At 43.5% G+C, this 124,476-nt stretch overlaps 1 protein-coding gene and 1 pseudogene across 1 annotated transcript; one reads left to right on the top strand and one right to left on the bottom strand.

Annotated features, from left to right (window-relative positions):
* Positions 1-28,150: 28,150 nt before the first annotated feature.
* Positions 28,151-121,414, top strand: LOC148161700 (putative phospholipid-transporting ATPase IIB). Its single transcript, XM_088020627.1, has 8 exons — positions 28,151-28,398; positions 29,722-29,854; positions 31,504-31,584; positions 47,679-47,754; positions 53,719-53,795; positions 90,782-90,942; positions 113,400-113,549; positions 121,232-121,414. Exons 5-7 carry the CDS (start codon positions 53,769-53,771, stop codon positions 113,434-113,436), a joined length of 225 nt encoding a protein of 74 aa, XP_087876753.1. The 5' UTR covers positions 28,151-28,398; positions 29,722-29,854; positions 31,504-31,584; positions 47,679-47,754; positions 53,719-53,768; the 3' UTR covers positions 113,437-113,549; positions 121,232-121,414.
* Positions 42,282-42,907, bottom strand: LOC148161701 (ribonuclease H2 subunit C pseudogene; annotated as a pseudogene).
* Positions 121,415-124,476: the final 3,062 nt, after the last annotated feature.

Genomic DNA, 124,476 nt, shown 5'->3' on the forward strand with positions numbered 1-124,476 from the left:
GACTACAGACAGGAGGAAACATCTGAAAGTCACAAAACATGAAAAGGATTAATATCAGAGATCTAGAAGGAATAAGCCTACAATGAATAAAGGCTGTAAAAAGACAATTCAAAATGAGGAAACCAGAAAGGTTTTTATAAACCTGTGTGAACACTGATTTTTCTGTTAATCCATGATAAATGGATTAACACAATGAGGGATCTTTTCATATTCATCAAATTGGCGAGTCAGTTAATGCATATTGGTGAGGTGTGGGGGAAATGGGAACTCTTACACTTTGCTCTTGGAAGTACTGATTGGTATCACTGCTTTGGAGATGAATTTGGTTACATGACTAAGTGGAAAGTGTGCACATAATATGACCCACCAATGCCATTTTCAGGTATTTGCTCTAGAGAAGATGCTGGCAGGTACCAAGGATTTGGGCCTACTGTGTTTGTAATAGTAAAATGGTAGAAACTACCTTATTGGCCTCAGTAAGGAGATCCAGGCATCTGTTTTATTCATACAGTCAAAAATTATTCAGCATTAGAATGAATGAATTAGATTTACATGTATCGAGATGCATAAATCTCAGTAACAGGGTTGACTGTAAAAAGCCCAGTTACCAAGTAGGGGTACATTATGGTATCTTGTTTGGATATTTACATAACCAGTAAAGGTATAAACACCTGAATTAAGTAAAGATGGTTTAGATTTTGTCATTACCAATCTATAGGGAAGGAGAGGTTATCAGTTGGGTCTAGGGCTTTAGTGCTATCTGCGTGCATTTTTGACAGAGTTCTGAAGTAAATAAAGCAAAATGTTGACTACTCTTTATTCTTCATGGTAAGTACATAGATTCCTGTTATATATATTTTTTTGATGTGAGATATAATTAACACACCATTAAAGTGTATAATCAAATAGTTTGGTATATTTTTGGTATATTCACAGAGCTTTGCATCCATCACCACTATCTAATTTCAGAACATTTTCTTTTTTTTTAAGATTATTTATTTATTTATTTATTTATTTGACAGAGAGAGACACAGCGAGAGAGGGAACACAAGCAGGGGGAGTGGGAGAGGGAGAAGCAGGCTTCCCGCTGAGCAGGGAGCCCGACATGGGGCTCGATCCCAGGACCCTGGGATCATGACCTGAGTGGAAGGCAGATGCTTAATGACTGAGCCACCCAGGTGCCCCTTCAGAACATTTTCTACGACCTAAAAAGAACATTTTCTATGACCTAAAAAGAAACCCTGTACCATTTGCATTACCCCCTGTTCTCCCCTTCCCCCAGTCCCTGAATAACATTAATCTATCTTTTGTCTCTGCCGATTTACCCACTGCAGACATTTCAGATACATGGAATCATACAGTATGTGGCATTTTGTGTCTGGCTTCTTTCACTTTACATAATGTTTTCGAGTTTCATCTATGTTTTAGCATGTATTAGTACTTTATTCCTTTTTATGGCTGAATAATATTCCATTGTATGGATATACAACATATTGTTTATCCCTTTATACACTGATGAACATTTGGGTTGTTTCCACTTTTTAGCTATTATGAATAATGCTGTTATGAACATTCGTGTGCTAGTTTTTGTGTAGATGTACCTTTTCCAATCTCACGGTTATAGAGGAGTTGAATTGCCGGGTCACATGGCAATAACATGTTTCACTTTTTTAAGAAACCGCCAGTGTTTTCCAAAATGGCTGTACAATTTTATATTCCCACCAGCAGTATGTGAGGGTTCCAGTATTTGCACATCCTCACTAATACTTGTTGTTGTCGGTCTTTTTGATTATAGCCATTCTAGTGGGTGTGAAATGCTGTCTCATTGTGATTCTGATTTGCATTTCCCTGATGACTAATGATGTTTAGAATGTTTTCAATTGTTTATTGGCTGTTTATATACATTCCCCGGGGAAAGGAGTGTTCAAATCCTTTGCCCATTGCTTAATAGAATTATTTGTCTTTTTATTGTTGAGTTGTAAGGATTTTTCATATATTCTGGATACTGTTCCCTTACCAGATTTGCAGAAATTCTCTTCCATTCTGTGGGTTGTCTTTTTATTTTTTTGAAAGTGTCTGTTGAAGCAGAAAAATTTGTAAATTTGAGGAATTCCCATTTATTTATTTTTTTTTGTTTTGTCATTTGTATTTTTGATGTGACATGTGAGAAACTATTGCCTAACCAAGGGTCATGATTTCATCTTTATCCTAAGAGCTTTATAGTTTGAGCTCTTGCATGTAGGTCTTTGATCTACTTTGAATTAACTTTTGTGTATAGTGTGAAGCAGGGGTCCGAATTTGTGCTTTTGCCCGTGGATGTCCAGCCATCCCAGCAGCATTTCTTGAGACATACCGTCTTTCTCTGTTGATTGTCTTGACACTGTCAGTCAGAAACCATTGACTAAATGCAGGGGTTTATTTGTGGATTCTTAATTCTCTTCCATGGAAATATTTATAGCATCTATCCTGTATCATCTGTATCAGTATCTACACTTGGATTTTCTGTTTTTTCTTGAGTCGGTTTCAGTAGTTTGTATTTCTTTCCAGGAAATTGTTCAACACTTCATCTAGTTAATCTAATTTGTTGATATAAAATTTGTCTTAGGGTTTCCTTGTACTCCTTTTTATTTCATAAGTTGGGCAGTAACGTTTCTTTCATTCCTAATTGTAATTAAGTCTTCTGTGTTTCTGAGTCAGTCTAGATGAAGACATGTCAATTTTGTTGATCTTTTCAAAGAACCCACTTTTGGGGCACCCCGGGTGGCTCAGTCAGTTAAGCATCTGCGTTCGGCTCAGGTCATGATTTCAGGGTTCTGGGATTGAGCACTGCATGGGGCTCTCTGCTCAACAGGGAGTCTGCTTCTCCCTCTCCCTCTGCCCCTTCCCTCTCTAGCGCTCTCTCTCTCCCTCCCTCCCTCCCTCCCTCTCTCTCTCTCTCTCTCTCTCAAATAAATAAATAAATAAATAAATAATCTTTAAAACAACCACAAAAACAAAGAACCCATTTTTGGCTTGTTTTTCCATTCTTGATCTCACTCATTTTTGCTCTAGGGCTTGTTACTTCCTTCTGCTTACCTTTGGTTTAGTTTTCTTTTGTTTTTCTAGTTTCTTGGTGGAAGTTGAGGTTACTGAGTTGGGATCTTTCTTTCATTTTTGAATGTAAGTGTTGATGGCGCTCCTGCCCAGTCCTGCCCCTTGTGGGGCTGCGGCTGCTGGACTGGGCTTCAGGGAGGGGCAGGGAGGAGGCCTGGGCGAAGCACCACAAAGCTCCTGCTCTTACCTAAATCCAAATTTTCTTGCATAAATGAATAATCCTTGGATTGCTGCAGGCCTTTGCTTAATTCCCAGAGTCCTTAAACAGTTAATTATGAAAACGTGGTCATTGTCCTCATTATGTTTATGGAGCAGCCAGCCCTCCTTGCTCTGCAGCTCCCAGTCATGCCATCTACCTACTGTGTTTGATGATCAAAAAATGAATGTGATTGCAACAGGATATTTTATGGAAATTGGTTAACCACTTCTAAATGTCACAAGGAAAGAAAATGTATAAGACTAGCCAGCAAGTTTTGGAAAAGAAAACAGTGCTTGTCCTATTTGATATCAAAACTTTCTGTAAAGCTAAAGAAGTCGAAGCGGTTGGTATTACAGGTGAAAGAGACCAACAGCTCAGCAGAACAAAGTAGAAACTCCAGAGCCCCGCTCATGAAAAGGGGATTCATGTGGGAGCAAATTCCTGGCTGGTATTAAACCCTGCCTAATGAACTCATGGAACAAGTCCTTTTTGTGGGATTTGCTCAGTTGTTATCAAGCTAGCTTTTCATGATTTCTCACCCTGAGGTCGGGTTGACTTTGCCTCAGAATTAGGGACGTGTTGTCAGCCACGTGAGAGGAGGCTGTGGGAAACGGGGGTGCTTTGCAGCGGATGTGGGGTGAGTCACCGACAGCTGTTGGGTGGCTTAAGGGGTCATCACTGGGAAAGCCAAGGGAAACAGCCGAGGAACCCCCACAGAAAGTATGGGTATGACTTCTCCCAGCATAATACCAAACCTGGAAACTACAAGAATTCCAGATTTCAAAACTTCTATAGAACACCCAAAATCAGAGGCTGGTAAAAGGAGGTGGGGACATGTGGTAGCCAATGGTTAGTAGAGAGGGCCTCTAGATCCATAACTAAAATCCACATCTCTAGACCTCACCCAAGGGCCAGCCTTGCTTGTGAGCAGGCCTTTCTCAAGTCTGCGTTCCTTCTTCTGCACAGCCTACTGCCTCAGCCAACACAGATAGACAGCAGAAGGGAGCCCTGAAATATAAATATGAGAAAAGTACAAGGAAGGGGAGTCTCCATCTCTGCAGGTGTTCAAATATAAATTGAAATGTGGGTTTTTGTGGTGCAGTTCCAGTTATTTGCAGCATTTCTCTCTTTACTGCAGAGATCCCATGTTTGTACAGTTAACCCTTGAGCAACCCGGGGGTTAGGGCTGCTTACCCCCCCTACCCCGCCCATCCCCCACTCTCCACGCAGTTGGAAATCCACGTATAACTTTGGGCTCTCCCAGAACTTAACTACTAATAGCCTGCTGTTGGCTGGAGCCCTTACCAATAACATCAAGTCTGTTAACATATTTTATATGTTCTCTGTATTACCTGCTGTATTCTTATAACAAAGTAGGCTGGAGAAAAGAAAATGTTATTAAAATCATAAGGAAGAGAAAATACATTTATAGTGGGCCCATTAAAGGATCAACTTTATAATATTTTTGTTGATATATTTTTGTATTAATCTGAACGCATTTTTATTTTTTATTATTATTTATTTATTTATTTTTTAAAGATTTTATTTATTTAAGAGAGAGAGTGCACAGACGGAGAGGGAGAGGGAGAAACAGACTGCCCACTGAGCAGGGAGCCCGATGTAGGGCTCGATCCCAGGACCCTGGGATCGTGACCTGAGCTGAAGGCAGACGCTTAACCAACTGAGCCACCCAAGTGCCCCGAATGCATTTTTAAAATATATTTTCAGACATTAATTTTTTAGAGCAATCACAGGTTTTCAAAAAGAGAGGTACAGAGATTTTCCACGTACCCCTGTACTCACACACGTATCGCTTCTCCCGTCATCAGTAGGCCCCAGTGGAGTGTTGCATTTGTTACCAGTGATAGACCCAGACCGGCACATCGCTATCAGCCAGAGTCCACAGCTGACATGAGGCTTCGCTCTTGCCGGGATGCCCTCTGTGTGCTCGGACAAATGTAGACATGTATCTGCCATTATGGCATCATACGGAGTGTTTTCGTTCATGATACTATTTGTAAAACTTCTCTGTGCTCCATCTATTCATCCCTCAGCAAACACTGATCGTTTTATTTACTCCATAGTTTTGCCTTTTCCAGAATGCCGTATCACATTGTCTTCTTTCACTGAGTGGTGTGCATTATGAGCTTTCTTTCGTGGTCTGACAGCTCATTTCTTTTTAGCGCTGAATAATTCTTCATTGTCTGGATGCACCATAGTTGATTCATCTGCCTATTGAAGGACATCTTAGTTGCTTCCCGGTTTTGGCAGTTACGAGAAAAGCTGCTGTAAGATCCGTGTGCAGGTTTTTGTGTTGACTTAAGTTCGCATGTTCTTTGGGTAAGTGCCAAGCCGCACAGTCGCTGGTTTATACAGTACGGTTGTGTCTAGCTTAGTGAGACTTCTGCCCATCTTCCGCAGTGGCTGCGCCACGTTGCATCCCCACCAGCAGCAAGTGCGAGTTCCCACTGCTCTCCCATCCCCGTCAGCACTGGTCACCATTCTCATCCGTGTGCAGTGGTGTCTCCTTGTGGTTGAAACTTGTCTCCCCGATGACACAGGACGTTGTGGAGCCCCTTTTCATGTGCTTATTTGACATCCGTGTGTCTTCTTTGTTCAGGTCTGTGGTTTGTTTTTTAATCAGGTTATTTTCTTACTCTTGAGATGTAGGAGTTCTTTGTATATTTTGAATAACAGTCTTTTGTCAGGTGTGTGTTTTGCAGACATTCTCCCTCCCAGTCTGTGGCTTATCTTCTCGTTCTCTTGATACTGTCTTTTGCAGAACAGAAGTTTTGAGTTTTAATGAAGTCCAGCTCATCACATATTTCTCTCTTGGATTGCGCCTTCGGTGCCGTATCCAAAAAGTGGTCACCACACTACACTAGGCTCACCTAGGTTTTCCCCTGTTCTCATCTAGGACTTCTAGTTTTGCATTTTACATTCAGGTCTGTGGCCCATTTTGAGTTAAATTTTGAGAAGGATGTGAGGTCTGTGTCTGGATGCCATTGTTGTGGGGCGTTTTGTCGTCGCAGCACCCATTTCCTGAGGAGACAAGTTTTGCGCCTTTGTTGCAGCTGACCGTGCTCACGGGGGCTTATTTCTGGGCTCTGTTCTGCACCACTGACCTGAGTGTGCTCCTTCACCAGAACCACACCGCCATGATGACCGTAGCTTTGCCGTTAAGTCTTTTTTTTTTTTTTCCCAAGGCTGGCGAACAGTTTTAATTTTTAAATGTATCTTTTTTCTTACTTTGTTAAAATACACATAATATAAAACGTATTACCTCTTTTTGAGTTCCCAGAGCTAGTTCCATCGTGGAGTAGAGAGATTCCCACACATACAAACCTAAGCAATTCTTGGGATAGCAGCAAGGTGTCTGAGACTTCAACTCAATTCTGACACTGTCTGCCTTGGAAATGGCATCCGATCCCACAGGTTAAGGGCTCAGTCCTGTAAGACTGCCTCCTGCCACCGAACTCAGACACTAGTCGGAAGTCCCAGGCTGTGACTCGTGCTTCTGACCAACTGGCTGCAGATTGGAGGTTCCAGTGACCTCCTCCATAATTTGCAGCAGCGGCTCACAGAACTCAGGGAAACACGTTGACCTGTTTGTTAAAGGGTATGACAAAGGGTAGAATCAACAGCCAGATGAAGAGGTGCACAGGGAGCGGTCTGGGGAACGGGTGTGGAGCTTCCATGCCCTCTCCTGACAGCCACTCTTCCCAGTCTCCAGGAGTTCACCAATCCAGAAGCTTCCGAACCCAGCCCTTTTGGGTTTTTATGAAGGCTTCTTTGCATAGCCACAATTGATTGAATCATTGGCCGTTGGCTGACTGAACCTCCGGGCCCTTTCCCCTCCCCAGAAGTCAGGCGTGGGGCCGAAAGTTCCAGCCCTCTGATCCCATGGTTGGACCTCCTGGCAGCTTGAGTGCGTGGGTTCCAAAAGTCAGCTTCATTAATAAAAGACACCTTGATCACTCTCAACACTTGGGAAATGTTGAGGGTTTGGGGAGCAGAGAGCCAGGCGCTGTGGATGAAGACCACGTACTTATGAGAAATACATATTTGGTCATCTGAATCATCTGAATGACCAAATACATATTTCTCATAAGTCACAGTAGTGCACGATCTTAACCGTATTTTAAAAAGATTTTTATTAATGTGTGCGTGCATGAGAGAGAGCAGATGAGTGCAAGCACGAGCAGGGGGAGGGCAGAGGGAGAAGCAGAGTCCCCTCTGAGCAGGGAGCCTGACTTGAGGCTTGACTCCGGAACCCTGAGATCATGACCTGAGCTGAAGACAGATGCTTAACCAACTGAGCCACCCAGGTGCCCCATCTTAACCATTTTTAAATATGTAGTTTAGTAGTGTGTTATTAAATACATTCACATCGTTGTACAGCTGCCCCTCTAATCTATCCCTATAACTGTTTTCATCTTGTAGAGCAGAAACTCTATACCATTAAAAATATCTCCTCATTCTCCCCTCCTCTCCTCCAGTGGCACCCACCATCTACTTTCTGTCTTTATGACTGTGACTCCTCCAGGAACCTCACATAAGTGGAATCCTACAGTATTTGTCTTTTTGTGACTGGCTCCTTTCCCTTAGCATAATGTCCTCAAGGTTCATCCGTGCTGTGGTATATTGCACAGTTCCTTCCTTTTTAAGGCTCCATAATATCATGTTCTACATACAGACCACAGTTGGTTTTTTTTTTCTTTAATCCATTTATCCATCAATGGGCACTGGGTTTTTGTCATGTTTTGGCTCTTGTGAATAATGCTGCTGTGAACATATGAATACACATATCTTTTTGAGACCCTGCTTTCAGCTCTTAGCGGTTTATACCCAGAGGTGGAATGGCCTGCCTCATTTGGTAATTCTGTGTTCAATTTTTTGATGAATTTCCATACTGTTTCCCATGGAGTATCTCTTGCCATCATTCCACTTTCAACTTCTTTGTGTCTTTGGATGTCAAGTGAGTCTCTTCTGGACAGCATATATGGCTGGATTATGTGTTGTCACTTATTCTGGCAATCTCTGTTTCCGATTGGAGAGTTTAATGCATTTACAGGGTCAAGTAATGATAAGAAAAGACTTGTCTCGTTGTGCAGTTTGTTTTCCATGTGCCTCAGAGCTCTTTTTCATCCTCATTTTCTGCATTGTTTTCTGTTTCAGGTAATATTTTGTAGTGAAATGTTTAAATTCCTTTCTCATTTCCATGTGGTTACCGTGGCGTCTCCATGTAACAGCCTAAGTTGTAGCTCTCTCTCATTGGAATTGGTACCAGCTGAAGTTTAGTAACATACAAAACTCTGCTCCTTTACAGCTCCATCCCCACCCCTTTGCTTGTAGATGTCACAGAATTACACCTTTAGATGTTATCTGATCTGATATCCAAAAAAACATAAACTAATAATTATTTTAAGTGTATTAGCCTTTTAAATTACATAGAAAACAAGGTGTGGAGTTAAAAGCCAAAGTTACAGTAATTCCAACTTTTAGAGCAATGATTGCTTTTTTCTTTCAATTTCTTAGTCTCTTAAATCATGAGGGAAACAAAGTGCAGGGACAGACTGTTGCCGCAGTGGTGCTGGCTGGGGGGACTGGCCATGTGTAGGCCCTCCGTGAGAGCTTACTGCGTGCACGGCTTCCCGCTGCTGTCTCCGGTCCTTCCCTTGCGCCTGTCGGCCTCCTGGGAGCGGCTTTTGCAGGAAAGGTCCAGGTGGTCACCAACTGCCACAGCTTTTGTTTGTCTGGCAATGACTTGATTTCTCTCTCACTTTGCAGGACAGTTTTGCTGGATATAGGATTCTTGGGTTTTCCTCTTACAGCTCTGACCATATTGGTGCACTTTCTCTGAAATCCAAAGTTTCTGATGAAAAATCTGCAGATAATCTTACTGAGGATCCCTTGGATGTGATGAGTCTCTTCTCTCCTGCTGTTTTCAGGGTTCTTTGTCTTTTGAAAGTCTGATTATAATGTGTCTCCGAGTGGGTCTCTCTGACTTCCTCTGACTTGACCCTCTTTGGGCTTCTTCGATGCTAGGCTGCGTGTCTCTCATCACATCTGGGATGTTTTCAGTAATTATTTCCCCAGATATTCCCTTGCCCCCATACCCGCAGTCCTGCTGGGACTCCCACAGTACGTATGCTGATTCAGGGGCTGGAGCCCACGGACCCCTCTGTCTCTGCTCACGGTTTTTTAGTTCTTTTTCTCTCTGTCCCTCAGCCTGGACCATTTCTGTCCTGTTTTCAAGTTTGCCGATTCTTCCTTCTGCCTTCTGCTCCCTCCCGGGAAGTTTTCATTGCTATTACTGTACTTGTCAGTTCTTGAATTTCTTTTTCTTTTTATGTGTTCTTTCTCTTTATTGATTCCATTTTGTTCCTAATTTGTTTTCTTGACTTACATCTTTCTTCAGTTCTTTGAGCATCTTTTAGACTAGTCTTTGTCTATTGAATCTGACATCAGGTCTTCTTCAAGGACAGTATCTGTTTATCTTTTTTGTTCCTTTGTTTTATTATTTTTTTAAGATTTTATTTATTTGAGAGAGAGAAAGAGCTTGAGACAGATCATAACCAGGGGTGAGAGGTAGAGGGAGAAGCAGACTCCCCGCTGAGCAGGGAGCCCGATGTGGGACTTGATCTGAGGACCCTGGGATCATGACCTTAGTGAAAGCAGATGCTTAACCGACTGAACCACCCAGGCGCCCCTTTTTTTCCCCTTTAAATTGGCTATACTCTCCTGTTTCTTTGTGCGCCTGTTGATTTTTGTTGAACCCTGGACATTTTAACCTTTATAATGTGGTAACTCTGGAACTCAAATCCTCACCCCCCAACAGTAGGTCAACTTGAGACTCGGTAATAACAGTAATGGCATTGCCCTGAAACTTCTCAATTCCCGCAGCTCATGCAGCACACACACGTGTATGCACACGGGCATATACACGCCTGATTGGTCTTCTCTTGAGGACGGCAGGGGGCCAACTCATTGTCTTAAAATGTGGATAAATTGCAAGGAATCAGTGCTTTCTTACAGGAACTGTCTCACCAGGTGACCAGACTGAATCCAAAGAGCAGATGCCTCTCCTTTGACATTGTGTTCCAGCTAAATGGTGGAAAGGAAGGATACACTTCCTTCCACTTTCTTCAGCCGGTGCTGTGGTCGTGGATGTGGGCTCTGAGCACAAAGGGCTGTTGGTATCAAAGCAGAGCCTGGACGTGGTGCCTCTGGATGGCAGCTGGGCAGCATTGCTGAGGGTCCTTGGAGTGTGAGCTGGGCTCTGGGTGCAGGAACCAGGGTTACAGGACCCATGGGGGAAGGGGAGATGGTTGCCTGCATCCTATGTGTTCAGTCAGTGACATGCAAACCAGGGAGGGCAGGGAGGGCCTGTAGATAAAAAGGGACGTTGAAGACAGACCCAGAATGGACAAGGCTCAACTGTAGTGTCCTGAGGATGTACACTTGGGGGATAAACTCCAGATCAGAGCCAGGAAGTGCAAATGACAATAGTGTTAGGAGGAGGGGGGACAGGGCACACGCAGGGTCTTCTCAGGGTCTCGCGGTTGTTTACAAGTTACTTGTCCTAAGTCACTAGGATGTGCAGATGCTCTTGGACTTTTTGTACCTCGTTTATTGTATCAAGTCACTTGAATTCATTTGGTGATGAAAGTGATGTGATTTTGTTTCATATGCTTGTTTTTAGGGATTGCTTTTTAAAAGTTTGGTGTGATTTGCTTTTTTAGTTCTGTAAGACGTGTGATTGCCGAGGGCGCAGTATAAAACAGCCCCTTCCTGCCGTCCCCCCTCCGCAGAGGTCGTCCCCATGTCCATACCTGCACATCCCCTCCCTCTCCCGCCTGGCTCTTCCGTGGCAGGTACTAGTCCGTGAGCAGCATTTACACCCTGCTTTCCTCACGGAGGGATGGACACCCTGCAGATCGTGAACAGTAAACATTGAGGTCTTTCTCCCTCCCTTTCCCTTGTTCCCTCCCTCGCCCCCTCCCTCGCCCCCTCCCTCCCCTCCTGGCTTGCTCCCTGTCTCTGGTCTGAGCCCAGTCTTCGAGCCTATCTTTCTTATGTGGCTGCTTGTACTCCCTTTTATTCATTGATTTTCACATTACCTGTTGCCAGCCTTTTGTTACAATAAATAAATGTTACAGGATCATTTTGTATGTATGTCACTTTGTGTTTTCTTTTCTATGAAATGGTGTGATAGTATGGTCAGAGGGTGAATGGAGGTTTACTTTAATATTTTTTCATGTTTAAAATTTGATTGGGTTGTATGACAATAGATCTTACCTGGGTTTTGGCATTTTAGCTGTGCTTTTATTATTGAACGTATGTTTTATGGTGGTACGTCAGATAGTTTATTAGCGAACTTATGGCACACTCTTGGATATTTTTGTGTATTTACTTATTATTTTATTATTAAAACATGAATTAAAGGTAGAAATGATCCAAGCCATTTTTTTTAAATAAAGCCCTAATTAATAATAAGCCTCCATAGGCAAGGACACGACATAGCAGGTAAGTGATTAGTTAGTGACCTGTATCTTCTCAGCACACTTGTTTGTGAATCAAATGTATAAAGGCTTTTGAAGATTTTTGTGTCATTGCTGTGTCCCACTGTGCCGCACACTTGTGGTCTTCACGCACCTGTAACTCTGGGATCTTCTTGTCTCCTTCCAAGGTTCGTGTTTTATTCGAACTGACCGGCTTGATGGTGAAACTGACTGGAAGCTGAAGGTGGCGGTGAGCTGCACACAGAGGCTGCCAGCCCTGGGGGTGAGCGTTCTTGGAATTACAGCGCCATCTCACTTGGTGCTCGTTCCCAGGCAGCAAATCCACGTCTGCACCTACCAGCTGACTTCTTGAATGCACAGGTTCCTAGAAACGATCCTCTTATTACTAACAGAGGGCCCTTGAAAACTACGCCAGAATCATTTCTCTGGTGTCTGGGCACATGACCTGCTCTAGGTGTGGGTGTGTGGCGTTCTGTCGGCCTGACACTTTCGTCCTCTTTTGTTTTCTCTCGCTTTCCTTTCCCTTCTGGTTTTTGTTTTTAAACCTCGCAGTTGAGTAATCTTTAAGATTGAGAACTTTTGGCAGGGTTAAATGAGTCCATAATTGAGTCCCTTTTTGATGACTGACTTAACTCTGTGGTAGGCTGGTGTCCATTAGCTTTGGCAGACTGTGGGACTCAGACGAAGTTAAGCCTCCTTTTGGAGACAGGCATGTGCACTCTGCTTTAGTTGGGACAGTAGAGAACCCTCTTCTGTTAGGAGGAGGGGAATGTTACTGCGTCTTGTGACCGAGAGAGAAGGGAGAGGACACCGTCAGGCACCTTGCCTGGTCTTTGCCCAGTGCCCCTTTGTTCCTGGGCAATAGGCAAGAGATAGGATCAGAGAGAATAGTACTTATGGATTCCAGCATTTTCAACAGTCTCTCACAAATGCTGAGAATCTGCTGAGCTGGCACACATCTTTTTTTTTTAACAAAGCCACGGTTGAGGCCTTTTGGTGCTTGTGTTAGACGTTAGTATGTATTTGAATGAGAAGAGCTTCATTCTTCCTACATGATCTGCTGATATGCAGTGGAGAGTAAAGAAAACCTGAGATGGTCTACGAGTGACCTTTGCCTCGAGCACTTGTTGGTAAAGGCAAGGGAACTTGGGTAGTATTATAGACTTGGTCACTTTCCTTGGATTGGTTGGGTTTGGATAGGAGTAGCTACTTGCACTACATATGGTTGTACACTTAATTTACCATGAACAGCAGGGGCCTTCCTCATTCTTGTGCACACTGGACCTTTTGGAAATTATATACGTTTGACATGTATAAGACTGGGAAATATTTGATTCTTTAGGTGTTTTTGGTTGTCTGTGCTTTATGTGGTCGCTAGGTTGAAATTTATTCCTTTATATGTTTTGTGTATATCTTGAAAGATTTTCTGGTCACTAGTGAGCGGTGGCTGATTCTTTTGTCCATTTATTCATCGTCACATAACAATGTGGGTCATGTAATATGTCTGTCACAGCCTAACCTCCTGCCTTTCCTGCTCCCTTTTCCCCCCGACCCTTTAAAGATTAAAACAACAACAACAACAACAACAACCATTCTTACCCCAAGGGTGATGCAGAAGAGAGTGCAGGGTGTCAGATTTGAACCCCAGGTCTTGGTTTCCTAACCCCTGAGCTGGAGAATGACCCCTCTCGGCTCATCAGCTAACCTTGGACACCTCTGTCATGGGTGGGAGCAAGTAGGCAACTCCTAGTTTTTGGCTTTTTTAAATATATAAATATTAAGAGGAGGCATGTAAATAGCAAGTCTTCCTTTTTCATGTAAATTCTGAAAAGTAGAACAGGGGGTGTGTGAAGGAACACATGTGATTTCAGCTCATGGTAGGTCATCTCAGAAGAGTTGTGCCCAAACCCCTGTAACCAGCAGAATGTGATTATTGGTGAATGTGCTTCAAAACACTTAAAATCACTATTGAAGAAAAAAATCTCTGATAGAGAAAATTTAGACCATTCATTGTTTTCATTTGTACCTCTTTGTTCCAGGATGGTTGAAATTTTCCACCACATGTTCATTAGAAATGTGTATTTATTTGTTGGTTTACCCTTCTCTTTTGCCCACTTTTGTATTGGTGTTTGCCAATTAAAAAATTACATATATGCTCATGTGGTGTATCGTATTGAGTTGATAAAACCAGATATAGGCGGGCGCCTGGGTGGCTCAGATGGTTGGGCGTCTGCCTTCAGCTCAGGTCATGATCCCGGGGTCCTGGGATCGAGTCCCGCATCGGGCTCCCTGCTCCTTGGGAGCCTGCTTCTCCCTCTGCCTCTCTCTCTCTCTCTCTCTCTCTCTCTGTCTCTTATGAATAAATAAATAAAATCTTTAAAAAAAATACACCAGATATATGCAAAGTATGTCCTGTTTTTAATTGTTCCTTTCTTAGACACAGAAATAATTTTGTATCTCCTGTACATCTATGGTCTCCCATCATTCCTCAGATCAGAAGTTGGTTTTGAAAATTGTCCAAACTGCCGTTCTAGATCAATTTCTGAGTCAATGCAAGGTGGCCCACCACTCAGATGATTTGTTTTCAGTCTTACTTCTCAGTGTTCTGGGACGGTTTGTTTAAATTCTGTAGGATATTATGTATAATTTATATGATGTGGGTTAGTACAACTTATTGATTGATTGTGAATGAGGGAAAGCAGATTCTATTGGACCAGCTGATGAAGGTAATAGTTGAGGTTGACATTGACTCTTTCTCACTAAGCAGCTGACCTTTGTCCACTTCACAGTGGACAGGAACAAGTGGGAAGCTAGTAAGTCATTAAGTCACAAGTCAGGGATGTGTGGCAGAGTGTGCATGCAGAAGCAGAAACTGCCAAAGTGCTTTTCAGAGTCGCTATACCATGAAACACTCCCACCAACAATGCATGAGTGCCCGAGTTTCTCCACAGCCTTGCTAATATTTGGTGGTGTCATTTTTTAATTTTAGTTATCTCGGTAAGTGCATGGTGATACCTCATTTGAGTTTGTGTTTCTGTAATGGCTAGCAAGGCTGAACAGTTTTTTTGTTCTGTTTTGTTTTTTTTTAAGATTTTTATTTATTTGAGAGAGAGCAAGCAGGTGGGAGAGGGAGAGAGAATCCGAAGCAGACTACATGCTGAGTGCAGAGCCCGACACGGGGCTCAGTCCCACAACCCGAGATCATGACCTGAGCCGAAACCAAGAGTCGCATGCTTCACTGACTGAGCTGCCCAGGCATCCCCTGAACATTGTTTCTTGTGCTTGTTGACCATCTGTGTATCCTCCTTGGTGAAATGTCTATTCATGTCTTTTTAGTGGCTTTTGTGTAATTCCCTCGAATGCTCTCTCTACACGACTATATCATGTGCAAAGAAGACAGTATTGCTCTTTCATGCAAGTGTGCGTAGTAGACAGCCTTCTCTTTCTTCTGCTTGCAATATCACACCGGCTGTGATCTCTAATGCACTGGTGAACAGAAGGGGTGAAACCATTCATCCTGGTCTTCTTTCAATCTCGGGGAACACGTAACCTTTTAACATCATGTGTGATGGTAGCTGTAGGTTCTTTTTACATTACCCATATCAGATTGAGGAAATTCTTTCTATTCCTAGTTTGCTGAGAGGCTTTATCATAAATGGGGATTGGATTTTTCAGAAGTTTTTCTGTTTATTGACATGATTGTATGATTTTTCTTTGTCATCTGTTAATAGGATGATCTGTATGGAGTGACTGATTGTATCAACTTCATATTCCTGGGGTAAACCAAATCACATTTGTTCATGCAAAGTGTTCCCTTCATATATTACAGTATTTGATTTGCTAATATTTTGGGAAGGACTTTTATGCCTATTTTCACGAGGAATATTGATTTTCTTGCTTTTGTTTGTATTTGTCTGTTTTGTTTTCATTGTAATGCATTTGGTTTATTACCTAGGGGTGTGCTGGCCTCATAAAATGAGTTGGGAAGTCTTTTTGCCTCCTGTATTTGTTGAAGTAGTTGGTGTAAGATTGGTGTTATTTATTAATTTTTTTTTCTATTGAACTTACTCCCTTTGAAACTATCTGAGTTACAAGTTAACTTTGTGGGAAGGTGTTTAATTGAGAATTGAATTTCTGAAGTAGATAGTAGAGTTAATCGGATTTTTTGTTCATTGGAAATTTGTGTTTTTCAAAGAGTTTATTTCATGTAAGTTGCCAAATTTTATGGTATAAAATTTGTTATGTTCTTGTTTTTTAGTTTTTGTAGGATATCCTCTTGCGTCTTCAATAGTGGTAATTTATATCTCTCTCTTTTTTTTTTTCTTGGACAGTCTCACCATCGGTTAATTGACTTAGTCATTTCAAAGACCCTGTTTTTGGTGTCTTTGATAATCTTTATTGTTTGTTCATTTTCTGTCCTCTGACTTTTATTTCCTTTCCTTCATTCTAAGTTAGTTTGTGTTTTATTTTTCTTTTCTTTGTTAACTTCTTAAAGCAGAAGTGAGACTCTTGATTTTTTTACCTTGTTTTTTTCTGTTATAAGCCCTTAGAGCTGTAACTCTCCTGAGCATGACTTAACCTGTATCACATAAATTTTATACACTGTATTTTCATTATGTTTTTGTTAAATATTTTCTAATTCCTTTGTGATTTCTTCTCACCTTCCCTTTACTTGGAAACATTGCTTCCTTACCATGTGGCGGGGGATTTTCCTGATGCCCTCTGTAACTTCGCTGTTACTTAATTCTGTTCTGTTCGTGGACCACGTCATGTCTTATGTCACAGGTTGGGACTTGTGACTCGGCACATGCTTTCTGTGGGTCAGTGCTCAAGCCTGTTACAGGGTGTGTTCTGCTGTTCTGTGGGTAGCCTGTAGATGCTCATTAGGTCAAGTCGATGGCAACTGTTGTTTAAATGTGTATTTTTACTTGCTTTCTACCATTTATTCTCTTAATTAATGAAAGAAGACTTTTAAGATACGCTCTTTCTCCTTTGGGTTCTATCAGTTGTTGTCCTGTGTACCTCGTTAGGGTCCGTGCACATTCAGAATTCTCATAGCCTGTTGGTGAACTGAAGTCTGCTCAGTCCTTGTGGTGGCAGTCTTGATTGTAACATCTGCTTGGATGTTCATATAGTGACTCCAGCTTTCTTTTGATTGGTGTTTGCATCTTTTTCCGTGCTTCTATGTTTACTGTGTCTGTTTCTATATATGAAGTGGGTTTCTTGTTAGCGTAACAGAAGTAGATACCGCTTTCTTCCTTACTCTGACTCACTTACTCTGTTGCATTTTCATGAGTACATTTACCATAAGTATCAGTAACGGCTGAGTTAAAGGAGGTTACTTGCCATTTATTTTCTGCTTATCCTCATCTCTTCGTTCCTTTTTTCCATCTTTAGGTATTATTGTAGATTTCTGTTTAACTACTATTACTGGCTGTAACCATTAGTTGTGTTTTGCAGTTGTTGTTCTGTGGTTTCTAATATGTGTTCCTAACTCAGTATTCTCTTTCTCCAAAGGGTGTTACACCATTTTGTATATGATTTAAGAAACTCGCACAGCTAGACTTCCACATCCTTCTTCTCATCTTTGGTGTTATTTTGTCGTATGTTTTACTTCTACATGTTATAAGGCACACAATAGAATATATATCGTTTTTCTTTAAAGCAGTCAAACATGTGGAGCAGCTGGGTGGCTCAGTCAGTGAAACATCGGACTCTTGATTTCAGCTCAGGTCATGATCTCAGGGTCGTGAGATGGAGCCCCATGTCGGGCTCTGTGCTCATCGTGGAGTCTGCTTGAGATTCTCTCTTCCTCTCCCTCTGCCCCTCCCCCACGAAAAATAAATCAATAAATCTTAAAAAAAAGTTGTCGAGCATGTTAAGAAGGGAACAAAAAAAACCCCTCTTTTCCACTTTTCCTGTACATTTACACAGTTCCAGAGTGCTCTTTCCTGAATGTGGATCTAACTTTCAATGTAGTTTTCCTTCAAATCAAAGAACTTCTTTCAGTATGTCTTGTAGGAGAAGTCTGCTAGATTAACTGTGAAAGTTTTTGCTTGAAAAAGGTCTTTCTTTCACCTTCATTTTTGGAAGAGATTTTTCAAGTTTTTGTTTGACAGTTTCTCTTGTCTCTGCTTTGCCTTACAGCATATGCTGTCTCCTCTTTATTGTCTCTCTCTTTCTGTAGGCATTTTGAAGATTTTTTTTTGTGATGTCTTCTTTCAGGAATTGGTGTATGTGTCTTCATTTGTCTTGCTTAGGGTTTGTTGGGGTTCTCGGATCTGGAGATTCTTGGTTTTTTCCCCGCCCCATTTCAGAAACTTTTAGCCTTTATTTTTCATGCCTTTCTGCCCAACCCCCTCCATCTGAGACATCAACGACGTGTGTTAGACCACTCATTTCCACAGGTCATTGAGGTCCCTTGCTCTTTACTTTCTGTGACTCGATTTGGTAGTTTCTGTTGCTCTCTTTTTTAATTCATTGATTTTTATCTTCTGAAGTATCTAGTCTTCTATTAAGATCATCCAGCAAATTTTTTATTCCAAATATTGTATTTTTAATATCGGAAGTGCCATGTGGTTCTCTCATTTTCATTACTGTTTAGATACCTTTCTTTCCTTCTTGATGTGTTCATCGTTTCATTTAAATCTTTCAGCATGTTATAATACTTATTCTTCATCTGTTAATTCCATTGTCTCTGTTCTTTCTTGGTATGGTTCTAGTTTTGTTTTTTTTTAAGATTTATTTATTTGAGAGAGAGTGTGCATGCATGAGCAGGGGGAGGGGCAGAGGGAGAGGAAGAGAGAGAATCTCAAGCGGACTCCCTGCTGCGCGCACAGAGCCCAACATGCAACTCAATCTCAAGACCCTGAGATCACAACCTGAGCTGAAACCCAGAGTCAGATGCTTAACTGACGGCGCCCCCTAGGTTCCCAGTTTTTAAGTTTTTAGTTATTCTCCTGTTACAGGTCACAATTTCCTGCTTCTTTGCATGTCTGGTAATTATTTTATTGGATGCTGGATATTCTAAGTGTTCCATATTTTTTCTTTTTTCAAAACCATTGATTTTATTTTCTTAGTTTAGCAGCTTGTGAATAAACTTGATTTTTCAAGGCTTGTGCTTACACTTGATTGGGGTGGGCCTAGAGTCCCCTTTATTAGTGATGCTGGTCTAATCCTAGTACAAGGGCTTGATCTTTGTGGCACAGCCTTGGAAATTCTTGGTCGTTCAAAGGTGCCTGTAACTGGCCAGTCGGGCCTGACCTGTCCCCCATTCTGTGTCATCTCTGAGGTTGGTTCAGGGTAGGGCTCTCTGGTAGCACTCTTCCCGGCCAGACCTCATGTTTCCCACCCAGGTGTGTGGCGGCATCAGTAGACAGACTTGTGAGCGCGGTGCGGTAGCCTGCAGTCCCTTCCCCTTTGTTTCCCTTTCAGAGTCCTGCGCCCCAGAGCTCTGATCTCTGTCCCTAAATGTAGAAAGACTGCCATTTGGGGCTTGGCTTCCCCCTCATCCTGTGGTATGGGAAATCCACTTCTGCGAGAAGCTGGCTTCCCACAGGCTCCTATCTGTGTGGTCTTCTCCCAGGCGTCACGGGCCTGTGATGCTCTCAGAAGCACTGTGTCCATGTCTGAAAACAGCGGTTTCACATAGTGTGTCCATTTCCCCAGTGTTTTTGGTGGAAGGGCAAGTCTTATACCAGGTACAACAACATAGCTTATAGAAGCTTTTGATTAATGAGAAATACCAATGTCTGTGGACTAACCAATCTATGTGACATTTCAAATTATAATTAAAAGGTGGCTCATCGAGCATAATAATTTCAAACAGCAAATTACTGGGTCTTTGTTTCTTGTGGACTTGGTTGTTGTAGGGACATCCCTGCCAGGAGGATATGGGACCCGGAGCACACTTGTGTGCTGGCCATCCTCCTGCCTCACTTCTGCTGTGTTTCAAGCTAACCAGTCCTTTGTCTTTGGACTCATTCTTGCAAAAAAGAAATGGAGATTAATTTTTTCCTGCTTATAATAGTAATATCATTGAAAATAATCTATACATCATAAAAAAGATGGGAAACAGTCATAATTTTACTTGTTAGCGTTGGCTGCCATTCACATTTGGGTAACAATTATTCCTGGCGGTGCCCCTTCTCCACCCTTCCTTCCACCACGCACCTGCATGGCTGGATTGTACTGTACGTACTTTTTAACTGTTCAACAGTATGCTGCCTAGTCCTTGACAAACTATAACTTCAGTAACCAGCCTGGTATTTATTAGTGAATATGAACGTTAACAGTTTTGACGTTTTATAGATGGTGTTAGAAATCAGAAGATAGACATAGTTGAAAGATTTCGATTCTTTTGCCAAAACACCCCGCCCCAACACTGCAGCAGCATGCGCATCTCTTGGTGGCCTGCCCGTCTTTCCCATGCGATAACTATAACTTGTGTTTATATTGGCACTTAATTTTTTAGTGAGGTTGAAGATACCTCTTACCTAAGAAAATCTGTTTCTTGTATTTTAGTTTCATAAGTTTCTGTTTGTGGTGTCTGCCTGTTTTCCTGTTGTGTGTGTTCAGAGGTCTTTATGTGCACTTTGTTTATCATGGATCAGTCTGCCGTTTCTTTAAGTCTTGTCTGAGTGTTTTCGTTGATGGTTTCTTTTGTCCCCGTGGAAGTCTGCCTGCTGGTGGCTGTGCCCAGGCCCCTGGCTGCAGTGACGGCCATGCTTCGGCACAGCTGTGTCCTGGTGTGCACCGTGAACTTGCATGTGTTAGAGGTTAGATGTGTTTCAGTAAAAACAACTTGTAAAAATCAAGTGGTTACTGCCTTTGGTCTTATATTTAGAATGTTTCCACTCCATGATTATATTTTAAATGATTACTTTGAAAACAACCCCTGCTTTACAGTAAGATCTCCTATCAATGTAGCATTTATTTTGAGTCAAGCTGTGGGTGGGAAATCAAACTTAAGAAAACAACTTGTTAGCCAGTCGCAGTACCACGCACTGAATAGTTCACTATTTTAGCAAAAATTTAAAATTGCTCTCAATTGGTCTCACCGTTTTAAACCGTCAACATCACTGCATGAGTGTGCCTGTCTCTCCCTACCTTTGCCAAGTGTGTGTTGCTTCTGAACTTCTTGCCTTAGAATATCTTTTCCCATGTAAATATTTTAAATTTTATTTAGGTAATTATTTGTTTTCCTTTATGCTTATGGGTTTTTCGTTGTGATCAGAAGGCTGTTCTCCTCCCAATATTATAATTTTGACCACTTTAAGTGGTTTGTCAGTCGGAAATAAGAGACTGGTCATTAGTATTTCTGGTATTATACTTATTAAAGCGTCGCTTGCACATGGACTCCCAGAGAAGGAAGGTTCATGACGTCACCACATCTGTGTGGCTACAAGGCTGTCGTAAGAGTGAGTGTCAAGTGGCTTCTTTCGTATCACATCGTGTGACACAGGCCTAATGGTGCTGGAGCCCGCGAATCCGCCCTCTGGTCCCCCCCTTTCTCAGCTCTTCCCGAGACTCACTCAGACTGCCTGTGTTTGTTGTCTGCTTTTCTTCATGTGGCAAAATCAAGCTGTGCTGTCGTTGTATTACTTAGGACATCTAGCTTACAGTTCTCATACTATTTGTGAAAATGGATTTGTGTTTATCACGAGACGCTCTTGCAGCCTATTGGCTTCCTGATGTGATTTGAGCCGACTCAGGCGTTGGTGCTACTATTTCTCCGTTGTGTGTTTCTCCTTTGTGCCCTGTTTCTCTTTTTCTGGCGTCCATTCTCAGTAAACCCTCCAGGATTTAGACCGGTGGGGGAGATAAGGATGATTAATCATAACGGACTGGGAAAGATTTCTGTTTGCCGTATGCACAGATGGGGGCCCCACCCTGAGTCTCCTTTGCAGGAATTCCAGTCACTGGTGTGGACAGTTGGAAGTGAGTGCACTGGATAACCATTTGTAGTAGCTTTAGTTTGCTAGGAGTGGTAGAAAGGAAAGTGCAAAGTTAAAACACTGTATTGGAAAGAATGTGTCTGAAAGAAAATCCCGAGCTAACAAACCAGTAAGTGTACTTGAGGTGACGATGGTAACGCAGAACTCTGGGAGAGCGGGTGGCACATCCTGCAGAGGGGGGCGGCAGTGTCCCGCAGTTTGGTTGTGCGGACGTCATAGACAGGTGTGGGTGTGCGGGTGTACACAGTTGTACACTTTTACTGCATGTAAGTTATGTCTTAGAGGAGTCGTTAAAACCCCGCTCTGTTATCATCTGTACCTTTGAGCGTCCTATTGGCCATGATCCACAGGAAGTGACATTTTATTATGCTCAATATTATAAGGATCTTTTCTTCATTTTTATTAGTGACAGGTGTGTATAAATTTCAAAAACAGTTACAGAGTTATAGTATACAGTTCATATAATGCTAATTTTTAAAAAATTTTATGGTTGATGTACTTTGATAGAGAGTTTGAATAAGCATTTAGGTAAAGTAACTAGTAAATGAAAACATTTTAAGTTTTGATATGACCATAAAATCAAAAAGCAGTATATTCTAGAAAAAAGGAAGTTTAACTGAATTTCTGGTTCATTAATCAATTTTTTTGTAGCTTCATATAATTTGGCACATATGGCTAGATTTCATAGGGAAAAAAGCTCCAATTTCATTATGGATTCAGGCACGGCAATTTGGTTTTTCATTTAACAGCTTACTCTTCCCCTGTCAGTCACTTTGACTTCTCTGTCTCTGATGTAATGGATTTGGGGATATTTGGTGTCCTTCCCTGTTTGTCGCATCATCAGTTTAGCATTGTGACACCAAGCAGTAAACCTGCAAACCTCAGAGCTTTAAAGAACCGAGGATACCACCAAGAATACCCTCTCCGATTTTGTTGTATTCCCTGATCTCACGATGTGATCCGTTAAAATCGGAACAAGCCATTTGATAATAACTGTGCTGCAGACCCTGTGACGGCAGGCTCAGCTTCTCGTTGCCACACAGGCGGCTGGAAGGCATGCTTCTCCAGCACCCGTAGATATTTGGGAAACGTGTCTCTGGCTTTTGTGATCAGGCAAATTTATTAACAACAATGAGGTCACAATAAATCATGACTTGCTGATTTATTTCAAAAGATCCATATAGCAGTAAACAATACCATTTACATTTAATTAGTTTTATTGAACGAAATGCAATTTTATTTGTAATGAACCACATGTTATGATTAAGGATGTATTTTAATGACCTTTAAGTGATGCGAACAAATGTTGCCCTTGACCTAATAGCAGAGGCTTTCCTACGTTATTGAAAACTTCAGAATGATTTTTAAATTATCGTGAAAAGCCTCGAATGACATTCTCATTATTGTGCCATTATTCAGTCATTTGATGTCTAATATACTAAATGAAACGCATTCCTCTGAATGTTCATATGCATGTAGAAATGAGGATTGTTGCTAGAATTGTTCTTTATTTCCATGTATCAAAAGGTAGTCTGTTATGCGAGAGCTTCATTTTTTGAAAAATACTTCGACAGGGTAATACTTAAATGATGAAGGGTTCTTAGACCTGCCTTATCCCAGGAGTCGTTTGCCTGCTTATTAAACATTCTCATTCTATTTCCCTAAGTCCACAGTTATCACACGGTGTGGGTTTTTTCTTGTGTAAACCAGCTTGACTTAACTTGAAAGTAACTTTTAATTAGTTAATGTATACTCTGTAAACTGCAATAGCAGACCCGCTGTGGTGAGCTGCTCTCTCCATGCTTTATCCAGTGTAGCATCTGTGTTCTCTAGAAAATTGAAAATTCATCAGTGTGTGTTTTCCAGGCCCTGATGAAGGTGTGTGAATGAGCTTTCCCAAGTCAGATTCTCCAAGAATTTCTAGGGCAGGAATGGGGATGAGGTCTCCTTCTGCCCTGTTGGCGTTCTCTGCTGGCAGGGGCCACCCTCAGTGTCACGGGCAGAAGTGGCAGGTGCTGTGTGGTCAGTGGCCTCTGCGCCCTGGAGTCAGACTCAATGAGTGTGTCTTGAACTCAGTAGTTCAAGGGTATTTCCCATGGAGAGGGCCATTTTGGTCATATTCTGAGAGTAATTTTTGGAGGTTCAGTCATGAGTCTAATTCCTGCCTGTGATTTTGGAAGGACCTCACTCCACATACTAAATCCCTTTCTGCTTCTGAGATCGGGAGTGGTTTCTGTTTCCTGAACTGCTGCACCACAAATTAGGAGAGAAGTTTTTTCCCCTCACTTGACAGCCCAGAGGTGGGTGGTCCCAGGCTGAGAAGGCAGCTGTGTCATCATCGATAGGTGACGCTCCCCTGTGTCCCACCTGACTGCTGCCCTCCTGCCAGAGCACGTCTCGTCGTGTTCCGCCCCACGCAGCACGAGCTGGCTGGAGAGAATGCGGGGAGAGGGCTGCATTTTGCAGCGGGGGCCATATGCCCGTCGAAGGCCTGGGAGTCCTGTCTTTGAACGAGAGTTGGGGAGGACGGTGGGGTGTGCGATGTCTCTGCTGCACCATTTCTGCAGTTTGTTTTCTGGTGAGTTTCTTTGATTTCCTCTCGTACTTCCTCCTGGGTGGTGCACACTAAAACTTTTCAGTTAGTTCTCCTGGAGGATTTGGCTGCCCTCAGAGCAGAATGCTCCCTCTGGGGTTGTTATGGTTACCACTTTTACGAGAATCAGGTCTTTCACACTTGTTCTTCCAGTAAGTCTAAGCCGCTTGAAGATTTGTGTGCTCCCCACCCACCTAGATTAAAGTAGGAAATGAAACGTAAACCGCGAAATCCATGTTTTCTAGAAATGAAGGAAGCTCTATCATTTTTAGGCTGTTGCTTGTTTTCTGTGAAAGAACATTTTCTTTAAGCGATAGAGCCTGATGTACAGCCCACCATTCGAGGTTCCCACGAACAGAGGAGATCAGACAAGGCTAGATAAATTGGGGTTTCCAGGAATAGAAGACAATAAATACAAATCTCTAATACATTTTAAGAAATTGGAGAGGATATTACAGTCCAAACAGAAGCTATGAAAAAAAGATCACATGGAAAGTAGACCTCTTAGAAAGACATGATTGCTGAAATAAAAACGTAAATAGGCCTGGAAGATGGATTGTTCTGCATCTCTGAGAACGTAGGCCAGAGGTGGGAAGCATGCATGTGTGACTACCATTTCTAGCTCGGTCCTTAATACCGCCTGTAATCATTTTATGTGTGTGTTTTCACTTGCATTGAGGTAAGTTTTGGAGACAGTGAATTGCGCATCATTAAGCTGTACACTTCAGTATACCTCTGACACCATCACCACAGATAAGATAGTCCGTAGCCCTTGTTTTGTGTCTGTGACCACCTGTGGTCCTATCACCAGTGGCCAGTGTTTTCCGTCTTCTCAGCTCTCCCGCGGCTCCTCCTACACCTGCCCTTAATCACCCCTTCCCCCTGCAAGGTAAGGTCACGTGAGGAGAGAAGGGCAGGTGTGTGATCCTTCTCGCAGGAGCTTGTCTTACAGAGGAAAGGGATTATAGCGAGTGGAAATTCCTTCTATTTCCCGCCAGTACATGAACAGTACTATGCGTACTGGTATTTATTTTTTCTCCCTTTGACCTGTTGTGATGAAGAATGGCTCCTTCTCCTGTTGAAGGATAATTCTTCCACCGCTTTGGCCTAACACTGCTGTTTAGAGACCTTGGCAGCAAGACCACCCCCTGCCCTCTCTCTTCCTGACCCTCCCTCACAGGCTGTCTCCTCCACTGCTGCCCACAGCTCCAGTGTCTCAGACATTCCTTTCGCAGTTTTAGGTTAGTTGAATATATTTAGAATTCTGTTTTACTTAATCTGTTAGCTTTTTAGCTATACCTCTTCGCAGTTGCTAGAGATCATATTATGCATTTAACTAAAAGTGTGCTGTGGAAAGTTAAAATTGTGTCACTTGACATAAAATGTAAGAACCTTGGCATTGGATGGGTCCATTTCCCCTGCCTGTCCTTTATGCTGAAAGCATATTGTGCCCTTTCTGTACGCATGTACGTTTATATGCACTATGTCTGCATAGGAACTGTTCCGATGTTTTATCTGTATTTTAAGGAAACATTAAGTGGACAAACAGGATTTATTATTTTTGTTCCTCACCATTCCTTCCTAAAGACTGAATTTGTATTGGATACTATTTCCCTTCAGCCTAAAGAATTTCTGTTAACATTTCTTGTAGTGTATATCTGCTTATAGTGAATTCTCATTCTTATTTATCTGAAAATATCTTTATTTCACTTGTTTTTGTGAAGGATATTTTTGCTGAATATTGAATTCTTGGATGACAGATATTCCCCCCTCCCCCGTAGCACTCTGTTTTGTTCCACTGTCTCCTGTTTCCATTATTTCTAATGAGAAATCAGTATTATTTTGATAGTTGTTCCCTGTGTGTAATATGTCGTTTTCTGTGGGTATTTTTGAGATTGCTCTTTGGTTTTTTAGCAGTGTTACCTTGGGTTTTCTTTTCTTTCTTTCTTTTTTTTTAATTTTATTTATCTGCCTAGGGGTTTTCTAGGCTTCATACATCTGTCTGGGCTGTCAACATATTTTGCATATTTTTAGTCATTATTTCTTCAAATAGTTTTCCTTCCGCATTCTTTTTCCACTCCTTCCAGGAACCCAGTTGTAAGCATGTTAGATCTCCTGATACCCTGTCAGTGGTACTGCAACCATATCCTTTCCTAAATCTTTTTTCTTTGTGTCTTCAGATTCATTATCTCTTGATCTTTCTTCAAGTTCACTGACTCTGTTCTTTCATCTCCAATCTCCTGTTAAGTTCGTCTAATAAGTTTACTTCAGATATTGTATTTTTTTAACGCTAGAATTTCCATTTGGTTCTTTTTCCTTAAACATATATCTTTTTCTGTACTGTGGTTTCCCATTGCTTTAGGAGAAGATTTCCCTTTAATTCTTTGAGATGTTGACATTGCTTTGAAATTCTCATCTCTTAATTCTGATATCTGCTCATCGCAGAATTCGTCTTTATTGATTGAATTCTTTCCTGAATTTGGATCTTGTGTTCTTATGTCTTCATACGTCTAGAAGTTTGTTTGGATGGTGTCTTCAGCATTTCTAATGATACATTATAGACACTCTGGATTGCCTTATGGTCTTCTAAAGGGTACTGTGTTTTGAATTTGGTTTTGTTCTACTTGGTAGTTCACTGGGCTGAAGTCGAACTCTGAGCTCTAGCTTCCCTGCAATTGGGGGTCTTTGTTCACTTCTTTCAGCTGGACTGCTGGAAAGCCGCCCCGCATGTGGGTCATGTGGGGTCGGGGTGAGAGGATGCCGGAGTTAGGGCCCCTCCGAGGCACTCTCCCACCTCAGGTCTCCACGTCCCCCGTCGCTCCTCAGCCGCTGTGGTTACCCCCATCTTTGGCCTCTGAGTCTTCATGCCTTCGAGTCTGTGATTTTTCTAAGTGCGGAAGCCACGCTAAAACATTTATTCTGAGGCAAACCCAAAATATAACAAATAACAAAAAATGAAAATGAGAACTATAAAAATGGTAAACTCTCTGTTTTGGGGGACCTTCAAGACCACCCCCAGTTTTAATGATTACCTGGGAGAATCCCCCAGGACTCGGCACATAGTCCTCCTCATGACCATGATTGATTTTAGCAACTGGACACAGGGCACAGACAGCCGAGTGAAAGGCCCTGGGGTGAATCTGGAGGAAGCATGGCGCACGGTTCCGGAGCGCCTCCCAGCGGACCCTCACAGGACGTGCTGCACACCCCCAGCAGCACGTTACGAGAACACAAGTGAGATGGTGCCTACCAAGGAAACACAGGAGAGACTCATGGAGGCATTCCTCTGTCTGGCACATGTCAAGGTGCCAGACTCCCAGAAGGAAGCCTATGTTCGGTATAAACCACGCTGCTTGAATAAATCATTCAGGCACAGTGAGTCTTTCTTATCTGGGAATGGTGGGAATGCTCCTGAAATCCACATCTCTAGACCTCACCCAAGGGCCAGCCTTGCTTGTGAGCAGGCCTTTCTCAAGTCTGCGTTCCTTTTTCTGCACAGCCTACTGCCTCAGCCAAGGTGTCTTCACAGGAGAAGTGCTAGCAGTATTGTTCTGGGACCTCACGCAGCCGGGTGAGACCAGTCTGCATGCCTGCTGCCAGGTCTGCCTCGTATAGGCCCTGGCCAGAGCCCGTTAAAACAGTACCGTTCACCTTTTACCACCATGTCCAAGTGAGAAATCCCAGCTGCCAGACGTGCTGTAGGCCTGGCAGCCCCTTTGAATCTCAGATGCCAGTCACTGGCAGCAGGAGGGTTTCCTGCTGGACTGGAGAGCCTGCCGACAGTTGTGAGAAGCAAAAGTGCCCTCTTTCCTCTGCTCCTCCCCAGTGTTGTGCCACCCGGAGTCTTCATGTTGTCTTCCCAGACTTTCAGCTGAAAGGGTTTTATGCAAGAAGCACAAAACATTTGGGGAGCCTGGGTGGCTCATTTGGTTGAGTGTCTGACTCTTGGTTTTGGCTCAGGTCATGAGATTGAGGGATCGAGGGACCTCAGGGTCATGAGATTGAGCCCTACATCAGGCTCCGTGCTTGGCGGTGAGTCCACTTGAGATTCTTTCTCTGCCTCTCCCCCCACCCCCGCTCGCTCTTTCTCCTGCTCTCTCTCAAATAAATCTTAAAAAAAAAAAGAAGAAGAAGAAGAAGAAGCACAAAGCATTTTTTACATGAAATTATTTTTTTCTTTAGAGAAAGAGAGATAGTGTGGGGGGGGTGGAGGCAGAGGGGCAGAGGGAGAAGGAGAGAGAATCTTATGCAGGCTCATGACCCTGAGATCATGACCTGAGCCAAAATCAAGAGTCAGACTCAAGAGACTGAGCCACCCAGGTTCCCCATACCAGAAAATACTTTTATACAACTTAATCCTGAAGACACATCATGTTTAGGAATTGGTCAAGAGGAAATCTGAATCTTCAAACCATTTCAAAATGGCTTTATGTACCCCACCACCGCTTTTGTCCCCATTATTTATCTGGGGAATGGCCCACAGACATCATGTACTTTCTGGGGCAGCGGCACTGACTAATCAAACTACCTTACTCTCAGGTGCATACAGGGGGAGGTGAGGGAAGTGGGTTCAGGCTCGTGGTCCACTGTTGCAAACTGCAGCTGATCTGGAATGCCAACCACAAGTTAACAGCAGCCAGACACTCCCAAGACAGATGGGGCTGTGGAGGGTCACCAGCATGGGATGGACCTCCCTCTTGCAGCTTTGGGCAGGGGTCACAAGTTGGTGCCCCTAGCATCTTGATTTCATATGGCCCATCAGAGCATGGGCCCTTGATCGTGGGCAGCTCAGATAAACCAGATGGCCCAGCCAGCATCCGGCTTGTTTTAATGGCTAATTTCCCTCCAGGGGTTGTGAATTCTTGCACCTGTTGCAGGTCCCAGCTCTGATTGCGAGCCTGTTCCTCGATTCAGCTTGGCGCTGATCGTGCCATGCTTGAAACAGCCCTGGCAGACCACGTAGGGTCCAGCTTAGAGTCAAGTGCAGGCATTTGGGGTCTGTTGAGTCCAGGGGTCCAGATGATGGGACTTCCAGGCCATGCTGGGAGAGCTGTGCTAAGACGCAGCATCAGCCCTGCTCCAAGGAGGGCTTGAGGGGACGGTGGAGATGGGGGAGGGGGGTGCCTCGTTCTCAGGACACATTGGGAAGCCCACCCTGTTCAGACACCAGCTTGGCCCTCCATCCACAGCTTTTACCTTGCTGTGCAGTGAGCTTGAGTTTGACGAGTTCTTGTGTGAGTGGCTAGTTTTCTCTTTTTACATTCGTTTTTTCAATAGTCACTAGATTGTTGTATCAAACCTGCATTTGTATTACAGAATTTACCTTAAACTTAGAAGTCTCTTTTCACTTTCCAGTTGAGCACCTTCAGGTATCTTCAAGCCCTCCTTGGAGCAGGGCTGATGCTGCGTCTTAGCACAGCTCTCACAGCACGGCCTGGAAGTCCCATCATCTGGAACCCTGGACTCAACAGACCCCAAATGCCTTCAGGTATCCTCAGGTGTACGTGATGCCCGTTGTTAACGCGTAGATTATTAACGAAACGGAAAAGGAATCCTAGTCTTCCTTCAGAGGGCAGCAGGGAGACTGGAAATGCGGGCAGCGCATGGGCCAGGGCACTGTGGCTTCAGGGTCCTGAGGGCAGGCAGGCAGCAGCCCTGGCGAGGAGCATGGGGACACAGCGGGCTGGGGTTCTTTCCCTCCTAGCTGATGTGGGTCTTGTTTAAATTTCAGGCCTGTAATAAGGACAGATTTCTGAAACTTCCGTATAGCATTGTACTTGTCCAGCTTTCTGATAGCCAGTTAAGAATAGATATATATATTTTAAAACAACTGAAATACCAAGAACTAAAAGAGTTCTGATAGTTTACTGTGAAAGGCTCCAGTATCATCTCCATTTGTGGATGTAACTCACCCACTAAGAATATTACTTGTGTCCACATGAATCAGTTTGAAAAATACAGGAGCATGTTTAGATTATAACAAATTCAGTAGGTCACTCTACATCCACATGATCATTTGCATCCTCCCTGTGTGAACTCAGGGATGCTTCCTACCTGTGTGCTTTGGAGTTTTGTCTCCTAATGTCAGTTACACGCCGGTCACGTTAGGATGTGTGGGATCACCACACAGAAGAAATGGGAAGTCACTCGCCCTTGGGCTGTCTAGTAGGCAGTACAGTCAGAATCCTGTGTGGGTGTTGGTGGTTAAAGTCCATACAGGCAAGGAACTTTTTGGTACTATAAATTGTTTGTGATCTCCTGGTAAACATAATCATGCACCATTAAAAAAGTAAAATTTGTTATCAATACATTTTCACCTATTATAACATTATTTTAATAAAATTATATAGAGTTTTAAAAACTAAAATTTATAAATCAACAGATGTACTTTTATAAATTGCCTTAAAATAAGGTGCTTCAGTGTCATGTCCAGAGACTTACTGTTTAAGCATTTACCTGTTGCCTGTGAGTCGGGTAATCTAAACGACTTTTTTCTACTTCAGAGCTAGTTCTGGGAAAGTTGCTGTGATGTGTGAATAGTTAAAGCCTTCCCATACAATTTTATAAATATAGATCGTGGGGATGTGCTTCAGGCACATGGGAGAAATGCAGTATGTTCATAGCTTCAAGGAAGTCAGCTGTTTATGGCAAATGCAGTAGCTGTTAGAAGAAAAACATGCAAGTAAATTTAGGAATTCGCTAAATTGTTTTATAGATCTTATGCGGAATTGTGAGGATTATTTAAATCCCACTAAATTCTTGGGTACCCATGTAACTCCTGAGTACTCATACACAGTATGACAGAACTCCACGAAGTATATTTCCACCTTTAAACTTGGAATCTGGGACAGCCCCAGGCAACATGGAGCTTTTGAGCAACTCCCAAGTGCTCGACATACACCTATCATTAAGTAGTAGTCTTTTAGAACCAAGAGAAATTGCCACACCTCTGTTGAGCTTAAAAATTATTTCCCTTAGTTATCCTCCATCCTAACCTAGTGTTGGCACACAAAGTATAGGAAAACCAACCATCACTTTTGGTACATAACATATGAAAAATATTAGTCGGTGATTGAAAAATTTCCAAGTAATTTTGTCTAATTATAATGTAATGAATTCAGATATTCTGTATTCCAGGACCTTTTTTCAGTCAGTGCTTATGTGTATGCCCAGAAGCCACAACTGGATATTCATAGTTTTGAAGGCACATTTACCAGGGTAAGTTAAATCTTTTGTTAAATACAAATATATTCATTGTGTATATACATTAAAAACAGCAAACCTTAAATTTGAATAAATGAGAACAGAAGCTTTGAACTGAAAAGGGAAAGCCTAGAGAATGTTTCAAGTTCTTAAATTTTCCCACATCCAGTCTCTGTGGGATATACTCAGTCCAGTGTTTTTGTTTAGCATATTTACTCTGGAGAAAGTCCTTCTCCCTGAAAATATTACGAGCCAGTAAGATGAAGTACTTTCACTAGTTCAGTGTGAGTTTGGATAGGATTTAATAGACTGTGATACCCACATTGTTTCCTGGTTTGTATTGACTGGATGGCTGTGCATCTGCTCATGTACACGTGTGTGCTTCATTGGATTCTTTGCACGATCATGGTGTTTTGCTATAGCTTGAAGTCCCTTCTCCCCAGTGACTCCCCAATCAGATTTGGAGGACTCAGTAACTTTTGATTTTAACAGCTGATATTATAAATGCTTCATAATACTTAAGGGGTTTGTGGGGGCACCTGGATGGCTCAGTCGTTAAGCGTCTGCCTTCGGCTCAGGTCACGGTCCCAGGGTCCTGGGATCGAGCCCCACATCGGGCTCCCCGCTCAGCAGGAGGCCTGCTTCTCCCTCTCCCACTCCCCCTGCTTATGTTCCCTCTCTCGCTGTGTCTCTCTCTGTCAAATAAATAAATAAAATCTTTTAAAAATATATATATAATCCTTAAGGGGTTTTAGTATATGTCTATAGTTTACTTTTAATTGCTGCAGATTTCTGTTGGTATAGTCTGCTTCGTTTCCCTCTTGTTCACGTACCAGGATTAGTGAGCAGTTGTCATCATTTGAGAAAGCACTTGCTAATGCCAGATAATGAGGAAATTATGGGGATGTAAAAATGAGGATGCCTGTGGAGGAGATAGTCATTGGCCATTGCTTTGTAACTTTATTTTTACGAGTGCTTCAGTAACAGTATGTTCAAGGTGTTCATGGAAACAGATGAGGGAGACGAGGCAGTGCATAATGAGGTCTGGAGAGAATACCGAGATCTTTTATGTGTTTTTGTAAAAATATTTATGAAGAAAGCATCTTCTAATTAAAGACAATTTAGCATTATTTGAGAAAAAGCCTTTCCAAAGGGCTTCCTTAGTACGGTAAGAGTTATTAACTTAGGGGCGCCTGGGTGGCTCAGTCAGTTGAGTGTCTGCTTTTGGCTCAGGCCATGATCCCAGGGTCCTGGGATTGAGCCTCACATCAGGCTCCCTGCTCAGCTTCTCCTTCTGCCTCTGCCACTCCCCCTGCTTGTGCGCTCTCAAATCTTTCTTCTGTCAAAAAAAATGGATAAAATTAAAAAAAAAAAGTTATTAACTTAGCCACTATTAATATTTTGGAATAATATTTGCTTACTTCCTTTCTGTTTCACAGATTTATATTGCTTATCACTTGCTAAGAGTTGGAAATGTCTGCTAGACAATGTGTGGAATCCCCCTGAAATCAGTGCGAGGGAGCAAGAGTTTGGCTGAACACAGCCAGGCTGCAAAGCGCAGTTCACACAGTGCGTGACTGAGCATGGGACGGTGCGTGACCTGTGTGCATGGCCGAGCGTGTGAGACTGTATGTGAGTGAGCGTGCAGATGTGGGGGAAGGGTAGCCAGGCTCCTTCCTGAAGGTCTTGTCAGAAGAAGGATGAGGCCATTTAAGGATTTTCAGCTTAGAAGAGAGATTGTAATATTGGTGTACGTAAAAGAGTCCTCTAGACTTCCAGTTTGCTTGGGATGAAGGCAGTCACCTGAATTTGCTCCCGTCCCACTGCGTCCCCAAACCGTACGGGTCAGGTGCAGGTAGCTCGGGCTGCCTGTAGCTCGTGCACGCAGCACACAGGGGAGAAAGAAAACACTGTGAGCTCCAGTTTCTGTGGTGAGGAAAAGGACCCCACATGGCACAGTCACCTCCAGAGCCAGGAGAGGGCACAAGGATTTTCTCTCCGGATTTGGATCTGAGGGCGGCTTTGTAGTTCTCTGAACTTCTGTTTAGCTCGTGTGAGTTACCGCATGTTCTTGATGGGAACAGTCCTGGCCTTTCGTGGCCTCCATTTAGTGTTTCTGACAAGATTTTATTTCACTCCTTTTAAATACATTCATAGTGAATTCTGGATTATTTTAGGAGAAAAAGCTTTATTTTTTGTGTACATCTTTCAAAAAGGAGGAAAGGAAAAACCATGCTAAATAACTGGTTTTCTAACTGGAAAGTGGAAATCACCAGTATTAAGTGAGCGTTTAAAGAAGTGACATCTGCATATATTCCTTTTCTAGAGTATGAACTACAAGGGAGAGAAAACATAGTGTATATCAGCCTAAGTAATTAAATAAGAATCAGAGCGAATTAATTCAGATGTCCTGTGGCAATTCACGTATTATGTATTCTGTTGCCTGAGCAGCATCTAATTATGCACATTGTGAATACTGTCCGCTGCTTACCCTATAATGTCAGGGTAACCCCAACTGCTCACTGCATGACATCCCGAGTGATAGAAATGATCCATGTTATTATTGATAGAATTGATTTGCTTATTGTTCAGGACCTAGCAACTCTCCCTGAAGTTTACAGTTTAAAACTGTAGCCAGTTTGAAATACTATCAGTGTTCCTAGGCCTTTAACATCGCCTTCCCATTTAATGTTCTTTATATGTACTTTCTGCTGTCATTTCTTCTGCAAACCATAGCACACTCATCATTGTTCAGGTCTTTTCCAATCAAAATACTCTATCCTTTCTAAAAAGCAGATCTCTGTTGTTTGTTAAGAGGGGTGCACTATTGTGAAAACAGCTTCATGTGGTGACATTTTGCTTTCTCCCTCCCCAGAGCAAATTTCATCTTTGCAAACTGTGTAACATTAAGGAGAAGGAAACCGAGAGACAAAGTGACTTAGAGATAATTTCTTACCCATCTTCCCAATCTTTATTCTGTACTCTATGAGATTGGTAAAGAGCTATCTTTTACAATAATTTTCTGAATATTAGAAAAAGTTTAATGTTTAAAGTCCCTCATTGTTATTACAGAATTGAAAAGAATCTGCATAGATATTGTGTGTTCTTCAGTACGTAATTGTGCTAGAAATAGACAGAATGAATTCACATGATTAAATAGTTGTAGAAAAGTAATGGGAGAACCAACTTAAGTTTCTAAAATGAAATTGTATTGAACCTTTTATTTGCAGTTTAGAAAGCCTTATAATAATGGAAAGACTGACAAAATTTACATATTTTAAAAGATTTTATTTATTTTACAGAATGAGCGAGAGAGAGAGAGCACAAGTGGGGTGGTGGGGGGAAGAGCAGAAGGAGAGGGAAAGAATCTCAAGCAGACTCCCTGCTGAGTGCAGAGCCTGACACGGGGCTTGATCTCATGGCCCTGAGATCATGACCTGAGCTGAAATCAAGAGTCGGATGCTTAATCGACTGGACCATCCAGCTGCCCCATGTCTATTTTTTAATGCCTTATTTTCTTGGAGTTTGACACAGTGGGAAATGTTGTACTAAAGGGTATGTGTGCATAGGTAATGTTTAGATGTCCATATGTAGGGACCCCTAGGAAGAGTTTCAAACTCATAAAATTGTACTCATTTGTACTTTTGTGGTCACTTGTTGATGGGCAGCTACAGGCAGGTTGTGCCTCAAAGGAGTGCTTCAAAGGCATGCCACGGATTAGGACAGCTTAGAATAACAGCCGACTGCTGGCTTCCCGCGGAGTGCAAAGATAAGGGGTGCTGGAGAGTAGAGGGGGGGCTCCACGTGTTTCTACTCTTTGATTTCTTCAATTACTGGGCAAATATGGGTGCCTGCTCTGCACTTGGTGCTCAGAAGATCTAGGTCAACACCATAGTTACATAGCTCACAGTCTGGGTCGGGGGGAAGAAGCATGGAAATTGCCACGATACATGAAGATAATTCAGAGTTCACATTAGAGAATCATTTTATTTGTTTCATACTTTTTTTTTTATTTTTTTTAAAGATTTTATTTATTTATTTACAGAGAGAGAGCGAGAGCAGGAACACAAGCAGGGGGAGTGGGAGAGGGAGAAGCAGGCTCACCGCTGAGCAGGGAGCCCGATGTGGGGCTCGATCCCAGGACCCTGGGATCATGACCTGAGCCAAAGGCAGCCGCTTAAGCGACTGAGCCACCCAGGTGCCCCTGTTTCATACTTTAAATGATAAGTGTGTGAGTCAACAACTGGCAGGTTTTATCCAAATTATATACTCCATTTGCTAGGTTGTGGCTGTAACTCCTAGATTAACATATAATTGAAAGATAAGCCATGTGGACCATATTTGGGAAATAGGAGTGAGTGTACATACGTTGTTCTCTATCCAACAGTGTCTTTCAGGGTTGGATTCTAAGACCATCTCTCAATGGATCAGAAGTTAGACATTTTAGTTCAGCTATAAATAAATTCAAGTACAAAACAGTTGATGCAGAGAGGCCACATACTCCTCTTTTGAATGTTGATGCTTTGTTCTGTAAAATCATAAAAGTCAAAGGGGAACTCCGTTTTCTTGGAGGATTTATTTCTCAGGTGATTGTTACCTCTGCTTTGAACAGCTGCTTTGGTTCTACACAGAGGGACCAAGTGGCAGCTCCCTTCCCGGGCATTTTCCTGTGGAAGAATCGAGCGCACAAGCACAGTACTTGCATACCGTCCCGTGTGGTAAAGACGCTCATGACGGTACGCGGGCTGCTGTGCGGGAGCTCCGTCAGAGGCCGGCTGTGTTTGAACATTTGTAAGGCTGTGGTCACCATTGCTGAGAAGCTGTATAAACTGAAGTGGTTACAAGTGCTCCGAAGTGGGACAGTCTTTCTCCTTCTGACGTAAACTCTAGTGTGACTCTTCTGACTCTTCCAAGTTGTTTCTCAGAAACACATTTTTAGTGGGATCGTGGAAGCCTGATGTTTTTTTTTTCTTAAAAAATACTTTTCCATAGTATTTTGTATATTGATGCCATTATGTAATTATCAATAGGTTTTTCCAGCTACACCTACTAAATGCAGCAAAGTGTAGAACAGATTTTACTTGAGAAACTATATTTGAAGAAGTAACTTCAGAGTGACTGTAAGATGAAAAAGAAAGTGAGTGTGTCTCCAGAAGCAGAGCTTTGGCCGTACACGGGGGCCGTGGTCCACAGATCCCTTTCATCAAGGGCCATCTGCGGAGCTCCTGGATCTTAGACCCAGTTTAAGAACTGATACTCAGAAGACTTCCTTTTCTGTTCTGTTCTTTGCTACCGTTGCGCTCCTGCCTGTCCGTGCGTGCGCCGGTGGCGCACTGTGTGTCACTGTGTGTGTCCCTTTTTGGCTCTTGCACTAGACCAGGGACAACTGCGGTGAAAGGCGCGCTCAGCTCTCCTCCCGGCCCCAGCCTCTAACACGGGCTGTGGGCTCTGCCTAGGAACCGAGTGCGTACTGGAAAGAGTAGAATGAACTCTCCTCTTCCCACAGGATGTACCCTAAGCACATTTACATTATATACCCCTCTCTCTTCCTAAAATGGGTTGTATTTCAAGAAACAGCACCCACCTGTGTTTTGAACACTGAATGGCATCGCAGTCAAATGACGAAGCCTGTCTTATCTGTCGAGTGGTAGCTTTCTTTTTAGGGCTCTCTGACGGCCTCGCGAGGGCTCTAGATGGCTGTGGTCCGAGGACTTAACTGCTGACTGTCCAGTGCTTGGAATGCAAGAGGCTGAGCAGCGGCTGGTCCTGCTGTCCCATGTCCACGAGGCCGCTGTGTGCCAAGCCCTTCCCTTGAATTCAATTTAAATTACAGTGTTTCACCTGATCAATATTTGCAATACTAGGGGAAATATTGTGGCAACTTGTCAGGATTGGTTTAGATGTTGTACCTCACAAATAAATCAGAGAACCAAATATCTAGCAAGTGTCTTCCAAGTAATTAGCAAAACGGCCAGAATTTATATCATTGAAAACGACTGGATGAGGGTCGCCTGGGTGGCTCAGTCGGTTAAGGGGGTCGGCCTTCGGCTCAGGTCATGGTCCCAGAGTCCCAGGATCGAGTCCCACATCAGGCTCCCTGCTCAGCGGGGAACCTGCTTCTCCCTCTGTCCTTTACCCTGCTTGTGCTCTCTCTCTCTCTCTCTCTCTCATAAATAAAATCTTTTAAAAAAATGGTTTGATGAGTGAACGGAAAGAAAACACCAGGAGCACAAACCTCTGTTTCATACACACATGTTTGAAAATTTCAGTTTGTTTCCTCCTTCCCAAGTTACTTTTACTTCTCTGATCTTAAAATACAATTCTCCATGGAGGTGGCATTATAGAAGAGAGACTCATGCCACTCGGGACAGTGAAGGTTTGGTACCTCAGACACATAAAGGCAATATGCCACCACGCTTGAAATCTTTCCTGGGATACTTCCAGGGGCAAGGCTCTGGGCTTTTGTAATTCTCTATTCTAGAAACACTCCATAATCAAAATGGCAAGAATGCTGTATAGACCATGTCTTCAGATCAAGGCGGAAAGTTCCCAGATTTGAAATATTTTTGTGTTTAAACATACGCATTATTATGTAAAGATAAATGTGCGTTATTGTTATTGTGATAATGACTTATGGCCGTGCTTGAGATCTGTACACAGTAGTTCCTAACATACAGCTTACCTCTGACCTTTTTTTAAATGAAAAATGTCTAGTATAATAATAATTTTAAAGAAAAATAAAATACAAATGTCGCCTTTATAGAGATAGATACAGATATGTATTCGTTTTAAAATGTTCACAGATAGACTTTTTTCTCCCGTGAATATATGTATTTGAAAAACATAACCCTTCTCTTTAGCAAAAGGCGAGGACGCCATATTCTACAATAGCCACTAAGTAGAGGTTGATGGGTTAATTTATATTTATCTGTGATAATATTTTATACTTTTCCAGGAGGGCTGTGGTTGTTATTAAGTTACATATTGGAAGATAAAATTTTAGTTTGCTGCCTGAAAGAAATAGAACATGTAGTGGTTTAATGCAAATTTGAAATTATTTATATTAAAGTTAAATATCTTAAAAAGAATTGATTAAAGGCATTCTTTCCACTTATAATTTCATTTCTGTAAGTATTCCCGTATGTTTTGTAATTTTTTTCATTTTGTTATGGTAAAATACACATAACATAAAATTTACCATCGTAAACATTTTCAAGTGTATAGTGCAGTGGCCGTAAATATGTTCATTATGTTGCGCAGGAATCACCACCATTCACATCATAAAACTGAAACTCTCTCCCGATGAAAGACTCACTCCCCCTACCTGCTCCCTGCAGCGCTTGGCACGCACCATTCTCCTTTCTGTCTCTGAGAGTTTTTTGGCTAAGTACCTCATGTAACTAGAATCATGCAGTGTTTGTCTTACTGGGATTGGCTTGTTTTACTCGGCACCAGGCCCTCGAGGATCATTTGTGTTGTAGCAGGTGCAGTAGACTCGGTAATATTCCATTAGATGGATAGGCCACATTCTGCCTCTATCCATCCATCCATCCAACCATCCACGGACACTGGGTTGCTTCCATGTGGTCGCTCCTGGGGATAATTCTGCTACGAACTTGGAGGTACAAATATCTCTTCGAGACCCTCCTTTCCATTTTGGGGGGGTCTATACCCACAAGTGGAATTTCTGGATCAAATCATAATTCCGTTTTCAACTTTTGGGGGACCCACCCTACCGTTTCCCACAGCGGCTGCCCCATTTTACCTTCCCACCAGTAGCGCACAGGGGTCCCATTTCTCCACATCCTCTGTTTCCTCCTGTTCTGAGCATTGCCATCCTCATGAGTGTGTGGTGTGAAGTGGGACCTCATTGGGCTTTTGATTTGCTCTTCCCCAATGATTAGTGATCTTGAGCATCTTTTCATGTCTTTTTGGCCATTTATATATCTTTGGAGAAATGTCTATTTGAGTCATTTTCCCATTTTTGAATGTTTTTTTGGTGGTGGTGATGAATTTCAGGGGTTCTCTTTATATTCTGGATGTTAATCCCTTGTCAGATCTATGATTTGCAGATATTTTCTCCCATTCTTTGGGTTGTCTTTTTACTCTGGATAGTGTCTTTTGATGCACACAATTTAAAAATTTCATGAAGTTCGATTTGTCTGTTCTTTCTCTTGCTGCCTCTGCCTTTGGTGTCACATCCAAGAAATCACTACCAGATTCAGTTTCATGAAGCTTTTATCCAATGTTTTCTTCTAAGGGTTTTGTTGTCGTAAGACTTACATTTAGGTTTTTGGTACATTTTTAGTTATTTTTATATGTGGTATTAGGGAAGGGTAACTTTATTGTTTTGCATGTGGATACCAGTTTTGCACTGGTATCATTTATTTATTGAATTTATTGAAAGACTCTTTTCTCCGGTGGAAGGTCTTGGCACCCTCATCAAAAATTATTTTAACCATATATGCAAGTGTTTGTTTCTGGGCTCTTCATTTTATTCCACTGGTCTGTATGTTTGTCTTTATGCCAGCACCACACCGTTCTGATTACTGTAGATTTGTAGTAAATTTTAAAATCAAGTATGATTCTTCCAGTTTTGTTCTTTTGTTCCTCCAAGATTGTTTTTGATGTTGGGATCCCTTGCAATTCCATATGAATTTTAAGAGGGTTTTTCTATTTCTGCAGAAAATGTCATTGGGATTTTGATAAAGGATTGCATTGAATCTGTGGGTCACTCTGGGTATTCTTGACATTGTAACAATATTAAGTCTTCCAATCCATGAATATGGGATGTGTTTCCATTTATTTATGTCTTTACTTTCATCAGTTTTGCAGTTTTTATTGTACAAGTCTTTCAAGTTAATTCCTAAATATTTTATTATTTTTGAAGCTAGGTGGAATTGTTCTTATAATTTCCTTTTCAGATTGTTCATTGGTAGTGTGTAGAAATGCAGCTGATTTTTTTTTTAAGATTTATTCATTTATTTTGGGGGGGTGCAGAAGGAGAGGGAGAGAGAGTCTCAAGCAGACGCCACACTGAGCCCAGGGCCAGACACAGGGCTTGATCCCACTACCCTGAGATCATGACCTGAGCTGAAACCAAGAGTTGGACACTTAACTGATGCTTAACTACCCCACCTAGGCGCCCCTGAAATGCAGCTGATATTTGTATGTTGACTGTGTGACCTGCTGCTTTGCTGAATTCATTTGTTAGGTCAATCTTCTTGTGGAATCTTCAGTGTTTTTTACATACAAGATCATATCTGCAAACAAGTAATTTTACTTATTCCTTCCCAATAACGTGGCTTTTATTTCTTTTTCTTTCATAATTCCTGTAGCGAGAACTTCCAGTACTATGTTCTAAGCTGAATAGACATAGTGAAAGTGGGCATCCTGACCAAAAAAAAAGGTTTCAGTCTTTCACCATCTGGTATGATGCTCACTGTGGGCTTTTCATGTATGGCTTGTATTTATGTTGATGTAGTTCCCCCCCCCGCTTTTGTTTTTAAGGTTTTATTTAAATTATTTGACAGAGCGAGCATAAGCAGGGGGAGGGGCAGTGAGAGAGGGAGCAGCAGGCTCCCCGCTGAGCAGGGAGCCCAATGTAGGACTCGATCCCAGGACCCTGGGATCATGACCTGAGCTGAAGGCAGGCGCTTAACCTACTGAGCCACCCAGACCCCCCTGTAGTTCCCTTCTTTTCCTAGTTTCATTGAATGCTTTTGCTTTTTTCCCCTCAATCACAAAAGCGTATTGAATATTTGCATTTTCTGCATCAGTTGAGATGATCATGTGGATTTTTTTCTTCATTCTGTTAATATAATGTATTACATTGATTGGCTTACATGTTCAACCAACCTTGCATTTTGCTTGGTCATCGTGTATAATCCTTTTAATGTTTTGCTAAATTCTGTTCGCTAGTATTACAAGATTTTTGTTTGCATCAGTGATCATAAAGAATGTTGATCTTTATTTTTCTTGTCATGTCTGTGTCTGGCTTTGGTATCAGGGTTGTGCTGGGTTTATAGAGTGAGTTAGGAGATGTCCCTTCTCTAATTTTTTGAAAGTTTGAGAAGGATTGATGTTAGTCTTTCTTTACATTTTTGGTAGATTTCACCAGTGAAGTCATTGGACCCAGGGCTTTTCTCTGTCAGATTTTTTATGATTGATTCAGTCTCTTAACTAGATATAGGTCTATTCAGATTTTCTCTTTCTTCATGATTACTCTTAGTAGGTTTTGTGTTTCTAGAAATTCATCCATTCATCCAATTTCTTGCCACATGGGTACTAATGTATTCTCTTTTAATCCTTTTTATTTCCGTTGAAGTGTAATATTTTCCCACTTTGGTTTCTGAATTTAGTAATTTGAGTCTTCTTTTTTGTTTTTTTCTCAGTCCAACTAGCTAAAGGTTTGCCAGTTTTGTTGATGTTTTCAAAGAATGAACTTTTGCTTTCATTCACTTTTAAAATTGTTTTTCTGTTCTTTATTTCATTTATCTTTGCTCTAATCTTTATTTTTTCCTTCCTTCAGCTGGCTTTAGGTTTAGTTTAGTCTTCTTTTTCTAGTTCCATAGTTGTAAAGTTACGTCATCGATTTGAAATCTGTCCTCTTTTTTAATATAAGCATATTTTATAGCTTCAAATTTCCCCCTTAGCACCACTTATGTTGCACCTCCCAAGTTTTTTTTTGTTTTTTTGTTTTTTTGTTTTTTTTTTGCTGTGAAGAGCGTGTTTATTGGGGGGTGATGGAATCAGTCAGTGGTTCCAGAAGGAAGAGCTGGTTTATTGGGGTGGAGGGACCGGTGGCTTTCAATGTCAAGTTCCAGTGCTCAGTCCTCAGGCACCTGTGCGTGAATCGCTGCAGCCAGACCGGGCCAGGTGAGGGCCCCGCGCACTTTGGCATCCGGACCGGGGATGGTCTCCAGGCCCCACAGCGTGAAGCGGCTGAAACTGGCGGTGTCTCCGATAAATCGGTCGAAGTCCCGCTCCAGCGCCTCTGGGGGTGCCGCCAGCTCCTGCTCCTCTCGCAGGTTCGACGAACCCTCCGAGAAGTCCTTCCCCAGCACCTCTCCCTTCTCTTCCATCACCATCACGTATCCCTCGAGGCCGGGCGGCACCACCACCTCCTCGCCCCGTAGGCTGCGGCCCCGAAACGACACTTCGAGTCCATCGGTACCCTGCCGGATGGCTGGGGTGAAGAAGCGCTCCACCGGGGCGGGCCCGTTAACCAGAACCTCGCAGGGCAGAAGGTGCAGCGTGCCGGGGCGCAAGTGGACGCGGCACTTCTCGACCGCCGCCTCGTCGCAGCTTTCCATCCTCCGCCGCTCGCTGGCTAAGGCCAAAGCTGGCGCCCTCCCAAGTTTTTTATCATTTGTCTCTAAGTATCTTTTAATTTCCTTTGTGATTTCTTTGTAATCCATTGGTTGTTTAAAAGTTGTTGAATTTCCACAGTTCTGTGAATTTTCTGTTATTGATTTCTCTCTTTATCTCATTGTGGTTGGAGTAGATACTTTGTATGATGATCTGTTGGAGCTTCATTTGTAACATAAGGTCTGTCCTGGGAAATGTCCCGTGTGCACTTGAGAAGAATGTGTATGCTGTTTTTGGGTGGAATGTTCTGCATGTCTGTTAGATCTAGTTGGCTTATTTTGCCAAGTTTTCTCTTTGCTTACTTCTGTCTGGTTGTTCTAGCCATAATTGTGAGTGGAATATTAAGGTCTCTATTACTATTGAGCTATTTCTCCCTTAAGTTCTATCAGTTTTTGCTTCGTATATTTTTACAGGTTTTCATTAGATGCACAGTTGTTTATAATCCTATCTTCCTGCCTTATTGAACATTTAATTAATATATAATGTCTCTTATAACCTTTTTTGGTTTAACATTTAATTTGCTGATATTAGTGTAGCCACACCTGCTCACTTTTGCTTACTATTCTCATGGAATAGCTCTTCCTGTACTTTCACTTGCAACTTCTTTGTGTCTTTGGATCTAAAGTGAGTCTCAGCATGTAGACAGTATATAGTTGGATCATGTATTTTTATCCATTGTGCCAATCTGTCTTTTGATGGTTGAGTTTAATCCGTTGATACTTGAAGTAATTACTGAAAAGAAGGGACTTAACTTCTGTCATTGTTCAATTTTTTGTGTGCCTTATATATATATATATTTTGTCCCTCATTTCCTACATTACTGTCTTCTATTGTGTTTAGTTGGTTTTTGTAGGGAAATGTTTAAATTTCTCTTTTCCTTTTGTGCATATTCTATAGCTGTTTTCTTTGCGGTTACCATGGGAATTACATTTAACATTCTAAAGATATAACACTCTAATTTGATTTTATACCAACTTAAGTTCAATAACATACAAAGGTTGTGCTCCTTTATAGCTCTGTCCCCACCCCTTTTGTTTGCTGATTTCACACAATTACATCTTTATACGGTCTGTGACTAAAAATGTAAACGAATAGTTCTTTTAAATGCACCCAGCCTCTTCATGTAGAAAACAAGATTTGGAGTTACAAACCAAAATTACAACAATACTAGGTTTTATATATTATTCTTTTAAGTCATGTAGAGAACAAAAAGTGCAGTTACAAACCATTGCTACAATAATAGTTGCCTTTATAATTGCCTGTATTGTCACCGTTCTTGAGATCTTTATTTCCCCATGTAGTTTCGAGTTATTGTACCCTCTTCTTTTACCTGCAGGACTCCCTTGAACAGTTCTTGCAGGAAAGGTCTAGTGGGACACATACTCTCTAAGCTTTTGTTTGTCTGGGAATATCTTGATTTTACCCATATTTTTGAAGGACAGTTTGCTGGATATGGGATTCTTGGCTGACATGGGTGTTTGTTCATTTGAGCACTTTGTATCAGCACACTGCCTTCTGGTCTCCACTATTTCTAATGAAAAATCTGCATAGAACCTTATTGGGAATTCCTTGTATGTGATGGTTTGCTTCTTTCATACTGCTTTCAAGATTCTCTTTTTGTCTTTTTTTTTAAAGATTTATTTATTTAATTTTTTAAAATTTTATTTTATTTTATTATGTTATGTTAGTCACCATACAGTACATCATTAGTTTTTGAGGTAGTGATCCACGATTCATTGTTTTCGTATAACACCCAGTGCTCCATGCAGTATGTGCCCTCCTTAATACCCATCACCGGGCTAACCCATCCCCCCACCCCCCTCCCCTCTAGAACCTCAGTTTGTTTCTCAGAGTCCATAATCTCTCATGGTTCGTCTCTCCCTCTGATATCCACCCCCCTTCATTTTTCCCTTCCTTCTCCTAACGTCCTCCCTGCTATTCCTTACGTTCCACAAATAAGTGAGACCATATGATAATTGACTTTCTCTGCTTGACTTATTTCACATAGCATAATCTCCTCCAGTCCCATCCAAGTTGATGTAAAAGTTGGGTATTCATCCTTTCTGATGGCTGCATAATATTCCATTGTGTATATATACCACATCTTCTTTATCCATTCATCCGTTGAAGGGCATCTCGGCTCTTTCCACAGTTTGGCTATTGTGGACATTGCTGCTATGAACATTGGGGTGCATGTGGCCCTTCTTTTCAATACATCTGTGTCTTTGGGGTAAATACCCAGAAGTGCAATTGCTGGGTCATAGGGTAGCTAATGTGAGATGGGAATCCATCAAAATCCTAGAGGAGAACATAGGCAGTAACCTCTTTGCCATTGACCACAGCAACTTCTTTCAAGATACATCTCCAAAGGCTAGTGAAACAGAAGCAAAAATGAACTATTGGGACTTCATCAAGATAAAAAGCTTCTGCACAGCAAAGGAAACAGTCAACAAAACAAAGAGGCAACCCACAGAATGGGAGAAGATATTTGCAAATGACACTACAGACAAAGCGCTGATTTCCAAGATCTATAAAGAACTTCTCAAACTTGACACCCAAAAAACAAATAAGTCAAAAAAATGGGCAATAGACATGAACAGACACTTCTCTGAAGAAGACATACAAATGGCTAACAGACCCATGAAAAAATGTTCATCATCATTAGCCATCAGGGAAATTCAAGTCAAAACCACATTGAGATACCACCTTACACCAGTTAGAATGGCAAACATGGACAAGGCAAGAAACAACAAATGTTGGAGAGCTTGTGGAGACAGGGAACCCTCTTACACTGTGGGTGGGAATGCAAGTTGGTACAGCCACTTTGGAAAACAGTGTGGAGGTGCCTCAAAAAATTAAAAATAGTGCTGACCTATTTATTTATTTTCGAGAAAGAGATAGAGAATACGTGGCGGGGAGGGACGGAGGGAGAATGAGAGTCTCAAGCAGACTCTGCGCCGATTGTGGAGTCCAGTGTGGGGGTCAGTCTCACAACCCTGAGGTCATGACCTAAGCCGAAACAAAAGTCAGACACCTAATGACTGAGCCACCTGGGCGCCCTTGTCTTTGTCTTTTAAAACTTTTATGATAATGTGTCTCTATGTGGGTCTCTTTGAGTTCATCTTCCTTGGATTTGCTTGAGCTTCTTCACTGTTTACATGCATGTCTTTCATCAGATTTGGGGTGTTTTCATCCATTACTTCTTCACATGTTCTCTCTGCCCTTTTCATTCTGTCTTCCACTTCTGGGACTCCCACAATACCTATATTGGTTTGTACCTTGGTGTCCTGCACTCCCTCAGACCTTTTTAATTTTCCTCCACCTGTTTTCATTCTGTTTCCCAGACTTGGTCATTTCCGTTGTTCTGTGTTCAGGTTTGCTGATTCTTCTGCGTGGTTAGATCTGCCTTGAATCTCTTTAGGGGAATTTTCATTTCAGTCATCGTACTTTTCAGCTCTTGACTTTCTTCTGCTTTCTGTTTAGGTTTTCTGTCTATTCATATTTACGTTTCGTTCACACATTGTTTTCTTGGCATTCTCCACATCTTCATTTCTTTAAACATCCTTAATACTTTCCTTTTAAAGTCTTTGTCTCGTATATCTGACATCAGGTCTTTTTCAGGGGTTGTTTCTGTTGATTTACAGTGTTCCTTTAAATGTGCCATACTAGGCGCCTGGGTGGCCCAGTTGGTTAAGCGACTGCCTTCAGCTCAGGTCATGATCCCAGAGTCCCTGGATCGAGTCCCACATGTGGCTCCCTGCTCAGTGGGGAGTCTGCTTCTCCCTCTGACCCTCTCTTCTCTCATGCTCTTTCTCACTCTCTCAAATAAATAAAATCTTAAAAAAAAATAAATAAATGGGCCATACTTTTTTTGTTGTTGTTTTGTTTTTAATGCCTTGTTATTGAACACTTTGTTTTTAGTATAGTGATGTACCTCTGGAAGTCCATTCTCACCCTTCTTCCGGGCTTGCTGGGGTTTTAGTCATTATATTTATTTGTTGATTTACTTATTTTTTATGATTATAGACTGTCTCTGTGCCGGGTTATCAGTCTGAGGTGTACATTTAATGTCTTTTCAGGTCTTTTCTGAGCTTTTTCTTGGGCACCCACAGTCACTTTGTGTTTTTTTCCATATATGCAGTTGTATTAGAATGTTCTAGTGTTTAATGTCTGGCTCCCAGAAGGGGGACAAGGGGGCCCTCGCCCTTCCAATGCCCTTGGAGTCACTGGAGCTGGTGGGCCGACAGCAAGGGCCGCCAGGGTCTGTGTCTGCACCTGTGTGATCAGAAGCAGCCGGCAGTGGTCAGAGCTTAGACTCCTGCTCTTTGGAGGACGGGGTGCTTCTTGCCCACCTGGCGTCTGCAGGCTGCCCCAGAAACACGTGCACAGCTGCCTGCCGCACGGCTGGGTAGCTGCTCTGTGCTGGGAGCTAGAAGAAACCAAAACTGACTACTTCTCCTGGACAGCCGCAAGCCTTCAGCCGACTCCACAGTCCCCAAATAGTCCCATCAGACAGATTCTGCCGTGTGGTCATTGCCCGGTGGGCAGAGATTCCTGGTGCTCCCTGCTCTGCCCTCTTCCCAGGAGCCTCTGTTTAAATTCCCATTTTTCACCTTTATTCTGCAGTGCCATTTCACTGCTCATTCACTGAATCCAGCTTGTATGCTTGTTTTATCACTGCTGATATCTGAAGTAAAAAAAGTTTCTAACTTGCCATTTTTCCCCTTCTCTGTGAACAGGAAGACTGCGACCCACCCATTCATGAGAGTCTCAGCCTAGAAAATACACTGCGGGCGAGCACCATTGTTGCGTCAGGTAAGAAACAAGTTCTCTTGTTAGTGTCAGCTCTCACATTTGGTGGTGCTTTTGTGCTGGAGTGACTCTGTGCAGTATCTCTGAAAATAACCACCTTGTACCACCCAGGGACCTTACGGATCATTCCCTGTAGTTGGCGGGTGTGGGGCAGGACCTGAGGGGCTGAGTGCTAAGCAAGCGCTGGCTGTGGGCTGTGCGCTGCAAGGAGCAAGGCCTCCGTGGAGCAGGGCAGCGGCATTTCGTGGGTTCTGATCCCTCTTCTCGCCAGACTTGTCAATGTCCCTTATTGGGAGGTGGCCTAGCGCAACCGGGGAAGGAAGTGGTGGTATTTGGGGGTTTTCCCACTCCTCAGTCACCCAGTAGAATTTGGAAGAGATCACTGTGGTGGGTTTGTCTGTCAGGGAGAAAAGTATTAGATGAGATAGGGGGCCTGGGGAGATATTTCCTGTTCGGCCTTTGGGGACCAGAGTAAAGCGTCTTAATTTTCTTCTGAGTGAAATTGGAGGATGTTGGAGTATTTCTAGTGGCTGAACAGGGAGGTCACCTAAATATACATTTTGGGAAGTAAATTTCTCTGGGAGGTATTGAAATCTAAATGCTGGTCAGCTTTTCAGAAAGTAGTTGACTTGCTAATGGTAAACAGGAGTGAATCTTAGCAGCAGGGAGCGTGAAGGCTGCTGGTGGGGGTAGGAAGGCTAGGGGATGTTCAGAGTAGGGCTGTCTGTCTTCTTAATCTGTGGCCCAGCGCCCATAGAGCCTGGTTGCTCTTCTGGTGGTTTTGTAAGAATCCCTCTGCAGAGACCAGGCGCTGTTGAATGCACTGTCCTCGGGAGCGCGCATGGGCAAGGACTACTTTAATAAAGTGAGGCGGGTGCTTTACGCTCTGCTGAGTACCACAGGGAAGTATAGGGTGCCCCCAAAACAAAGAAGCCAAAATCCTTACCTGATCAGAGTTTGAAGGAAGAGCAAACAGGTGCGTGAGGTCAAGGGGTGGAAAGGTGTGGGGAGGATTCGTGAGCGCACCAGCAGCTACGTGAGGGCCTCTTGAGCTGCAGGCTGACGAGGATGGTGCCGGGGCCTGGTGTCTGGGGCTCGGGGAAAGGCCGGGCAGTTCTGTGCGCGTGTGCCGTGGGGGCCTGTGTGCACAGCAGTGTGTCAGTCAGGCTCCTGTAGGGGTCCACGTGTGCACCTTCTAGGAAGTAGAGGAGGAGAGGGGCCTTAGTTTTATACTAATGTTTCCTATGTTTAATAAAAATCTGAGGGCAACTAGGACAATTTTAATAGAAATTGAGGTCTTTCATGATTTTTGTACTGATGATTTTTTAAATTTCTCAAACTAAAGAGAAAGAGAAGTCAGGATAGCACACCAAGGAGGGGTGGGGAGCAGGCCAGGTCTCGGGCTGTGTAGACCCCAGGACGGGGAGACTGGCTGTGCCTGGGGGCTCACTGGAGAGGGCACTGCGGCCAGGAGGAGTCTCCGAATCTTGAGCTCACGCGTCCTCCACGCTGCCGATCTTTGCTGACCTTGCTGACAGCTGCGCCCTGGCTCGGTGTGGTGCTGCACAGCCGCATCGCGCCGGCCCCCATTGTTCGCTCGGTCACACAGCCAGGCTGTCCCAGGGTCGGGATTGGAATCCATCCTCGACAGCTGTCACCCTTCAGCCTTTAGCGTTTAATAGCTGATAGGAAAATATTTAAAACATAGCACATATGAGCTGATACTTGGTCACTGATTTCACATTTTCCCCATGTCTAGAGCTGTATTCTGTTTTGTTTCCATCATACTGAAGATGCTTTTTTTTAAAAAAAAAAAATACGTTTTATTTGCTCTTTTGTTCCCTGTGTATTAGAATGTTGCTACTGACCCTAGCGCTATCGATCTGTGGCCTTTCTTCTCACAGAGGCAGAAGCCCCCGAGCAGAAGGCCTATGTGATGCGCCCGGTAACCCCCGTACATACGTTTCCTCTCCAGGCGACCTTGGCACGTGGAAGCTCCTGGTTGCACACGTGGGCAGAACAGACACAAATCTAGGCGTCACATATGCTTGCCACATTGAGGACTGTTTCTCATTCTCTCATGGGTTGAATTCAGTGCACCCGGGCTTTTTATCTTCCAGGAAAGTATTTATGCTGCTCAAAAACCATCCTTTCAAAAAAACTTAAGTCTTAAGACGCCTCTTAAGTTTCATTTGTGTTTGGACATTTTAAAAATGCAAGCTCTTTTCATTAATTTTAAATATTTTAACACATACTTACCTTTATTTAAAAACCTTAATAATGTGAGCAATTACTAGACTCTATATATTACGAAACTGCTGTATCCTGAGCAATGTTTGAAAGACCTTGGGTTTCCAGGAGTAATTTAAGGGCTCATATCTTCTTTATACTTGATTATAAGTTGAGAAAGAATTTTTTTAAATCTTACTTTTTAAATATGTGTCCACTGAATTCAGGCTGCCTCCTAGGTGAAGTGAACTTGGGCCTTCCTCCGTCATCCTGGGGTTCTGAGTGCATGGGAATGAGGGCTCACGTTAACACCACAGAGGATCCGAGGGCCAAGGGTCCCTGAAAAGGGACAAACACAACTGCTTGTGGTGCCCTCCATCTTCTTCCCCTTGTCTGTCAGTGAACGCCATTCCCAGAGCAGAGTCAGTGTCCCAGAGAGCTGCCACGTTGCAAGTGATAAGTGGACAAGAGAGTGTTCTGAAATTAAACTGCCAAGAGCCTGGAAGCAGGGATGTGCCCTAGAGCAGGGCTCCTGGGCGTGTGTGCCAACGGGGTCCAGGGTGACCCCTCTAGAGCGGGGGCTTGTGTGCCGATGGCAGTGACCCCCCCAGAGCAGGGCTGCTGGGCGTGTGTGCCAACGGGGGTCCAGGGTGACCCCTTTAGAGCGGGGGCGTGTGTGCCGACGATGGTGACCCCCCCCGGGGCAGGGCTGCTGGGTGTATGTGGTGACGGGGGTCCACGGTGACCCCTCTGGAGCGGGGGCCTTTGTGCCGACGGCGGTGACCCCCCCAGAGCAGGGCTGCTGGGTGTGTGTGCCAACGGGGATCTAGGGTGACCCCTCCCTGTAGAGGGGGGCCTGTACGTAGACAGGGGTCCAGGGCTGGTACTGATTGTGATAAATACAGAAAATGAGAGTAAACACTTGGATACTTTTATAGCAGTTTGATGAAATAATTTAGGTTGAAAAAATTGGAACATAGATATTCTTTTTGGTTTTTGTGTGGTTTCATTTCTCTTGGTAATTTTTGGCATGATATTTTATGAGACTAGTCCTCGTGCCAGATTAGAAACTTAAAATCACACTGTCCCTTTAGTGGGCATGGTGTGTGAGGCTCCTGCGGCAGAGCGGTTGCCTGATGGGCCTCGGGAAAGCAGGAGAAGCTGCCCCACTGCAGTCCCCTGAGGGACACGACCCGCGAGCTGTGGTGCAGGAGGGCAGCGGGGGTCACGGAGGACACAGCGGCGCCGCACGCTGCTGCTGCTTGCACCTCGGGTCTCGGGACTGGGCAGTCCTGGCCACTGGGAAGTGGGTGCAGCTGCCCTGCTGTCCCCGGCCGCATGGCACGCTCACCGGGCGGGGCCCAGACCTGGTGCAGGTCGCAGTGTCCGCCTGTGTCCCTGGCTCGGTCTCGCCGTGTTGCTCTCCTGAGGCAAATCCATAGTCTTTGCTGGCCGCCTTTGTGCTCCCCATCTGTTGCAGGCACACGAAAACTCTGCAGTGGGTGGGCCGCCCACGCTCAGGGTTTCGTTGAGACTGGCACGAGGAAAGCACTTCTGCATGGGAGCCAGCAGGTGCCTAAGTGACAGTCAGGAAATACTTCGGATGGTTGAGCATTCTCGAGGTCTGTCCATGTGTCTGTCTGTCTCTGACACGTTCTCTCTGTCAGACTTTCTGATGAATGTGCTCTGTTGTGTTCCCTCTCTGGTCTTGTTTCCAAAATGAACAGGGGACCACTTTGCCATATATATCTATATATATGTATCTATAGATAGATTTGCCGTACATACAGGGTTTGGTCAACCTTTCAGCCTGTACTAGTCCATAAGTAGGTGCCCTTTGTCAAAAAGAATGGAGAGTACTGCAAATACTCCATACTGACTTCACTAATTTTAGTAGTTAAAAAGCATGACCGACTTGGAAAAAAATGCATTATTCTAATTCCTTTTCAGTGAGAATGGGATGAGATAATGCATGGGAGAGCCTTTACCAGACTTCAGTAGATTATACAAGGAAAACCATGGAGGAATTCTGTTAAATACTCTTTATGTACGTTATATTTAACCTGCAGTACTGATTAAATATGCTATCTATGTGTATCTGTATGCATTACGTTTTCTTAGTCTTGTCATTTCTCAGATTGCATTTTGGATACTTGTAACTGCAATACCAGCCTAGAATCAACATTACTAATAGTTTGTCTGGATTTTAGGACAGTGTTTTCTAGCCTAATTAATTTTTAAGTCTTTTCTGAGACTCTTTGTTCTGCTAATATTAAAAATAATTTTGCAGTTTGTCTTCTGTTTTTGTACTTTTTTAACATTAGTGAGCTCATTTCACATGAGACACTCCTATATTTTAAGTTTAATTGGCAAAATAGGAAGAAACTACTGACGCAGTCGGATTGAATGTACTGTTTGACACGAGAGCTGTGTGTGTTTGGGGTGGGGTCCTCTACGGCACTGGCTCATTACGTAATCTGTGCTTTCCTGAGCACTAAGTGCAGACCTGCCATCTGCAGCTCTGCTGGGCACTGCTCTACAGAGGCCGCATCTGTGCAGTTTGGGCTGCCCTCTGTGCTGGAGGGGCTGCTCTGCTTTCAAGGGGCTCAGGAAATTCAACCACACAGCTCTGCAAGCGGCTCACAAGTAAAACAGGGGGAAGAAAGGAAATGCTTATTTTGAAAGAAACGTGTAACCTCTGCAGATGTGACCACTGAGCAGCCCTCTAGCACCTCCCTGTCTTCCTGAACATTCCATGGAGGAAACCGTTCATTATCTAATGCGTATGATTTGCAGCTGTCTGTTCATATAAATCCAAGAGATCACTAGGATCACATTTATTCCCTGGGTCCTGACTTACAACGCCCTAAATTTCACACGTTACATTAATGTGACATCAAAGAGTTTTTGTACAATTATTATAGTGAATTCTGCAGTGCTGTTGGTCTCAGTGAGTATTTATGGACGTGATTTTCTTTCTTTAATCATTTCTCATCCTCAGAATTTACGAAAACTAGGAATATAGATTATGCATAGCTGCAGTTTAGAAACAGACCTGTTCTGTGGTTTTTAATTTAATATTACAGAGGTGAGTGCCTCTGAGCCTTTGTAATCCAATGGTTGTTCTAGGGGTATTTTAGTATTCTTTTACCTTAAGTTTGATAGGCATACACACTTAGAAAACCAAACTTTGAGGAGACATGAGTAAAAAAGGCTAATAACATCTAAATTCAATATCAAATGTTATTTATGTAATTGTCTCTTACTGTTTTAATTGTATAGGTGCTAAAATGTCAGCGGAGGCTCTTATACCTAGTAATACTCAAGTCTCGCTCAGGGAAGGTGGTTCAGCTGGTGCGGTCTTGGTTTGAAGGTCCCATGATGCACCTGACCACTTGAGAACACAGCCTCTCTTCACTTACCTGTGGTGTTTGCACACGTGAACCGAGTGATGTCACCCTTTCTCTTGACAGGGAAAAGATTATCAGTACATTTTCTAATGTTGTTGTATATAGGTAAATTTGTATAGCTTAAAAAATCAGTTGAGTTCCTCAAAGTTTATTTTTAAAGTTGAGATTAGACTTTCTTGACCTAGCCAAATCAAATGTGCTGTTAGATAAATTTATATAAAATTAAGTAGTGAATAATATTTTCCATCAAGACAATTGATTAGAAAGTGTTCTCTCTGTGCTTCCCCTTTGAGGCATCTCTGTAAGGACCACTTTCGTGTTTTTGCAGGTACTGTAATAGGTGTTGTCATTTATACTGGAAAAGAGACTCGAAGTGTAATGAACACATCCAATCCAAAAAATAAGGTAGGCTAGATTAAGGAGCAGCTGCTTTAATGACTTGATTTTCCCTTTCAGTAAGAAAGTACATGCAGTCCTGAAGAGCTTGTTCATTTTAGCTTAATATAAATAACCTAAAAACAGACTTTCAAAAATGTTGGTGTTTTCAGATGTGAATTCTCTGTATTTATGTAACAGCATGCTCATACTGAAGAACTTCCAAAAGTATCTTTTCTTGGTTAATCAAAGTTTCCGTGTCTCTTAAGTTTTCTTTGTTGGATATACAATTTGCCCATAAATAGTGAGTTGTGGTCTCTTCTCTTCAGTTTATTTTACAGTTTGCGTTCTTTTTTTTATGTCGATGGCTCATTTTTAAAATAGAATCTACATTAGTATGTTACAGTATTTGATAGTGCGACACTGTTGAACTCATTTAAGTTATTTTCATTTCATAGCATGTTGAAAACAGGTTTTAGTTTTAAAGACTGCTTGATTATATTCCTAAATTGATCATCTTTCTGTTATACTTCTGAAATTGTTTAGGTAGGCAGCATGTGTATGCAAGTTACATAGGAACAAAGAAAAAGTTAGTTTGCTATCTCAGTTGCTATTATTTGGTTAATACATTTTGTATGGTCAGGTCACAGAATTTGCCGATGTCCACTTTATGAGAAGCTCTTTTTAACTGTGCATTTTACTCCTTTTTATTTGAAATATAATCTGAGGTGTATCTGAGTAGAACAAAAAAAGTGCTGTCGTGGATTCATACCTTGCTTTCTGAGTAATCAATAGAAAAGGTTGTCTTTTGTAAGAATTTTTATTGCAAAGCAATAGAAATAAAATAACTCTTTGAAAAGATATTTTTAAGGACAAGATGTATTCCATTTTTTCAGCTAAATATTGTTTTACAAAAAAACCCTTCCAACATTAGGAAAGCGTTCCTTACCCTTTGAATGTCCGTGCCTGTTTGCAGTGCTTCAGAGTGGTTCTGACACGTTTGCTGGCTGGCAAGTGTCCTTGCCCCCGCCGGGCCACACGGGTCATCCCAGGGAGCTCGATGAAGTAGTGTTCATTAGGACTCCAAATGTCTGTGTGTGACACATTCATATTAGTTTAAATTCTGATTGTGATAACATGGAAAATTATCCCTGTTGATGTCTGTTAAAAAGCTTGCGCTCATTTGAGGAAATTGAATATACTTCAAGTCCTTATTTTTTCAGTAGAGTTAAATCTATTTAAAAATAAATTATTAAATTATTGACAGATTACATGCATATTTGTGTATGTTTTCTGTGAAGTATAGCAATATTTTTTTTTCTTTAGTAAGCAAAACGAGAATGTTCTACCTGTGCATATACAAGTTCTAGGGTATGTTTTGTTTCTTAATCATTTCTAATCGTTTTACTTTTAGGATGACTTTGAGGGTCGATTTTATTTTCAATAGTAAGCTTTAAAATCTGAAAAGTGATCCTGTCATGGAACACAACTCCTCTTTCCTCCCAGCTTACTCTTTGGGGTGGCTTCTTTTCTGTTCCCTCCTGTTGTCTGTCCTCACCTCACTGCTCTGCACACACCTTTGGTTTTGGCTCCATGCTCTTCCCCTTGGGCGTGGACACAGAAGCCGTCGGGTGACCTTTCCCAGGTGTATACCGGAGGTGAAGAACTCCGGCCTGGGGCTTTGCTGCCCGGTCAGCGTCTGGGCATTGCCACTAGCCAGCTCTGTGACCCTGGGCAAATGGCTTAATTCTGTGTCTTACCGCTCAGTACACATTACCCACCATGACTGTCTTCCTCGATAGGGAAGTGTGCATTGGGAATGAGTGCCCAGAAATACTCAGTGCGCCCCTAGCTGTGCGGGCACCCCACCCCACGCTGTCCCGCCAGGGGGCCCGGAGACCTGCTCCTTGCCCATGTCGGCAGCCGTCCTTGCGCTCCCCTCCTCTTCCTCCGTCCCTCCTTTAAAACCAAACAAAACCTCTAAATGTCCTTGGTGCTAACACAGCACACCTGTAATAGGAAGGGCATCTCTGACTTTTTGCAGAACTGGGTTCAGAACCCTGCTCTGCCACGTGTCAGCCTCACAGGTGGAGCAAACGTGCTCTTCCATGGCCGGCACCTTCCTGGTGCTCCATCAGCTCCAGGTGGAAGTCTTTGTACCTGTGATGGCTGAGGCCCAGGCAGAGCGCCAACACATGGCAGGTGCTGTTTGAAGCACCCGGTACGTAACGTCGTGAATCTGCATGACCACCCTCGGAGGAAATGGTGGCAGCTGGTTTTGGAGCGGGGACGTTGTGGTGCAGTCACCGTGGTGCTTCTCCCTGAAAGCGCTGCGGGTCAGAATGCGTCAGCTTGAGAGGAAGCGCTTTTGTAAATTAAGGAATGCTCCTAGGAGAAGAATAAAATCTCTAAATTTGCATACGTTATTAAATATCTCTAAGTGTCAAATGCCAGATTTATAAGAAAAAAATTCAGGAAACATAAGCATGCTAGAGTGGGCAAAAAGTAACGGATGTAACTTATCTAGGGGAAGGACTGATACATGTTGAATGAAAAGATGATGGGATCTATTCAGATCCCTAAAGAGAGAAAGGAAGACATCATGTAAAGATGACCTCTCAGTGTTCTTGCAGTGGCTTACTAAACCAGCCAACATTTGGACTTCAGAGAAGGCCACCCGAAACACAAAGGAAACATCTCAGAGGGAAGTCAGACCATTTCCGAGTTTCTCTTCTTTAGGGAAGCGCACTGTTCCTCAGACTCCGTTCTGTGTGCACGCAGGGCAGTGACAGACACAGTGCTCCGGTGAGATTTCGCTGTGGTGCTCACGACAGCAGAGTAATTGGGGCTGGAAATACGTACTTACGGAAGAGTCCTGTCTCTGAGTCATGCTGTGACACACATGGCCCTGAAAACCACAGTGGCTTACTACAGCAAAGACCGCTTTCCTCCTCAGTATGGGTCTGACACGTTGGCAGGTGCTCTGCTCATCGTGGTCCCTCGGGGAGCCCTCCTGGACACGTGCTTCCAGGACCACTGGGGACGAAGACACAGACGGGGCGGGTTACATACCAAGTGGCTCAGGTCACCTTTCCTTGGCCAGAGCAAGGAATGGCCCTCACAGAAGGTGAGTGGGTCACGGGGGTAGAGGCCAACCCCCAGTGCAGAAGGAGAGGAAGGGGACTACTTAATAACTTAGGACCACTGGCTACCCCAGCGTGGTCCTAGAGGAGCGCTCCCAGGCCTTTTATGTACAGTAAGAGCCAGAACGAGACAGGAACCTCGTCAAACCTCCTAGTGCTGGCAGTGAAGGGTTGAAGTGGCAGAAGAGCGGCCAGGGAGGAAGAGGCTGAAGGAGGAAGGCACTTGTAGCACTGGGTGGAGGTCCACAGCGTGCCGGCGCTCTGGAGGTTGTTGGGGAGAAAAATGAAAAGAGACGAGTAGATTTAGCAACAGGAGAATCATTGTCTTTGATTTGTTCCGGGGGAATCAGATGCAAAGGCAGCAGGAAGGTCGGGGATGAGGGGAAGGACAGTGGGGCCGAGGGTTGGGAGGGAGCCCGAAGCACCAGGACAGCAGCAGGGATGCGGGCAGAGGGCTTTATTGATTTTGTTTGTTTCTGGTTGAGAAAATTGTAAAATTATTCATGCTTTCCATAAAAGAAGAGAGGGCCCTAGTTTATAAAGGAGAAGCTGCAGTCTATGGAAGAACGCATTCCACGGTCATCCCGCAGTCACTTCAGGTCACCGAAGAGAAGATTCTGTGGTCACTGGCGGAAGAGCTGCTGTGTGCAGTAGGGCGTGGCTCCATGGCTCTGGACACATGTGGACGGTCCTCAGTCCGTCAGCCGGTGTGTCCTTGCTGTCGCTCCGTAGTGCCTTTATTCCCTGCCTTCCCGTAGCGTGCGGAGGAGGGACCTGCTCATTTGTGAAACGTCTGTGCGCTTCTGGGATGGAGGCACTGCGGGAAGAGAGCAGTGCTGACAGGTGGGGGAGAAGCCAGTGATAACAGTCATTCAGGTGGGGAGAGGGATGCACAGCATGGCCGGAGTTGGAGAGGATTCGCCAAACGATTCAGCCTCATCAGTTCTTGAGTGATGGAAGGACCCAACAGCTGCTGGGATTCTTAAGTTTGTAATGGAGCCAGTAAGGAGTGTGTGGCTTTCTCAGGCCGATGTTCAAGAGCCCCAGAGCAGAAGCAGAGACATGGGCGGAGAAATGGCTGGTCCAGAGTGACAGGTGGTGGGGCAGGCGAGTCGGGGAACTTGCACAGTCGCAGGTGCACACAGTTGGCGGTACTCAACATCATGGCCCGCTCGTAGGGCCCCCGTTCCCCTTGGTGGAGTCGGTGAGGACTGTCGCACAGAGCCCTGTCTCCCCCTGGGAAAAGCGCCAGCCGTCCCCACGGGTCAGGGGATGTGCGTGTGACTTCCCTGTGGAGGCCGGAGGTGCTCATGCACCAGCATTTGTACCTGTCAGAATACCCTCCCAGAGCTGAGGAGAGGGATGTTCGCCATTGAACCAGTGTTGCTCGTTGCTTCATAAAACCTGTTTTTAAACTTGTCCTTCTGCCCATCCCATTTCCCAAGCCTTATTTTGGGCCTTTCTCCTTTTGTCTTCATTTTGTCTGTTTCGTTCTTCTCTAGCTGCTTGTCAGAAAGAAAACATCCAACAGAAAAATGAGGAGAAAAATGTGATCACTTGCCTCATCTTCTGCTGTGGCCACAGATGCCTGCACTCTACCCCAGGCATGCATTTTAAGAAACAGAGAAGGCAGTTTCTCTACCTGCTGCCTTAGCCACTTGTCTTACTCTGCGGCACCTCCCTATCCACACGGCCTTGTCTCGTGGCCCAGCTGAGTGGCCCTGGGCTGGTGACATCAGTGTTACCTCTGCCTGCACGGAGACTGCCCCGGGGTGTCCCTCCTAGACCTCCTGAATTGGAGATTGGGGGTGCAGCCAGCCCTGAGGGCTGGGACCCATACTGATAACTGAGAGCCACCGCCTCCTCAGTGGCCACGACAATCTGAGATGGAAAGAGAATTCGTAGGCAGGTGAACTAAGCTGCAGCCAGATACATCACTGACAGATGAGCCATGTTAGTTCACCCTTTCAGAGTGGTCCTTGGAATCCAAGGTGATCCTTTTATAGAATCAGAGTATACAGCTTTAAGCTTATTACAAGGGTTTATCGGAGTACTCTTTAAATGTAGCACGTTTTATCTAGTTGTGTCGATTAATACCAAATTCTGTGATGTTGTTCGATGGAGGAGAGTTCTGAGATATAGACCAGTTCTCGAGGCTCTTTTTCAGGACAAAAATGCATGCCTCCAGGACTCCCAACAGGCGCAAGGCAGGGACATGGGGTCTACCCAGTCTGAAATTGTTATCTTAAAACTTCAAACAAACCAAAAGTTTTTATTACTAAGGAGTTACTTTTATAATAATATTTGGTGAAAGTTTAAATTATAAGGAATACAACTTGAGTAATGGACTGTTGTATAAAGCCTAGCTTGAGATATATTTAATAAGATGATACTTGATTACATTTAAGAGGGAAAGTTCTTACAGGAGGTTAAGAAAAATCAGTTGTGACAGGCTGCCATTTTCATGCCATTCATAATAATAAGTTGCTCAGAGCAAGAGCATCAGGGATGAAATGGTAATACAGATTGCTTCAGGCAGTTATTGTAATCCCTTGGGCATATTGATTTGTGTTTCTAATAAAAAGATGCTTTCAGATGTCTCCCTGACAGACAGGTGATATGTGCCATTATGTGAATTAGAGCTACTTCTTGTTCTCTGAATTATCGTAAAGGCATTTTCAGATAACAGAACAAAATAGAATCATTTATGCTGTACTTTGTAGGTTGAAATATCAGGCTGTGTTGGAGAATAGCTTTCTTATTTTAAAAAGGACAGTTTATTAATATTTTAAAAGTTGTATTGACTTGTATTAAGATGTTACCATAGAATAACTTCCTTCTCTTTTTTCTTGTGGTTTCTTGTGTGCAATCATAGTACCCCTTAATTTTTCTAATAGTTGTCTTCTTGAGTAATAAAATATCCCTGGGTTTAAATATCTGTTTAGAAACGTGATCGTGTGCCTCGCGCACGTGCTGTGTGCTGTAGAATGCGGCAACTAAATAACGAGACTTCAGGAATGCTGTCTTTGGATAACTGTTACTAATATTAACAAATCATAGTGTTTGAAAGCCTCATCAGGAAAAGATCAACAAGAGAAACAAGCCTACAATAACGTGGTTCAGCGGCATGCCGACAGGACCCAGGGTGGCTCTAGGGGTTATGGCCCCACATACCCCGCCTTTGCTGCACTTGTGTGACTGCACACTTTCATATTGCAGCTGCTCACCATGGAAAGTTGTGTTTCTTCATCAGCATTGTGAATGTAAATAAACTTACAATTTCAGGAAAGCAATAAAGAGGCAAAATGCTAAATGGTTAAAAAGCAATCCTAATGATAACATCTGGGACATAATGCTCTATCAGAGTATGCAGCAAATATCTACACCAGAAAACCTGGATTTAGTCCCTAAGTTCCTTTTAAGTATGAATTTGATTATAAAGCAGGTGTTCTAAATAGGAACATGAGCGTATCTGTTATTTAAATACTTTGTATCACTAAAAAGCCTTAGTTTTACATAAAGTTCTGAATGAGGAGGGCTTACTAATCATTTGTCGAAAACTACTCGATAGTATTTTATCATTTCTGAGCAGTATAGTTAAATTCTTTATAACCAAAGTCTTAACAAAGAAGTACAGGGGCACCTGGGTGGCTCAGTTGGTTCAGCGTCTGACTCTTGATTTCGGCTCAGGTGGTGATCTCAGAGTCCTGGGATCCAGCCCCGAGTAGGGCTCCACGCTCAGCAGGGAGTCTGCTTAGGATCCTCTCTCTCCTTCTCCCTCAGCTCCCCCACCTAGTGCCCGCTCCCTCTGTCTCTCTAAATAAGTAAATAAATCTTAAAAAACGAAAGAAGTATAGTTTATTCAAGAAGCAAATATTTTCATAATTGTCTTTGTTTTTTGAAATCCTTGTTTCCTTACTCCGAGCCTATAAAAACTTAGAAATTTGTGGAAGTTGTGATGCCTTTCAGTCACAATGTTTCCATCTTTTATGAGCTCACAAAACTGAGTACTTACCATCATCAGATAATCCTGAAGCCTTTTTTGGTGGAAGCCATTTTGGACAGGTGAGAAATGGGATCTGGAATATCTAGTAGAACCGAGAGTAAGGAGTAAGACCAGTTTTAAAACGTGGGACAGGAACTGAAGGAAGGTGGAGTGTGGGTGACGATGGTATGAGTGGAGACTGGGAAGGGGGGTAATGAGGTTTTCCTGTTGCTTTGAGATTCCCAGAGTCATGTCTTCTTCCCAAGAGGGCTGTGGTGGGTCTGAGTGGTACAGACCCACAGTGCAACTGTGCACACGGGGGCCTTCCTCCGGATCAGGAACAGGTTGTGTGCACGGTGTGGGTTCAGAAGCAGACTTTCCTGGGGGTAAATTCCAAGCCAGGCCAGCTAGAAGGGAAGGCCACATGGGCTCCTTACTGTGTCCTGGGAAGGCCTACTGTGCAGCGTGTTTGGCCCCTGCGTTGGCTCCTCCTCATTAGAGAGAGAAGCTGGTCCTCGGTGGGGACATGGACTAGCCAGCACTTGGCAGGCCGTGCAGGGTGCTTGTCCTGGGGGCTGAGGTCTCGGTGGATTTGGAGGCCCGCTGGCTCCTTGTGCAGGGCGCCTCCAGCTTGCTGCCCGGGCCCCAAGCCTGTCCCCCGGAGAGCTGGCCCCACGCTGGCCACCATGACCGTGTCAGACCCCTGGCATAGCGCCCAGCACGTGTGCTGAATGATTAGATAGTTTTACTAAGGAGCTGATTGTCTTTTTTCCCCTCCATAGTTAATTTTTTCTAAGCGACAATTTTTTTAAAAATATTCCTCAGAAACAAATCTTAAAACATCTGGTTTCAACTTAATTGTCTTCTCATACATCTGAAAATATATTCTGAATGCTACCGTTTTTTAAAAAATTTGAGTTGTTGTTAGAGTAGCAACTGTACCAAAGTTTCTTTTTTAAAACTGCATTAACTAAAACGTGTGTATGATAAATTTAACATGAAATTCAATGGCTTTCTTTTCTCCTATGTAATTAGCGGTGTCAGCTAATAATTACCTTTTGTAAAACTTTAAAATATGTCGTGTGTGTGTCTGTGTGTGTGTGAGCTTTCCCACTGTGATGAACTGTTGATTGCCTGGGATTTCTTTCTGAGGGCCAGTCATCCACAGCAAGCATCTCTGAGTCTTGTTTTTAAACTGTGTAATACCATCAAAATCAAAACTTTTTTGAGGCCTTGAGTCACAATGACATTTTTGAACACAGGACACAGAAACTTCTGTGGGATAAGTTACACGTCAGACATTCCTTTTTTTTTTTTTTTGGTTTCAGTATAAATTGAAATCAACATGCCAGGGTATTTCTTCATAGTATTTTCTAGAGGCAATAGGAAAAGTTTTGAGCGAGCCCAAAACATACTGGTTAAAGGTTAATTAGTTCCTTCCTCCAGTGAACAGAGCCTCCAGTGGCAAAGCTTTAGCAAAGATCAGTGAAATACTTACTGTTTGATGTTTTTAAATTCTGGTGGGAGGAGCGCTGCGCGGGGCTGGGAGGTTGGCTCAGAAGGATGGTGGTCCTGAGGTCACAGGGGACAGGGATGCGCGGGGCCCGCTGGGTGTTTCACGTAGTGTAAAAACCCCCATCCTAGTGATCATGTGAGCTTGGTCCTGATGCAGGTTAGTTAATAACTGAGGCTGGGTTAGTTCGTGCAGTGGGCTGGCTGAGTGAGCTGTTTGGTTGGTTGATTTGAATTTGTGCTGAAATGAGGCCGAGATTGAGAGGGCCCTTCAGAAGAGCACTGTCTTGTGTTACTCTCACCCTGAAGAAGGAGGGCCGCTGGCAAATGACAGGCAGACCCACAGTGACCCCGAGGTGCCGACGGTGCCGCCCGGGGGCTTCGTGTCACCCTGGGCACCTGTGTGAATTGGCTCTTTGACTCCATTAAAACTTCTAAATTTTTAAACAACCAAGACATCATTATAGACAGAACTATAACATTACGTTCTGATTATGAATCTTATTTTTTGAAGCACATCTAGTTCACAAAAATTACTTTCAAAACAGAGGAGAATTGTTTGGAATGCAAAGTTTGTAAAAGTTTTCACCCTGATAATTTAGGGATTTAAAATGATCTGTTTTATACAGATGCACAGCAGTGTGGGTATTACTTTGAAAATACAGTTACTGCCCAAGCTGCAAATCACTGTTTCCGCAGCGGCTCCTCTGGCAGGAGATGGGGTCGTAAAAACTCAGGTGAATTGAAGATGTGCGCGCTGTGTGAGAGGGTGGCGTACCTGTGGGCTGGTGGCTGGAGCGCCAGGCTCTCATCGTCGTCTTCCCTTGCACCTGCACCCTCCAGCCTCCCCGTCCCCTCCCGTGCGGCTAGCCTCCCCCATCCCCCCATGGTTACCAGCACCCACTCACGTCTGGGGCACCCCTCCGCCCATCAGGGTTTCCCATACTTCTGGGATGGCACCCCCTCCAGGCAGTGCTGCCATTCCCTCACCTGCACAGCTCAGACAGCTGCAGTTCTGTTCTCTTGGCATCACACATGCTCACAAAGTGCAGATTGGTTGAGGTTAGTTTCCTGCCCAGAGCCCTTCCAGGGGTCCCCATTTCTTTTTCTTTTTTATTTTTATTAACATATAATGTTTGTTTCAGGGATACAGGTCTGTGATTCATCAGTCTTACACAATTCACAGCGCTCACCATAGCACATACCCTCCCCAGTGTCCATCACCCAGCCACCCCATCCCTCCCACCCCCCACCACTCCAGCAACCCTCAGTTTGTTTCCTGAGATTAAGAATTCCTCATATCAGCGAGGACATATGATACATGTCTTTCTCTGATTGACTTATTTCACTCAGCATAACACCCTCCAGTTCCATCCACGTTGTTGCAAATGGCAAGATCTCATTCCTTTTGATGGCTGCATAATATTCCATTGTGTATATATACCACTCCTGCTTTATCCATTCATCTGTCGATGGACATCTTGGCTCTTTCCATAGTTTGGCTGTTGTGGCATTGCTGCTATAAACATTGGGGTGCATGGGCCCCTTCGGATCACTACATTTGTATTTTGGGGTAAATACCCAGTCGTGTCATTGCTGGATCGTGTGGTAGCTCTATTTTCAACCTTCTGAGGAACCGCCATGCTGTTTTCCAGAGTGACTGCACCAGCTTGCATTCCCACCAACAGTGTAGGAGGGCTCCAGGGGTCCCCATTTCTTGCAGAGTAAACACCAGCACCTCTGCTCTAGCCAGGAGGCCCTGACCTTTTGCAGGTGTTCTTGTAGGCTACACAGCCCCCCGCCCTCCACCTGCTTGGTGCTTAGCCCAGAGGCTCACCTCTGATTCTGTGCTCACCAAGCTTCAGTGGCCCGCACTTGCTTAGCGTTGGGCAGAATCAGAGCTCCCTGCACTAACCCTGAGCTCCGAGGAGAGACGTAACGAGATCATTGTATGACTAGTCTGTCTGCCTCCTCTACTAACAAGTAAGCTTCTTTACCGCAGAGATTGTTCATGTCTGTATTTCAGGTGCCCTGCCCAATGTACATGCTTAAGGAAACTGTTTGAACAAAGGAGTAAACCTGGGGCCACTGTTTGTTTATTTGTCTGCCTCTTCCACACATTTTAAACTTCCTGGAGGCAGAAGCTGTGTCTTTTTCTCTTGCTGCAGTCCAAGCTCCTCAGACATAATTGATGTTGGGCAGTTTAATGAGGAGCGAAGAAGGATCTCAAGATGATTTGCCTGAAAGTTATGTGGTGTCTTTGTAGGGGACGTGGGCTCACTGGAGACTGAGATGCTGTCCTGGGTGGTTGAAGTGCTCTGGCGGTATGCGGAGGGGGTGGGGGCGCTGCAAGATGGAGGGCGCATTTATGGAGCACTTGCTATACTTCAGATACTACTCTTAGCATCTCCTACACTGTCTTATCTGTGACTGGTGGTCTTCTGTTTGCCCCTGGCGTTATCATCTGTCTTACTGTCTTTGATTGATGGTTATATTGTCCCTTTGGCCTATGGGAGTGCATTCAGCCCAGTGTCTGTGTCCCATTATTATAAAGCCATCATTTAGAAGTATTGTAAATGGTGCTGGGAGAATTGGACAGCCCCATGCAAAAGAATGAAACTGGACCTTTTTCTTACACCACACACAAAGATAAACTCAAAATGGATGAAAGACCTAAATGTGAGACAGGAATCCATCAAAATCCTAGAGGAGAACACAGCCAATAACAACCTCGACCTTGGCCACAGCAATTTCTTGCTAGACACGTCTCCAAAGGCAAGAGAAACAAAGTAAAAAAAAATGAATTATTGGTACTTCATCAAGCTAAAAAGCTTTTGCATAGCAAAGGAAACAGTCAACAAAACCAAAAGACAACCGGCAGAATGGGAGAAGATATTTGCAAATGACCTATCAGATAAAGGGCTAGTATCCAAAATCTATAAAGAACTTATGAAACTCAACACCCAAAGAACAAATAATCCAATCAAGAAATGGGCAGAAGACATGAACAGACATTTCTGCAAAGAAGACATCCAAATGGCCAACAGACACATGAAAAAGTGCTCCACATTGCTCGGCATCAGGGAAATCCAAATCAAAACCTCAGGGAGGTATCACCTCACACCAGTCAGAATGGCTAAAATTAAGTCAGGAAACGACAGATGTTGGCGGGGATGCAGAGAAAGGGGAACCCTCCTACACTGTTGGTGGGAATGCAAGCTGGTGCAGCCACTCTGGAAAACAGTATGGAGGTTCCTCAAACAGTTGAAAATAGAGCTATCCTATGACCCAGCAATAGCACTACTGGGTATTTACCCCAAGGCTACAAATGGAGGGATCCGAAGGGGTACGTGCACCCCGATGTTTATAGCAGCAATGGCCACAATAGCCAAACTGTGGAAAGAGCCCAGATGTCCAGTGACAGATGAATGGATAAAGAAGATGTGGTTCATATATACAATGGAATCTTATGCAGCCACCAAAAAAATGAAATCTTGCCGTTTGCCCATTTGCAATGATGTGGATGGAACTAGAGGGTATTATGCTAAACAAAATACAGTAGAGAAAGACAATTATCATAAGATCTCACTCTTATGTGGAATTTAGAAACAAAACAGAATCATAGGGGAAGGGAAGGAAAAATAAAACAACGAAATCAGAGAGAGACAAATCATAAGAGACACTTTAAAAAAAAAAGATTTTATTTATTTGACAGAGAGAGCACAAGCAGGGGGAGCGGCAGGGGAGAAGCAGGCTCACTGCTAAGCAAGGAGCCCGATGTGGGGCTCGATCCTAGGACGCTGGGATCTTAACCTGAGCCGAAGGCAGCTGCTTAACCAACTGAGCCACCCAGGTGCCCCTAAGAGACTCTTAACTATAGGAAACAGACTGAGGGTTGCTGGAGGGGAGGTGGGTGGGGGATGGGGTCACTGGGTGATGGGCATTCAGGAGAGCACGGGATGTAACAAGCACTGTGTGTTATACGCAACTGATCAGTCTACCCCTAAAACTAATAATACAGAATATTATAACTAAATTAAACTTAAATTTTAAAAAAATAAAAATACTGTTTTTTCTTTCTGCCACAAAAGATGTTCCAGATTCATCTTGTACTTTCTTTGCCCCTGCCCTGGGATCAGCCATGGGTTCCTTCCAGCAGAGAATGTCACTTGGAAGTCAGGAGGGACCTGGGTGTGCTCGAAGCTGTTGAGATGTGCTGTACCCAGGCCCAGGCGTGGAACGGAGTAAGGAGACGGAAGTGTGACAGGAAGACGGATGGATGGACCCGTGCGTGCACAGACACGCTGTTAAGCCTAATATTATTTATGTATATTGAACACTGGGAGTTCAGGCACACTTGCTGCTCCGGTTTCTTCTAGTTTTCTCTCTCTAGTGAGAAACATGGGTACTGTTGCCCTTGATGTATTTACTTATTTGATTGATCCCACACTTTCCAGTTGTACCTCTTTGTTCAGCTGTTGAGCTCCAGCCTCTGGGCCCGACCACCCTTGCCTGTCTCCTTCCTCGGTGGCCTCAGTGCCATCCCCCAACCTGGGCCTGTGCCCTCTCGTGGGGCTGGACGACTCTGCTCGGGCACAGGCCACATGCACTGTGTTTAGAAAGGACAGGGACACAGGGAAGTAATTATTCTCCAGTTGTTTTATTTTTGTTTCGTTTCAATGAAGATTAAAACCATTGTTTATTCATTTTGTAGACCTCAGCCAAAGCCTATAGGTTGTTAAGACAGACACTTGAGGTGTTCAGTAAATGCTGATTGAATGAACAGAGGAGTCACTTGTTGAGAGAACCACTGAGAGGCGTATTAAATACTTAAAGCCTCACCCTGAAAGAGCCTTTAGGTGAGTACAGAATAGTATTTGTCTTCAGTTGATTTAAGAGGAAGTGAGATCAAAGTTGCTCAGAGTCTCTTTGGGCATTGAATATAATGTCTGTCTGGTGAGCAGGGTTTGTATTGTTTGCAAGTCTGTGGTCACAGACTGCTGTGCCAGTGTAACAGGTGCTCCTGCTGGGGAACCTCCAGCTGTCCACAGAAAGCCCTGGGTGGACACAGGTGCTGAGGCCTGACTCTTCATCCCAACTCTGGCTCCCCACACTCCACGTCTGCCACACAGCTGTGTGTAGGACCCTGGGCAAAGAGACAAGTGAAGCCATGTTCCTTCCCGTTCTCTGTCTGCTGCTTTCTAAACAAGTAGAGCTGACTTAACTGGAATTGCTCTTTGCATCTGTTATTGCTTGGGATTTGAAATAAATACTGTCCTGAAAGAGATTATAATCAAAAGAGGGAATTCGTCATGGATACATTTATTTTCTGTCTCTGTCCCTACATTTTACACACAGTACACCCTCAATAAATAGTGACTTGTTTTAAGTATGAGTTGCTGGGCTGACATTCAGGGTAGTTTTTTTGTTTTGTTTTGTTTTAATATTCCAAATTAAGTGACTTCCAAGTTAATGAGCAGACTCGGGAAGCTAGGCCTAGAACTCAGATTGATGTCTTCCAGACACAGAGCAGGATTCCTGTGGACTCTCCCGTGGGTAGTGATGCTCACTGAACATGGAGTACGTACTACTCTTCCTTTGCGGGAACGTTGATGGCCAGCTCCGTGCTGCGTAGAACCGTGTGCTTGCGGAGCGGCATTACAGATCCTCTCCTGCTACTGCAAACACAGACACACGCAGCAGAAGTAGAGAAAGAGAGAAATGGGACATTAGTACGTAAAGTGCATTAACCTGTAGAAATGAGTGGCTTGTGCAGGGTACAATTTAGAGAAGGATTTATTTTGTTTTGGTTGAATATTTAGTCATTCAAGCACCCATCTTAGGTTAAAGTCAATAATTTGTTTTTTTATTACAATTACAAAAATTGTTTCATAGCCTTAAGATACAGACATTGTCTGAAACACACAACATAGAAAACAGAATTTTCATAATGGACCAATTTAATATGTTTTTAATTCCAAACAATATAAAGAAAAATGACTACTTCCAAGTTTTCATTTCGGGCTAAGATGATGCATTTGTTCCATACTTTAGATGAATGCAGATGACATTGCAGCAGCTTGATTTCAGGGGAATGTGCTCACTTTGCCTTCTTGGCAGTCAGATCAGGTTACTACAGAATGTATGCTAGATTCTTTTTTTTTTTTTTTTTAAGATTTTTTATTTGTGAGGCAGAGGGATCACAAGCAGGGAGAGTGGCAGGCAGAGGAAGAAGCAGGCTCCCCACTGAGCAAGGAGCCCGATGCAAGACTTGATCCCAGGACCCAGGGATCATGACCTGGGCTGAAAGCAGACGCTTAACCGACTGAGCCACCCAGGCATCCCTGTATGCTACATTCTAGAAGAAAAACAGATTGAGAAGTTTCCTCACATTCTTTAATTAGTCATCAGTCTTCTTCAAGATCTATTCTCAAACCTTGGCTTTCTGCATCAAGAATCATAACACTTCTAAAGATATTTGTGGTTGCTAATTAACACCAGTAAATAAATAAATGGGTTCTTGGACATTTTAAAGTATCCATGTGAGGGCACCTGGGTGGCTCAGTTGGTTAAGCGACTGCCTTTGGCTCAGGTCATGATCCTGGAGTCCCGGGATCGAGTCCCACATCGGGCTCCCTGCTCAGCGGGGAGTCTGCTTCTCCCTCTGACCCTCTTCCCTCTCGTGCTTTCTATCTCTCATTCTCTCTCTCTCTCAAATAAATAAAATCTTAAAAAAAAAATAAAGTATCCATGTGATGGCACAATTTCATTTAATACACATTTTAAGTCATTTTAAGGATGTGTATGTAACATGCTGGGTTGTAGCTGGGTGTTCCGTTTTTGTTTTAATGCTGAATTAGTGCACTGAAGAGAAAAGGAGGGTGCTCAGGACCTGGGTCTGTTTTTCAAAGTAAGATTCACATTGCTTAGAAGAGATAGTTCATGTGCAAGTTTTTTTTTTAAAGATTTTATTTATTTATTTGAGAGAAAGAATGAGAGAGAGAGCACATGAGAGGGGGGAGGGTCAGAGGGAGAAGCAGACTCCCCGCTGAGCAGGGAGCCCGATGCGGGACTCGATCCCGGGACTCCAGGACCATGACCCGAGCCGAAGGCAGTCGCTTAACCAACTGAGCCACCCAGGCGCCCCATGTGCAAGTTTTAAAAATAAATGAAGAGTACTCTAATGTTTTTTCCCCTTAAAGTCAATGTAAGTAGTTCAAGAAGTATAAAAATGTTCAGTTTCTTATTTTATTAGTGCTTCGATGCTAACTTTTCAAAGTAAACTGGTAGGTTTTCATCCATCCTTCTGTCACCCTAGGGCGGAGGGAGCCTCTTACTGGCGCAGCCTGCTCCTGCTTACTGTCCAATCTGAAGTTCTCTGTTAGTTTGGTGGTTGGATACAGGTTGAGCTATTTGCCGCTCTTACTAATTAACATGAAGTTGTTTCTGTTTGTAACCTTTTTTTTCTTTTTATGGGTGCGGGGCAGAGGAGAGAGAATCCCAAGCGCAGAGCCCAACGAGGGGCTCCGTCTCCCGACCCTGAGATCACGAGCTGAGCTGAAATCAAGAGTCAGATGCTTAACTGACTGAGCCACCTGGGCACCCCTGTTTAAAATCTTTTGATATCAATTCACCATATATGTTTCATAATAAGAAATGGAGTATAAATTCTCTGTTTTCTGTTTCGTGCTTCACTGCTTTCCTCAGAATTACCTGGAATGCTGGTAACTCGCTCCTTCATCCATTCGTGGACACTGGTTTTGTGCAGGGGCTTTTTAAGGCACAGGAAAAACATGGGGACCTAAACATCTGTCCCTGGAGGAGCTCATCATCTGCTCAGTGGGAGACATATTAACAGACCATTTTCAAACGGACTTGTCCTTTATAGTCTTACTAGTCCTCAGGTGTCTGGGGGGCAGTGAACACTGACCCTAACAAACCTGGGAGGTCTGGCCTGGAGGGGGTCAGACTCGAGGAGGGGGCTTCAGGGTGCTCTCGGTCAGGGACGAGCAGAGACCCTGGGTGCGTAGGTCCCGGACCAGGAGTGATTTGGCACTTTTGTTGTGTGTGGTTATGGAAGGGAGCGACAAGAACTGTCCTTGAAGAAACAGTGAAGGCCTCGATCGCACGGGGCCTTCCGTTCCGCTGTGGAGTGCGTGACCCACATCCCAGAGCCAGAGTAGAATGAGCTCAGGGCCAGGAGATGTGTGTGGTAGATCGTTCTGAGCGCCGTGGGAGACCAGTTCAGAAGGCAGGACAGGCGGCAGATGAGGTCTGGAGAGCCCCATTTCAGACAGCTCGGTGTCGTTTCGGCAGCACGACGTTGAGGTGAGGATGCTGTGGTGTTTTATTTACACACTTCCTAAATGCTCAAAAATTCAGTCAGAGGTGCAAGAAACTAGAAATTTTAAAATATGAATGGAAAGAAAAAAATACGTAGCTTGGTGCTCAGCTTTTGAGTTTTTAAATAGATTAAAACAAATTTGATGGTCTTAACAACTGAGACTTGATTTGGAAGAGCTGTGTGCTGTTGAGATTTGAGAAGCCAAGTCTTAGAGAAGCCGCGGTGGAATGTGTGTGTGAGCGGTAGGAAAGCCAGACCAGCCCTCCGTAGACATCCTGTCACAGCCTGCTCCGGAGGGGAAAGGAGAAGAGTCGGAGGAGCAAGGAAGAGAGATGTGGGTGTGGAGTTCGTGCCTCTTGGAGCAGAAGCCCCAGTAGCACAGCTGTGGGGGCGGAGGACGCCACGGCCCCAGGTCCTCCCCAGCTGAGCCCCTCCCACGGGTGCCGCAGGCTTCAAGTCCCGCAGGGCAGTCTCAGAAGTTCCCGTGCCACCCGCAGGGGCAGATGGGAGGCCCAGGAAAATGTCTGCCATGGTGCTGACCGCCGACCCTGGGACTTCAGCACCCAGAGCCGATACCATGCAGATAGTGGGCAGAGGAGGGAGCCTCCTCATCCTCAGGTGCCACCAGGCCCTCCCACCCCATCCTGGGTCTAGTGGGGGTGGGGAAACAGAGTGGTAAAGGCCAGAATGCAATTTAATTTAAATCTGAAATATTAATTACGATTTTAGGTTGTGACCAGATTCTATTAGATTGAATATTTCAGGAATTATTTTAGGAAAATAAAGTTAAGCTTTGCACCTCTCAGCCTACATTCTCTAAAGATGATACCTACTACTCTAAAACTTCCCAGATGTTGGCGATTTGAGGAGCTTTTGATACCTGCAGGTAGAGAATTCTAGGTGCGGTTAGATAGGATTCTGTACCTCCTGGTTAGGGTAGAGAGTTGACTGGTAGTTGAGATTGTGGGATAGATACTGTTCTCATGGAAACGGTCTGAGTAGGCTTGGGCCAAGGAGGACCCCTGTGCTCCTACAAGAACTAGTATGGTCAGAGGAACAGAACCCACAAAAACGGGCAAAGGCACGAGCTGAATCAAAGAGAAGAGTTTGCAGCCGGAGGGAACGATCACCATTGTCCAATGCAGCCGACTAGAGCACACATGTGGCTCTGACCATGTGCAGGGCTCTGGTGACCTCCAGGATGAGCAGGGAGGGAGGGGGGATGAGGCGATGAGTGTTCTCAGGCTGGGCAGTGTTTACAGGACACGAACAACGTGGCCATGTTTCTGGGCGATGCGAGTAGCAAGGAAGAGAGGGAAGATTCCAGAGAGACAAAGTAGAATAAAGTCCCAAAGGACACAGGAGGGTCTTCAGCAGAGAGGAGGGTGTTCTTGAACTGGGTGAGGGGCATCCCATTTCACGGGACAGGAGAAAGAGCAGGACAAGGTCTGGTCAGTACGGATTTGATCAGACATGGCCAGTCATGGCACACCACTCGGCTCCATGTTCTGGGTGAGGTAGGAAATGTGCTGGTCTGTCAGAGTAAAGTCAGGGGAGAGCCCTCTGGCCTGGAGAAAAACCTGGGGAATATGGAGTAGAGAAGGCTGGGAAAACAAGCCATTACAAAGCAAGTAGATTGACCCATATTGCTGAAGCCCTAGTAGAGGCTGGAGACGCCATTTCTAGAAGGATGATTGTAAATTGCTGTGTGACTTTCTCCAGCAAAACTCCTCCAGAAGCAGAAAGTGGGATGTTGGGTTTTGCTGTCAGGGTTGTGCAGGCTGTGAGCCACAGTAAGCTAATGTGCAGTAACAAATGGGCCCTGACATCACAGGGGTTCAGAAAACAGCTCTGAACTTCCTCCTGCCTGCGGAGTGCTCTCTTTGGGGTCCCTGGGGACTTGGGTTTCTCCTACCTTGTGGTTCCAACACCCGGGGCCACGGCACCATCCCCGCATCTAGCCAGAAGGGGGTAGCACAGTGGGCCCCGTCCATTGTCGGCCTGGGAAGTTGGCACACCTGGCCCTACAGCAGAAAGGAGTTGAGCTGAGAAAATCAACCACTGTCACCCGAAAGCTGAGAGACAGGCTTGAGATCTGAGCTGGAGCCATCAACTGGAAGGACTAATTAAGTCATTCTGACCAATTCTGGAGGACGAGTGTGGACTGTCTGAGTCTGGGACCCGGGTGCTGCCATCTTGGGGGCTCCAGAGCCACCACCCCCGCCCCCGCAAGGCAGGAAGGGGAGAGGGAGGAGTGTCCCCTACGTAGCAGAGTCTTACTGTAGACAGTGAAAAGCCTGTCTGGCTTTGTCCCACCTGGGGAGGGCATTTCTCCCACTCAGTCCCCCATTTGTGAAGGTGACAGGTCCATTGAAAACCTGGGAGTGAATGACGGCCCCACACCTTAGCCGCACACCGGCGGGTTTCCAGGGCCACAGTGGCAAGTTCCAGATGGAAGAGCTTCGGGGCATAGACTCCCCGAGGAGCCACACTCAAGAAGCCCGAGTCAGCGGGGAAGATGGAGCCGAGGACACCGGAGGTCCTCAGGCACTTCCAGCCCCTGCCCAGGTTACTTGGTACATCATGTCCAGCTTTCAGCAAACCTTGTAAGACGTGCTGCCAGGTAGGAAAACAGCCTGGAGAAACAAAGCCAACGCGAGACCCAGACGCACAGAGGGCGCAGCTTCGGGAGCTAGCGGGCGGGATGTGAAAGCACCATGGTCGACATGTTACGGGCTCCTGTAGGAAAAGCAGACGTTGTGCAGGAGCTGGTGTGGGTGGTGCGGGTGGGGACACACTATCGAAAAGACCAAAAGGATCCCTGTGACACGGGAAGAAGGGCTGCGATGGGCTGCTCACCACCAGCCTGAAGACAGGACAAAAGGAACTTCCCAAATGAGAAGCAAAAAGAAAAAAGAATGCAAAAGGGAACGGAAGCCCTGAGTAGAGCCTCCGAGAGTGAGGGACGGTCTCAAAAGGTGTAACGTGCCAGCCAGAGAGGACGGAGCTGACAAGCGGCTGGAGCCGTCCTACAGTTAATGACAGACACCAAACCACAGATCCTGGAGCCCAGGGAACAAGCCAGGCCAGAACCAAAAAGACGTACACCCGCTTGCATCCCACTGAAACCGGAGCAACCCAAAGGCAGAGAGACAACCTTGACGGAAGCCAGAGAAAGTACGAGCACTGGTCTGGAGAAGGACAGCGCACACCGCCAGGGTAGGCGGCGATCATGGTAGCACCTCCTCAGGGCCAGGGAGCGACGCCCGGGGCGGGTGGTAGATGGCAGGCTCCTGGAGCCTTCCCACCAGCCTGAGGGGAGAGGAAGCCCCGCCGGAGGGTTAGCCGCAGTCTTCCAGAGCCCAGCGGGGGGAGGCGCCTCTAGATTTAACACGGTCACATGATTTAGAAATTCAGAGCGTGAAACCCCTCTTGCCTCTACGGTCTCCCCAGTCGCCCTCGCAGAAGACCAGCTCCAGCAGCGGGGGGGGGGGGGGAGCAGGAAGAGCTGTGCCCCGTGGGTCGCCAAGTGCAGACGCAGCTGATGGGAGCACCCCCCCTCCCCCCGCCACCGTCGGCTTGCTCTGGCTCCATCCATCCACGCTGTGCTGGGTTGGAGCCGCGTGGGGTCCTTCCTCCTCTGGACTTGCGAGGACTCCCGCAGCCTGGCAGGGCCGTCGTGGAGGGCCGTGTGCTGTACTTCATGAGCTACTCACGCAGTCACTGCCGTTTCAGAAAGGCTCTTCAGCTCGTCTCCTCTAAGACGGGAGATGCAGTTCCACACCTATTTACTTTTCCTCTGGAATGGTCTTCCATCCACGTGTCTTGTTACCAGCCCTTCATCTCCTGCTTCACCTCTGAAGGTTTTCCTCAGTGCTTGGGTTTTGTTTGACAACAGGAATGTTACTTAATTTCTGTTATACTGTTTTGATTTTCTGTTTTAATTTTTGTTAACACGCACACGCACAAAAGTCTGCAGGCCAGCGAGTCCTCACAAAGTGAGCACACACTCCTAGTCCATTACTTGGGCAAGAAATAGAACTTTACCCGCACTCCAGAAGCTTCCCTCCCCTGCCCTTTCCTCCCTAAAAATAACCACTGTCCTCCCCTATCTAATCAACATTATTTTTGTTGGGATTTTGAAGTTTTCAAAAAATGCACTTATGTGAAATAGATTCTTATGTCTGGCCCCCGCGGCACAGCGCTCCTCACGTGTGAAGCTGATTGCAGCGCTCTGCCCTGGGCCATGTCTGCGCACCAGTCCACGGTGTAAATAAACCGTGATTGTGTGGCACGTCCTTCGGCGGTTGTGGGATCTATGGTTCCGCCCAGTTCTTGGCTGTTAGGACATGGGTGTGGGTGTGTCTGTGCTGTGTGCGCACAGATTCGGTTTCTCTTGGGTGGGTGCCCAGGGACTGGGGTTGCTGGGTCCCACGATGTCTACGTTCATTTCACGTCATTGCAGTCTTCCACAGCGAGCACACCCGTTTTCATTCCTCTCAGTGCTGGGAGTTCAAGTTCCTCCGGGACCTTGCGCACACTCACGTTGTCCGTTTTTTTCCAGTTGTAACATTCTAGTGGGCGTGTGTTGATGTCCCACCGTGTTCGTAGTTTTCATTTCCCTGATGACTAGTGAGATTGAGCGTCCTCTGTGTGTTTATTGTCTGTCCAGACGTTGTTGGTTTGAGAATTACCTGTGGGTGTTTTTTACTTGTCTTTTTATTGGACGGCTAGTCTTTCGGTGTCCGCCTTGTAGGGGTTCCCTGTGCCCTGCTGGGAGTGCGAGGCCACCCAGGTGCACTACTTCCTCCCCCTCTGCCTCCTCGTGCTCTTCGTGGGGACTTGATGAATAGCGATTGTTAATTCTCATGTCATCAGTTATTTTTTTCTTTTTATGGTTTAACAAATCTTTCTGTACCCTGGGTCATGAAGATACTCTATTTTCTAGAAGTTTTTGTTCTACCTTTCTCACATCTCTAGATGTCTGGAACTAAGTTTTGTGTTTCATGTGAAGATGGGACAGTTTCCACCTTCTTCCCCATGTAGATATCCATGGGCCCATAACCACGTGGAAGGTCCATCCATCCTTTGTGTCGCTGCGGGTGCGGTCCCGTGTCTGAGGACAGTGGGTGTGCGTGCTCTGTGCATCAGTTTCCATGGTAATAATCTTCCATTACTGTAGGGAGTTTGGGATTGCAGTCACTGTCCGTAGAACTTTGATGAATATTGTGTATCCCTTTCTGTTTTTTCAGGTATGATTTCATTTTTTCAGTGGTGTTTTACGATTTTTCTCTGTAGAGTTTTTTTTTAATTTTTTATTGTTATGTTAATCACCATACATTACATCATTAGTTTTTGATGTAGTGTTCCATGATTCATTGTTTGTGCATAACACCCAGTGCTCCACGCAGAACATGCCCTCTTTAGTACCCATCACCAGGCTAACCCATCCCCGCACCCCGCTCCCCTCTAGAACCCTCAGTTTGTTTTTCAGAGTCCATCGTCTCTCATGGTTTGTCTCCCCCTCCAACTTACTCCCCTTCATTCTTCCCCTCCTGCTAACTTCTTCTTTTTTTTTTTTCTTAACATATATTGCATTATTTGTTTCAGAAGTACAGATCTGTGATTCAACAGTCTTGCACAATTCACAGCACTCACCATAGCACATACCCTCCCCAATTATCACGCAGCCACCCCATCCCTCCCACCCCCCACCACTCCAGCAACCCTCAGTTTGTTTCCTGAGATTAAGAATTCCTCATGTCAGTGAGATCATATGATACATGTGTTTCTCTGATTAACTTATAAGTTTCTTTTCTTTTTTTTAAAGATTTTATTTATTTATTTGAGAGAGAGAGAATGAGAGATAGAGAGCATGAGAGGGAAGAGGGTCAGAGGGAGAAGCAGACTCCCTGCTGAGCAGGGAGCCCGATGCGGGACTTGATCCCAGGCCTCCAGGATCGTGACCTGAGCCGAAGGCAGTCGCTTAACCAACTGAGCCACCCAGGCACCCTCTCTGATTGCCTTATTTCACTCAGCATAACACCCTCCAGTTCCATCCACGTCATTGCAAATGGCAAGATCTCATTCCTTTTGATGGCTGCATAATATTCCATTGTGTATATATACCACCTCTTCTTTATCCATTCATCTGTCGATGGACATCTTGGCTCTTTCCACAGTTTGGCTATTGTGGACATTGCTGCTATAAACATTGGGGTGCACGTACCCCTTCGGATCCCCACATTTGTATCTTTGTGGTAAATACCCAGTAGTTCTCTGTAGAGTTTTGTACACCTTTTGTTTGATTTATTTTTAGGTAGTTAGATTTTGTTGATGCTGTTTTATTTGTTACCTTCTTAAAATTTCATTTTCTGTTTCTTGACATATAAAAATATAGTTGCAGTGAAGCCTTTTATTCCCAAATTGGTTTCCCATTAAAAATATTAAATGCATACTTTGCATTTTAATTACAGATCCCAGTCAGATGTTGAGCACTGTCGTCTCAAGAATTTACCCTGTCTTGGGGCGCTTGGGGGGCTCAGTCAGTCAAGCGACCACCTCTTGATTTTGGCTCAGGGCATGATCTCAGGTTGTCCCGTTTAACACTCTGTCTCTCTGCCCCACCCCTCTAAGAAAAAATATTTACCCTGTTTGGCCAGCTGATAGTTTTTTAAATGAGAAACTTGGTGACTTGTAGCACAAGACTTCACTGCTGTTGGTCAGGTGCTGAGGCCACCTCAGGGCCCTGTGGAAGCTATTTCCTGTCTGTGTGAGGGAGGCAGATGGTGGGTCCCTGATGTGTCGGTGCAGAGGCTCACAGAAACACTGGAAGAGAAAGCACAGTGACTTGTCAGTTTGGGCTGCTGATGTGCAAGACCATAGTGCAGGATGACCCTGAACACGTCGGTCCCGCCATTTTTATTCCAACTCCGTACACTCCCATGTGTGTTCGGAGCGATGGGGTGTCGCTTTGAAGATGCTTGCCAAAGTCCAGATCTTACTTTTCACTCATGGAATCGGCCAGGCCAGAGCCAGCTCCTTAGTAGTTGTGGGCGCAGCCTGCCCCTGACCGTCCTGACCGGTCCTGAGTCACTCTTCTGCCCCTACCCCACTCACGAGCTCTGTGTGGACAGGCTGTGAAATTCACTTCTGTCTTCTTCCTCCGCTGTTGAGATGGTGATGTGTGTGACCAGTGGCTGAGGGGCCAGGAGCCGACATGACCTCCTGTTGGAGAAAGCTGTTCCAATGATTGGATTTCAAAAGGGGGAAAGATCTGCAGCCTCCAAGTCAGCTATTCTGTAACAGTGTTTTTGCTTGGATTTGAAAGAAATGAGACCAAATAAGAAGTAGATGCTTCATCATGACATTAGAACAAGAATGATGGTGGTTGGCTGCCGTGAGCGGTTCTCCTGTTCCAGCTGTGGGCCAGACTGCAGAGGTTCCAGGGCCGCATCCCAGGCCGGCAGCCTGAGTCGTTCATGCAGAGGGCTCACCGTGGAGAGGGTGCCTTTCAGCCAGAGACCCCAGCGGGCCCAGATGTATCTCGCCTTGAAAGAGGACAAGGCCCTTCCAAGGGCCACACTGGGCGGTGCGTGGGGCCAGCGGCCTGGCGGTGCTGAGTTGGCCTGGCTGAGAGGCGAGGCTGTGCCCGCGTGCCCGCCAGTACTCCGTGTGTCTCTCCTGCCCACAGTCCATCACTAGTTGTGCATCTAGAGAGGAAACAAAGATGGCGAATTTGCACACAGGCCAGATGACATCGTGGCACTTCACGCGGACGTTGTGCACGCAGCCCTGTGCACGTGGACCATTCTCGTGGAGTGGGGCCCCAGGATGAAGCGTGAGCCCCTGAGCTCTGGGAAGACACGTGAGCTAAAGCCTGCCTGAGGCCTGTTGTCGTCGTGACAGGCAGGTGGGAAGATGGGGTGTGCCGCCGTGGATTATAGGTACTTAACAATAGTCTGGGAAGAATTAATTCGTTTAAATTCTAGTCATTATGGTGCCATTTCCTACCATCATGTCATACTTACTTTGAAAGGAAATTGAAGAAAAATTAGCTTACCTGCGGTGGATCATTGTTTAAGAGAAATCTGATGACCAACACTCACTTCAGGCAATTCACAGCAGCTTCTTCTATAGTTTAAAATGCTCTTCATGTAAGTTATAGGATTATCCTTTGGGAAGAATATGTGTCTCACCTTGCTGTTTCCTTGAGAGCATGGTTTTGTAAGGACAGTTAATCATCAGTCAAGTATCAAGGCTCTGAGAGATGCTGAAGGACACAGAGCAGTGTAGAGTGCATCTCTGGGAGTCCTTCAGGACTGCATTTCCACGTGCCCCCACCCTGGCTCTTTGAGGACACCTTCCTGCCCGACCCAGAACCTCAGGGCTCCACACACACCGCCCCGTCCCTGCTTGGAACTCGGTAGAACCCACTTAGAGTGTGGGAAGGAAGGCTTGAGGTAGAACAGGCAGGTACCGTGGGGTTATTTGTCCTTTGATGACTTTGCTGGATAAAAGACTTGCCTTTGTTGACTGTTTACTTTCTTGGTCGTTGGTTTTGGTCAGTCGTTTGATTTAGTCTGTTCTGCTTTCCCCAAAGTAGTTGGTGCCATGTCAGCAAGTTTTAGCACATTTAGATAAAAACAGTGGAGAAAAACATTTTGATAAGCAAAATTTGACCAGTCTTTATTTTATGGACCTTGTGGAAGTGTGTGTAGTTAAAGGGAAGTGCTACCAGAGATCTGATTATGGGGATGAGTAGTCCCAGGGAGCATCCACAGCTGGGCTGTGTCTGGCCCAGGAGGCCAGACTGGAGGAGGAGACCGAAGCTCCCCGGAGGTCAGCCACAAGTGCTGACCTCTGATGGAGTTAGGAAGATCCACCAACGGCAATCATGCAGCAGCACTTGGGGAAGGCCGTTGGGTGGGAAATGGCTAAGGTCATAAGAGGTCTGAAATTAATCAGACCAAAAATGAAAACTCTTTTATGTTAATTATTAGTGTGGAATTACTCTTGTTAAAGTAAATCAGTTACTTATGCATTTATGTTTTGTTTGCCTGGAGCACTTTTGCCTGCATCTTTTTTCATGTAGAATGTAGCCTGACGGACTCCAGTATTGAACTAGCTCACGGTGGGTCCGTCCCCCAGTCAAAATGCACAGCCTCTCGGAGATCATACTGCCCCTTGTCTCCTCACATCTGGCCTGGGTGCTCTGTCATATTTTTGAGCACCAAGGCTTGATAGACGACGACCTCTGAGATTCTGAGACTCTTCTCAGATCGCCGAGGAGCCGCAACCCCGTACCCTCTTTGTGATCCGTGGCGTGTGTTCTCCGGGAGCAGCTGAGGTGCCGAGGAGCTTTCAGTGCAGACCCACTCGGCCATGGCTGTTCCCGGCTTCAGCCATAAACAGCCCTCATCCAGAGTGAGAACCTGTTGAGTATATTCTGCCATAAGACAATTCACTAATTACTAGAATTTTAGCTCTCTTAGTTTAGGACAACCTTTTCGTCATTACGTGGCATGCTTGTTTTTAGCAGCTAATATGTGTAATTACATTTAAAATAAGTGGCTCCGAGTGCTTTAACAGCATTTTGATATTAGTGTTGTGACCTAGGAGTTGTCTTCTGGTGGCTGAATAATTAATTTGTGTCTAAGAGCTTTCACGTTTGATAGTTGCCTAACACGGGGTTTCCTTGTGGAAGGCCTGCTGGCTTCCAGTGACCCTAAGCTGCCATCTGGTACAAAATCAGAGTGCTTCTGTCATCTGCTAGTAATTGCTGGCACCTGCACGTTGCAGTCCCCCAGAGCTGAGAGTGTGTGAGTAGCACGAGTATGGCCTTTTGGAGTGGGGTCCTCCACACACGCACACGTGGACCCCTGGCAGGGGAGCAGAGCCGTGGGGTTTCTCAGTACAACCATGTGGTAGTTCATCTGTATTTTCATGCACAAGGTAGGAAAGATGGTGACCGTTTGGTGAAGGTAATTAATTCACTAAATCCTGGCGTTGTGTTTGTTTTATGATTTGTTTTAATGGGTCTAGTACTTAGTAGCCTATTTAGGCTGGTAGGATTGTTTCCATGACATTTTACAGAAGACTTCTTTAAATCCTCTTTTGTGAGCGGATAAACTTTAGTCAGGGCACTTAGCCTCTAGCACCATATTATATTAATGTATTTTACTTGTAATTTAGAGAACAAGAGGAATGCCCTGATTTGAAGGCTAAACTGTCCCCCGTGGCACTGGCACAGCTGATAATCGCGAACTAGAAAGATGTGTATATCAAATAGTTTACAAAATGAAGCCAGCTGTGTTTCCCTACATACTGTGGCTTCCTGACATGCATCATTAAACCTTATTAGCTACTTCCTTTTACAAAGATTCTTGTAGTCTTGAACATTGCATATTAACATTTTCTGCCCCTCCAACTGGAAATTATTTGCTTTATTGTAGAGTGTCAACTTGCTCTAGTTTCTGATGCGTTCTAATTGGTACTTTAGAGTGTAATCATCGTGAGATACCACGCCATGCATTTCTTTATTTGGAAATTAATACAGACCTTTTCACTTTATCCGTCAATCTGGGCAACTTTTCACACAATTCCTAACTCCTGGGATTGCTTACAAGCCATTAAGTATGAAATGGTTCATAAAATGTCTTTGAAAACATAAAGTAACACAAAAATTTTAGATGTTTAAAATAGTGTTACATTTTGCCAAGATGCCACTAATAAAGCTCTTACACAGACAGTTCTCATAATAAAGGAGGTAAAGCAAGATGGAAAGTTTCTTCAACCACCTGAAGTTGTCATTTAAAATTTTTAGCCAATCTGCTAAATTCCATTTTTCTTGAAAAATAAGAATGTAAATCATGAGAACCGTGGACTGACTCAAAATTAGATGTTAGACCCACTGGCCACTCTCCATCGGTGTCTCTCTCTCTGCCATTCTTTGTTGGCCTTATAAGGGGCTAGTCACTGCTGATGCTGACTCGGGGGTGCCAGGACATGGGCAGAACGAGCCCCTGTGTTCACGACAGTGTCATCCCCAGATGTTTGAGACACCGGTCCCCAGTGTGTTATGGATCTACCCTATGCTTGATGCCGGTACAGTCGGGGGCATGCGTCGCATTGTCAGGGAGCTTCACGAGTTCTGTGAAACCATGATCCTAGCTTGGGTTCCAATAAATATCTTCGTCATAGATCTTGTCAAGTCAGCTAATGACTCTTGATTTAAAAGCACTGTTGACTGGTTTATGTAATGATAGGTGCCGGATATTCGGAGATTGGGGTAGGGACCTTATGTGGTCCATAAATTCCTGCATATTTACACAATAATCTAAGAAACATTGAGGGGAGACAGTGATGCGTGACCGGACACCATTGCAGCCTTCATGTGACATGGCGGCTGGTGGTACACAGTGTGGGTCCCCGTGGGGCTCGCTGCAGAGGCTCACACGTGGAACCGTGCTACATGAAACTGCACCACTAGAGCAGTTAAGCCTTCTTTTCCTGCTAATTGTCATCCGTCCCCACCCCAAGATGTTTGATTCAGAACTAGCAGCTTCATAGGCTGTGTTTAGTGTTGGACTCAAGTCTCTCATGAAAGCAGACTTTCTGGAATCTATTATATGAAAACTCTGTTGACTAAAGTTGGTAAACTCCCCTGCACAAACCATTATGTACATTGTGTTTGCTGGTACGTCGAAGGAAGAGTTTAGATGTAAGTAACGTTTTGAAGCTAATCACTGAGCAAGTTTCTGACTTTATTTTGGAGACTCCTCTGTATCGTGACCTCTTATGAAAGAGGATCTCAGGTTGGAAATTAAGGTTTCATTTTAAATTAATGGGACCTCATTTACTAATAAAAATTGAGCCATTTCCTTAACCAGAATTTTATAAGGGAAAAAATACAGGTGGAAAGGTGGTAACCCCTGGCCCCATTACATACAATTTCTTAAAAACACACACACACACACACACACACACACACACACACACACACACACTCCCCCAAGAAACGGAAACCGTTCTCATGGCGCACTGCCAGGCAGGCTCCAGGGCCAAGGGCTGCTCCGGCCATCCCCCCGTCAGCCCCGTGCATCCCCGCTGTGGACTGTGCTGGGGAAGGGGTGCTCTGACCTGTATCCTCCCCCAAACCCAGCCTTTTCATATCACCTGTAGTCCAGCAGCTCCAAGCCACTCACCAGAATAATTCCTTCAACACCTCATTTTCTGGATATCAGAAAGGGATCGCATAATTATTTTCTGGCTCTTTAAATAGAGTTCAGAGGGTCTCCTGAAGGGAAGCTGTCACTGTGCTTGGCAGTTTGAGGATGCAGTAGAGTTGGAAGGCCTGGCTGTATGTTTAGTAATTTCCTTAACAAGTAGTCATGGAGCCCAGATTTTAGTACTGGTATTATTAACATCCTTAGCAGTACAATACTGTTTTCTAGCCAATAATATTTTACAGATTATATCTAATGAATAAGAATGTGTCTTAAGGGTGTTTCTGAAACACACACACAAGATATTTAAAACAGAGGACTTGCCACGTTGAGGAGAAAGTAAAGATGCACACGTGCACGTGTCTCCCAGAAGAAGACGGTGCTGGGCAGTCTGGTCTCGTCCGTGCAGACCGGTGAAGAGACGAGCGCGGGAGAGGCCAGCACGCGCACCTCCCCCCCCCCGCCACCAGCAGTGCTGCAGGAAGCACAGTCTCCCCTTCAACTCTTAAGATTCCTAATAAAAACCTTTCAACTCTTAAGATTCCTAATAAAAGCCTTTCTGTAAAAGTATCAGTACCATTTAGGGTTATTATTAGAAAAATCTGATTTTCATGTTGCTAGGGAACAAAGAAATCCCAAGAGCGTCGGGTGTACCGCAGGCCGTGACCCTGGGCGTGAGGTGGCTCTTGTACCTGCAACCTGGGCCCCGTCCCTCCTCCCACATCCCTCCAGGCTTTGTCCTTTAAACACAATAACATGGCTAGACCCCCAACTCGTGGGTGTTGTGTTTGTAGATAGTAAGGATTTGAAAGTAGGTTAATGCTGTTTGTCAATATCTGTTAAATATAAAATTACCAAAATCAACTGCTTATTTAATGACTTTGAAATCCAAATGCCTGACTTGGAATTCCACTTATGTGAATGATGTTGAATGTTAAGGTTTCTGGTGTCAGTGGATAGCTTAGGTTATTGAAGTAATTATTTTAAATTGGTGAGTGGCTTGGCAAAACCATTTAAAATTGATAGCTTCCTACACTGTTAGGACAAAAATAAGGTTAAATATATGCAGGATCTTCTGAAACCATCAATGGAAGCTGTTGTTACTGTTTTATCAATTTAGTTTATAATAGATCTAAATCTTCAGAAGCCTTAGTCCCGTAGTACTCTGCTGATTACCTGCAGTATTCTGAACGTATTCTGGATGTCTGGTCTCTAAACATGATTCCTTCTAGAACAGTATGTTTCTATTCAGGAAATTCCCCTCTTGGAAGTCCTTATCAGTTCTGCCTTGAATTCTGCATGGCAGAAATTAGATGTTTAGGGTAACCCTTTTAGGCAACAAAAAAAATACATCCATGTATGTAACATGTATTCAATATACTGAATTGGTTGAATTAGAGATCGAAGTTCTGCATTCAAAAAGCAGGCATTCAGGATTCAGAAAAAATAAGCGTGAGACATGCGCGCCCTCTGCTGGCCACAAAGAGCAGCAAGACATTAACATGACCCGCGACCGCGGCGCACTCAGGTTATAGTCGGTACAGCGCTGGCAGGTGCATTTTAGTCTTCTTACGTCCCTGATTTTCAAATAAATTATGTGGACTATTGTGAAATAAGATTGGGAATACTGTACATTAGAAAGTTACGGGGTTTTCTTAATACTTAGTGCTGGATTTTGATGTAACTTGTGTACATGGAGTACACATTAAATTTCCAAATAGTTTCCAGGCTGTTTTGCATGTTTTCACTCCATTTTTGTTTAAATATGGCATTGATGTGCCACAAGTTGTATACACGAGTATTTGAAATAATTTATGTTAAAAATTAAACTTAGCACTTATTTCTAAGCCACTGTATTGCATTAATTTTGATGACTTCTGACATATTGGTTATCGTTTAATAAAAGTTCTAATATGACAGAGGAAGCTGTCAGACAGTAGCCGACGTGACCAGGTAGGTTGTCTTTCAGGACCATACAGCAAGCCTGCATTTGGGAAAACCAAATCTGAGATGTGTGCATACATATGTTCATAGACAACCTGCTATTTTTGTGACATTTTTGTCAGTTATAAAAAGTGCCCTGTTGAGTGGATATGTGTCCTATCGGAAATGCTAAAACCAGTATTGAAATTTCTCCAGGGGTCTGCAGGGCCAGCAGTTTGACCAAACAGCTTCATTGTGCACTCGACTTAGCAGGTGACATGTTTGCAGATTTCAGCAAGGCTTTCACCTTCAGCAGCGTGTTTACTGACAGCCAGCTGACGATGCACGGTCTGACAGCGGAGCTCAGTCCCAAGTTTGTGTAAACCAGGCTCACTTAGGGTTTGCCTTGAATCTCCTGTCTCCTCTCTTAAGTTTCTCCCGTTGATATGCAAAGTGGTTTTACTTCTTGCTGAATAGCTGATCCTCCCACCAGTACTTTTTTGTTCCTGTAAAAAATAGAACAACCCCATTTTCTTTTTAAATGTTCAACACTGAAGGAAAACCATCTTACGTAATAACTGTATAGGAAGCACAGGAAGAAACCTTAGTTGCTGAATATAGGAGAGTCAGGCAAAATTTGTTGGTAGGTAAAATTGTAGGATATGAAATATTCTCTAACAACAGACTTTAAAATGTGTATTGTGTAAATATACATTCTTATTTTTAAAAATTAAGGTGATATATTTTAACATTAAGAATTTTCGTACTGATACTTATTTAGGGAGCTTTTAAAAGCACAGATTCTTGAGCCAATAGACTAAAATGGCTCAGAGAAACGCTGCTTATTTCGCAGATCACTGGGGCGGTGAGCAGTAAGAGCTCAAACACGGCTGCAGCGTGTGGCCAGGCTGTGTGTGCAGCAGACACGTCAGACTTAGTAGTTCATGTCCAAAGATGAGTAAGTAAGTAGACTTGAGGAAAAAAATAAAAGGCTATATAGCATCACTTTTTAAAAACTAATACTTTCCATTGAAACTCCAAAATGGAAAAAGTTATTGCTGTAAGAATTAGGAGTTAAATGAGTTTCAATTATTTGAAATACATAAGTACAAATGAAGGTCTGTAGATGACTTATTTTTTTCTTGTTTCTTAAGATTCTACTAAAAGTAGAAAATACAGGGCTGATTTGTTTCAAAGATATTTAAAAGGAATGTGCTTTTTATAGGAATTTCAATTACGTTAAAGTGTCGCCCTGTCTCAGTTTTCTAGTCAAGATCCAAATTCTGAATGATGAGGAACCGGTGGGCTGGTCCAAGAGTAGTTTAGCTGCTAAAAGATAAACAGCGTTAACAACGTTATTTTTTCCCCTAAGTGATCTTTCATGTATGACGCCGTACTTCTGCCCGTGTAGAGTCATCTTGAGTAAATTAGCTATTAGGCTTTTAGATTGGAGGCTTTTCTGTTTCAAAATGTGATCCATGTACAGGGATAATATAGGACAAATTAAAATATTATTTAGCTCCTTGCAAGAGTTTAAATTGGCTTTTTGACATTTCACATCTTACTGTTTAGTTATTCTAAAATACTTCTGTGTAACAGGTGAGTTAAATGTGAGTTTTAAAAGAATGGTGAAAACATTTTGATGTTCACATCATGCTCCTCCAGGGATAATACCATATGGTCAGCACTTAGTGGGTGTCAAGGCCCATTGTTTTGTCTCTAAGTTTGTATAGCACGAGACCTTTGTTCGAGTTTGGGGTGTACATTGACTTCTTAGGGACCTGGTAGCGCGGTAGGGGTTTCACTGTGAGATGGATGGGACAGCGCTGCATCTCAGAGATAAGGCGGGCTCTCATTCGTCCATTTACAAAAACCTGACTGATCTTTTCTTGATTAAGCAGGAGAATACCGTATTTACCCTTTATTGTTGGTAGAAACTGTTATTTTACTGAGAACCATTAGCTATTTAAACTTGGTACATAAATTAAAGAGGAGCTAAATGGATTTGTGATCGTTTTAGATTAGTACCATTTTAGATTATACAGGCAATTATTGTGTTCATTATCCTAGAACAGCCCCTTTGCAGAACCACTGTGGTATCTTAGACATTAGGCACAAATTTTCCCCTGGAGATTAAAATTTCCAGTAGCGTATTTAATTTTGTTATCACAGTTGTTTCAAATAAAACAAATATTATGACAAGTAGAAGAAAATTTGCTTTACTAATATAGGAACTTACAATAAATGTTGAAAATTGCTTGCTAGTGTACATAATTTACCTTTTCTTACACAGTCATAATTACTTCGAGTGATTAATAATATATTTTATGGGTGGAAAGGTTTTACAATCACAGCAAAAGGTATTTGCTCTGTTCAGGTGTTTAAAGAAATTTTTTAAAGAAGGAAGAGATTCACATCAAAGTGAAGTTACCATCTTCTTTATAAAACCTGTAAGTTTACGAGTTAACTAGTTTTTATACTGAATATTGTTTTTAAGAGTCCAGATTGCATTTTAAGCGAGTTGTAGAAACTTTTTAAGCATGTTTTAGAGAAATGAGTATAAAAATATTAACTATTAACTAAAAGTGGACTTTATTAGAATTGACCCAAAAAACCAGCAAATTTAGATCATGCTATATACTGTAGCTTGGTTGCAGTGATTTTCCAGGAAAAATAATCATAGTTCAACAAGGGCTACCTGAAAGAATGCAAAGAACAACCTGTTATTGAAAAGTTGTATTTTGCTCTGTAAACCTAAAAAGTTCAAAGTGATGAAGCTTCCCTTTGGATCCCAGGGGTGTGGGAGAGGACCCGCCTAGCGGGAGTCAGGCAGTTGAGCGCCTGCGTCCTGGTCAGACAGGTATGAATACTTGGAGCTATCTGCACAGCAGTGTGCAGTGGGCTGCTGCTCATTGCGGTCCTCTATGTGGCATTTTTTCAAAGGAAACTTTGTACTCATTTCTGACTGTTTTTGTCCCTGTGCTTACAGTCTTTCACTGCTGGGATGCAGGGAGAATGTGAGGTAGTGGTTATGCATTTTGCAAGACAGTGATTCTTTATTTTATTACAGAAAAAAGACCAACTCTGCAAGGCCAGATTAAATCATTCCTTTCACTTTTTAATGGGATTTGGATGAATAGAGTAAAATATGCACTTTGCATTCATTGATAGCATCTTTAGGTTGAGGTAATTGAGTCTTTTTTCCCTGACTGAATGAATAATGACTTCATCCTACCCTCAGCGAGGCCTGACACTCAGGCCTCCTTTGTCACAGCAGAAGGGTCTGGGCTTTGAAACATGCTCTACTTCCTCAGCTTAATTTTTCTTCATTCTAATCCAAAAACCTATTCTCAATAATTCAAGCATAAACTATGTAGTAGTTGAAGTGGCGGAAATTGCAAGATATTTGTCCTGGTTGTGCTGCTCTTCAAACGCGGTTGATAAATCCAGTGCGGGGCTCTTGAGCTGCCCTGTTCTCAAGGGCTTTTACTGGGCGGCCCTGCCGGAGGTTTCCAGAAGCTCGCAAAGGGCTCCTGTGCAGCCTGCCCGTCCTCTGGGGAGGGGGCGGGCGCTGCCTGCGGGGCCTGCAGGTGGGGGGCCTCGCGGTGACCCCTGGCCCGAAGGTGACCGCTTGTGCAGGACGGGAAGGCACCTGCCCACAGCCTCAGTTAGGGCGTCGCCAGACCACACCGCGTTCCGCAGGCCCCGCGCTTTCTTCCCGGGGCGGGGGGCGTGGCCACGGGGGCGGGTCCGATGGGTGGGGCCTGGGGGCGGGGCCTACGGGTGGAGCTGGGAGCCTCTGGGGTGGGGCCTGTCGGGGGATTGCCGAGCCCCGCCCAGGACGCAGACCCTGCCTTGTCCTGGTGGGTGAGCAGGTAGAACCCAGGCTCTAGAGAAACGTCAGTGGTTACTTCTGGCTTCTTGTGGTTCCCGTGTTTCTAGGCTGTTCTTAAAGGCCTATAGGAGTGGCATCCGGCAGCAGCTGGGTTAGACAAGAAAACTTTCTGTTTTGTAATTTTATCACTGCTCTTCATCTTATTTTTCCTACTAGACTGGCTGTTTCTTGCGGGTGGAATCTCAGTGGGCTCATTTTTCATCGCCTTACGCTGTAGCAGAAAGCTCAGCAGACATTTCCATTTATTCAGTGAGTGGATTTCGTCCGAGCTACACTTACTTACCTGCACTTTCTGACAAAGTTTGGTGTTTTTTTCTAACTACAGGTTCGAATGTTCTCATGCAAGTCTGTGGCGGATGTTAATCACAACCAGATACAAACTAAAGACTGAGACATGGGGAAAGCTAACCTCATTTTGGCCAAAATTAGGGGTTTTCAAAAGTACTAAAAAATAAACCAAGTTACTAATTAATTAGCTCAGTAATTCTCAAACACTTTAGTTTGAGAATTGTAGTATCTCGTTTATTTTATCAAAGTTATGGCACTCACTTTCTTTTTAGATTATTCTCTTTCACAATTTGTACGAGATTCGGGAGGAGCTCAGATGGTGGTGAATGACAGAGGTGGTAGGACTCGGTGCCTGTCAGGGTCCCGTGAGTGAGGAGTAGGCAGGGTGGGCAGTCACCAGGGGCGACTGTGGGTTCTCCAGGGCCGGCAGGGAGCCCACCTGGTTAGCAGGTGGGGAGCCGCAGCTTGGGGTTGAGGAAAGCGAGGGTAGCCAGGGGAAGGCCAAGGCCACAGAGGTGGGAAGTGCAGATTCAGATCTCAGTGTTTCCTAACTCAAAGAACGAGAACAGGAAAACGTGTGTGGGCTTACTCTGTCCCAGGAGCTGTGTTTCGTCTTTAACCCCCTGAGTCTTGTTAGGGAGGCACTTCTGTAACCCTGTTTTACAGATAAGAAAATGGGTGTACAGTTTGCCCAAGGTCCTACTGTGAGGTGGCAGAGCCAGCATTCAAATGAGCCTACGTTTTGATTCCCGAGAAAATATCATTGCTGTGTGACCCCACCTCTCCCCCTGTGTGGTTCTGAAGGCTTTTTGCAAAGCCCAGGACCCCACCCCTGTGTCCACCCACATGCTGTACCACACTGTGGTCCTTCAGCCAGGCAACTTAGCAGGGGAGGGCAGCATGCAGACCACCAGAGCTTGAGATCACTTCTGACTTGAGGAATGAACACTACTTCTCACCGTTTCCAAGATCCCACACAGAATGCACCCCAAAATGAGTTCATTCCCATGGACATAGCTTCCCCTCACGGTTTGCCCAATCGGGCACAATCCACAGAATGAATTTGGGGTTGTATACCTTATGGGGAGAACCTAAAGCGTAGGGTTTGTGCACATTAAAAAGGCATTCAGTCAAGCTAACTACCTTGTCTGTTGCTTTTCTGCTTGATTCAGAGAAGGTGTTTTCAGAGACACTCCTGGCAGAGAGGGATGACAGACACTGTCCTCTTCCTGGGAGCCTCTACGTGAACATGAAATCCTTACGTGGGATGCACTTAAGCATCAGTTAGCTGGCATTCCACGTGCAGAGAGACACACATGCACTCTCCACAGCCTGAGCAGGGCTCTGCTGTGCTTTGCGCCCCCCCCCCCCCCGTCCCAGTCTGCCCTAGTCAGCTGTCATAGCATCTTCATCTTGACAAAGGATCTGGGTGTTTTTTGGTTGGATACCCTGGACTCCCGTTGTCGCAGTAAATCCTTTCTGGGAATTTCCTGGGGATCATGACTCCCTTTCAGAAATTCTGCTTAAATCTCTCAGAGGCTTTTCAGGAGAAGAGTAAAGTTAATACCGTTTTGTATTTTATTATAGTTAAGGTCAGTACAAGAGGAGATCTAAGGATGTCATTCATCACTATCATGTATTCACATTTGTCACGTTAGAGACATTATGGTTATGCCCTAATTCTGTGTTTTCCTTTCAGGTTGGTTTGTTGGACCTTGAACTCAATCAGCTGACCAAAGCACTGTTTGTGGCTTTAGTTGCTCTCTCGGTTGTTATGGTGACCTTACAAGGATTTGTAGGCCCGTGGTACCACAACCTGTTTCGGTTCCTCCTTCTCTTCTCCTACATCATTCCCATCAGGTAGGTGTAAGAATTAAGAGAAAACAAGGAACTGGTTTCATTGAGTTTGATTTTATTGAAATTTATCTTTGTCGGCATGGAAGAAGTTATTCATACAAAGCTAAAGAGGAAGGAGCCAACAACTCTGATGAATCTTAAGGAATGCTTCTGTAGAAAATAGTATTTTGGGGGGCGCCTGGGTGGCTCAGTTGGTTAAGCGACTGCCTTCGGCTCAGGTCATAATCTCAGGGTGTTGGGATCGAGTCCCACATCGGGCTCCCTGCTCCACGGGGAGCCTGTTTCTCCCTCTCCCACTCCCCCTGCTTGTGTTCCCTCTCTCGCTGTCTCTCTCTGTCAAATAAATAAATAAAATCTTTGGGGAAAAAAAAAAAAATAGTATTTTGGGGAGGCAAAGTCAGTTTTGTTAGAATAATCTAGAAATCTGATGCTCTTCCTTATATGAATGTTTTGATAGTATATTCAAGAATTGAGAGATGTTTCTTGATAAAACAAACAGTTTTGTTTATTGCCAATAGACTTTATTTCTAGTGCCATTGGATTATATGCATCACTAAGTTATATTTCAGAAACAATCTAATATATCTGTCAAGTGAGATAAAATATTGAGTAAGACAGACTTTAATATGAACAATTTTTCAAAATGATAACCCCTCTAACTTGAAATTAGGATCTAAATAGTTAATATTAGGTATCTAATGAGTTTAATTTACTAATATTTACAGTACAGATATATATAAGTCCATTCTAAAATATTTCCACAAAGTATATTTTAAAAAATGCTTCATATGTAAGACTGAAAATTTTTACATGAATGAGCAATTCAAGCCTAATCATGTATAAAGCATGAAGCTAGAATAAGCATCTTTTGTAACACAGAACAGAGTAACATAGACTAGAACAGTCTTGCGCAAGGATGTAAACATTCTGAAGGGAAAGGCTTCTTTACAGACCAGCTTTCTCCAAAAGTTTGTCTAAAGGTGAAGTCTCTTTCACTTACGTACATCTAAGTGGAGCTGTAGCGTGCCCCCAGGGTGCTGTGCCCACGACAGTGTCCTGTGTGCAGCCCGCTCACGCATCCAGCCCCACTTGCTGTTTGAGACGGGGAGCTTGTCTCTACTCCTCCAAGAACACGCAGTCTTGTGCATTCGCGGCTGTTTCCGCTGGAACTGGAACACTTGCTCCCGTGGCCGCTCTCCCCTTGACTGCCTCAGCGTCGTGCCTGCTGTGGCCAGCCTGCCTTCCCAGCCCTGTGTGTCTCCCTCCACCACCACACCACACTCCAGGCTTGGCCCTTCTCAGCTGCAGGAAGCCTCTCCTAACCTGGGCTCGGTGCTCACTGCCAACTAGCCTCTTGGCGTATCACATCAGCCTGTTTTAATTCTGCTGACGTTTCCACTGGTCACTGATACTTGGTCTTGCTTTTCTGATGCTCTGTGCTCACCACGCTCCGTGAGGATAGGGGCTGCGTTTGGCTCCGTGCTTAGAACAGAGTGCAGGGCATGCCCCAGGGCTCCTCACACCCTCACTGAACGGACCCGGCACAGAGTTCCCGCCCTGCTCTGAGGAGCTGCGAGTGTGCAGACCATCGGTTGAGCTATCATGCAGTGTCGTCGTTAGCACCTAGATGCATACCGAGTGCCAGCAGGGGGCTCTGGTGACAGAGCTTTGTCCCCAGAAACTCACTGGGTAAGTGGAAACAGGCAGAATATAGCCATTGATCAGTCTTCCCGAGCCAACTCCTTCAGATGGGACGGTCCAGCGGGCAGTTCCTGGTCTGAACGCACGCAGCCCGGATGCCTAGTCACCATCCCCCCACAGCCCTGATCTGCACCCGGCACGTCACCCAGTGTCCCCTGGGGACATGGATGCAGTCGTAGGCCCGACGCGTGCGTGGAACCCGGCAGAGAGGGCCTTGGCTCAGCTTACTGCCGCTCCAGCAGCCCCAGCCTGGTGCATGGCACACACCACATCCTCAGTGCAGGGCTTGGAAAGAACGGCCCCGAAGGAAAGTCAGCTTGCAAATGTGATAAGTCTGTGTTGCTGGTGTTTTCACTCTTTTACAGTAAATGCAATACAGAGTTCCCTGCCAGACGTGGCACACCAGTGGGTATGTTTCCCAAAACTAGCATTGGAAGCCTCCCTTCCCTTACTCTCTATGTCCACTCCACCACCCATTTCTGTGGATTGTATCTGCTGATGTAGCTTGACTTTGTTGCTCCCTAGATCAAGGACCTTGATGTCATTTCTGCTTTGAATGAATGTCACAGCTTTCCCCAGGAGCTTCCTGACTCGAGTCTGAGGCCGACAAGGATTCCTTCTACAATTGCCACGGGAAAGAAGGCCACATGCCTAGCACCCCACACACAGCCCACTAGGCACCAGCAGCACTTAGTGCTGGAAGGTGTGAGCTTGGGGCCCCACTGCCCAACAGGAGGCCCCTGCCCAGTGTGAACCAGCCCCCCTGCCCGGTGTGAACCAACCCCCCTGCCTGGTGTGAACCCCACTGCCCAGTGTGAACCAGCCCCCTTGCCCAGTGCAAGCCCACCTGTCTGGTGTGAACCAACCCTACTCCCCAGTGGGAACACCCTTGCCTGGTGTGACCCAACCCCCTACCCAGTGTGAGCCAACCCCCCTACCCAGTGTGAGCCAACCCCCCTGCCCAGTGTGAACCAACCCCACTACCCCTGTGAGCCCCCCTGCCTGGAATGATCCAACCCCCCCTACCCAGTATGAGCCAACGCCCCTGCCCAGTGCAAGCCCCCCGCCCGGTGTGAACCAGCCCCCTTCCCTGATGCGAGTCCCCCTGCCTGGTGGGGAGCCCCCTCCTCCCCTGCTCAGGCTGTGTCCACAGGGACTGGCACTGCAGGTGTTAGCCTGTTAGCACACTCCTCTACTCTCCTTCAGCTGCCCACAAAAGTCTCCTACTCCTGCATCCATCGAGCAAACACCTATTTTCTTAGTAAATCCTGTATTGTTTTGTTTTGCCTTGGTTTGTGTTTTTGCTTCATTAATCTTGTTTTTCTTCATTTGTGTTGCTTTTGTCAGTTCTAAGGTGTTTTTCTGATGTCCCTTTCAAGACTCTCATAGTGCAGAAGGCCTCTTGGGGACTTTGTTCCTTCTTTTTTCGGGAGCATTTCCGTATTTAACCAGTGGAAACCACTGAACACTATTCAAATTTTTATTATATTTTTTAGTGAAATATTTTATTCCTATGGACTCTCATTTCTTCAGCATAATGACAGTATAAAGAGACTTCCCATTTCTTTTGTCAAATTAACAGGAAAAATGAACTATAGGTATGAAATATACATTATAAGCATTTTTAGGCTGATACTAACTTTCAATGTTTTTTTTTTGGATTTCAGTTGTATATATATTTATAGTAAAAAATTAGATAATATCTAATAAAAGAGAAAGAAATAGGTATCTGTAATTTTACTATTGGTAAAAACTAAAACTTTTCAGATACGTGTACATATACAGACTTATAAATATGAATGTGCATGTTTACATATATGTAAATATACCAGCATTTACACAAAAACAGATCTTTGTTTTTGTTTGTTTAGCTTATATAGCCTTTTTAAAAGTCTGTTTACAAAATGAGGAATGTACTAAGTTTCTGCAAGTTTGTCTTGTTCTGGTTTTGCAGTCAACAGTTTCTTGGTGTTTTCTTTTTTTTTAATTTTATTTATTTATTTGACAGAGAGAGAGAAAGACACAGCGAGAGCAGGAACACAAGCCGGGGGAGGGGCAGAGAGAGAGGCAGAAGCAGGCTCCCCGCGGAGCAGGGAGCCCGATGTGGGGCTCAATCCCAGGACCCTGGGACCACGACCTGAGCCGAAGGCAGATGCTCAGTGACTGACACACCCAGGCGGCCCCTCCAGTCAACAGTTTTATATTTACATGTTCAGTCAAGTGTGGAGAGACTTACTAGACAGAATTATACCTGCACCTCTTTTTAGCTCCAAAATGTCTCACGCCTACTTCAACATGATCCTTTGTCTTGTTTTTCACAGTTTGAGAATCCAGTTAGACAAATGTGGCAGAAGAAATGAAAACTGTAAAATGTGAAAAGCCTAGGATGCTGATTTAAGGACTTCATGTTTACATTTGATTCAACAAAGTTTGTTTTCCTTTTGCAAAGTTTCCATAAAATATGAATAGTAATGTTTCAGTATTTGCCAAATACGCTTTTCAATTTAATAAAGGATAGATTTAAAAAAATTTTTTTTGAAAGTGCACAATTTTGGAAAGTTAAATGCTTTTTCCTCTATTGACCTAACACATGTTTTTAATGGAAGTCCAGTGTTTCGTTAGTTTCAGGTGTCCAGCATAGCGATTGGACAGCTCCACGCCTTACCAGGCGCTCCCTGCAGTAAGTCTGCCCCCTGCCGGTGACCGTGCAGTTACCACAGTCTTACCAACTACACTCCCTGGGCTGCACGTTTCATCCCCGTGACTCCCTTATTTTTTAACTGGAGGATCGTACTTGTTAATCCCCTTCATCTGCTTCACCCTTCCCCAGCCCCCTTTCCTGTGGTAAACACCCATTTGTTCTCTGTGTCTGTGAGTCTGTTTCTGGTGTGTTTGGTGGGTTCAAAGGCTTTTCAAATTTAACAAACTTAGGCTGTTTCCTAGAAATTTTTCTCGACAGAATAAAATATTTTTGAGCCACCTGATATAATTTACTTTGTCTTTCAAGGAAAACATTACAGGGTTTAAGTCTTGTAATTGAAATGGATATATGTTCCCTGCATTGTTTGTGTCACTCGTAACAACACACACACCATCAGAGTTCTTCATGGCTCCGTCAGGCCAGGCACTGGTGGTTGCTTGTTGGTTCAGTCGCTCTTCTCCCCACATGATTTCCAAGTGTTGTGTCACGTTCTAGCTGATGGTCCAGAAAACTGTCCTATCAGTGCTGGGTCAGAGGGACCTTTACTCTCACGGGGGCACGCATGGGTGATGGGGGTAGAAAGGTGCTGACAGTGAGGACTCTGTCCCTTCTGAGAAACACATGGGCCCGTCTTGTCTAAAGCACTGCAATCGGTGGGGGCCCTGTGGCTTGGGCAGCGGGGCCCCCATTCTGCCACCTAACTGCCTGAAGGAGTGAGTACCCAGCTCTGCTCAGAGCACTGCACAGTAAGAATCAAGTATCGAAAATGTCAGGTAACATGGGTACAGAATTTGCTTCGGAACCTAGAAATGAACTCTCTTAACATCTCAGTAGGGCCTCCTTTTCCATTTAGCATGCTTGGGGAAAAAAGTGTTTCCAACCTAGGAAACCAGTCAATGGTGTTGGAAATTTGCAGCCTATCCAGATTGCAAAAGATACTAATATAGAAAATTCACGGTTTGTAAAGCATGCACAGGATAGAGGCCAAGGGTGTCACTGGACAGCTCTTTGCTGAAGAGGTTAGGTATGTAACTCATGGACTCACTCACCCACTTGGCCAGAGCCTGGAGCAGATGGGGTTATCCAAGGAGAGATGTGTGCAGAAGCCTCTTGTCAGGTGGTGTGGACCCCCATAACACACATTGGAGAAGCACAGAGTTTTTGAGAATCCTGGATCAGCAGGAGCACTACCAGCTTGGGCTGGAAGGAACAGAGACAGGCTAAAATGAGGGAAGCCTTTTGGACCCCCCAAATCCGACAGGCAGGAAACAGGCTGATAGAGCTGCCCCGCTGCAAACTGGTGCTACCCTTGCGGAGAAAGGAAGAATCACTGTGGCCACAGGTGCACAGGCCTGGACCCACAGGGCCAGAGAGTGGAGCATCCAGTCACAAAAGACTGTCCCCAGCTCTCCTAACCTGAAAGAGTTGGCCCTACTGGGCAGGATACGGGTGTTCTTTTCAGGTCCGTGTTTTACTGATAGTCTTTCTCAATCTATAGCTTGAAGTTTTACTATTGGTGAAATTATGAAAAAATGTTAATTTTGCAGAGTCAAATTTATAAGTCTTTTTTGCTGTTGGTTACACTCTCTTTATGTTGTTCAGAGAGCCGTTCTGGGCTCTGGATGATGGAGCTACCCTCCTGCATTAGCTTCTGAAAGCATGGCAGGGTTGTCTGACCGCTGGAAGTGGTGGGTTTTTTAATAGTGTGAAACAGGATTTTCATGTGTCACTGCTTTCCACACCAGTTGTCTCAGCAGACCTTGTAAGAAAGACTGTTCCTCAGTGACGAGAGCCCCTCCGTCGTACGCTAGGACTCAGACACGCACAGGCCACTCTGGGTCTCCTGTGCTGTCCCCTTGGGGGTTTGTCTATTCCTGAGCCAGAACTCACACACCTTTGTCCTGAGTTAGTGGTTCCTAGAAAGGGCCTTCCTCCTCGTGCTCTTCAAGAGCAGCCTTGTTCTCACTGGCTGTTTGCATTTAATACTGTATCTTCAGACCATGAATCTAGCCTATCTCTAAATTTTTTTTTAAGACTTTTTTTATTCAGGGGCGCCTGGGTGGCTCAGTCATTGTCTGCCTTCGGCTCAGGTCATGCTCTCAGGGTCCTGGGATCGAGCCCCGCATCAGGCTCCCTGCTCGGCGGGGAGCCTGCTTCTCCCTCTCCCACTCCCCCTGCTTGTGTTCCGTCTCTTGCTATGTCTCTCTCTGTCAAATAAAGAAATAAAATCTAAAGAAAAAAAAATTCATTTATGGGGGGGCGGGCAGAGGGAGAGAATCTCAAGCAGACTCCCTGATGACCATGGAGCCCAACACAGGGCTCGATCCCATGACCCTGAGATCATGAACTGAGCCGAAATCACGAGTCAGCTGCTCATCCGACTGAGCCACCCAGGTGCCCCAACGTAACTCTTAATTTTTTAGGTCTTCTGCCGTATCTCAAATTTTAAAAAATTTCTCCGTAGAAATCTTGCACAACTTTTATTAGAGCTGTTCTTAGATACTTGATATTTTTCAAATGCTGTTGTAAATACTATGGGTTTTGAAGGAACTGTTTCCTTTGTATTTGTTACTGGTATGGAGAAATCAAGTGACTTCTATAAAATGATTGAATCCATCAATTTTGGTAAAACTTTATTGATTTCAATTATTAATCTGGGGTTTATTGGACTTTCTCTAAGGTAATTGTATCATCAGTAAATAATGACAGTTTTGATTCCTGCACCATTTATTTCTTTTCCTGATCACTGTATCAAAGATTCCTGATACAACGTTAAGCAGAAGTACTAATAATAGACTCTGCTTTTGTTTCCATCATAAAAGGCAAAACTTCCAAGATTTCATCAAGTATGCTCTATGTTTTTATAGAAACCATTTTTATCCTAAGGAAGTTTTTTTTTTAAAGATTTTATTTGAGCAAGAGAGAGAGCACGAGCGGGGGGCAGGTGGGGAGCAGCAGAGGGAGAGGGAGAAGCAGACTCCCTCTGAGCAGGGAGCCCGATGTGGGCTCCATCCCAGGACCCTGAGATCATGACCTGAGCTGAAGGCAGTCGCTTAACTGATTGAGCCACCCAGGCGCCCCCTGAGGAAGTTTTTCCTATTACTATTTGGCTAAAATTTGTTTTAAAATTATGATTATAGTTTTCGATAGATTTTTAAAATCTATTGAAATGATATTTTATCTTTAAATTTTTCCTTAATATTTTATTATGAAAAATTATATTGTTTGGCTTTCTAATGTGGTCCCTGCCTTTATTCTTTGGGGGAAAGATGCAACTTAATCATGATATACCATTCTTTTTGTGTTACTGGGTCCCATTGTTTGCATTTTTTGTGGAATTTTTGCATTGGTCCATATGATTGACTCCGCTGTAACTTTCCTGATGGTGTTTAGTGTCAGGAGCATGCCATTCTCATGAGTACATTGACAAGTCTTCTTTCATTTTCTCCTCTCTAAAATATTTTCTGTAAAATTATAATGATTTATTCCTTGATATTGACACATTAGGGAGGCCTGAATTTTTTACTGTGAAAAGATATTTGGCAGAGTGGATGTCTTTAATAGGTTAAATATATTTATCAAGTAGTTGTAAATAGTTAAATAGTTAAAAAGTTGATTTCAAGTTTTTAATTTCTTCTTCAGTCAGTTTTGCAGTTAACAGTTCTCAGGAAATATGTCCCCTGTGCCCGTATTAAGGTGTATTCCCACAAGCCTGTTGATAATGTTTTCCTTTGACCTCAAATGTGTAGGGTCTGTGGGGTTGATCTTTGTCACTCACTCTTGATACTTGTTCCTCTTTTCTGTTTTTCTTGATCAGTCTTCCAGCAGGTGTATCAGCTGTAGAAGTCTTTTGGGAAAACCTTCTCTAGGCTTTATTGATTCTTTGTGCTATATAATATTTCTCTAATTTATTGTTATCTTCTCTCCTCACACCTTTTTTGGTTTGTGTTATTCTTCTTGAGATAGATGTTTCAGTTACGAGTTTTCAGCCTTTTTTCCCATTCTGAATATGTCATTGAGGCTATAAATTCACACAGAAGTACTGCTTTGGCTACATCCCAGATGCTTCTGTACGTGGTATTTTTGTTACTGTCAGTACAGAATTTCCACTGTGATTTCTTCTTTGACCTGTGGTTATTATAAGCATATTTGCATTTCCTAATTATTATCTGTGTTCATATTTATTTTTTTATGTTGTTGTCAAAGAATGTATCTTAGTCATTTCAGATGCATGCGCTTTGCTGAGATGCATTGTAGGGCTGGGTGTCTAGTTGACTTAAACCTGGGTGCTGGATTGCTGGAATGTGTGCACGTCTGTTAGGCCGAGATTGTTAATCTTGTTTTTTAGTTTCTCCGCACCCCCGCTGGCTTTTCTGTGCCTTCTGTCACACTTGCAAAGCGTCAGGTGGAAATCTCCCATTGGTATTGGGAATCTATTTTCTCTGGAATTCTATTGCTGGCATTATATATTTTGTGGCTTTGATATCAGATGTATACAAATTTAAACTGTTAAATATTTCTGCTGAATTAAGCATTTTCTCATTATAAAGTGACTTTGTCTCTGCTAAAGCCTTTTTTTTTTAAAGTTATTTATTTGAGAGAGAGAGAGAGAGAATGGGGGAGAGAGAGGGAGAGGGAGGGAGAGAATCCTCAAGCAGACTCCAAGCTGAGCACAGAGCCTGACACGGGGCTTGACCCCATAACCCCCAGACCATGACCATAGGTTAAATATGCACTTTCCCTTCTGTGTGTGTGTGTATATGTGTGTCTCTTACGTTTCATTTTTACCTACTCTGACAAACTGTGCCTACACACTTACTGTGATTCTGTTGTATTTCTGGTTTAAACCTATCATCTTATTTTGTTTTTTTAGTATGACTCACCTGCTCTGTATTTTTCTCCTGTCTTACCATTTTATAATTCTAGTAGAGTTCCACTTTCTTCTCTACTAGTTTAGAAGATTTTAAGCCATATTTATTCTTTTAGTAGTTAGCCTGTGAACTGAGATCATTATTCTCAGTCTATCAAATCTGCAGGTAGTTACTTCCTTTACATATTGTCTCAGAGTAACGTTTACCTCCCTGCACCCTTTCGACCTTGTGCCACTTTTGTCGTGTATTTAAATTCAAGTCATTCTTAAGTCCCAAAGATACTGTCGTTTTCTACATTCTTTATGCACTTTGGTGTATCCGTGTGTTTTTTCATTTCTTCTTATACGTCAGGCCTTTCATGTAGAATGATTTTCCTTCTGTCAAAAATTTATTGTTTTGTTTACTATGGGTTTGTTGGGAATGCTCTAGATTTCTGTTTGGCTTTCCTTCCTGAAACAGTTCCACCTGCGTGCCCCACGCTGCTCCTTGGTGCCCTCCGCCCTGCAGCAGTTTTCCGACCTGTGTCTTGTTGCTCTGGGCTTGGGCGCTGTGTGGGGACAGAAGCTGCTTTTCATATAATGCTTAGGATTTGGTGCGTTTCTCGAATGCACCAGTCTGTGGATTGGTCCTTTCCCATCCCAGAAAACTGGTTGTTGTCTCCTTTTATATACTGCTCTGTCCCCTCTCTTTTGGGGACATGAATGTGGGATTTGTTCAGTGTCCTAACCCCACTTTCTTTCTCCTGTTTTTCCCTATTTTCCACCTTCTGTCCCCATTCTCCATTTTGTATCATTCCCAGCAATCCGACTTCCAAGTCACTGATCTCATCTGTGGCTGCGTCTAGGCCTCTGTCAAACCAATTGAGTTCTTAATTTCAGTTATTGATACTTTTTAGTTTGGGAAATTCTGTTTGGTGTCTTCATCACATTGATTTATTCATTTTTATGTTTGTCTCTGCCTTGCACATGTCTTTCTGGTTTTCCGTACGTTCCCTGTTTTACAGCCTGTGTCAGTAACGTGTGGGATCTGCTGCTTTTGTTGATCCTTCCTCTTGTTTTTCCCTTCTGGCTCTCGCTCCTAGTACGGTCCCCTGAGTGCTGTGCTGTTTGTTGTTGTGTTTTGTTTTTGGTTTATTTGGGGAGGTTTTCTTTGGTAATTGTATTTGAAAAGCTAATTATATGAGTAATGGGAGATCAAAGATGAAAGTGACGTGTTTCTGAAAACTCTACACTTGCTTCTGCGGTGTACTTGGAGGTACCACCTGTCTTGGAACATCTTCCCCCAAATTGGAGATTCACAGTCACCGAATCATGTGAGCCTGGTGCCATCTCCACATGCACCTGCCTCCCTTTCCAGCTTCCCCCTTAGTGTGACAGTGTAGCCCCTCACAGCCCTGCCTCTCAGGGAAAGAAGGGCCTCTTGTTGGACCTCCACCTTTTGATGGTCCCGGTCTTTGTTTTTGCTCCTGCACAGGTAGTCTGTTGAAGAGAGAATTCAAATTCTTGGGGCCTGGCCCGTGATCACTTAACCTTTGTGGAAACTGATGAGGGTTCGACCCAGAAATTCGTATCTAGTCAGTGCCTTATTTCTTTTAAGAAATTTCAAAAACATTTTATACAGTATTTCTTACTGTTTTCAGTGGGAACATTGGTTCAAATAGTATAGCCTACCGTTACCCAAGATCCCAGAACTTTCTTGCAGTTTTGTATAATGAAAGTTAGACAAATTTGAATGAAACTCTCTGATTAACTTTGTTGGCAGTACTTTCCAAGGGTAGGTAAAGTTTTCAGGCCCCAAATGTGATAAACTTTATTCTTGAGAATGCAGCAGGCTTTGTTTTAACAACAAAGTGCAACTATATCATAGCAAATTTGGGGAATGCAAGGTGACAGTAAAAAAAAAATGTGACCTGGATAAATTATGGTCTATCTATACGATGAATACTATCCATTCATAAAAAGGAATAAAGTATTGATACATAGAACAACTTGGGCATTTATAGGATGTTCTTAAAGTTAGAAAATTATAATGACGGACAGTTCAGCAGTTGCCAGGGTTCGGGTTGGGGGCAGCTAGCACTGTTGGGGGTTAACCTGAGGACTGTGAGATGGAACTGTCTGATCCCGATGGTGGACAGGGTGTAACACGAATCTGTCCTTGGGACACATAAAGCAGAAGAGTGTGTGTAAAACCTGACAGAGCCTGAATGAAGCCTGCGTTTGACTTAATCGTGTTGTAACACTGGCTGTGCAGAGTGTGTTTCATGCCCTAAGGTGTCACCACTGGGGGAGCACCCAGGAACTCCCCTGGTTTTGCTACTTCTGTGAGTCTAAAAACAACTTCAAAGTTAGGAGTTACAAAAAAGCGGGGCGCCTGGGTGGCTCAGTCATTGAGCGTCTGCCTTCGGCTCAGGTCATGGTCCTAGGGTCCTGGGATCGAGCCCCGCATCGGGCTCCCTGCTCCACGGGGAGCCTGCTTCTCCCTCTCCCACTCCCCCTGCTTGTGTTCCCTCTCTCACTGTGTCTCTCTCTGTCAAATAAATAAATAAAATCTTTAAAAAGAAAACGTTACAAAAAAGCAAAACACTGTCATCACCATCCACGAGAGTTGGTATATACTTGGAGGTGGAGGTCTCAGGCTCTGGAGTCTGGGGGCTGTGAGTTTGCATTCTTGGGTTGAGGACACCTCACTCCTGCTGTGGCCTCAATTGGTCTCTTCTGTTCCTTCTCAGGGTAAAGTGGTCTTTACTGCACCAGTAGCTGGATTCACTCTTCAGGCCTTTGTCCTTCTGGCTCTTCTTGTTTCAGTTTGTGTTGTCTTTTCATATGATAACGAACAGCTCTTTCATATTTGCAAATATATTTATCTCATTTGCCTTTTCATTAGACTGTGGTACTTTTTCATGAAAGATCTATAGATGCGGTTTGTAAATTAAGTTAAAGGGGGACTTTGTGTGTCAAACAGGTGCAAAGAAGATGAGAAGAGCGATCTGTTGGGTGTGGCTCGAACAAGAAGCCCAGTGCCCTCTGGGTCTTCTCCCCGTCTGCTGACTCTGCCTTCTTCCGCTTAAGTGTCTTCTGTGCCCCATCTTCCTCACCTGCCTGCACAGATGGTGTTAGCGGTCTCAGGCTCATGTTCTGCTCCCGTAATTACACACTTTATTGAAACTGATTCAGGAAAACTGAGAGTGCACTGGTGCTCCCAGAACCCAGAACCCAGCACTGCCTCACTGTGCGTAGCCTGGATATTCAAGGCCCAGTGCCCCGGTCCGACCTCAGAGCAGGGGTGTGCCTCTGCTGCTGCAGCCTTGCAGCCCAGCAAGGGCGTGACTCGTCCCCGCTCTATTTGCAGGGCTCCATCGTGGGGGCACTGGGGGGCGTTTCCTCCCAGTCCTATACTCTGCCCTGGTTTCACTGTGGTTACTGTCCCCTTCGGGTAGAGAGTTGAGCTGAGCTTTTCCAACCTTGAAAAGCATCTGATTTTCTGCCTTCAACCTTTTTTCTTTTTTTTTTTTTTTATAGATTTTATTTATTTGGTTGTCAGAGAGAGACTGCGTGCACAAACAGGGGAGGGGGCAGGCAGGGCAGGCAGAGGGAGAAGCAGGCTCCCTGCCGAGCAGGGAGCCCCATGTGGGGCTCGATCCCAGGACCCTGGGATCATGACCTGAGCTGAAGGCAGACACTTAACTGACTGAGCCACCCAGGCATCCCTGCCTTCCACCTGTTCATCTGGTCTTTTTTAGCCTGGTTATAGCTTTCTTATGAATATTTTGACACAACCGCTACATGCTTAATTTGGGGTCTTATACACCTTTGCCATTCCTTTATTCTTAGACTACCAGAGACATTTCATTTTAAGGTGTACCAAATTGCATTTAATTAGTACTCTTATTTATGAACTACAGGAAGTGCTGGCCCTTTAATAGGAATATTTATCTCTTTCACGTATTGACACAAAATATTTGGCCTCACTCCTGCATAAATATCTTTATGCTGTTGCTGTATGGTGTGTTTTACCTGTCAGTACACACACACACACACACACACACCCTCTCGACTCCAGCTGGCGCATAGTGTATGCAGTAGTTCACGTGGCCCCCCCACGTAAACACTGAAACAACTCTGAATGGTGGGGAAGGCCTAAATTACCTGTTGCCATTCACCCTGATAATCTGAGCCTATGATTAATATTTGATTGTGGGGGATGTTGAGGAGCTGGGGCTGACATCACTCTGAACAGAAGGCGAAAAGGTGAGTCTCCCTGAAGACCGTCCTTACTGTGCCCCCGTCTCCCTAAGTGTGGCACGGAGCAAGGGTGTGTTCTCGGAGCCCTCTGGGGGGCCCCAGGTCCTGGCACACTCCCGGGCATCCCGCTGCCTCGTGTGCAGCTTCTGACTCTCCTTGTGGCTCTGGCATTTTTTGCTTCAGTTGATCTGGAACCTCGAAGCTCCGTTTATTTCTCCTATTTCATTTCCAATCTCTCATCTTCCCACACCCATTCAAAAACTTAATAATGTGATGTAGAATTTGCATATGCCAATTTAAACTACTTTCATACCTTACCAGATTTTTTGTTTCTTAGGGCCGAAGGCTGTACATTCTTTGTGTCTGTGTGTGTAGTTGATGCGGTTCAGGTGGACTCTCGGTGGATTTAGGTGTGTACCCACCTTTGTTCCACTTACGTGCCATCGGTACCTTCCAAGCTCAGGAGGTTTGCTGACGACCCGCCTTCCCCTAGTGGTGCGCAACATGCTGCCCGCCCGGGTCCGTTCCATTTTAGCTCAGGGCTCATCTTTTCTATAAAACCTTCTCCCGACTGTTGAGACAGTGATATTCTGCTCCAGTAACATAATTCCGTAACCTGCTTTTATGCATGAGTGCCGATACCGACAGTGACCTTCCCTGTAGATGGCATTTTAGAGGTACTATGACAGGCTCAGAAAGATCAAGTGTGTCATTTGTCCAAGATCACAGAACTGGTAAATTTGGAAATTAAAAAATCAGTACAAGTCATACCTAGCCTTAATCCTGTAAAATTCAGTTAGCCATGCCTCTTCCTGATGGAGCATAGAAAGAGGGTTCGGAGAATTGGGGAGGTTGAGTGGGCCAGAGTTGATTATTGAGATAAGGGAAATGAAAGGGAAAAGGAGCCTGGAGTCCTTCGGCAGTTCTGGCTCAGGTGACAGGTGGTCCCAAGGAGTGTTTCCTCCTCCTTGAGAAAGAGTAGATTTCTCTGTTTTGTTTTGTCTGGCACCGGAAGACGAGGAAGGGGGAATGTTACCCTCCATTGTATATATCCATGTAGAGGAGATCTGTGATGAGTCTGAGGTAGGATCGTCTGCAGGCAACAGAATACACTGGTCTCAAGCCCAGGGCAGAGGTCCAGATTCCTAGAAGAGACTTGAATGTTCCCCTCCACGTGCCCAGCGTTGGGAGAGTGCAGCCAGTGAGGATCTTGGTGCCATCCCTTGCCATCCACGGTGTGTCAGGAAGAGGTGGATGGGGCGCCTGGATGGCTTCCTCAGTGGGCATCCGAATCTTTGTCTCAGCTCGGGTCTTGATCTTGGGGTCATGGATTTAGACCCCACATTGGGCTCCACACCCCCAAAAAGAGGTTAAAGATGTCCCAAAATGAAAAATTTGGGGGGAGATTCAGATAAAACGGTATCTGTGCCATTTCCCACAGATGACAATTTACAGGAAAAAGCTTTGATTACTTTTGATAGAACTTCTCATTAAAATGACTTTTCTTTTGCTCAGATTAAGATCTACACATACGCCTCAGTCAGGCAGGAGTGTGTGAGGCCTTTTGGGCGGCTGCGTTCCCTGGGGAGCGCTGCAGGCGCAGGGCCTGGCTCAGCCGGGAGCCCGAGTGCCGCCAAGCGCCACTGCACCGTCGTATCACAGGACAATCTGAATGCAGCAGGCAGCGGGTGGGCTGAGTGGGGTCCTGGCCCCACCGTGGCACTGAGGGAAATAGGCCTCCTGTTGCTCCAGGGCTCGGGTTCCCTCCTCCGACATTTCCCGGCGGTGAGGTGAGGCCAGGTGGGACTGTTTGGTCAGGAAGGAGCCCCCAGGAGGCGCCTGCTCCCCGGTCAGCCTTGTGCTCGGCTGCGGCGCCCCTTCTTGACACTCCTGACGCTGCGCAGAGTCCAGGGGCTCCGTTTCGGTGTGTGTGACAGCGAGGGCCACCGTGGCCTTCTTGTTCACGTGACTGTCTAAAATGGCAGACAGCTTTTCCACTTCATTTGAAATGGATCTCTTGATCACAAAATCACAGTTGGTCAGTTAGCAATAAAATGAGCTTAAAGTAACTGGTATCCATTACCTTATGATCTATCTCTGTAATTCTCAAAATGGTAGGCTTAATGTTTTCTTGTTCATAGGTCATGTTACTGTAAAGTACTTTACTAGACGAGCGGAGGTCTAAATTTTAAAATTCTATAAATTAGCACATTACTAAGTATAGTGATGATAATTATAATTACTCTGTCAACTTAGTGTTTGAGGTTTGAGCTTCTAGAGATTTTTAACATTAAAAAGCAAACTATACGAACATTTGACCAAAATATACAATGCGTGTAAACTCAACCTTCTGCTTCCTGTGTGGTATTTCAGTCTTAGTTGAAGATACATTTTCTATGATAGTTTTCACTTGTAAAGTGAACTTGTGTTTTATTTTTCCTTGAAGATTATCCGCATTCTCTGTTCACGGGCCTTGAGGGTGTGTGCCGTCAGCCGAAAATAGTCCACTGACGTTTATTTGTGACTCAGTATTTCGTGAAATAACAGATTCTTACGGCTATGTGACAATAGCAGTGGTTTTATTAAGCCCTAACCGTTCATGATTTGAAGAGAGCACCGCAGATGAACCCAGAAGGTGCTCCTTGGGTTTCCACTCCGCCCCAAGCCCAGCAGCACCCTGTGAACTCTTGAAAACTTCCTGCCTGCCTGTGGAAGTCTGTGTACTTGTCAATTAAAACTCTTCTTTCTGACCCGCCGAGTTCTTAGGATTTTTAAGATGTGAGCTTTATGGACAAATAGCTCATTATGATTATTTTAATTTTCTTTAACTTACCTACAGACTGGACTCTCTCCACTGACTCTGAGTCCTCCACGTTGCTTCTCAAGGGTGCGTTTCTTAGTAGGTAGATCTGTATGAATTGCCGTGTTGGTCATAATGAGTGACTGTCAGCAGCTTCCCTGCATCGTGTAGGTATATCACATACCACGTCTGCTATTTTCTTGACAAAATCAAATCAGGCACAGATTTTTTTCTAGAATTGGAAGCATATCTGAATGGTCTTGAGTCTGAATGTGAACGAGAGCAAAGCTGGTTGTGTGTGAAGTTGGGAGCAGAGTGAGCAAGTCAGTAAGCCCCGCAGGGAGCTGAGTGCCGCTGGGGTCACAGAGGAGCCCTTCATCCGTTGCCCTGACTGTGAAACCCACATTCTGCACCATGGTCTGGCCCCTGCCGCGTCTGATCCCACCTCCTGCCACTCTCCCCCGCTGTGCTTCTGCTCAGGCCACACCACCGCCCCAGTCCTCAGGGACCCTGCTCAGGAGCCTGGTATTCTGAGGGGCCTGGATATTTTACTTTTGCTCTTATAGTTTGGTTAAATAAGGAAATCTAGGGTAAAACTATCCTTCAGAATTATTGTCATTGTTCCATTGTCTTCCAGCTTCTAATGCTGCTTCTGAGAAGTCTAAAGTTCTTCTTCTTGTCCCCTTGAGTGTGAACTGCTTTCCATCCTGTGAAATGTGTGGGATCTTTGTTCCCAATGTTCTTGCAGTGAGTCCCTTTCCACGTACTATGTGGGGCACTAATGAGCCCTTCCAATCTCCAAATTCACATCCTTCGGATCTAGGAATCTCTCCTCTCTCCATCTGGAATTCCTATTATTTGGATGTTAGATATCCTGAATTGGTTCTCTAATATTCTAAACTCTTCTCCTATTTTTGTCATTTTGACCTATCTTCTAAAAAAGTTCTCTATCTTCCAGTCTTTTAGATAAGTCATTATTTCTAATTATCAAGAGTCACTTTCTGTTCACTAGATACTCCATTTTTATGAAATCCTGGCCTTTGTCATGACTGCACTCCTGGTCTCTCTCAGGATATTAACAACAGGTTTATTTTTAAATATTTTCTCTGTGTATATTGTCTCCCCCGGTGGTCTTACTTGTTTTGACCTCTCCTTTCATGTGGCTCAGAAGTCTGATGAACCGTAGCTGCCTGCTTATATTTAAGAATAAAGCACTGGGACATCAGTTGATTAGGGCTTCCAACTTTTGGTTTCAGCTCAGGTCATGATCTTAGGGTTGTGACATCAAGCCCCACATGGGGCTCCATACTCAGCGTGAAGTCTGTTTGTCCCTCTGCTCCTCCCCCCGCTCGCATAGGCTCTTCTGTCTCTCCCAAATAAATAAAATTCTTGGGGGGAAAAAAAAGAACAAAGCATTAAACATGCTCATGTGAAACCCAAGAGTGTGTAGGTGGTGGCTGACAACTTCTTACTGGGTAACCCAGTCAGGCCTTTCATGGAGGACACCCTACTGCTGGCTTCTGTGGGGCTTTCCTCCTGGGTTAGACAGACTCCCCAGATAAGACTCTTCTGATCTCCTTGGGGTATTGAAGCTTGGCTGTCCAAGTGAAGGGAGATGGGAGCCTGTGAGCCCACACCCCATCCTCTACTTCACCAGGCCACAGACTCTGTTTCACTCTCTGGAGAACCACCCTCACTCTTCTCTTGGGCTAGGAAAGAGCCTGGTGCCTTGGATGGAGGGAAAAAGTGTAGAGAACAAAATGCTTCACCAACAGGATCTTCAACGAGCCCTCCTTACCTTAAACTTACTCCACTTCATCTCTACCTCCTTATCTGGTGGTGCCACCTCTTGAGACTTTGGGAGATTCCAGGATATAAATCAAGCACAGATGGCTTAGGATTTAGCTTCCTTGGGTCTGCTAAACTGGTTACTTCTAAGGTTTTCTCAGGTCTACTAAATTCCAAAATTTTACTGGGGTTTTCTCAAGTTCTCATTCTCTGAACCTCATTGTTCTCATATGTGAATGAGCTGTATTTATTAGGATGTTTTCCACTCAATCAAAAACCTCAATTCAAAGTAGCTTTTAAAAAAAGAAAATAATTTCATGAAATTAGAAGTTTAGACACAGAGTGGGCTTCAAAGTGGGTTTTTTCCCACAGCACAACAGTGACATCCAGGGACTGAGTGCTGCCATCCACAAGTTGGCTTGATATGAAGACTGGTGGCTCTTTCTTCTTTAATGTAATTTCATAATTTCTGTTTATTTTGCTCTTTCTTTTCTTCTTTTCCCAGCTAGTAGAATTTCCGTTTATTCTTTTTCCCTATGTTAATTTGGCACTTCAGTGGTTACTTTCTCACTGTTAACAAAAGTAGACTTGTACTTTTTTTAAATATAACATAGTTATAACCCTAGTGATGCCTTACTGAATAACCTTCCTGCACCAAGGTGAAGCTTTCATGATACTTTTATCTATTCTTTCATTGCTTCCCACCCATTCCTCCTAAACCCTGGATTTTGCTGGGATTGCTTTAAAAATATTTAGTATAGGCGCACCTGGGTGGCTCAGTCATTAAAGCATCTGCCTTCAGCTCAGGTCATGATCCCAGGGTCCTGGGATCGAGCCCCACATCAGGCTCCTTGCTCAGCAGGAAGTCTGCTTCTCCCTCTTCCACTCCCCCTGCTTGTGTTCCCTCTCTTGTTGTATCTCTGTCAAATAAATAAATAAAATCTTTAGAAAAAAAAAAATTTAGTATACCGGGGCACCTGAGTTGACTCAGTTGGTTAAGTGTCCAACTCTTGATTTCGGCTCAGGTCATGATCTAGGATCGTGAGACCAATCCCTGGGACAGGCTCCACGCTGAGCATGGAGCCTGCTTAAGACTCTTCCTTCCCTCTGCCCCTCCCCTAACCCCCTCAAATTAATTAATTAATTAATTAAATATTTCGTATAAGATTATTATTAAATTTTTCTTTCAATATAAAAGTTGCCATATCCTTAATGCCTAGAATAGTACCTAGCACAAATTAGATACTCAATATACAGATAAGAAATGAAGGAATAAATGAATGTCTTTTTTGGCCCTAATATACATACGACATATTTATAAATATATGAGTTTTTCATTGCAATCTTTCCCCCCCACACCTTTAAAACTAATGATATTATTCAATAATCCTTAGCAGGTTACAAACGGGAAGTTTAATGTTGATTTCTCTCTCCTTTATAAGTGATTTTTCTATGTGAAAGCTTGTAAGGTGTTTTATTATCACTATTCTTGGAATTCAACAATGTTACACAATAAATCTAGATCTTTTAAATGTCCCGTTTAATAATCTTGTCTAGGACTCTGTGGTCTTTTAATCTGCACTAAAATTTTTCTTCAGTTCATTGACATTTTCTTCTATTATCTATTTACTTATTTTTTTTCTACTTGTTCTTTTTCCTCCTTCTAGATGCTTACTATTTAGATTAAGCAGCTTAGCTCTAGTCTGTGTCTGCCATTTCATTGGTGTTTCCTTCTCTTTGTACTTTTGGCTTGTGACATGAAATAGTTCTCCCACTTGATTCTACCAGATAATTAGTTCAGTTTTCAGAAAGACTACACTCATTCCCTATTGCTGCTGTGACAAAGTACCATAAACTTAGTGGCTTAAACACTAATTTATTATCTTACAGTTCTAGAGGTCAGAAGCCTGAAATCTGGGTGTCAGCAGGACTGTGTTCCTTCTGGAGATTCTAGGGGAGAATCTGTTTCTTTGTCTTTTCCAACTTCTAGAGGCACCTGCACTCCTTGGCTCATGGTTCCCTCTTCAGGTCACTAGACACCTTTACTTCCACTGTCACATCTCCTTCTCTAACCCTCACTTATGACAATGCTGTGAGGGCACTGGGCCCACCAGATCATCTGGGATAATCTTGAGACCCCACCTAATTACCTTACAAAGTCCTTTTTGCCATGTAGGGGACATGTTTATGGGATCAGGGTGGTTAGGACTTGGATACTTTTGCAGGGTCACTATTCTGCCTACCATAAGGTCTATTTCATCTTTTGTCTACTGAATTTTTAACTTTTTTCACATTCCAGGTGGTCTTTTTTCTTCTCTAATTATAGCTCCTTAAAAGTCTCTATTACTGGGGCGCCTGGGTGGCTCAGGTATTAAGCGTCTGCCTTCAGCTCAGGTCACGGTCCCAGGGTCCTGGGATCGAGCCCCGCGTCGGGCTCCCTGCTCAGCGGGAAGCCTGCTTCTCCCTCTCCCACTCCCCCTGCTTGTGTTCCCTCTCTCGCTGTGTCTCTCTCTGTCAAATAAATAAATGAAATCTTTAAAAAAAAAAAAAGCCCATATTACTTTTGGGGACTAAGTACAAATTCTTATTTGTCTCTCCATTAACTTTTAACTTCAGTGGGAATCATTGTTGTAGATACTCATCTTAACCTTCATCACTCAGCCTTAAGCAAGTGATCATTTTTCTTTATGCACTGCTACTGTTCCCTTCACACTTAATCAAGTCAGACAGTCCTTCAAACAATGACAAACCACTTTGAGGGCCCAGCAATTTCTGTTTTGGGGGCCTGGGGATGAACTGGCCAGAAACAACGATGCAGGAAGAAGAAGCGTTGGTGCTCTGGGGTTTCTCTCTGCAGCTGTACTCCTTTCTCAGAGGGAGAAAGAAAACAGAGGATTCACACCCAAAGTGCAAGATGGCAAAGGTGCTAATGCACTAGGGGAATTCAGAGGCTCTTTTTCTAAGCCCTCCTGGAGAATCACTAAACTCTAGTCTTGCCCTGGGTTCCTAGGAAAGGTAAGTACTGTGCCCTCTGCATCGCCTTCCTCACTTGTGTCCATCACTGAAGAGAGAGAAATTCAATACCTTCTCTTTTGGAGAGCCTGAGGTCTTGAATGCACTAAACTGTTCTACAGTATTTCCAGAGCTCCTGAGTTTAATCATTTTACTAGTCAATATATAACTGACATTTATAGGAGAACAGGGTTAAAGACACAGATATTCAGGTTATAGGAGAACAGGGTTAAAGACAGAGATATTCAGGAAGTGTGGCCCAAAACTACTAAACTTTGACTATGAATGTAGTTTATAGAGTTTCTGGTAGCCAAAGCCAAAGGGAGACAATTAAATTATGGAATCAATAATTATCTCCATATAAGAAGGAGACTTACAGTAAGATGGCATGGTATTATAAGGTTTTCAAGTGTCTTTGCATCAAAGCTTAGACTACATAACAGTCTTAGAGATATCTTTTGCTTTTTACCCCATTTCTTCATAAATTATATGGTGTGTATCTGTAGTTAATGCTCATTTAACTTCTCTATCTGATTAATTACAAATACAATTCCAAACTATACTTCATTCCCTGTATTTATAAAGAAGCATTATTCCAGTAACCAGTTCAGTGCTAAAGAAAAATAATCTGATGAATATTCAGAATTTTAAAATGGAATAGGTATCAGAAGAAACAGTATTCCTGCTGCCAATTTTAAGTTACGTGAAAAGAAAGAAATGCCTACTTTGTGGGTGTGGTATCTGCAAAGCTCAATACAAATATCTAGACCAATCACTATATTTTTCAAAGGAAAAATAACTAAAGTAGTATCTGAAATGCTGTGTTTTTTTCAGGCGACACAACGCTAGGCACACAACAGTTAATAAATACTGACTTGCATACAAAAATTAAGAATACATTCTCATTATCTTCAAACAAAGCATGCTTTGATTCACCTGGAATAACACAATTTTCAAAGACATTACCATCCTTTACTATATATGTATCATTACCTTAGTGAGAAGAGCAAGCGTGTTTAGGCAGAGTCTTCCAGTGCAAATGACCAAAAGGAATGATGGCTATTGTAAGGAATCAAGACACACTGCAAACACATTGGAATGTGACGGGAATTTAAGTTGCACTAAAAAAAAATCATCAAAATATCCTGAACAATTGTATTATCCTTACTTTATTTCAAAATGAATCTAACATGCTCCATGTCAGCATTGTCTAGTCAATAAGTCAAATCGGTAGACAAAACCTGTCTGGACTAGTCATGAAAAATAAAAAGGGATTCTCCAAGAAAACCACAAAGCAGCTCATTTAAGGTCAATTTAACGGTATTATTCTGTTTTTCTTCCAGCCTCGACATAAGATGTCACTACCTCAAAGGAAATTAGAAGAGTATCTATTTGCATTCCCCTAGGTGATTGGCAGTTCAACACCAATTAGTTCAAAATTACACTGTTACTAGCGTGCAATAAAAACAACACCTTTCATCTTCCTTACACAGGTAAGAATACCTTCAGAGCCAATAACTTTGATCAAGTAAGTATTTTTGATCCTGTCCCACCCGTCTCTTTGGATTCAGGAAAACTAATAGCTGAAGGCAACTCTTCCCGGCTTTTTCTTAAGCTGAAAAACTAGTGTGGTATTAAAAATATTTTGCGTCCAAGATAACAAAATTTCCCAAAGCCCAGCATTTCTTCAATAACTAAGCCTTAATGCATAAAAAAGCTTTAACTGATACTCATATGTTAAAGGGCAGATACTATTTAAAATATGTAATGCATTTTTAAAATAAATATAAATCTCTAAATTGGTATGTAAACAACTCATATAATGTGAAGCAACGAATCTCCCTAGACAATTTAGTGTCCTAAACTAAGTCTCATAATGAATACTATTTAGAAGTAGACATCTCTAGTATAAACAGATTAGTTTTTCATTTTTTTAAATTTAGCATATAACCAAAGAAAGTTGATTAGAAAATCTGTTGCCTAAGTAACTCTTTAAAATTTTGATTGTACTTAATACATTAAATTGACCAATGTGATCTCTATCAACAGATTGTGAGGTCCCTCAAGTACTTTTTAATTATTTCTAATCACTTAGACAGATAATTTTGTTGTCTAAAGCCCAAGACTCCTAAAACTTCATAGAGTGAACAGTCTCCATCCTCTAAGCAAACAGCAATTACTGTTCAGCACAGAGCCACTGCCAATGAGGCAGGCCCCAGAAAGTTTTTGAAAACTGAAGCCCGGACATTCAAATCTCTAAAGCATCTATCTCAGCATCAGCAAACTCTGTTATTATCTATAAAAGAGATTGACAATTCATACACTCAAACACTCTATTTCTATTTCATTTGCAATGCTAATATTTGTTAAAATATTAGTTTCTATTTACTCGTGACATATCCACAAAAATATGGCTAAGTACAGAAATCAAGTACTATAAGACATTTCATATCCAACACAATTTGAAGAATCAAATATACTTTCATTATAAACGACCACAGTAAGACATTAAACAATCAGTTTTAAGAACATTATAAAAAGCTACGTACCAGGGCACCTGGGTGGCTCAGTCAGTTAAGCCTCTGGCTTCGGCTCAGGTCGGGATCTGGGGGTCGTGGAATTAAGCCCTGCATCAGGCTCTGCAGGGAGATGGCTTGTCCCTCTGCCCCTCACTCCACTCGTGCTCTCTTTCTTTCACTCTCTCAAATAAATAGATAAAATCTTTTTTAAAAAAAATCAAGCAATCAAAGTAATTGTTTGGCTTTTTTTTTTAAACCTTAGATATAAGTTATTGGTAGATCTTAAACTAGATAAGATATTAAGATAGTGAATACTATCATCCAAATAGGTTGTGGCTGAACAAGTAGCTCGTGTATATTAAATTTTTTCTTCTGCTAACAAATTTCGATCATTTATGTACAGCAATCTTTCTCTAAATTTCAGAGACTATATGATACTTGACTCTTAAGTTATTCTATAGGTTGTTACTCCAAACTATTGCTCATCTACTGATAATATATCTTATCTTACATCTCTTCAGTCACCTCATTTCATCTTGCAACAGATCATTTGTTTGGGCCACAATTTATAGTCAAGAAAGTGGTTATATGGCCCAAGAAGCCGAATAAATTGTTAACAAGGCATCTCTCATTGTTTCAGACATTTGGACCCAAATGTTGGTAATCATGTTAGAAAGAAACCATTTAATTAACTTCAACAGTAGAGTTAATATTCTTTCCTGTTAGCTCAGGAAGTCAAGATATTACTAGACACTTTCTTCTATCACAGTATTGCCAAAAGGAGGGGGTCACTGAGTATCAACAATTTTTGATATGTATGTTGTTGATGAGAGCTGGTATTTGATCACCTTCAGCCAGTCCAAGCCCATCACTGCTCAAAGTGGCCCAGGGTCTGATACATTTGAGATATTCTCAATTTCAGTGCTATAACCAACAGTAAATCGTATTCCTAGAATAACCATTGCTAGACTATAGAAGAATAGCTAAAGAAAGTCAAGAGGAAGGTATGTAGAGAACACAAGATGTGATACAAGCTCCCTTACATTATGGGTGTTACCTTAATTCAGATAAGGAATGACCAAGTCAGCAAACTGTACTGACAGTAATGATAAAAAATGCCTCTGACAGGATGTAACTACTCTAAACCAAGCATAAATACCACCATAAACCTTGACATCATCATAAAACTGCCTGGCAAACTCAATGTAGTGATAAATAAGCAAGATTCTAAGACTGATGGTGACCAATTGCTTCTGACAGGTAACTACGTTCCACGAGAAGATTGAATGAGTTAATTTTTATCAATCTTCTATTTTTCAGAATACAAAGGTACTGCAACTTGACACTCCACAAACATGAAACAAGTACATTTTCTGTGCTCTTAAGAATAAAGAATACAAGCTTCAATGAAAAAGGACTTTTTAAAAAAAGATCTAAATCAAGCAGGAAAGTAATTGCTACCAAAAGTGATATACTAACTTTTTATCATGAAGATGAAACTAGTACCTAACAAAGTTGAATTGAATCATTAAGTTCAAAGTTTACAATATTTTTAAATAAATTACATTAAAAGAACTGTCAAGGTTTTGAACTTAAACAATAAAAAATAATTCCTATTCATTATGGTACTTCTAAAGTTACCCAGTACACCCATAGGCTATATACACACGAAAGCTAATTATTTCAATTAATGCTGTTGCATTACTTAAACATTTAAACATGCTAATGATATATGCATCCTCTTAATCCTGGGTAGGAATTACAAAAGATTTTCTACCACAATTAATGTAATGGGACTTTCTGTTGGGCTACTCTTCTGGGGTCTTGGAGTAGATAGAAATGGATCTTGATTGCTTGTATTTCATGGCTTCACACTAGGGGAAATCACCTTATGTCTGCTTCTTTACTAACACCCCAGGGCATAAGGTCCTCCAGCCCCACAATCTTGGCTTGTCTTCAGAGGTCTCTACTGTGGGCCTTCCTAAATAGTGTCTCCACGTAATTCTTTTATCCTATCACCAAATTTTATTTCTTCTGCCTTCTTCACTTCCTTCTGGATAAAATGACAACTCTCCATCATGCATGTTTTTCATCTCTTCATTTACTCATGCAACAAATATTTACCATCAACCCACTACGTGACTGGGGATATCATGGGCTCAGGAGTATGGAAAGGAAGAAAACAAACAAAAATCCCTGCCCCTGTGCAGTTCCTGTTCTACTATGAAGAAACTGGCCATATATTTAAAAAGTGGAGAAAGTGGAAAGTGTTACAGGAAAACATAAGGCAGGAAAGAGGGAAAGAAGTGCCAGGGCAGAGGTGGAGCTTGGCAATATTAGTCATACCCACAAGGCTCCAGTGTGGGAAAGCCTACCGAGAAGGGGATCTTTAGGTAAAGCCCTGAAAGACAGGAGGCAAAAGGGAAACGCAATGCCCTGGAACAGGAGGCAGTGGGCCAGGGAAGAACAGCAAGGAGACTGCAGGAAAGGAAGTCAGAGAGTACGTGGGGGGCAGAAAGGGAAGCACTGCAAAAACTGGTTTTTATTCAGATTGAAAAAGGAAGCCACTGGAGAACACTCAGCAAGTAAGTGAGAAGATCCAGCTTACATCTCAAACACTTTGACTTATAAGGCCAAAGACAGATGCATGGAGGCTAATTAGGAAACAATCTAACCAAGAGGGGACTGTCGCTCAAACCAAGGTGGTGACACACAGATACTTTGAAGCTAGAGCCAACAGCTTTGCTAAAAGGAATCCATACGGGAATTAAGAGAAAGACTCCAAGGAATTGGCCTGAGCTCCTAAAAGAATGGATTTGCCACCTATAGAGACAGGTTGGCTATAAGAGAAGCAGAAACGGGAAATGAGATCTTTAGCTGATTTTGGACATATCAAAGATATGTTTGAGATGCCTATCAGGCATCCAAGTGGAAACGTCAGTGGACAGATGGAGAGGTCAGAAGGGAGATCAGTAGCATATAGATGGTATTTAAAGCCATGAGACCAGATAACCAAAGGAGTGCAGGTAAACAAAGGGAAGAGTTTAAGGACTGAGGCATGAGGTTTTCCAGTGTGAAAAAGCTATGGACACAGAGAAAAACCAGCAGTTTTTTGAGAAGCAGTAGCTCCTTAAGTAAAAGAACAAGGAGAGTGTAGTGAACTGAAAACCAAGTGGAATGAGGAGTGTGGCTGAGGACTCCGAAGTCACTAGCCAACTTGACAACAGCATGTCAAGTACAGCAGTGGAGGCGAGAGTGGCTCCAAAACCAAATACGGAGCACAGAAATGAAACCGATGCATGTACAACCCCACGAGTTCTGCTATGAAGACAAGCAAAGCAATGAGATGGTGAGCCAGAAGGGATAGGAAGTCAACACAGATTGATTTCATTTCCTTCTTTCTTTTTTCTTTTCCTTCCTTCCATTTGTTCATTCTATTGAGAAAAATTATAGCATATCTCTGTGCTGAAGGAAATGATCCAGCTGGAGAAAGACTGGTTATGTCAGAGAGACAGGAGAATGGTCATAGATGTGTCCCTGAATCAGGGAGAAGGGACTGAATCCAGTGCCTGAGGGGAGGGCTGAGCTTCAGTCCGGTCATAGCATCAGTAGAAAAGGCAGCCTGTGGGGGGGGGGGGGTGCAGATAGATGAGTCAATACGAAGGAAAAAGCTTGTCAACATTTCAGCATGCTTGCTTCTATTTTCTCAAGAAAAGAGGAAGCAAGGTCATTGGCTGAGAGTGATGGTGAAGAAGTCCTGAGGAAAGAGAAGGCATAAAATGACTCCAGGAGAACATAAAGTACGCTTAATATACTGGTCACACATTTAAGGAAAGGCCAGGCAGGCAGTTGAACAGGCGTGCGTGCCGAGAACGTGAAGAGCTGGCTGTGACCAAGGCTAGGGTTTGGCCAAGCAGAGAGAGGGAAAGGGAACTGAGAAAGCAGGGCACTGAGTAAAACGATGGCCCAGGAATTGAAACTGTGTGAGACAGCAAGGGTCTGAAGGAGGTGCGGGAGAAAACGCAGTAAAAAGTTACTGAGATGCACAGACGGCATGAAGAACCACGGGGCATGGCACACTTCAGGCAGCAAGCTGGAGGGCAGGGTGACTCATGGTGAGACCGCACAAGAGCTTGTCCTGCTAGTGACAGGCCTGCGCTGTGGCCCCAGGCAGCCAGCGGCCGAGGAAGACCACCGAGAGAGGTGTAGGGTTGGCCAGGCAGGCCGGAAGGGTCATCCACACAGACGCCGAAGTCCCCAGTTGCGACAGGCGTAGTGGCAGAAAGACTGATCAAAAAAAAAAAAAAAGAAAGAATGATCATGAACCTTAAGGATGGAAGAGGAAGGATGGAAGAGGAACTGTCTGGAAGGAGAGGAATGAAAGGAAAAGAAGAAGTAATCAGGCCACGATCTAATGAGATGAGATTCAAAGCGTGTGAAAGCAGAAGAGGACGGGAGGACGCCTGCCCAGACCCCCGCAGGAGCAGAGTAAGGGGCGTGGGAAAGAACACAGCTATCACCTGAGAGGGACTGAGAAGCAGTATGTGCTGGGGGAGCCAAATTTCTTCTAGCAAGAGGGAGAAGACGGAGGATTTCGGTGGCTCTGCTGCTGTGTCCCAGCAGCTCTTAGATCCACAGGGTTCCACATGGTATAAGCAGAGTTTCAGGAGCTCAGGGACAGCGGGAAATCAGGTCAGAAATGCGACGTAGAGAGATGTGAGGGACAATCTGAGATGCAAGGGTCCTGGATATTCTGGGCTCCTTATGCTGACTACAGAAAGGGGGAGGGAAGAATGCAAGCAGTACTCCCCCTGGCCTCAAGGCAGACACCAAAGTAAGGCCGTGTGCTGCGGCCGAGAAGAGCAGGAGCCTCGTGGGACAGTGCTGAGTCCTGGGACATCTCACTCCTGCATGTGATGTGCACACTAGGGAGGGCTGTCTGCAGCAGACGGCTGGAAATCCGGGGCTCCCCCTGCTCCAGGAATACATATGACTCCCACCATCTATTTCTTTTGTTTTCAAGTATTCCAGTTCTGGATAAAATCTTATAGATCCTTACCCTTGTTTTTCTCTTCTTCAGCCAACTCATCTATGATCTTGAGACTCAGAATTTAAATTCATCTGCTCAAGGTCTGCTGCTTAGAAGAAGATGAGCAGTAAACAGAAAAGGGAGGACAAAAAGTCAAGCAGACCACTAGCAGGATGGCTTCTTTAGAACACTGATTTACATTATAATAGTGTACAGGTTAGCTTTATTTTATTAACGTATATTATATTTTATAACATTAAATTTATTTTAATAACATATTAACATGTTTTGTTTTGTAACATTAACTTTATAACTTTATAATTTTATACCTTTATTTTATAACATATTAACATTCTGAAGTAATACTAATATTCATAAGAACAAAACTAGCACCAACAAGTGATAAACACGAACAATGGAGAAGTCACAGGCAAGTATTCTATCAAAAAGTATACTGATATTTTAAAAACTATGCATGGAAATTCAACTCCAATAATATAAGAACTACCACAACAAGTTACATATCTTCCAGAAAAAAAAAGTGTTATTTTTTTTCAATGACTGTGAAGCTGAGCTCAGAGCAAACCACGCTGATGTCCCAAAGATTCCTGTGATGTGCCTCACACATCCCCGCACAGACCAAGAAAGCACACTCAATGGCCACTAGCAAAACACCACCATGAATTCTGGAGTAAATCGCTGCTGTAAAAAATTTTTAATTTTCTATTATTATTATTCCTATATTCTTTTCAAGAATATAGGAATATAGGATGCCTGGGTGGCTCAGTCAGTTAAGCGTCTGCCTTTGGCTCAGGTCATGACCCCAGGGTCCTGGGATCAAGTCCCATTCCGGGCTCCCTGCTCAGCAGGGAGTCGGCTTCTCCCTCTCTCTTTGCCCCTCCCCCTCCCCCTGCTTCTGCACAAGTGCTCTAATAAATAATAAAACCTTTAAGAAAAAATAGCCCAGGGTGCCTGGGTGGCTCAGTGGGTTAGGCGACTGCCTTCGGCTCGGGTCATGATCCTGGAGTCCCGGGATCGAGTCCCACATCAGGCTCCCTGCTCAGCAGGGAGTCTGCTTCTCCCTCTGACCCTCCCCCCTCTCATGCTCTCTCTCTCTCTCAAATAAATAAATAGAATCTTTAAAAAAAAAAAAGAAAAAGAAAAAATAGCCCAGAATAACAAATATTTTAAATTCACTTTTTTTATTTTATTATGTTATGTTAATCACCATACATTATATCATTAATTTTTGATGTAGTGTTCCATGATTCATTGTTTGCATATAACACCCAGTGCTCTGTTCAGTACGTGCCCTCCTTAATACCCATCACCAGGCTAACCCATCCCCCTACTCCCTCCCCTCTAGAACCCTCAGTTTGTTTCTCAGAGTCCATAGTCTCTCATGGTTTGTCTCCCCCTTCAATTTCCTCCCCTTCATTTTTCCCTTCTTACTATCTTTTTTTAACATATAATGTATTATTTAAATTCACTTTTAAAAAAATAATTTAAAATGCAAAATAACTGTTACAACAAAATGCACTTGACATAATACTAGATTAAATCAAACCCATGGGGATGATTTCCACTACTTACATTCTATGATCTATACTTTTTTTTTTTTAAGTAGACTCCATGCCCAGTGTGGACCCCAACATGGGGCTTGAACTCATGACCCTGCGATCAAGACATGAGCTGAGATCAAGAGCGGGACGCTTTGCTATAGAACCATTTGTGTTACAAGCCTGTTGTTTTCCACCTGAAACAGTCCACAGTGCTAACAAGCAGCAAATAACAAAACTACAGCAACTATCCCAACATATCATTAAAGAGCATGAATAGAAAGACTTTAAAAACCTACCAACAGAGCACTTAGAAGTGGTGCATGGCTTACCAAAATGGCAGAAAATAAAATTATACTTAGCATTAGCTATCATAACATGCTTAATCCTCTCCAAATTATATTTCTGTGGTAGTCAGGGTATTTTGTTTATTTGGGTTGGGCTTCATTTTGTAATATATCTAGCCTTCTGGCAACTACTTCTTTTGCAATTTCTTTAGATATAATGATTCACTTTTGAATTTGAGGAGCCAAAGGATTAGAAAGATTCTGGAGGGACTTTTTCTTAAAGCAAAAAGTGGGAAAAGGTTGTATTTTTGGTTTAGTTTTGTTTTAACTCAACTTCTTTAATTCATGGGGCACTATATATATATACATATATATATATATATATATATATATATTTTTTTTTTAATTAAGTAGACTCCACATCCCACGTGGAGCACGATGTGGGGCCCAAACCCACAAACCTAAAATCAAGACCTGAGCTGAGATCAAAAGTCGAACGTTTAACCAACTGAGCTACCCAGGGGCCTCCATGGGGTGCTATCTTTTACCCTTCCTAGTTCTCAGCCTCCTGATCTGTAAGACAGAAAGACCATATATTTCAGGCTGAAACATAACTGCATACTGCAGGCAGCATGACAATTCAGGCATATTTATCACTTATTAGCATGATTACCTAAGTAAGACAAATTTATTATAATATTTACTACTTTAACGAAATTTTATAAAGCTGACGGTATTGAGTGTAAAGTTATAATTCTGAAACAAAATAGGCTTAAATATTAAAATAGCTTTAATAACGTTAGAAGAATAAAAGATACACGTAGTTCCAGTCTAAAAGTTATTGGTACCAAAGGATACAATATTATTGCCAAGAATTCTCTAAAATAGATAAAATTTGATTTAAGAATAAAGGTCTAAATGTTAGCAACACTTTTGAGTTGATGATTTAAATTTATTATTTGTGGGGCACCTGGGTGGCTCAGTCGGTTAAGCGTCTGCCTTCGGCTCAGGTCATAGTCCCAGGGTCCTGGGATCGAGCCTAGTATAAGTCTCCCTGCTCCATGGGGAGCCTGCTTCTCCCTCTCTATCTGCCTCTCCCCCTCCTTGTGCTCTCTATCTCACTCTCTCTCTCAAATAAATAAATAAAAATAAAATCTTTAAATTCACTATTTGTAGCTTAAGAAAGTAGGTATATTTCTTCCTATTTCATACTTAAAGTACCCTTCCATTTTATATCTACTCTTTAATTATGACCCTGAAATACAGTTAGCTATTAATAACCTGATCTTGGGGTTGGTTTTCAACATTAAAGAAAAAAAAACAGCTTTTCAGGAGAAGAGAGTGCAGAGTGCAAAGCATTTAAGTAAAATAGAAAATTTACCCAAATTATATCATTTCTCTGTTAAACTATGTCATTATTCTTTTTTCTACTGGTCCTTCATTTGAAGCCAAAAGGATGGGTAAATAAAAATTGAACTTTAAGATCTTTGACATGCTTACTTGGTTATCACAGCTGATTATGAATAGCATTCCTAAATAACAACAGAGCTCCTAAGCATAACTGAGACAGTCAAATTTAGCACCTAGTAGCAAAGAGACATACTACTTTTGACCTTAAAGATTTCAACAGGAAAGAAATGCAGTAGGGATATTAAAGTCACTAAGAAAACATGCAAATTTGCAAAACCTCAGTAACTAAGTCGTCATGCTTAAAATACATAGCAGTAGAGGTGTGCCTTAGTGGCCAGTGTCTCAGAACTGAACTGGCCTTGCTAGACTATAGCTAATCACAGCTAGGGAAAGACAGGAACTTGACCACAGTGCCACTAGTCTTCAGCAAAACTATCCTCACCTGGGACGTTCACATGTTACTCTCAGGTTTTGACCTAGTGCATCAGCACAATGTGCTAAGAGGCTTGTATTTTCCCCCCCTCAATTAGCTGTCTTTTTGTGAATTAAATAATTTTTTATTGAGCTCTAACTATGGAATACATACGTACCATTTAGTCGTCTCTGCAGTGCTTCCTCCTCTAGGGTAATAATATAAATTTGTTCATCCAGGTCTTCAAGAATCTAAATTCAAAGATCAAACCTTTGACTAATGCAACATTAGAAAACTAGTGCTTATGAGAACACTTAGGTTATTTGGCCTATGACTTAGATAACCATTTAAAATCATTAGGAATTTAAAATAAAAATACTCAAACTAGTTTATTTATAAGTTTAGGAAAAATATTTTAGCATATAACTAAACACATCAAAAGTTGACTATTAGAAAATCTACATATATTTAAATTTAAAGGATTAAAGAACACTGCAGTTCTCTCAATGACAAGTAAATGTATGAATTCGCAATATCCAAAAGGCTAAATACAATTATACCTCTTATGCCCAAACCAACATTTTAGAGCAAGAAGGAATAGATCACTCCGTCCAACACTGGTTTCTCATTTATATTTACCTACATAATATTTAACACAAGACACCTATAAACTCAGTAACTACCATGCAATACTTTCCAATTACATCATCTGTATATAATAAAAATTTTCTGCAAAGTATGAATACTGGTATTATCAAAATCATTCTGTAGACAGAATCCGAGAGAAACATTATGCTTGTATATACCCCACCCACTACCATACCGTACAACACTAGTAAAAAACAAGAACCACTAATCAATCACCAATTACATAGGATATGATCTGCACTATCTTCACAACTGATAAAGGCTAAAATATGTTTAATTCTAGCTTTGTTAACATAGGTATCCTTCTTGAAATGATCCTAAATATCTTCCTAGCTCTGGGGAAAATCTGAAAGAAGACCAGAGCTGATATATTTAACGTCATTCAAACCCAAACTACTTATTCCCAACAAAACAATAAATTGTGAGAAGTTGATGGACAAAGCAAAAGGGTAGAAACCCTATATATGTATATCCTTTCAGCTCCCTGATGAGGTACATTCATAAAAAGCAGTCTCAAAGCATGTAACTCCTATCAGGTATCAAATCTGCCTAATTT

This window comes from Eumetopias jubatus, unplaced genomic scaffold (genome assembly GCF_037043125.1).
Source record: "Eumetopias jubatus isolate StellerSeaLion01/CBP00866 unplaced genomic scaffold, mEumJub1_p1.0 scaffold_89, whole genome shotgun sequence".
Classification (NCBI taxonomy): Eukaryota; Metazoa; Chordata; class Mammalia; order Carnivora; family Otariidae; genus Eumetopias; species Eumetopias jubatus.

Excerpts from the sequence above, each read along its gene's own strand:
- LOC148161700 (XM_088020627.1), top strand. The coding sequence starts at position 53,769 with ATGAACACATCCAATCCAAAAAATAAG. Across the intron at positions 53,796-90,781 it reads CATCCAATCCAAAAAATAAG|GTTGGTTTGTTGGACCTTGA; the intron begins GTAGGCTAGATT and ends TTTTCCTTTCAG. Across the intron at positions 90,943-113,399 it reads TCCTACATCATTCCCATCAG|CCTCGACATAAGATGTCACT; the intron begins GTAGGTGTAAGA and ends TTTTTCTTCCAG.